Source organism: Anolis sagrei, chromosome X (genome assembly GCF_037176765.1).
Source record: "Anolis sagrei isolate rAnoSag1 chromosome X, rAnoSag1.mat, whole genome shotgun sequence".
NCBI classification, from domain to species: Eukaryota; Metazoa; Chordata; class Lepidosauria; order Squamata; family Dactyloidae; genus Anolis; species Anolis sagrei.
This window is the reverse complement of record NC_090034.1, coordinates 94,988,605-95,132,319: the sequence shown is the minus strand read 5'-3', so window position 1 is coordinate 95,132,319 and position 143,715 is coordinate 94,988,605. Positions and strand designations below refer to the sequence as shown.

General features: G+C 42.4%; 4 protein-coding genes across 8 annotated transcripts in view; 2 read left to right on the top strand and 2 right to left on the bottom strand.

Moving 5' to 3' along the window:
• Positions 1 to 8,097: 8,097 nt before the first annotated feature.
• Positions 8,098 to 18,623, bottom strand: LOC137094897 (zinc finger protein 575-like). Its single transcript, XM_067460840.1, has 3 exons — positions 18,301 to 18,623; positions 13,723 to 13,836; positions 8,098 to 12,293 (listed from the first exon to the last, which is right to left on the bottom strand). Exons 1-3 carry the CDS (start codon positions 18,620 to 18,622, stop codon positions 11,596 to 11,598), a joined length of 1,134 nt encoding a protein of 377 aa, XP_067316941.1. The 5' UTR covers position 18,623; the 3' UTR covers positions 8,098 to 11,595.
• Positions 18,624 to 31,799: 13,176 nt separating this feature from the next.
• LOC132780164 (persulfide dioxygenase ETHE1, mitochondrial) lies at positions 31,800 to 50,236 on the top strand. The gene is made up of 7 exons (XM_060783724.2): positions 31,800 to 32,033; positions 42,864 to 43,008; positions 44,233 to 44,381; positions 44,890 to 45,019; positions 46,847 to 46,936; positions 47,905 to 48,021; positions 49,676 to 50,236. The coding sequence occupies exons 1-7, from the start codon at positions 31,887 to 31,889 to the stop codon at positions 49,726 to 49,728; spliced, it is 831 nt and encodes a 276-aa protein (XP_060639707.2). The 5' UTR covers positions 31,800 to 31,886; the 3' UTR covers positions 49,729 to 50,236.
• Positions 50,237 to 73,619: 23,383 nt separating this feature from the next.
• LOC137094896 (pleckstrin homology-like domain family B member 3) lies at positions 73,620 to 134,282 on the top strand. 4 transcript variants are annotated; one of them, XM_067460836.1, is made up of 16 exons: positions 73,621 to 73,807; positions 94,756 to 95,022; positions 99,436 to 99,576; positions 99,990 to 100,127; positions 102,766 to 102,894; positions 104,743 to 104,898; positions 108,446 to 108,556; positions 112,711 to 112,797; positions 113,417 to 113,515; positions 119,666 to 119,759; positions 119,869 to 120,025; positions 121,434 to 121,521; positions 125,500 to 125,556; positions 128,102 to 128,321; positions 130,140 to 130,225; positions 133,078 to 134,282. In XM_067460836.1, exons 2-16 carry the CDS (start codon positions 94,783 to 94,785, stop codon positions 133,210 to 133,212), a joined length of 1,938 nt encoding a protein of 645 aa, XP_067316937.1. In that variant the 5' UTR covers positions 73,621 to 73,807; positions 94,756 to 94,782; the 3' UTR covers positions 133,213 to 134,282. The 4 variants fall into 4 exon arrangements, with proteins under 4 accessions (XP_067316940.1, XP_067316937.1, XP_067316939.1 ...); XM_067460838.1 differs by lacking the exon at positions 73,621 to 73,807 and adding an exon at positions 73,897 to 73,983; XM_067460837.1 differs by lacking the exon at positions 73,621 to 73,807 and adding an exon at positions 75,425 to 75,589.
• Positions 134,283 to 142,874: 8,592 nt separating this feature from the next.
• LOC137097949 (chemerin-like receptor 1) overlaps positions 142,875 to 143,715 on the bottom strand; it is a 14,344-nt gene continuing 13,503 nt past the window's right edge. For both annotated transcript variants that reach the window (XM_067473423.1, XM_067473424.1), the window contains exon 3: positions 142,875 to 143,715. This exon is cut by the window's right edge and continues 822 nt beyond it. In XM_067473423.1, the coding sequence (XP_067329524.1) occupies positions 143,489 to 143,715 (227 nt within the window). In that variant the 3' untranslated portion in view covers positions 142,875 to 143,488.

The following is a 143,715-nucleotide window of genomic DNA, read 5'->3' as shown; positions in this document are numbered from 1 at the left end:
TATTCTGGGATAGAGGGTTGTGTGGAAGGGATCTCCGTTTGACATGTGTCTCTCTAGACTTCACTGCAGGAAACCAATAAAATACAAATCCCCGTCCCTCCATCCCAGAATATCAAGGCAGAAAATCCCACAATATCTGCTTTGAGCTGGGTTATATGATGGTTGCTTACCTGTAACCATGTTTCTTCGAGTGGTGCTCTGTGAACTTAGCACATGTGATATTTGATGCACCTGTGCAGCAATCATTGGAAACTCTGACAAGCTGAGAAGGCTTGTGGCTGCCTTCCCCGCCCCTCTTCCCCATGAGGCAATATAAGCCAGATGAGGGCTGAAGGTGTAGTTCCCCAACGCCGTGCAGCGGCACGAGGCTGGAGGCATGATCTGCGAGGAGGAAGGGCGGGGATGTGCTAATTTCACAGAGCACCACTCGAAGAAACATGGTTACAGGTAAGCAACCATCATTTCTCCTTCGTGGTGTCTGTTGAAATAAGCACATGTGATAGACTAGCAAGCCACAAACCTTGGATGGTGGGCGTCATGCCACTGCCGAGAAGAGAACCGCTCTGCCAAACGCAGAATGTCTCCTCGATTGGACGTCCATCTTATAATGGGTGGCGAATGTCAATGGAGTGGTCCAGATCGCTGCCCGACAGATGTCGTCCAATGGAACTCCACGAAGATAAGCTGCCGATGTAGCGACTGCTCTTGTGGAGTGGCCCCTCAGATGCAGAGGCGGATCCTTGCCCGCCATCTGATAGGCAAGCCTAATGGTGGAGACCACCCATGTCGAGAAGCGTTGGGGGAAAACAGGCTGACCCTTAGTGTCAGTGCGATATTTTACAAAAAGTCTAGAAGACTGCCGGAAGTCCTTCGTCCTGTGAAGGTAGAAGGAGAGTGCTCTGCGGACATCGAGAAGATGAAGTGACCGCTCAAGCTCTGTTTGTGGAGCTTGAAAAAATGCTGGAAGCACAATGTCCTGAGCCAAATGATACGCCGAAGCGACCTTAGGGAGGAAGGAGATGTCGGTTCTGAGGACCACCTTGTCCTTATGAAACCGGAGATAGGGCTCATCAACACGGAGCGCACACAACTCGCTAGATCTGCGAGCTGAGGTGACTGCCACCAAAAAAGCAACTTTCCATGAAAGGTGACAAAGATCGGCCTTAGCCGGAGGTTCAAAAGGTGGCTTCATCAATGCTGACAACACAAAATCAAGCTGCCAAGAGGGAGGTGGAGGGGGGACTGGTGGTCGGAGATTCCGGAACCCTCTAAGGAAAAGTTGAACAAAAGGGTCCTGAAACCACGAGGAGCCACCGTCCCTGCGGCAATATGCTGAGAGTGCAGCAAGGTAGCACTTGACTGAAGAAAGCACCAGGCCCTCGTCTGCCAACGTCGCAAGGAACTGGAGAAGGAGAGAAGTAGGGGCCTGCAGAGGGTGCACACCATGCTGGCGTGTAAACGCAGCAAAGCGCTTCCACTTCGCTTTATAGGAGCGCTGTGTTGATGGTCGGCGTGCAGCATCAAGGATGGCCGCTACTGGTGGGGGGAATGGTGCGGCTTGACTCGCCATGCCGTCAGACGGAGCAGGGCGAGATCTGGGTGATGGACACAACCGTCCTGGAGCGTAAGCAAGTCCGGCCGACTGCTCAGTGTGAGACGGTCGCCCAGAGCCATGGTCTGGAGAAGGGCGAACCAGGGTTGTCTTGGGCACCATCGTGTAATCAGGATGGCATTGGCTCTGTCCGCATCCAACTTGGCCACCACTCTGCTGAGGAGAGGTAGTAGTGGAAAAACATACAACAGGGGTCTGTGCCAACTGTACAGGAAGGCATCCCCTAGGCATCCCTGCGGAGTGCCTTGTGGCATCCTGGCACAGAATCGTTTGCATTTGGCGTTGCCTGGTGCTGCAAACAGGTCGATGTCCGGCCATCCCCACCGTCGGAAGAGAAGGCAAGTCTCATGAGGGTGCAGTGACCACTCGTGGCTGGTGGGCCCAGCTCTGCTGAGGTGATCCGCAACCGTGTTGTCCTGACCGGGCAGATGTAACGCCACAAGATGGATCCTCCTGGGAATGCACCAGTGCCAGATGTCGAGAGCCAACTGGAGCAGAGAACGGGACCGTGTCCCTCCTTGCTTGTTGAGGTACCAGATGGCTGTCTTGTTGTCCGTGCGAACCTGGACCACACGGCCCCGAAGGGAGTGCTCGAATGCTCAGAGCGCTTTCTGGACAGCAGTGAGCTCCAAGATGTTGATATGGAACTTGGTCTCGGCCAACGTCCACAGACCTTGGATGGAGAGGGTACCGGAGTGCGCTCCCCAGCTTTGAAGAGAGGGGTCGGTGGTGACGACTGCTGAAGGCCCTGGAGGGCGAAATGGCATGCCCACGCAGACATTGTCGCGGAGAGTCCACCAATGGAGGGTGTGTCGGACAGAGTCCGGCGGATGTAACATGCGGTGCTGGCTGTGGCGGAGAGGGTCGAACACTCGAACCATGCTTGCAGTGGTCGAAAGTGCAGGCGGGCAAATGGTGTTACAGCAGTTGTGGAAGCCATATGCCCCAGTGTGGACTGAACATGTTTGGCCTGCACAGAAGACGAGTGACAAATGCGCTGCACAGCTGCTTGGAGGTTGTGAAACCTCTCTTCCGGAAGATACGCCTTGCGCTCGATGGAATTGAGACGTGCACCGATGAACCGGATGTCTTGCGTCGGTTCGAGGTGGGACTTCTGCACATTCACCACGAGGCCGAGACTCTGAAGCAAAGAGAGGGTGAAGTCCAGATGTTGGAGGAGTTGCGAGCGAGAGGCCCCAACGACCAGCCAATTATCAATGTAAGGAAACACCATAACGCCCTTCACCCGTAAGTGAGCCGCCACCGCTGCCATGACCTTGGTGAAGACCCAAGGTGCAGTACAGATTCTGAACGGAAGAACCCGGAAAGAATAAGCCTTGTCGCCTATCTTGAAGGAGAGGCACTTGTGGTGGCGTGGCGCGATGGCCATGTGGAAGTAAGCATCCTTGAGGTCTATCGTGGCGAACCACGCCCCTCGAGGAAGAAGTGGCAAGATGGTTTGGAGAGTCACCATACGATACTTGCGTGGTCGGATGTAGTGGTTAAGACCACGCAGATCCAAAATAGGCTGTTGGCCTCCATCCTTCTTAGGGACTAGGAAATAGGTGGAGAAAAACGCAGAAGGAAACACAATTGCCCCTTTCTGGAGGAGGGTGCGAACCTCATCCAAAAGGACATCCGAAGGCGGCGTAGTTTGAACAAAACCAAGGCGTGGAGTACTCTTGAACTCAATAGAGTATCCGTGGCGAACCACATCCAGCACCCACTTATCGGTGGTGATAGATCTCCATGCCTCGTAAAAGCCGGCCAAACGCGTGCCGAAGTGCACAAGCAGTGGTGATTGAGTAGAAAGTGGAAGTGAAGACACCCTGTGAAGAAGGGAAGATGGAGGAGGAGGGAGAGGGGAGACGTCGCTAAAAACGACGCTTGCCCTTGGGCGGAAACTTCCCCTTACCCTGTTGACGTGTGGAAGACTGCGTCTGTCGTTTCGGGGAGCATGGAGCTCCTGGTGGGTTGGAAGTGCAAGAAGAAGATGGAAAAGACCTTCTGGAATAAGAGGTAGAAGGCTGCTGGCCTCTGGAGCGAGAGCGAGATGAAGGCTGAGTAAAGCCATACTTATTGGCTGCCTGAAGCACTTCCTGAGACTCCTTCAGATTAGTATCAGTCCCAGGGTTGAACAACCCGTCATCATGAGCAGGCATGTCTTCTGCCAATATTCATCCTTCCTCTGACAGGGTGGAGGTACGCAGCCATGCATGTCGTCTGATGGATGTGGCAAGGGAGAACAACTTTCCTGCTGTGTCGGCAGAGTGTTGAGCCATATCCTTATGGGCACGAGTGAGAATCAGGGCCTCATGATGATAAGCCTTAGCCACAGCCTGATGGGAAGGTCGAAGGAGATCTAGAAAAGGCCCAATTTTATTCCACAAAAAAGTATTGTAGGAGGACATATATGCTCCATAATGCGCCATTCGAGCCGTGAGGCTGGCATTGGCGTGGGCCTTCTTCCCCATGTCCTCCAGCTTTCTACCCTCCTTGTCTGGAGGAGTGGGCTGCGTCTTATGGGACTGCTTACATTTTGCTACCTTCACCACCACCGTGTTGGGTTTGGGGGGTCGTGCCACCCAGTCCGCAGATATAAGATCAATGCGGTAGCGTGCGTCCCATGCTCTAGAAACCGCTGGCATCGCTAACGGAGCCTGATCAGGGTTTTTAGTAAGTTGGAGCAAATAGGGAAGGGCTGGCAAAGAGGTAGGCGCCAAAGGCTGTCTAATTTGCTCATCAGGAGGAAACATCGGATCCTCAACTGGCTGCTGCTCCTTTGGAGTCAAATTCAAGGCCTTAGACAGACGTATCATATGGGCCAAGAAAGCAGAAGCATCCTCCGATGGCATAATGGCCACATGGCCCTGGGCTCCGGCCTCGAGAGGCCCAAGAACGCTGACCTGGAGAAGGACTTCTGGAACGCCAGGAGCTGCGGGAGGCCAGCGAAGGAGACCGTTGCGCCCGGCTCGACCTCTGCACCAGCACAGTGGCTGGAAGAGGGAGCGCCCGCTCAGGACTGGGCGAGGGGCTTGAATGGGCAAATGGCCGGTGCCCTGTTGGAGCCTGCAAGCCCACAGAGGGCTGCACATGGCTGCTGGGCTGAGGCGTTAACTCCGGAGGAGGAGGAGAAGCCCCGCCCGCACTTCTGGCTGACACCGGAAGTGCCTCCTGCGCCTGCGCCATGTGGTTCTGCAAGGAAGCCGGAGACGGGCCGGAGGAGGAGGACGCCGGCAAGGCCTGCTCCAGGGAAGGAGCCTGTGGCGCTGCCGAAACAGAGTGCCGGCCAGGCGAAGAAGGGCGCTGGAAGGCAGAGACGCCACGCGTCTTTTGCTTCTTCTTTCCCCCTGCTTTCAGTGGCGAAGAACTCCGTGCAGGCACACTCTTCCTCTTGGAGGTAAGTAGCTGCGGCTGCACAAGGGGGAGTTAAGGAGGCTCCGAAGCCGCTCGCCTTCCATCCGAAGTAGAAGGGAGGAGAGCCTGTTCACATAGCGCAGCCTGAAGCTGCTGCTCTCTGGACTTCCGTGCCTGAGGCATAAAAGCCTTACAGGCAGAGCAGGTCTGCACAGAGTGGGATTCTCCCAAACAAAGCAAACACATAGCATGAGCATCTGTAGCAGGGAGCACTCCCCCACAAGAAACACACTTTTTAAACATAGCCATAATATACAGACCAAGTCAGGGCGCCAGAGAGTAGGAGAATCGAATAGCCAGTCCAAGTCAAGGTTGGAGAGGATAGTCAAGAAACAATCCAAGTCGTAGGTAAAAATCAGTCAGAGAGGTTCCCAAATGCTGCTGCTTAGGCGGCTGGAAAAAAAGGAACTACACCTTCAGCCCCTCATGTGGCTTATATTGCCTCATGGGGAAGAGGGGCGGGGAAGGCAGCCACAAGCCTTCTCAGCTTGTCAGAGTTTCCAATGATTGCTGCACAGGTGCATCAAATATCACATGTGCTTATTTCAACAGACACCACGAACGAGAACTGAGTCCACACTCAGATATTGTGAGATTTTCTGCCTTGATATTCTGGGATAGAGGGCTGTGTGGAAGGGACCTCTGTTTGACATGCGTCTCTCTAGACTTCACTAAAGCAAACCAGTAAAAACTAAATCTCTGTCTCCCTAAAAATACTTGTATAGGTGCTACAGCCTCCTTCCCTGCTTGTCCAAGTTCGTGCTCCTTCTTCCTACCGGCTGCGAACTGGACTGAGGCTTTGAATAATCTACCTCGTTTTTACAGCTTATTCTTGCCCTGGTTGTTGCTCTCAGTATTGGGCATCATGTCCAAAAGTTTTCTCCTGTTTTCATGTACCGAACGCAGTAAAAGAACAGATGATTCAGGGGAGCTTTGCAGTTTTGTAAAGATACTGAAAGTGTATATCACAGCTTTCCTAGGGAGGCGACTCTTGCTCCTAGCAGTAGCATCTATAGCAGGCATGGGCAAACTTTGGTCCTCCAGGTGTTTTGGACTTCAACTCCCACAATTCCTAACAGCCGGTAGGCTGTTAGGAATTGTGGGAGTTGAAGCCCAGAACACCTGGAGGACCAAAGTTTGCCCATGCCTGATCTATAGTGTCGTCTCCATCCCATCCCTTCAGAAGGTTGCTTTAAGGTGCCATATTGCAACTTTGAGATTTCTCTCCCCATCCTTAATGTTGATGGGAGGACTGTCCAGAAATGCTTCCAACCTGTATCCTTCAGGTCTAAAATTGTTGAACAAATCAAACCAGTGAGGGGAAAACTGAAGAATTTTTTTAATTCCTGCTGTTAGCAGTAAGATATAAAGCAGAGGACTCCCAGCTTCAATCAGATGATGGCCTCTTTGGCGTGAAAAATCAAGTTTCTCAAGCATTAGCATTCTTCAACACGGAAATGTTTCACTTCAGGTGCTTTATTGCACCTCCCTCCCTGCCTAGGTGCTACTAATGGAGTATATTCCTACGTGGAAAGTGTCCAACAGGTCAAACTTCTCAACAGGGGAAGTAGTTACCATTTGGAGGGACAGGGAGCCATGGCGCAGCAGTTTAAACCAGGTTTGTATTGCAACTCTTGTGCTCCATGACCCAAGGGCTTTGGTTTTCTACAAGTTATCATTGTTAGCATCCAGCGCTTCAGAAGTGGTGACAAAAATACCTTCGGGGATGTATCCATGTCTCTTCCTTTCCCAAACCCCAGCAATAGGGTTTGTTGTGTTTTTTTTAAATAAATAAATAAATAAAACAAAACACAAGGCTTTGTGTGCTCTTTTGTTTCCTGATCATTGAATATAATGTTTGCAGCAATATCTATTATTTTATTTAGAGGAAATTGGAATGCAGGTTGACTATCCCTTATCCAGTTATCTCTGAAATGGCAGGTATCTGTGCCTTTTGGCGTTTCATAGATCCTCACATCTCTCTCTAGCCTCACATTGTATTAGTTCACTGTTTGGGTTGCATATGAAACACAAGGCAACAAAGAGAGCACCCGCTTCTGCTGCAAAAATGAACAAATAGGGAACTGCAATCTCAAAGTGATAATGACAAAAAGTATTTCGGATAAGGGATATTCAACTTGCATTTGTTTGCTACTGCTCACTGGGCTCAATGTGTAATTATTATTTATTATTTACTATTATTTTTTTATTTATATATGGCATTTATATGCCACCCTTCTCACCCTGAAGGGGACTCAGAGCAGCTTACAAGTCATATGCACATACAACATACTACATTATTAGCATAGTACTGGGACATCATTCATAATATTAGTATTATATAACATTATATTGTTGCTGGGGGAGGGAATCTGATGTCACAGGAGACAAGATGGAATTGTCTTCCCAGCTCCCCTTTAGTCTGGCCCCAGAGCGGCCGTTGGTGCTGGGGGAGGGGCTCTGACTCAAACAATGATGAATCTGGACAAAACTTGGCACAGATTGTCAGTATGTCCAAATGTGAACACTGGTGGAGTTTTGGGAAACTCCACCAGATCTTATCATTTGGGAACTTATCATTTGGGAGTTGTATTTGCTGGGATTTATAGTTCATCTACAATCGGAGAGCACTCTGAACCCAACCCACAATGGATCTGCACCAAATTTGGCACACTACCTTCATGGCCAACATTGAATAATGGTGGGATTGGGGGGGAGGGGCTGTTTTTGAATTCTGGGAGTTGTAGTTCACCAACACCAAAAAGGAAGAGATGGATAGGTGGAGAGATCTTCAGCCTTCTCTGCCAAAGGGATTCTTAAGACTACCAGAAATAGGTGTTTTTGGTGACCCCCCTCTGACATTCCCCTTGTGACCCCCACCCAGGGGTTCCCACACCCAGGTTGAGAAACACTGTATTAGCCATTCTCTCTTGTGTTTTTTGGAGAGTGCCAGCAATTCCCCATTTCTCTCATTAGAAGACTTCCTGTCTTCCAAGAGATACATTGCCTCCCTTACCAACACCATAAAAAAAAGTTTTTTTTTTAAAAAAAAAAAACATGCTCCAATGTCATCTTTAAAATTGCTTTTTTATATTTTATTAACATTCCAAGAAAAATAAAACACAAAAAAAAAATCGAGGCTTACTGTGGAGTCTCACTTTTTTAAAGTCATCAACTACATACCATGGACCAATTCGCTCCTCTTCATTCACAACAACTGCCTGCCCGGATACTTGGAGGGTAAAATCTACAATGGGTTGTAAGGAAGACAGTTTGGCAAGTTTTAGAAGGAACGTGGGAGTTCGTATGTTTATAATTAGTCCAGGAATTATGATGGAAGACTGGACAGAGAATAGAAGACCGGAGAAGGAACAACAGAGGAGGAGAAAAATCCAAAATTTAAACCAAGAGTACGAAGTCCAAAGAGGAGGAGAAACTGGCTGTTAATGTGCTGTGTAACTGCTACACAGCAGGAATAAAAAGGAGCAGGCTATTAAGCTGTATATACCAAATCATGAAAAACAAGATTCAAGTAGAAAGCGAAATCTGACTACTTAAATCAACTTTCCCTGTACAATGTGGATGTATGTGTCCAAGCCATAGTACAATAAAAATAGATGTCATTAGTTTTCACGTCTCTAGTTGGCCAGCAGTTCCGTTTGCGATGCTCATGCCAAGAAAAGGAAATAATTTAGCAGCCTTTGCACCACACGTGAATTTGCAAAAATATCCTAGTAATACTTAACAGGGAAACTCTTTTGGCAGCTTCTAGGCAACGTATGAATTTGTAAAAATATCCTACAATTGCGTAATGGGAAGGAACTACAGCAACACCCAACACAAATATACTCAACTGCCACTTTCTGGTATTCCTCGCCCTGGTGTAACTTGGGATCTCATAACACTAGAGAATGAATCCACTTTAAATGCAGTTTCTGCCTTCTGCAGAATTCTGGGGTTTGTAATTTAGGGAGGAGCCTTTAACAGCCTCACTAAACTACAAACCCCAGAATTCTGCAGGAGGAAGAAATCGGAAGAGATCCATTCTCTAGTGTGGTGAAGTAGCTGGATATCACAAGCACATTTTCAGACATTTGTGCGACATATGTGCTAATAAAAAAGCACCCATGTCCTCAGGAAGGCTGAATGAACTCCATTTGGAAATAGCCAGAATCATATACAACTGACTATGTTGTGGAACTTTATGGGCACCCAGATATGTGCAAAAATGCTAAGAAACCCCTAAATTGCGAAGATGAATAACAGAATACCAGCAAGAGCACCTGATGTGCAACAGAACCGATCTGCAGTGATGGACATTGGCCATTTTGTCGGTAGTGCTACACAGTAATGTAACATCAGATCTTTATGAGAATATGGCCATTACACAACTGTGCAGTTCTAATGCCCACAAACCTATGTTTACATATGAACATGTAACAAAATTCCCACAAAGAGACACAAGATACCAGCTAAATGCAATTGATGTGCAACCCAGTCCGCAAGTTTGTAAATGTGATGTACAAAAGAGACAAAGTCTTATAATGTTAAAAAGAGGTTTATAATATTATTGAGGATTGCCCAATGTATTTTGGTCTAAAATATGACCTTCCTCGGGAACAGTTCAAAGAAAAGACAACAACACACTGGTAACACTAATTGTAATGAGAGACAAGTTGCAGTCAGCAAAATCAATTATATGTCTAACTTATATCGAATTATATGTATAACTTATATACATATATGTGTGTGTGTGTGTGTGTGTGTAACTGGGTTGTAGGTTTTTTCGGGCTATATGGCCATGTTCTAGAGGCATTCTCTCCTGACATTTTGCCTGCATCTATGGCAAACATCCTCTGAGGATGATTGCCATAGATGCAGGCGAAACGTCAAAAGAGAATGCCTCTAGAACATGGCCATATAACCTGAAAAAAACCTACAACAACCCAGTGATTCCGGCCATGAAAGCCTTCGACAATGTGTGTATAACTTTTATCAAATTAAATACAATATTTTGTCAAAGGCTTTCATGGCCGGAATCACTGGGTTGTTGTAAGTTTTCCAGGCTGTATGGTCTTGTTCCAGAAGCATTCTCTCCTGACATTTCGCCCACATATATGGCAGGTACCCTCAGAGGTTGTGAGGTCCACAACCTCTGAGGATGCCTGCCATAGATGCAGGCGAAATGTCAGGAGATAATCTTTCTGGAACATGGCCATACAGCCTGGAAAACTCACAACAACCCAGTAAATACAATATTGTTTATTTAAAAAAAAATTATAGTAAGCAAAATAAACTTTCACAAATACAAAATAATACTTATAGCTTTAAAATCAGCCTGAAGGAATTCTAGACTGTAAGCACTGTTTCCCATATGTACAAATTTATTATCCTTGTTGCCAATGTGTTGTCTCTTTCCCTTGCAACAGCATGACCTTAAGAATATTCCCAGGCTCACATGCACTGGAAAAAATTATTTTTGGGAGTATAGCTCCCAGAATATTCAGATAGCATGTCTAGTGTATTGTTGAAGGCTTTCATGGCAGGAATCACTGGGTTGTTGTAGGTTTTCTGGGCTGTATGGCCATGTTCTAGAAGCATTCTCTCCTGACGTTTCGCCTGCATCTATAGCAGGCATCCTCAGAGGTTGTGAAGTCTCACCTCTGAGGATGCCTGCCATGGATGCAGGTGAAACGTCAGGAGAGAATGCTTCTAGAACATGGCCATACAGCCTGAAAAAACCTACAACAATCCAGCATGTATAGTATCCAAAAAGTATTTTTTTCCCAAAAGCTCTTATCCCAGAATACCGCATCTCTTTTCAACATCCTGAGACTCTTTTCTACATCACATCTATGGGATATTTCCAGTCTTCTCTGCTTTTCTTCCATGTGTTTATGAAACCTTAGATTCTGAGGATGTCGCATTCTACATTCCAACGCAACCATGAGCCAACTGAGCATCAAAAATATACATCATCTGACCAGTGGTGGATATTTTGCCTCTGCTCAAATCAAATACAATGTTTGCTTGCAGTGCTGTGAATAGATTGTGCATATGGCTTCAATTTTTTGCAAATGTGCACAAGTTTCTTTCTGAAAGGTTATTTTTTGGGGGGCAGGGCTTTGTGTATGGGCACAATGTGCGAAGAAATGCGTGCCTCCTTACAAATGTATGCATAACAACCAGACAGCAGACTTGAGGTAAGCACACAGATGTACATGTTTGCATAACTGTCCAGGTTGAAAAATATGCCACTTCTCAGGACATACGTGATGTTCACTTAACATACAGTGTGGTTTGTTTTTCAGCATGGTATACACAGCTTGGCCTTTGGGAACTGGGCAGGGTCTCCAAATTTAAAAGGCAAAGTGAGTTGGAGAAGCAGTGGTAAGACCATAAACAGCATGAACTGGGATGCCAAAGGGCAGTTTTGTATAACCCCCAAATCCCTCCCTTGATATATCCCGCTATTTACAATGATGCCAGCACATTCGCCGTTGTGTCCAAATAATCCATTTTCCTCCTCTTGCCTTTAAGTTGTCCAGGTTCTTGAGAGCTTTGCTCTAAGGCCTCTCACCATTGCTGAGACCCTTGTTTTGGGATAAGTCACCCTCCGTTTCCCCATCCTCATGCACTCGCTGGTGGAGTGTGAGGTTCCGGAGCTGACGGAAACTCTTGCTGCAGCGCATACAGGGGTAAGGCCGCCCCGCCGCAGCTGCTGCATGGATCTGCTGGTGGGCCGCCAGCTTGGAGGGGTAGCAAAAACTCTTCCCGCAGCGGTTGCAAGGGTAGGGTCGCTGGCCCGTGTGCGTGCGGCGGTGGGCCGCCAACTTGGAAGGGTAGCAGAAGCTCTTGGGGCAGTCAGCACATTTGTAGGGTCGCTCGGGCGTATGGATCCACTGGTGGGCGGCCAGCTTGGAGCGGTGTCCGAAGCGCTTGGGGCAGAGAGTGCAGGGGTAGGGGCGCTCACCGGTGTGCGTGCGGCGATGGGCGGCCAACTTGGAGGGGTAGCTGAAGCTCTTGGGGCAGTCGGGGCATTTGTAAGGGCGCTCGGCACAGTGGGTCCATTGGTGCGTTGCCAGCTTGGAGCGGTACACAAAGCGCTTGCCACAGTCCTTGCACTGGTAGGGCCGGTCGGAGGGCAGCACTGCAGGCGGCCGTGGACGGCGGGGACGGGGCGGCTTGGGGGACTCCGTGGTGGGCGGAGATGACAGGGCCGTTGGGGAAGGTGACTTGGCGTTCTCCTTCAGGGTTTGTGCATCTGGAAGAAGAAGAAAAAATCTGACAAATCCACTGTTTGCTTAAAAACCTGCGCCAGCAACTGGGGGAACCATTGTTTTGCCTCTTGGTCCTTGGTCCGCACCTCAACTGTTAATCCTAGGATCCCATAGGATGGACACATGGCAGATAAAGTGCAATCATAGCCCTATAATTCTGTTGTGGACAAAAATTTGCACACAATCTGTATTTTAAAGTTAATTGTATTGTTTTAATCTACTGCTGTAAACCGCTCCAAGCCAAATTGGGAGTAGCGGTATACAAGTCAAATAAATAAATAAATAATATGTAGGTAAAATTTGTATAAAATGCATATATAGGCAAAATTTGCATAAAATTGGCATATATATGGAAATCACCTTGAGTTGCCTTCAGGCTGAGAAAAGCTATATATAAATACGGTAAATAAATAAATAAATTTGCACAGAATGCACTAGTGCGTGGAATCTGCATACGATGCGGATTTGTCTCTATTGGCAAAATTGGCATAACATTTGCATAAAATGCCCAAGTGCGTGGAACTTGCATACATGCGGATTTGCGTATATTGGTTTAAGTTTGCATAAAATCAGCATCTGTGGGCAAAATTGGCATAAAATGTCCCAATGCATGGAATTTGCATACATTTAAAATATGTTGTTTTATTTTTATTCTGCAATTCTGTAGTGCACACAATCTTCATATATGGATGCAATTTGTATAAAATCTGCATATACTGGTAACATTTGTATAAAATGCATACATGGACAAAATTTACATAAATATTGCACACACACACACACACACACACATATATATATGGCAAAATTTGCATTAAATGCCCAAGTTTATAGAAACTGCATACGATGTGGATTTGTCTATCTTGGCAAAATTGGCATAACATTTACATAAAATGCCCAAGTGCATGGCATTTGCATACATTGTGGATTTGCGTATATTGGCTATTTGCATAAAATCGGCATCTGTGAGCAAAACTTAGAATCAACATACATTGGTAAAAATTTGTATAAAATCTGCATATATGGGCAAAATTTGCATAAAATGCCCCAATGCATGGAATTCGCATATGTTGTGGATTTGCGTATGTTGGTGATATTGCCATAAAATCAGCATATGTGGGCAATTTGCATAGAATTGGCATATATTGGTAAAATGTGTATAAAACCTGCATATATAGGCAGATTTAAAGTAATTTTTATTACTTATTACAATTAAACATTGATATGTTTTTAACTATGTGATTTCAAATAATATGTTGTTTTATTTTTATATGTATCAAGGCATCAAAATGTGCCCTTTGTTGTAAGCTGCCCTGAGTCCCCTTCGGGGTAAGAAAAGCAGGATATAAATGAGGTAAATAAACAAATAGTGTGAATGGGCCCTGAGTCAAGAACATCCCAGTCCTTTCTTACCCACAATGCTGCTACTCAGAGGGTGGTTGACCACTCCATTCTTGGTGTTGCTCATGCAGGGCTGTTCCCCTCTTTCCAGCATCAGGACGAGGGTTGGGCGGGTGAGAACGTAACCTGTGCAAAAGTGGAAAAGGAAAGAGATCTGCATCATATGTCAGTTACCCTGATTCCCCAAAAATAAGACAGTGTCTTATATTAATTTTTACTCCCAAAGATGCACTAGGTCTTATTTTCAGGAGATGTAAAACATTTATTATATACTGTATAGTAGTTGTCATTACAAACCAGAAAAGCAGACACCTCCTAAAGAATCAAAGTGACACACTGGTAGCCTGACTCACATACAAGGACACAAAAAATAAGGTCTATATAGTAACTGGCTCCCACACATTGTCTGGAGACTGTAATGATCTCCCACAGCAGTTCCTGGAACACTTGCACAGCAGAGATGGTATTGCAGCTTCCAGCCACCAGGGGGAGCTCAAAAACTTCGCTAGGACTTACTTTCAGGGGAAGCCTTATATTTAGCAACTAGCCGTCCCCTGCGACATGTTGCTGTGGCCCAGTCTGTGTACATGTGTTTTGTGTGTGTATATATGTGTATATGTATGTATGTATGTATGTATGTATATATATATGTATGTATGTATGTGTGTGTGTATCTGTGTGTATCTGTGTGTTTGTTTATATATGTGGTTTTGTGCATGCATTGTAATGTATTTTTTGTTTTTTGGCTTTTTATGTCCCTTCCACTGTGTTTTCCAGTGCTTTTATGAGTGATGCTCAATCATTGGCCTGATAGGTGTGTTGTGTCTAAATTTGGTGTCAATTCGTCCAGTGGTTTTTGAGTTATGTTAATCCCACAAACGAATATTACATATTTATATAGACTAGCTGTCCCCGCCACGTGTTGCTGTGGCTAACCTTCCCTTCCTCTTTCTCTTCTTTCTTTCTCTACTTCCTTCCCTCCCTCTTTCCTTCTTTCTCTCCTTCCTTCCTTCTCTCCTTCTTCCCTTCCATTCCCCTTCACACACAAACCTTTTCTTTCCCTTCCTCTTTCTCTCCTTTCTTCCTTCTCTACCTATTCTTGGACTGCAACTCCCAGCAGTCCTCCTGATCCATCTATCTACCTACCTACCTGCCTATCTCTATCTAATCTATCTGTCTGGAGGATTGCTGGGAGTTGCAGTCCAAGAATAGGAAATTGGAAATATGCAAGGATTAGGATGGTCTCAAGGAAATCCAAGGAGAAGAAAGCTTGCATCTTGGAAGCAGTACATTTGGATCATCCCCCTCTCCTAAAGGGCCTGGTCTAGGGGATGCTGGGAGCTGTAGTCCAGAAGAGAATGAGGATATGCTATTGTGTGTTTTGTTTGCCCAGGGAGTCGTTTTTGCGCATGCGCTGTAACGTCTTTTTGCTTTTTGGGGTTTTTAAGTCCCTTCCACTGTGTTTTTAAGTGTTTTTCTGAGTGATGGGCACTCGTTGGCCTGATAGGTGTATTGTGTCCAAATTTGGTGTCAATTCGTCCAGTGGTTTTGAGTTATGTTAATCCCACAAACAAACATTACATTTCTATTTATATAGATTCAGCAAAACCTCTACTAGGTCTTATTTTCAGGGGATGTCTTATTTTTGGGAAAACAGGGTAAGAAAGACAGGGCCCAGATTTTATGTGAATACTCCACCTGCAAAATCACACTGAGAAAAGCTAATTGTTCTGTAGAGTTGCTAGATTGAAAAAAAGGAGAGGACTCTTGTATCTTTAAGAGTCTTTTAGAAAAGGAAATGCCAACATGTGGGTTTTTTTGTTGTTGTTGTTATGCAATCGTAAAACATATACATAAGAATAATTTCCAGGTTGTTGTGTTTTTTTTTCTAATTTTCACTCAGATTTTTCTAATTTTCACCCCATTTTTTCCTGGGGGCATAAGCAAACTTTATGTAGCTCATTGTATTCCTCTTAAATCATTTTAAAAGTAAAGAGAAGGGGATATGTTTCTGAACTTAGGAATCATGGATAATAGCAAACCCTATTGCAAGTCACTTCTGGTGTGAGAGAATTGGCCATCTGCAGGGACGTTGCCCAAGGGATGCCCGGATGTTTACCATCCTGTGGAAGGCTTCTTTCATGTCCCCGCATGAGAAGCTGAAACTGACAGATGGAAGCTCAACCCACTCCCTGAATTCGAACCACCGACCTTTTTGGTCAGTAGCTGGATAGGGATGCCTTGATTGTGCTTTTCCTGCATAACCCATGTAAAATCATAGAGTTGGAAAAGACCACATAGGCCATCTAGTCCAACCTCCTGCCATTCAGGAAAAACACAATCAATGCAGCCCCAACAGATGGCCATCCTGCCTGTTTTAAAGCTTCCTAGGAAGGAGCTTCCACCACACTCCGAGGCAGGGAGTTCCACTGCTGAACAGCTCATACGGTCAGGAAGTTCTTCCTCATGTTCAAGTGGAATCTCCTTTCCTGTCATTTGAACCCACTGCTCCCAAGCCTAGTCTCCAGGGCAGGAGAAAACATATCAGGTCCCTCTTCCTTATAATATCCTTTCACATCTTTAGACATGTCTCTGCTCAACCTTCCCTTATATAATAATAATAATAATAATAATAATAATAATAATAATAATAATGACATCCTTTCACATCTTTAGACATGTCTCTGCTCAACATTCCCATATAAAATTAATAATAATAATAATAATAATAATACATCACAGTCCTAGACGCTTGGGAAGTGTTCAACTTGTTATTTTGCAATACGAAATCCAGCATAGTGATCTCATTTGCTGTGACATACTGTGTTTTTGTGTCAGTAAAATAATAATAATAATCATAATCATAATAATTTATATTCTGCCCTATCCTCCTAAAGGGACTCAGGACAGATTCCAATCACAAAAAAGGCTGACATTCAATGTCTGAACATAATGACTAATAGACACATAATAACAAAAACTAAACACCACAATATATAAAAACAAATTATAACTTAGCAAATGAGAATAAAATGTAAACAACCTATTATATCAGACATAAAACCAACATAGAACATAAAAACAGAAGTGTCAATTTCCCAGAGTCAACAGAGTTCCTTGGGGGCATTTAAATTTCTCCAGGCTGAACATATCCAGTATCCTCTCTTCCAACTCTATGATGTTTAGTGTTTTGCATATTGGTGTATTTTAAACTGTATGCTAATGCTTTTATGTTAAGCCGCTTTTAGTCCCATTCGGGAGAGAGAAAACTGGGTAACAATAAAAGTAATAGTAATAATAGCAATAATAATAATAATAATAATAATAATAATAACTCTAATAATAAAAAATAAAAATAATAAAAATCCAGACTCTGGCACAAGCCAGTCAAAGTGATCCCAGTGGTGATCGGCACAGTGGGTGCAGTGCATAAAGACCCTGGCCTGCACTTAAACACAACCAGCGCTGACAAAATTACCATCTTCCAGCTGCAAAAGGCCACCTTACTGGGATCTGCACGCATTATTTGCCGATACATCACACAGTCCTAGACACTTGGGAAGTGTCCGACATGTGATCCAATACAATAGCCAGCAGAGTGTCTGCTGTGGACTAATCTTGTTGTATTTCAAATAATAATAATATGATTCTATGGCTGGATCTGTAATTCCTTATATCCCAGGAAATGATCCATATTATCTGCTTATATGAGTCTTCAGGATAACCAGGAATCAGATCCTGGGATGTAGGGATGTTTGGATCCAGCCTAAAATCCAGCTGGATGCATTAAACTGTATTATATGGCAGTGTACCTGGGTCTATACCAGACATGGGGAAACTTGGGCCCTCCAGGTGTTTTGGACTTCAACTCCCACAATTCCTAACAGCCGGTAGGAGTTGTGGGAGTTGAAGTCCAAAACACCTGGAGGGCCCAAGTTTGCCTATGCCTGGTCTATACTGACCATATCATGCAGATCAATCTGGCTACCAGTATTAAAAAAAACCTCTAAAATCATAACAGTAAATAAAGAACACTCAAAAACAGGAGAATTACAGACAAGAACAGCTAATCACCTCTCAACAAAGGATTTCCCCAGGCAGTAAGAAGCCAGACCTTGAAAACTGCTAGGCTGTCAAATGCTAATCAAAGTGGCCAACTGCTACATTCACACCTATCTCCAACAGACATGAGTTCTTTCTCCCATCCTGGACCCTCCACAGATATATTAACCCCATTTTCCTTGTTTCCAACAGACCTCACAACCTCTGAGGATGCCTGCCATAGATGCAGACGAAAAACGTCAGGAGGGAATGCTTCTGGAACGTGGACATAGAGCTCGAAAAACTTGCAAAAACTCAAACTGTATTATTTGGAGATCCAGACAGAGAGGGAAAATGCCTTGCCCCTCCCCTCCTTCCATACAAACCAGGAATCCAAATCATTAACCCCCCAATCCAAACTGCATCTCCCCTCCTTCCCACATTGCATCCCACAATTGCACAGGATTGCAGCATCTGTGCAACCCAGCTGGGCCTTCTGCCCCTTCTTCCATCATCATCCATCCTCGATCTCTCTCTGCAATCACTCACCGGGCCCCTTTCCACCCCTGGCCTCGGGCTGCCTCTGGGGTCTGCCTTTCATGAGCCGATCTCGGCGGGTCATGCTCTCCTCCTCCCCTCGGGGGGCCAAGCCTGGAAGCCTCCCAGCATCCCGGCCCTGGTCGGCCAAGCAGAGGATCCCCCAAGCAGAGGCTGGAAACAGGGAAGGGTCCTTTTCTCCAGGAGGGAGGGGCAGAGGACAGAGAGCAGACCCAATGACGTCACTGTGACGGAGGGAGGGAGGGGAGTGGGGTCTGCCTGCCTCCTTCCAATCTAGGCACATGCACTGATAAAGAGAGAGAGATGCACACATATATCATATATACAAACATACCCACACACTCATATATACAGAAGACTCTCGGTTAACCGACAGGCAGGTTTGGGGATTGGGAGATGCTATAAGACAAAATATGTATAGACAGGGGAAGAGAATTAGGCAATAATAACAACAACAATAATAATAATAAAGATAAAACAAATAGATTGAGCTGCAAAGACTGACACAAGCCAGTAAAGGTAGTCCCGGTGGTGATCGGCACACTGTGTGCAGTGCCTAAAGGCCTTGACCTACACTTAAACACAATCGGCGCTGACAAAATTACTATTTTTCAGCTGCAAAAGGCCACCCTACTTGGATCTGCATGCATTATTTCCCGATACATCACACAGTCCTAGACACTTGGGAAGTGTCCGATGTGTGATCCAATTCAACAGTCAGCAGAGTGTCTGTTGTGGACTCTCTCTTGTTGTCTTTCAAATAATAATAATATAACTATAATTTTACTAATACTCTTTTAATAATACTAATATATAATTACCGGGATCTGCACACATTATTCACCGATACATCACACAGTCTTAGACACTTAGGAAGTGTCCGACGTGTCATCCAATACAACCGCAGCATAGTGATCTTGTTTGCTGTGTACTAATCTTGTTGTGTTTCTAACCACAACAACAACAACAACATGCACTGGCAGATTATGTGAAAGACAGTCAAGAACCAACATTGAGGGAAGTCAATACTAGTAAACTGCTTCAAGTGCAAAAGACAAAGAGTGAATACCCTAAAAACACAATCCAGAGCAAAGAGAAAACTGGCGAAAGAAGGCTCTCCATGGACAGTGCCTGGAAAAAATTGAGAGCCTAATTGACAAAGAAAAAACATGGCTCTGGCTCACAAATGGAACTTTGGAAAAAGAGACGGAGGGCCTGATTCTGGCAGCCCAAGGACAAGCCATTAGAACCAATGCCATCAGAGCCAGAATTGAAAAGTCAGCAACAGATCCCAAATGTAGACTCTGCAAGGAAGCAGATGAAACAATAGATCCCATCCTCAACTGCTGCAAGAAGGTCACGCAGACAGACTACAAGCAGAGGCACAACACTGTTGCTCAGATGATTAATTGGAGCTTGTGCCACAAATACCATCTGCCTGTGACAAAGAATTGGTAGGATCACAAGCCTGAAAATGAACACATCAAACTACTCTGGGACTTCCAAATTCAGACAGACAGAGTTTTGGAGCACAATACTCCTGACCTCACGATCGTGTTGAAAAACAAAGTATGGATCATCGATGTCACAATCCCAGGCAACAGCAGGATTGAAGAAAAACAACTGGAAAAGCAAACACGATATGAGAATTTAAAAATCGAACTGCAAAGACTCTGGCACAAACCAGTAAAGGTGGTCCCAGTGGTGATCGGCACACAGGGTGCAGTGCCTAAAGACCTTGGCCTGCACTTAAACACAATCGGTGCTGACAAAATTACCATCTGCCAGCTGCAGAAGGCCACCTTACTGGGATCTGCATGCATTATTCGCCAATACATCACATAGTCTTTAGACACTTGGGAAGTGTCTGACATGTGATCCAATTCAACAGCCAACAGAGTGTCTGCTGTGGACTCATCTTGTTGTGTTTCAAATAATAATAACATACATACATCACGCAGTCCTAGATGCTTGGGAAGTGTTCACCTTGTGATTTTGTGATACGAAATCCAGCATATAGATCTCGTTTGCTGTGACACACTGTGTTTTTGTGTCAGTAAAATAATAATAATAATAATAATAATAATAATAATAATAATATATTTCTAACCTGCACCTCTCTCCCCGAAGGGACTCAGGGCAGCTCTGTGTGTGAGTGTGTATTCTCTCTCTTTCTGTCTTTCTCTTGCTCTACACAAAATATGTCACTAAATTTCAGAGGAAAGAACTAGAAGAATTACCTTTGAGTACTTCCTAAGAAAACCCTAAGAAATTCATGGGGTTGCACCATGAACACACACACAAATATATCACACACACATAAGTTACATGGAAACACAAACATATACTGCATGTCCTCCAAAATGTATACACCATTAACAGCTTTTTTCCTCCCAAAAAAACCCCTATAAACCAAGGGTCCTCAAACTAAGGCCCCGGGGCCAGATTTGGCCCTCCAAGGTCATTTACCCGGCCCTCGCTCAGGGTCAACTTAAGACAGAAACGACTTGAAAGCACACAACAACGACAACAATCCTATCTTACCAGCCAAAAGCAGGCCCACACTTCCCGTTTAAGTACTAATAAGTTTATATTTGTTAAAATTGTTCTTCATTTTAATTATTGTATTGTTTTTAATTGTATTTGCACTACAAATAAGATATGTGCAGTGTGCATAGGAATTCAAATTATTATTTTTTTCTAATTATAATCCGGCCCTCCAACAGTTTGAGGAACTGTGACCTGGCCCTCTGTTTAAAAAGTTTGAGGACCCCTGCTATAAACTCTTATGAGAGTAAAGATTCCTGTTACAAGAGTTCGGCAACTCTGTGCTTCAACCAATGAGAATTTTAATCTACTTGAGATTAAGAACAGGCAGACTTCATAGAATCATATAGAGTTGGAAGAGACTCCAAGGGCCATCCAGTCAAACCCTTTTCTGCCATGCAGGAAGACACAATCAAAGCACTCCAGACAGATGGCCATCCAGCCTCTCCTTTAAAAACTGCAGATGAGACTCCAATGGATTCCAAGGCTTCATATTTCCCAATTGAACACTACTGTCTATCATAGGACTTGGGGATCCATAGATTTCGGTATCAATTATATGAACCCACACAATCTCTCCGATCATCTGGAGAGGCCCTGCTCACGATCCCACCTGCGTCGCAAATGCGTTGGGGGACGAGTGACAGGGTCTTCTCTGTGGTGGCCCCCCGACTCTGGAACTCTTTCCCCAAGGACATCAGACAAGCCCCAACGTTGGCAGTCTTTAGGAAGAGCTTGAAGACATGGCTGTTCCAGTGTGCCTTCCCAGAATAGGAAACTCTTAGCATCATATCCCAAATGCACTTTACTAGAGATTTAAGATTAAGTTCTTGTGGGTTTTTTCGGGCTATATGGCCATGTTCTAGAGGCATTTCTCCTGACGTTTCTCCTGCATCTATGGCAAGCATCCTCAGAGGTAGTGAGGTCTGTTGGAACTAGGAAAAAGGGTTTATATATCTGTGGAATGACCAGGGTGGGACAAAGGACTTTTGTCAGTTGGGCTAGGTGTGAATATTTCAACTGACCACCTTGATTAGCATACAATGGGCTGACTGTGCCTGGAGCAAACTCTTCTTGAAAGGTAATTAGATATCCCTGCCTGTTTCCTCTCTGCTGTTTTTGCTGTTGCAATTTTAGAACTTTTTAATACTGGTAGCCAGATCTTGTTCATTTTCATGGTTTCCTCCTTTCTGTTGAAAAATTAAGATTAAGATTTAAGATTGTCTGCACACCGTACCTATCTCCAAAAACCTATCCCTTTCACCTGTCATGTCCAGCATTTTTTAAATTTTATTCATTACATTTGGCCCGGCCTCAGTTTTTAAATGCGTCGTGGTGTTACTGTCTAATGCTTATTGTTATTGTTTTAATGTTTATTGCTTTGCTTTATGAGTTTATTTATGGTTGTATTTGTTATGCTGTTGTTTATTTATTTATTTATTTACTTTGCTTATATACCGCTGTTCTCAGCCCGGGGGCGACTCACAGCGGTGTACAACATAGAAAGAACAAGGTTCAAAATTCAAGACACAATCTAAAATAACCAGTCCAGCATTAACCAAAAACATCATGATCAAAAAAACATCATCAATACTACAAAAGCCATTCCACGTCGTCTCATCGTCTAAACCACAATCCAGTATCATTTTCCGTTGTTCCATTCCTGTCGTCATTACCACTTATTGCACTTCTTCTTCAAACGCCTTCTTGAACAGCCAAGTCTTTAGTTTCCTGCGGAATATCATCAGGGAAGGAGCCAGTCTGATGTCCACGGGAAGGATGTTCCACAGATGTGTTGGGCTTTGGCCTCTTGTAAGCCGCACCGAGTCCTTCGGGAGATGTTAAAGGTAAAGGTAGTCCCCTGACATTAAGTCCAGTCATGTCTGACTCTGAGGTGTGGTGCTCATCTCCATTTCTAAGCCAAAGAGCCAGCGTTGTCCGTAGACACCTCCAAGGTCATGTGGCTGGCATGACTGCATGGAGCGCCGTTACCTTCCCGCTGGAGGAGTACCTATTGATCTACTCACATTTGCATGTTTTCGAACTGCTAGGTTGGCAGAAGCTAGGGCTGACAGCGGAAGCTCACGCCGCTCCCCGGAATCGAACCCGCGACCTTTCGATCAACAAGCTCAGCAGCTCAGTGCTTTAACCCACTGTGCCACCGGGGGCTATCTAGTCAAACCCTTTTCCGCCATGCAGGAAGACACAATCAAAGCACTCCAGACAGATGGCCATCCAGCCTCTCCTTTAAAAACTGCAGAGGAGACTCCAATGAATTCCAAGGCTTCATATTTCCCTATTGAACACTACTGTCTATCATAGGACTTGGGGATCCATAGATTTTGGTATCAATTGTAGGTCCTGGAAACAAATCCCAACAGACACCAAGGACCCACTGTAGTTTTAAAAAAAAAGATATAGTGACTATACTAGTATAAACTATCAAAAGCAGGAAAAATAGAAAGTGATCAAGATGGGGAAAGTTCTTAAGGAGGAGGAAGACCCAAGTTAGGAAAAGCTGCAGCAGTTTGCTTTTGCATACAAGTTTTTGGGTTGCTTGGAAGAATTATTATTATTAATAATAATAATAGACATCTGAATTACATATAAGAAGAAGAAAAACAGCACAATCCAGCATAGCAAACGCAATTAAACAGAAGCAGTGTCAACAGTACAACAATATATATATATACAAACCTGCAGCAGAGGCAGCAGAGCAAATCTGCGCCTGGGCGAAACCACTTTCAAGGATGAACTCCCCTCCCCCCTCCCTTCCTTTGTCGAATGGTTTTGCCCAACGAAGGAGGCCGCGGAAGGCTATCCCAACGGTGGCTAGGAAAGGACAAAACTGTACGGTTCGCGTTCGCTTACAAGGCGGCGTGTTCTGTTTGGCATTACCCCCGTTTTTACTAAGACAATAATATTAGAATGGTGTTTCTCCCATTCACTCTCAGGCCCCTTCCACACAACTGAATAAAATCCCACATTATCTGCTCTGAACTGGAATATATAGCAGTGTGGACTCAAATAACCCATTTGTGGATTATATTCTGGGTTATATGACTGTGTGGAAAGGCCCTTAGGCTTCCCTTGCCTTGCAATTAGAGGGTGAATCAATAATAGAATTAATTAGTGTAGTTTGTCACCACTTTAAGTGCCCAGGCTCAGATTCTGGGAGTTGTAGTTTTCCAAGGTCTTTCATCTTCTTTACCAAATAAGTCCTGGTGCCTCACCAAACTATAACTCTCAACAAACTATAACATTAGAAAATGTTGGCCATTTCTGCTACCTTGGCAGCCACCTTTCCACAAAAGTCAACACTGAAACTGAAATATAACACTGCCTGAGCTCTGCGAGTGCAGCTTTTTTCCGAATGAAGCAGAGAGTGTTTGAGAACCGGGACATCCGTAGGGATACCAAGGTGCTTGATTATAAAGCTATTGTCCTCCCAACCCTGCTATATGCCTGCAAGATGTGGACTGTCTACAGACATCACTCCTGGAACAATTCCATCAGCATTGCCTCTGGAAAATCCTGCAAATCTCTTTGGAAGAAAAGCGAACAAATGTCAGCGTGCTGGAAGAAGCAAAGACCACCAGCAATGAAGCGATGGTCCTCCTCCATCAACTCTGCTGGAGTGGCCACGTTGTCTGGATGCCCGACCACCATCTCCCAAAGCAGTTGCTCTACTCCGAATTCAAGAACGGAAAACGGAATGTTGGAGGACAGGAAAAGAGATTTGAAGATGGGCTCAAAGCCAACCTTAAAAAGTCTGGCATAGACACCGAGAACTGGGAAGCCCTGGCCCTTGAGTGCTCCAGCTGGAGATCAGCTGTGATCTGATCACAGCTGATCTCCAATACTGCAGAATTTGAAGAAGCATGAATGGAGGACGACAGATAGAAATGTTCCAAGAGGAAGGCGCGTCAAGCCAACCCCGACGGGGACCGCCTTCCATCTGGAAACCAATACCCTCACTGCGGGAGAACATGCAGGTCAAGAATAGGGCTCCACAGTCACCTACGGACCCACCGCTAGTACACCTTGGGTGACAATCCTACTCGGACTACGAGGGATCGCCTAACAACAACAACAATTAACTATATACTTATACCAATTCATCAGAGTCCATTTTGTTTTATCTTTCCAGGAAAAAGAGATTTAAAGTGGGCTCAAAGCCAACCTTAAAGACACTGAGAACTGGGAGGCCCTGGCCCTTGAGCGCTCCAGCTGGAGGTCAGCTGTGACCAGCAGTGCTGTAGAATTTCACAAAAGCTGGGATGGCAGTTGTTGGAGAGTAAAGGACTATGTTAGTCTTACAGGAGACCTCAGAATGCTGTGAGGTCAGCTGTGACCAGCAGCGCTGTAGAATTTGAAGAGGCACGAATGGAGGACGAAAGAGAGAAACATGCCAAGAGGAAGGCCCGTCAAGCCAACCCCGACTGGGACCGCCTTCCACCTGGAAACCGATGCCCTCACTGTGGGAAAAGATGCAGATCAAGAATAGGGCTCCACAGTCACCTACTGACCCACCACTAGTACACTGACCTTGGAAGACTATCCTACTCGGACAACGAGGGATTGCCTAAGTAAGTAAGTAAGTAAGTAACTCTCAGGGTCCCATGGCATTGAGCCAGGGCAGTTAACATGGTGACAAAGTGCTTTACATCTAGATGTACCTCCAATTATGGTTTTGTAAATCCCTATATTATATTTTACTAAGAGAGAGTGCACTTGGGTGTGACTGCGTGCGATAATACACTCCACACCTTTACCTTGCACACACAAGCCCAGCCTTCCATCTTTGGTCACTGTATCTCTGAAATACATTTCAATTGCAGTAAAACCAACTTAAGTATGCACTTTCAGCCTTGTAAAACAGAAACACCACTTTGCCCTTTGAACAAAGAAGGTGAACAGTGGAATATAATAATTCATCTTCCTATTTTTTTGCCTATATGTTTGTTATAGTCAGCTAATGATACATCTACACTGTGGAATGAATGCAGTTTGACACCACTTTAATTGCCATGGCTCAGGCCACTTCTGCAATGCCATATAAAATCCAGATTATCTGCGTTGAATTGGATTATATGCCAGTGTAGACTCATATAATCAGTTCAAAGCAGACAATGTGGATTATCTGCTTTGATAATCTGGATTTTATGGTGGTGTAGAAGAGGCCTCGGTGCTATGAAATACTAGGACTTGAAGTCTAACTGAGCCTCCTTCTACATTGCCATATAATCCAGAATATCAGGAGTGACTTGAGAAACTGCAAGTCACTTCTGGTGTGAGAGAATTGGCCATCTGCAAGGACGTTTTCCAGGGGACGGCAGGATGTTTTTTACGCGTTACCATTCTTATGGGAGGCTTCTCTCATGTGTCCGCATGGGGAGCCGGAGCTGACAGAGGGAGCTCATCTGCGCTCTTCCCAGATTCAAACCTGCGACCTGTCGGTCTTCAGTTTAACCCACTGTGCCAACCGGGGGCTCCTATATTATCTGTTTTGAACAGGATTATCAGAGGGCCCTTCTACACAGCGCTATATCCCAGAATATCAAGGCAAAAAATCCCATATTATCTGAGTGTGGACTCATATAACCCAGTTCAAAGCAGATATTGTGGAATGCTCTGCCTTGATATTCTGGGATATAGCGCTGTGTGGAAGGGCCCTGAGTCTACGCTGCCATATAATCCAGTTCAAAGCAGATAATATGCATTATATATGGCACTGTAGAGGAGGCTACAATGGGCCTCATATAATCCAGATTAAAGCAGATATTCCGGATTATCCGATTTGATAATCTGGATTATATGGCAGTTTAGATCCAGCCTTATATCATCTTAGTACTTTCTACAGATCCATATAAAATCCAGATTACCTGCTTTGATCTGGATCATATAGCTGTGTAGACTAATATAATCGAGTTCAAAGCAGATAATCTGGATTATATGGCAGTGTATGTGGTCATAGATCATAAATAAATAGCTTTTCTCATCTTGGCCGCACTCTGCTGTTGCTTGGGCACACGAGTTCAAGTTTTCTTTGGGAAAGTATAAAAGAGTTCAGAAGTTAATAAGTCACAAACTGTGTGGTTAACCGCACGTAGTTACTTTTATGAATAAGGAAGGCAAAATGCCACTGCACCCAAAACGGTGTAATGAGGAAGAAATCCCCGAGTAGTAGATTCAAATTGCAGCCAAAATGATTTCTGGGGCATTTTTAATGGCGTTTCAACAAAGTCTGTTGATTAGAATGTTGATGTCTCAAAAAAAGCTAACAGAAAGCAGTAGAAAAACAGCACGAAATACAACTCCATCCTTTGCCGACTGTGGTTGAAAAGCCTTTTTCAGAACCCTGCAGATAGTGTTATGATTCTGTCTTAACTGCCATGGCAACATCCTGTGGAATCTTGAAATGTTTAATTTGAAAGAGCACTAAAGTTTTCAATGCATACACACATGCTTTCTTCTTGTCTCTTGGGAGCCAGTGTGGTTTGATCGTTGGACTGTGACTCTAGAGAGCTGAGCTTGAATCTTTGTTCAGCCATAGAAACCCAGTGCAGATAAACTGCAAATAATGCAGTTTAACTGCACTGAGCTGCATGATATGATCAGTATTGACTCATTTAATGCAGTTCAATGCAGCTAAACTCCATTATGGAATTGTAACTATATGGCAGTGTAGATGGGGCCATAGGCAATTTTTCTATTCTGATGCATTTTGGATTTCTGGATATGGGGTATTTATCTGACCTGTGTTTCCAAACCAAGAAAGTATCTTATTTGTATTTCTGTGTATGTCTATGTGTGTATATACACACAGAGATAGCTAGATGGATGGATGGATGGATGGATAGATAGTTAGCTAGGTAGGTAGATAGATAGATAGATAGATAGATAGATAGATAGATGGATAGATAGCTAGGTAGATAATAGAGGGATGGATGGTTGGATGGAGGGATGGAATTGATAGGTGGATGGAAAGGTAGACAGTTGGATAGATCTAAGGATAGACAGACAGACAGATAGATAAGTAGGTGGATAGGTGGATGGATGGATGGCCAGAAAGGTAGTTAGCTAGGTAGGCAGACAGACAGACAGATGGATAGATGAATGAAAAGGCAGATAGATGGATAGGTGTATGGATTGATGGATGGATGAATAGATAGCCAGAGAGACAGACAGACAGATAGATGGACAGATAAATAGATAGATGGGTGGATGGACACAAGTAGATAGATAAGTAGACAGATGGATGGATAGATAGCTAGATAGAAAGGTGGATGGATGGGTGGATAGATAAGTAGACAGGTAGATGAATGGATGGATGAATAGATAAATGGATTGATGGATAAGCTAGATGGATGGATGGCTAGAGACAGAGACAGACAGATAGATAAATAAGTGGACAGATAAATGATGGATGGATGAACACTGGTAGATAGGTGGATGGATAGGTAGGTAGGTAGATAAGTAGACAGATTAAATGGCCGGGTGGATACATAGATAGACAGATAAGTAGACAGGTAGATGGATGGATGGAGGACTAGATAGATGGATTGATTGATAAGTGAGGCCGGATGGATAGAGACAGAGACAACAGATAGATAGATAGATAGATAGATAGATAAGTGGACAGATAAATGGTGGAAGGGATAGATGGATGGATGTACACAGGCAGATAGGAGGATAGATGGGTAGGTAGATTAGACGGCTGGATGGATGGATGGGTGGGTGGATGGATAGTTAGATAGATAGTTAAGTGGACAGATAAATCTTGTAGGGATAGATGGATGGATGAACACAGGCAGATAGGTGGATAGATGGGTAGGTAGGTAGGAGCTGGCAGCGATGAAGCGAAGGAAGAGGGAACTAGAGAGTGTGTGGCGTTCAGATCCGAGTGAGCCAAATCGAACACGGTTTGTGTCCTTTTTAAAGGCATATGCCGCGGCAATAAAAGCCGCAAAGAAGGCCTTCTTTGCGGCCACTATTGCGTCTGCAAAGAACCGTCCGACTGAGCTGTTCCGAATTGTCAGAGGCCTTTTAAATCCCACCACTCAAGGTGGGAACCCTGACGATTCGACTTCTCGCTGTGAAGCTTTTGCTCAGTTCTTTACAGACAAAGTCGCTTTGATCCGTTCTGGTCTGGATACCATGTTAATGGCAGTCTCTGAGGATGTAACACGAGCACCTGCTTGTCCAGTTTTGATGGATTCATTTCAATTGGTGAAACCCGAGGATGTGGACAAGATACTTGGAGGAATGAGGCCAACCACATGCATCCTGGACCCCTGCCCATCCTGGCTTCTAAAGGAGGCCCGAGGGGGATTGGCTGAGTGGGTTAAGGTGGTGGTTAATGCTTCCCTTCGGGAAGGCAAGATTCCAGCGAGCTTAAAACAAGCTATAATAAAACCGCTGTTGAAGAAACCATCACTGGACCCCACTAAATTCGACAACTATCGGCCAGTTTCCAATCTCCCCTTCTTGGGCAAAGTCTTGGAACGTGTGGTGGCCTCACAACTCCAGGTATTCTTGGTAGACACGGATTATCTAGACCCGGCACAGTCTGGCTTTAGGCCGGGACATGGTACCGAGACAGCCTTGGTCGCCTTAGTGGATGATCTGCGCCGGGAGCTCGACAGGGGGAGTGTGTCCCTGTTGGTGCTGCTTGACCTCTCAGCGGCCTTCGATACCGTCGACCACGGTATCCTTCTGGGACGCCTCGCAGGGATGGGTCTTGGAGGTACTGTTTTGCAGTGGCTCCGGTCATTCCTGGAGGGTCGATCTCAGAAGGTGTTGTTGGGGGACACCTGTTCAACCCCACAACCATTGTCTTGTGGGGTTCCTCAGGGCTCAATATTGTCTCCCATGTTGTTTAACATCTTCATGAAGCCGCTGGGGGAGATCATCTGGAGTTTCGGGGTACGGTGTCATCTGTACGCGGATGATGTCCAACTCTGTCACTCCTTTCCACCTGCTACTAAGGAGGCTGTCCAGGTCCTGAACCGGTGCCTGGCCGCTGTGACGGTCTGGATGAGGGCGAACAAATTGAAATTGAATCCAGACAAGACAGAGGTACTCCTGGTCAGTCGCAAGGCCGAACAGGGCATAGGGTTACAGCCTGTGTTGGATGGGGCCGCACTCCCCCTGAAGATGCAGGTTCGCAGCTTGGGAGTGATCCTGGACTCATCGCTGAGCCTGGAACCCCAGGTTTCGGCGGTGACCAGGGGAGCATTTGCACAGCTAAAGCTTGTGCGCCAGCTGCGCCCATACCTTGGTAAGTCTGACTTGGCCACGGTAGTCCACGCTCTGGTTACATCCCGTTTAGACTACTGCAACGCTCTCTACGTGGGGTTGCCTTTGAAGACAGCTCGGAAGCTCCAACTAGTCCAACGCTCGGCAGCCATGATTTTAACAGGAGCGGAGCGCAGGGAGCATACAACCCCCCTGTTGCGCCAACTCCACTGGCTACCGATCTGCTACCGGGCTGAATTCAAAGTGCTGGCGTTGGCCTTTAAAGCCCTAAGCGGTTCCGGCCCAAGCTACCTATCTGACCGCATCTCTGCCTATGAACCCACCAGGAGTTTGAGATCTTCCGGGGAGACCCTGCTCTCGATCCCGCCTGCTTCTCAAGCTCGGCTGGCGGGGACGAGAGATAGAGCCTTCTCGGTGGTGGCTCCTCGGCTGTGGAACGCCCTTCCTACGGACATTAGACTAGCACCATCTCTAATGGTATTCCGCAAAAAGGTGAAGACCTGGATGTTTGTGCAGGCGTTTGAGTAATTTAGTGCAATCTGGTAATGGAACATAGGAATGGAACAATGGACGACGAACCTGGACTACGCTTGGATGATGAGAAGATTGGGTACGGTTGTTTTTTGTAATAATTGTGCATTGTAATTGCTTATTGGTAATTTATGGGTAATGTGTTAAGTCAATTGTTATATGTTGTATGGAACCACTGCTGTTTCTATTGTTTTTACTGTTTGTGAACCGCCGTGAGTCGCCTTCGGGCTTGAGATACAGCGGTATATAAGCAAAGTAAATAAATAAATAAATAAATAGGTAGATAAGTAGACGGATGGATAGATAAGTGGACAGATAAATCTTGTAGGGAAAGATGGATAGATGAACACAGGCACATAGATGGATAGATGGGTAGGTAGATAAGTAGACAGATGGGTGGGTGGACAGACAGACAGACAGACAGATAAGTGGACAGATAAATGGTGGAGGGATAGATGGAGGGATGTACACGGGCAGATAGGAGGATATATGGGTAGGTAGATAAGTAGATGGATGGGTGGGTGGATGCATGGATGGATGTATAGAGAGAGAGAGAGATAAGTGGACAGATAAATCTTGTAGGGATAGATGGATGGATGAACACAGGCAGATAGGTGGGTAGCTGGGTAGGTAGGTAGGTAGATAAGTAGACAGATGGATGGGTGGGTGGGTGAGTGGTGGAGATAGATAGATAGATAGATAGATAGATAGATAGATAGATAGATAGATAGATAGATAGAAGTGGCTGGATAAGTAGGTAGGTAGATGGGTGGGTGGATGGATGGATAGATAGATAAGTAGACATGGATGGATGCATAAGTAGATAGATGGATGGACAGGTGGATAGATAAGTACATGGATGGATAGAGATATATGGATAGGTAGATATAGATAGATGGATGGAATTGCCATGGCTCAATGCTATGGAATCCTAGGTGTTGTAAGCTTTATGTGTTGACGATCAGGCAAGGGCCAACTTAGGCCCACCGGGTGTTTTGGACTTCAAGTCCCACAATTCCTAACAGCCTACCGGCTGTTAGAAAAGTCCAAAACACCCGGAGGGGGGCCTGAGTTTGCTCTGTGCGCCTGGCCCTTTAAGGAGGCGCGCCCCGCCTGCGCCCCTCCTCCCTCCGCCCCTCCGCGCTCCGCCCTCTCTGCCTAAGCCTCCGAAGTGGAGGAGGGCGTCGCTCTGCTGCTTGTCCTGGGAGCTTGGCCGCCCAGAGAGAGAGAGAGAGAGAATGAATCCCTTCCCGATGTGGCCGCCCAGGAGATGCCCGCCTGGCCTCCTCGCCGCCCTCCGGAGCCCCCCGCCGTGCCTATCCCCGCCCTGCCGGAGGGGACTCGCCGTCCTCGCCGCCCAGCGCAAGGGGCTGCTCTTCCGACAGGTGAGCCGCATCCCAGGACGCGTCTACACCTTAGAACCAACACGGGTTGACCCCACTTGGAACTGCCCTGTCTCGTTGCCATGGAATCAGCCAAGTTGCGCTTTTGCAAGGTCTGTAGCCTTCCTGTGGTGCCTCACCAAAACCCAAATTCCATAGCGTTGAGGCAGAGCACTTAAAGTGGGATCAAACTGTGTTAATTCTACAGTGTAGATGCATTCCGTGCCCTTTCAAAGATGGGGCCTTTGAAAGACTTTGAGGGCTTCTTCTGCACTGCCATAGAATATCCAGATTATCATATTTGATCTGCATTATCTGGCAGTTTAGACTCATAACCAGGTTAAAGTGGATAATCCGGATTATATTATATGGCAGTGTAGATCTAGACTGAGGGCCCTTTCAGACAGGTCCTATATCCCAGGGTGTGATGCCAGATGTTCCCTTTTAAATTGGATTATATGAGTCCACACTACTATATAATCTGGGATAAACAAAGTGGATAATCCAGATTATATTATATGGCAGTGTAGATCTAGACTGAGGGCCCTTCCAGACAGACCCAATATCCCAGGATTTGATCCCAGGTATTCCTCTTTAAATTGGATTATATGACTCCACAGTTCTATATAATCTGGGGTAAACAAAGTGGATAATCTGGATTATATTATATGGCAGTGTAGATCTAGACTGAGGGCCCTTCCAGACAGGCCCAATATTCCAGGATCTGATCCCAGGTATTCTGCTTTAAACTGGATTATATGAGTCCACACTGCTTTATAATCTGGGATAAACAAAGTGGATAATCCAGATTATGTTATATGCTAATGTAGATCTACACTGAGAGCCTTTCCAGACAGGCCCTATATCCCAGGACCTGGTCCCAGGTATTCCTCTTTAAATTGGATTATATGACTCCACAGTTCTATATAATCTGGGGTAAACAAAGTGGATAATCTGGATTATATTATATGGCAGTGTAGATCTAGACTGAGGGCCCTTCCAGACAGGCCCAATATTCCAGGATCTGATCCCAGGTATTCTGCTCTAAACTGGATTATATGAATCCACACTGCTATATAATATGGGAAAACAAAGTGGATAATCCAGATTATATTATATGGTAATGCAGATCTAGACTGAGGGCCCTTCCAGACAGGCCCAATATCCTGGGATCTGATCCCAGGTTTTCTGCTTTAAACTGGATTATATAAATCCACACTGCCATATAATCTGGGAAAAACAAAGTGGATAGTCTGGATTATATTACATTATATGGCAGTGTAGATCCAGATTGAGGGCCCTTCTAGACAGTCCCTATATCCCAGGATTTGATCCCAGGTATTCTGCTTTAAACTGGATTATATGAGTCCACACTGCCAGATAATCTGGGATAAACAGAAAACTTGGAATCAGATCTTGGGATGTAGGGCCTGTCTCGAAGGGCCCTAAGAAGAAAAGTTACTACGGCCTAATCTGCACTGGCAAAGTCCCATCATCTTTACCTTCATATCAGGTTGTATGGCCACTGTAGAATTAATGCAGTTTGACACTAGAGTAACTGCCCTGGTTCAAAGCTATGGCATTCTGGGAGTTATAGTTTCACAAAGTCTTTAGACTTCTGTGCTATTGAGTGGTGGCTGCTTCACCAAGCTGCAGATCCAATGATTCCATAGCACCGAGTCATGGCAGATCAAGTGGTGTCAAACTGTGTTAATTCTACAGTGTGAATCAGTGTTTCTCAACCTTCCTAATGCCATGACTCCTTAAGAGTTCTTCATGTTGTGGTGACCCCCAACCATAATTATTTTCATTGCTACGTCACAATTGTAATTTTGCTAATGTTATGAATCGTAATGTAAATATCTGATATGCAGGATGTATTTTCATTCACTGGACCAAATTTCACACAAATACCCGGTACGCTCAAATTTGAATACTGATGGGGTTGGGGAGGGGATTGATTTTGTCATTTAGGAGTTGTAGTTGTTGGGATTTATAGTTCCCCTACAATCAAAGAGCATTGTGAACTCCACCAATGAAGAAACTGAACCAGACTTGGCACACAGAACTCCCATGACGATCAGAAAATACTGGAAGGGTTTGGTGGGCATTGACCTTGAGTTTTAGAGTTATAGTTCCCCTACATCCAGAGAGCACCGTGGGCTCAAACAATGATGGATCTGGACCAAACTTGGCACGGATAATCAATATGCCCAAATGTGAACACTGGTGGAGTTTGGGGAAAATCGACCTTGACATTTGGGAGTTGTAGTTAGCAGGGATTTATAATTCACCTACAGTCAAAGAGCATCCTGAAACCCACCAATGATAAAATTGGGCCAAACTTCCCACACAGAACACCCATGATCAACAGAAAATACTGTGTTTTCTGATGGTCTTTGGTGACCCCTCTGACACTCCCTCGCGACCCCCCAGGGGTCTCGACCCCCAGACTGAGAAACGCTGGTGTAGATGCACCCTCTCTTGCATCAACCCTAACAACTAAGTTTGGGATTCTTGGAAGTACAGTCCAGCAACATCAGGGGGATTGCACAATTCCTACCTGTATTAAAATGTTAAAGTGGGAAGCATGCAATAAAGCCGTGTATTGCACATAATAATAATAATTATTATTATAATTATAATAATAATAATTATTATTTTGTGATATGAAATCCAGCATATAGATCTCATTTGTTGTGACATACTGTGTTTTTGTGTCAGTAAAATAATAATAATAATAATAAATTATCAATAAATAATTATTAAATAATAATCATATATGTGATATACTGCTTCTCTCAGATATTAAGATTGACAAAGCAGAGCCTCTGTTTAGAAACTGCGAAAGAGGTTTGATCACTACAGAATTGGAGTAGTGCAGGTGTTGTTCAAGTGTTGTAACTTTTGTAATTTCCACCATCTGTTGATTGAGCTGCAAGTGATTAGCACTAATTAAGAAAATAAAATTTGTTGACACTGATGTTTATGAGGAACCCTATGGAGCGGCTAGAAAGGAAACGTTTAGAAAAGAATCAACTGTAGTACATAAGAAGTGTAAACATCATTTATATAGTAAAGATTATTTGATACTAGCGTGGGTACCAGTGTGGCCCAGGTTATTTGGAAAAGTCAGTTTTTAATCATACCAAATGCATAAGGTTGTGGGTGAATTATAACTCACATCATGCCAGGTTAAACCCGAAAAACTCCAACAGTATTTAAAATTCATTATGTTGGGCAAGTTTGCTCTAGATGCATTGTCGGTGGGGTTCAGTGTGCTCTCTGGATGTAGGGTAAACTACAACTCCTACTACGGTGAGTCAGGCTCCTGAAACCCCTCCAGTAGGTTGAGTTATTCATGGCGGTTCTGTGTACCCAATTTGGACCAGGACCATCATCAGTGGAGGTCACAGTTACTCTGATGGTAGGTGAACTACAACTCCCAGAAAAGAAGGTCAGTTCCCCCTAAACCCCTCCAGTAATCAAATTTCGGCATATCAGTTATGTGTGCCAAGTTTGGTCCTGATCCGTCAGTGTTTGGGTTCTCAGTACACTCTGGATGTCGGTGAATTACAACTCCCCCAAATCAAGGTGAATTTTCCCCAAAGACCTCCAGTATTTTTTTGCTGGTCATGGGGGCTCTGTGTGCCAATTCCATAGTATTAAACTCTTATAAGAGGTTGGTTTAACCTCCAGTTTGGTACAAAAACTGAATTACTGTGTTGCAAAAGGATGCATGTCTAAAAAGCGTGTTACCAACATGGAAAGTTTGGAAAGCTCTGGTTTAAGGTCAGGATATGGCAGATTGGTGCAGGGTGGAGCTGGTAATCAGGAGATGGAGATTTTGCTTCACTTCCTAAAACTTGCATCATGTTGCTATGAGTTGTTATTTTAGACGACTTCACCTTCCAGTGACCCTAGAGTTTTCTTGGCAAGGTTTCGTCAAAGGAAGTTTGCCAGTGCATTCCCCTTTTGGGTCTGAGAGAGAGTGACCTGCCCAAGGTTATTCAGTGAGTTTTCATTGAATCCAAACTCCGGACTTGGAAAATCCTAGTTCAACATATAGCTACACTGTTTTGCATGTTCATTGCAGCCCGAGGAGTATATATATGGAGGAGTAGTTGAGGGCTATAGAAGCCAAAAGCATCCCTCAAAATAAGTTCTTTCTAGCGTTGCCAGGAAGAAGACTTTGCAAATCATTCACCCTGAAGCTATTCTAATTGCTCTGTTTGGTAGCATGTCTTGGCTCTTTTCTTTGTAGTCCTCTGCTGCATTTCTAAATGCTGAACTGAAGCTTCAAGGTACTACAGTGTTAAATATTTGGAATTGAAGGGAAATTGAATGAGGACCATAAAATTCTTATAGTAGGGTTGTTGTTGTTCATTCGTTCAGTCGTCTCCGACTCTTCGTGACCTCATGGACCAGCCCACGCCAGAGCTCCCTGTCGGCCGTTACCACCCCCAGCTCCCTCAAGGTCAGTCCAGTCACTTCAAGGATGCCATCCATCCATCTTGCCCTTGGTCGGCCCCTCTTCCTTTTTGCCTTCCACTTTCCCCAGCATAATTGTCTTCTCTAGGCTCTCCTGTCTCCTCATGATGTGGCCAAAGTACTTCAACTTTGTCTCTAGTATCTTTCCCTCCAGTGAGCAGTCGGGCTTTATTTCCTGGAGGATGGACTGGTTGGATCTTCTCGCAGTCCAAGGCACTCTTAGCACTTTCCTCCAACACCACAGCTCAAAAGCATCTATCTTCCTTCGCTCAGCCTTCCCTAAGGTCCAGCTCTCACATCCGTAGGTTACTACAGGGAATACCATGGCTTTGACTAGGCGGATCTTTGTTGCCAGTCTGATGTCTCTACTCTTCACTATTTTATCGAGACTGGACATTGCTCTCCTCCCAAGAAGTAAGCGTCTTCTGATTTCCTGGCTACAGTCTGCATCTGCAGTAATCTTTGCACCTAGAAATACAAAGTCTGTCACGGCCTCCACGGTTTCTCCCTCTATTTTCCAGTTGTCAATCATTCTTGTTGCCATAATCTTGGTTTTTTTGACGTTTAGCTGCAACCCGGCTTTTGCGCTTTCTTCTTTCGCCTTGATTAGAAGGCGATTATAGTAGGGAGTGGCTCTCAATTTGCAACCTCTTTGAAGAATTCCATATACAGGTTGAGTAACCCTTGTCTGAAATGTTTGGAAGCAGAAATATTTGGGATTTCAGATTTTTTTTCTGGAGTTTAGACTATTGGCATATACACTATAAGATAGATGTCTAGAATTGTATACATTATGCTCATGCCTGTTAGAGCAGACCAAAAAAATCAACATCAGATGTCTTGGCTAGTTCAATTGACAAAACACATTAGGAATTGTGGACTTCCGATTCTGTATTCAAATCTCTTAGGGCAGCGTTTGAGGGCCAGGACCCCGGGGGGGGGGGTCACGAGGGGGGTGTAAGAGGGATCGCCAAAACCATCAGAAAACACAATATTTTCTGTTTGTCATGGGGGTTCTGTGGAGGTAGTTTGGCCTAATTCTGTCGTGGGGTTCAGAATTCTCTTTGATTGTAGGTGAACTATAAATCTCAGCAACTACAACTCCCAAATGTCAAGGTCTGTTTTCTCGAAACTCCACCAGTTGTCACATTTCAGCATATTGAGTTTTCGTGCCAAGATTGGTCCAGATTCATCATTGTTTCAGTCCACACAGTGTAGGTGAACTATAACTCCCAAACTCAAGGTCAATGCCCTCCAAACCTTTCCAGTATTTTCTGTTAGTCATGGGAGTTCTGTGTGCCAAGTTTAATTAGATTCCATCGTTGATGGAGTTCAGAATGCTCTTTGATTGTATTTATCTTTTCTGCAAGGAGCAGTGAAATGGCTTCTGGATTTTTCTGCATCATGCAACAAAATCATTTTACTTCCTTAGAGTGCTGTGTCTATTTGCGCTTGTTTTATTTCTAGATTTATAACTGCACTTTCCTCCAGTGCTGGCAAGGTGACACACATCGCTCTTATCTCTTGACTCACATTATTCTCACAACATCCCTGCTTGTCTTATTGGTAGGTCTGCGAGGGATTCGAGATCAGCCTGCGAATTTCATGATTCCAAGGATTCGAACTCAGATCTCCCATGTCCCTGACTAGTCCTGTAAATATTACCTTGTCTTGACTCTGCAGACTTGAATTTGTATATTTGGAGGAGGGTGCTTTTCGATGCATCGGGTAGCAAAATGTCTCATCTTAGCTCTTCCAGTCTTATTACCTTTTTTCCAAGTTCTTACAATAATAATATTTCTCCAATACAATACAATACAGGCAGTCTCTGAGTTACAAACATCTGACTTACAAATGACTCATAATTAAGAGACAACAGAAAGTGAGAAAAATCTATTCATAGGAAGGGAAATTCATTCTTGGAGGAGTTATTATCACAGGGAAAAGGTGTCTCCACTGAAGCATTGCCATCCATCCTGGTTTCTACAACAAGCCATTTTTTTCAAAATCTAGAGGCACAGAGGAGTCTGAAAAGCAAAAGAAACTAGCATAGAATTTGTGTCAAAGTGCTAAGGTCTTTTATTGAGGAAGAGCCCTTGGTTAAGTGTTGAGTAAGACATACAATGCATATAAACATGCAAATTTGAGGCAGGGATGGATATCATGCAGCCCTCTAGATAAGCGTTTCTCAACCTGGAGGTTGGGACCGTTGGGGGGGGGGGGGGGAGTTGTGAGGGAGTGTCTAAGAGATAGCCAGAGACCATCAGAAAACACAGTGTTTTTTGTTGGTCGTGGGGACCTGTGTGGGAAGTTTGGCTCAGTTCTATCGTTGATGGGGTTCAGAATGCTCTTTGTTTGTAGGTGAACTATAAATTCCAGCAACTACAACTCCCAAATGTCAAGCTCTATTTTCCCAAAACTCCACCAGTGTGCACATTTGGTCATATTGAGTATGTGTGCCACAGTTGGTCCAGATCCATAATTGTTTGAGTCCACAGTGCTCTCTGGATGTAGGTGAAGTACAACTCCAAAACTCAAGGTCAATGCCCACCAAACCCTTCCAGTATTTTCTGTTGGTCGTGGGAGTTCTCTGTGCCAAGTTTGGTTCAATTGCATCATTGATGGAGTTCAGAATTCTCTTTGTTTGTAGGTTAACTATAGATCCCAGCAACTACAACTCCCAAATGACAAAATCAATCCCTTCCCCAACTCCACCATTATTCAGATTTGGACGTATTGGGTATTTGTGCCAAATTTTGTCCAGTGAATGAAAATACATCCTGCATATCAGATATTTACATGATAATTCATAACAGTAGCAAAATTACAGTTATGAAGTAGCAACAAAAATAATTTTATGGTTGAGGGTCTCCACAACGTGAGGAACTGTATTAAGGGGCCACGGCATTAGGACGGTTGAGAACCACTTCTCTAGATGTTGCTGGACTGCAATTTCCAGTAGCTTTAGCCAACATCCCAATAATGAGGGATGCTAGGAGGTACAATCCATGCTGCACTCAAGATTACCTGAAAATGTGGATTGTGCAGAGAGGGTTGTAGAGGTGGAATTGCTCAGGTGCCTTGGGCGCCCCAGGGAAGAAAGGGCAGAGGGATCAAGGGGCCTTCTAGGGTAGCAAGGACGATGGAGGAGCAAAGCTCATGAGAGAAGATATGTTAGAGCAAGATAAAGGGTGTAAAGTCAGGCTGTTGAAGGAACAGCTAGATCCAGCAGTTGATATGAGCTTGTAGCAAGGAGAAACTTTATGATCAAAAAGCTCCGTGAGAGTCCAGAATACATCAGGGTTTCCTGATGACAACAAACCAATTTTTCATATTTTTTTTCAAATACAGGCAGTTCCCTGGTTATAAATATATACAAACTACTCATAGTTGAGAATGGGGATGATACAACAGGAAGTGAGAGAAATCTCCCCATCGGAAGGGAAATTCGCTCCTGGAAGAGTTATCATGGGGGAAAGGTGTCTCAACTGAAGACTTATCCCCAATCCTTGTTTCCATAACAAACCAGATCTTTCAAAATCCTGTTAGTACAGGGAGAGAAAGTGCAGCAAATCTTCTGAACAGGGGCAGAGACAGCAAAACAAACACCGAAGGGATATTAACCCTTCCCTATGCTGTCTAAAACTATATGGCTGGAGTAACATTTAAACATATATACATACTAATTCAAGAGGAAGCCTACAGAAGTTATCTTGTTCAAAACTAGGGAATTGCCTACATTTTAAAATCTTTCCACTCATCTCCCAGAAACTTTTTTGAGTTTGCAGTTTCTTAATATTCCTTGACATTGCTGTTGGATTGAAGTGGGATAGGTCTGTTCCTGAAACCCTCCGCGCAGTGCCAAAAGTTCCCCAATCTAAAAGTGAGTCAATTGGAATTCTACCTGTCATTTTGAAATAAGAAATATGTTTTATTCACTCCTCCATCCTCCCCCATCCCCAGAAAAAAGGGTAATTTGGAGATGTTGAGGACTACAAAGATAGCGTTGAGGAGCACCAGATTAATAATAATACACTTTATTTATATTCTGCTCTATCTCCCCAAGGGGACTCAGAGCAGATTGCAACATACACAGATAGGCAAACATTCAATGCCCCTGGTGGCACAGCAGGTTAGACCGCTGAGCTGGTGAACTTGTTGACTGAAAGGTGGGCAGTTCAAATCCGGGGAGCAGGGTGAGCTCCCTCTGTTAGCGCCAGCTTCTGCCAGTCTTGCAATTCGAAAACATACAAATGTGAGTAGATCAATAGTTACTGCTTCTGCAGGAAGGTAATGGCGCTCCATGCAGTCATGCTGGCCGCATCACCTTGGAGGTGTCTATGGACAACTGTTCAGCTTAGACATAGAGATGAGTATCACCCTCAGAGTCAGACACAACTATACTTAATGTCAGGGGAAACCTTTGCCTTTACCTTACGCAAATGTTTTTATAATAGAGCCAATAAGGAAATGACATTTATAACCTGGGAACAAAAATCATGTTGCATAATATTATGCAGCCTCTTAACATTTCAATTATCTGCTCATTTCATGGTGTGATAGAATTTGGGTGATGATTAAGTATATCATCTCAATTCATTTGCCATTCAACTTCAACATATGGGAAATTATGTGTGATAACATTGATATGGATATTTACGAACACTGGAAAATACTGATAGGAGGAGGCTGTAAAATGTCTGAAGATAAAGCTTGAAGCATTAGAAAAGTTCATTGCCAACATCAGAAAACTTGCCACATCAAGAGACTTGCCACATCAAGAGACTTATGTACATATGAAATGAAATAGCTACCGGCAATTACAGATTTAACTAATTGCAATGTCTTTAATTTTTTTATGCAAATTCTGAAAAAAAAAAATTGGTATCAATCCCAGCTTGGTGTAATGCCTGGAGTGTCAAATTATGGGGATCTTGCTTTGTTTCCTCACTCAGCCATGGAAAGATACTTGGTGACCCTGGGCAAGTCACACATTCTCAGCCTCAGAAAAGTCCATGATTGATTCACTTTTAGGTTGCCATAAGTTGGAAATGACTTGAAGGCACACGGCAACAACAAGGAAACCAAACTAAGCATGTCCTTAGATTAAAACCAGTGTGATATCATTGTTCAAGTCTTCAAGTTCAAGTTTCTGAGGTATTTGGGCTTGGCCTCTTGTAAGCCGCACCGAGTCCTGCGGGAGATGATAGCGGGGTATAAATAAACGTTTATTATTATTATTCAATGAGGATATGTTCTGTTTATAAAAAATCAGGATACAAATCCGTCAAATACATATAGAGGATGGAAGTGTATTCTGTTAGAAGAGCCAGCATGGTCTAATGATTTGAGTGTTGGGCTATGGTTCTGAAGACCAGGGTTCGAATCTCACCTTGGGCACAGAAACCCATTAGGTTACCTTGGGCAATAATAATAATCATCATCATCTTTATTTAAACCCCCCCCCCCCCCACCATCTCCCCAATGGGGACTCGGAATGGCTTACATGGGGCCAAGCCCAGACAATATATTACAGCAAAATAAAACTAGAGCATAAACAACAAACAACATCATCAAAATTACATAAATGGAATATATATAGATATATATAAAAACACAGTCATAAAATAACATTCCAATAAGCAAAATCACAATAACAATGGGCCGGGGCACAAGTACAGGATAAAATTATTAAAAGACTCTAATGAGATAAAATAGGAGCAAGTTATTTGCAGGGAACTCGTAAAAACACACAGAGTTGTGAAGCTAAATTTCCCATTTGGAGGGCGTGTATTCCAGTGACAGAAGCGTTGAGGGGTGCAATGGTGTCATATTGTGCACAGAGGAAGAGCCAGGTTTTAAGGTTCTTTTTTAACGTTTCTAGTGAAGGGGCTTTCCTGATCTCTCCAGGTAATGAGTTCCAAAGTCAGGGAGCCATAGAAGAAAAGGCTCTCTCCCTTGTGCCCACAAGACGAGCTTGTGAGATTGTTAGGGGTGAAAGGAGGGCCTCCACAAAGATCTAAGGGCCCGGGTTGGTACGTGGAGAGAGATACAGTTATGAAGGTAGGCGGGTCCGAAGCTCTCAGCCTCTGAGTATGATGGCATCTCTGAACAAATCTTGCCAATGAAAACCTGTGATATGGTTGCCTGAGAATGTCAAGAAGTGTCCTGGAGGCACACAACGACAACAACAAATATTATTTTACACTTTTTCTCATTCAGAACTCTAAATCAAATGTTTCTTCAGGAAGTGAGCAGACATCCATTTTTGTGTGTCACCAGAGCTTCCCATCCGTGTCATCTGTGGGCTAATCCTATATCTTTTTGTCCCATTCCTACAAGCTTTTTGAATCAGCAAGCTTCACCTATACCTACTTGCTGGCAGATGTGACAACCAAGGAGGCAGTTCTGATAGACCCAGTTCTGGAGACGGCCAAGAGAGATTCAACCCTGGTGAAGCAACTAGGGCTTAATTTGATCTATGCAGGTGAGTTTTGTCTCATGTTGAGCCCTACCAAAATCCCACCTTTTTCAGCTGCTTTTAAAATGTGTCTTATGTGTAAATGTGTCCCAATTATTTTATTAGAGAAATGTGTCCCAATTATGTTGTATATTTAAATTTCTCACCTGCTATTTTGAGTTATTTTATAAATATATTCTGATGTTGCCTATTTTTCTGTTTATTATTTGAAGTGCTGCATTATGCTATGTTTCTCAGGCATTGAATGTTTGCCAATCTTTTGTTGTACTTCCCTGATAGGGTGGTATAGAAATGAAGTTGATTTCCTTGTCTTAAATGTCGTGATTTTTATATTGTTGATGTACTATTTATAATGGTTTTGTATTGTATTTTATTCTGTATATTCCATTGCTGTGTTTTGTTGTATATTGATGTATTGCATTGTTGGGCTTGGCCTCATGTAAGCTGCCCCGAGTCCCCTTGGGGAGATGGTGGCAGGGTATAAATTATTATTATTATTATTATTATTATTATTATTATTATTATTATAAACACAACAAGATGAGTCCACAGCAGACAAGATCACTCTGCTGGCTGTTGTATTGGATCACATGTCGGACACTTCCTAAGTGTCTAAGACTGTATTGGCTGTTGAGATGCTGACCTTGCTGACCAAAAGGTCAGTGGCTCAAATCCGGGGAGCAGGGTGAGCTCCTACACTTAGCTCCAGCTTCTTCCGACCTAACAGTTTAAATAGTAATAATAATAAAATAATAATAAAACATGCAAATGTGAGTAGATCAATAGATACCGCTTTGGTGGGAAGGTAATGACGCTCCATGCAGTCATGCAGACCACATGACCTTGGAGGTTTCTGCAGACAATGCAGACTCGGCTTAGACATTGCGATGAGCACCACCCCTAGAGTTGGACACGACTAGACTTAATGTCAAGGGAAAACCTTTACCTTTACTTAGGTGAGAAAATTTGAATGCAGGAACTACCTATTAATCTTGGATTTGTGAGTTGGATGTGACCACTTGAGAAATTCTTTGGGGCCAATTTGGGATTCCAGGGGACCAGATTTTGCCACTGCACTTTTGGGTCCAGCATTGGGTGATTTAAATGAAATATTCCTGCTTCTTGGCAGGGGGTTGGACTGGATGGCCCATGAGGTCTCTTCCAACTCTTTGATTCTATGATTCTGCAATAAAATAAGGTTTCCCTCTTTGTCTTCCTTCTCTTTCCCAGTCAACACCCATTGCCATGCTGATCACATCACAGGCACAGGACTCCTGAAGGATCTGCTGCCAGGCTGCCGAAGTGTCATCGCCAAAGACAGCGGTGCTTCTGCCGATATCCTCATCCAGGAAGGGCATCTCCTGAAGTTTGGGGCATTTGTACGTCACTTATATCTCTAAAACCCAATATGATTGCTGGGGTTCAAAGCAAAGCTTAGAATATTTACTTATTTGGACTACAACTCTTGGGCTGACAGATTATGAGAGTCATAACCTCCTGCTCAACACCACTCACTGCCCTCTTATTTAATAGGATCTACCTCATACTTTTCCATTTTTTGTTTATCCTGTCAGGAGCAAACCAAACAGTTGTGTTGCATTTTTAACAAACAAACAAACAAACAAACAAAAAACACAAAGTTTGCAAGCTTGGTAGTTAAATGTCCTTTGACCAGTAGCTGGCCACTTGGAGTGCCTCTGGTGTTGGCGCAAGAAGGTCCTCCTTTATGTATGTAGCAGGGCTCAGGTTGCATTGCAGCAGGTGGTCTGTAGTTTACTTTTCTCCACACTCGCATGTCGTGGATTCCACTTTGGGCAATGGGATCATCCTAGTGTAGAAACAGCACTTAAGGCTTCAATGTCTTGCTATGCCTTGCGTTTTTTGCAGGCCTTGGAGGCCCGTGCCACCCCTGGGCACACAAATGGCTGCTTGACCTATGTGCTGAATGACAAAGGGATGGCCTTCACTGGGGATGCTTTGCTGATCCGAGGCTGTGGACGGACAGATTTTCAGCAAGGTATGGAGGTCCTACAGTGTTACTGGGTTGCTGTGGAGTTTTCCGGGCTATAAAGCCATGTTCCAGAAGCATTCTCTCCTGACGTTTCTATGGTAGGCATCCTTGGAGGTTGAGGGGTTTGTTGGAAACTAGGCAAGTGGGGTTTATATATCTACTAGCTGTCCCCTGTCATGCGCTGCTGTGGCCAAATCTGCATGTGTGTGCATATGTGTGTATATATATGTGTGCATGTGTTTATATGTGGTTTTGCACATGCATTGTAACGTATTTTTTTATTTTTTGGCTTTTTAAGTCTCTTCTGTGTTTGCCAGTGTTTTTATTAGTGATGCTCATTCCTTGGCCTGATAGGTGTATTGTGTCCAAATTTGGTGTCAATTCATCCAGTGGTTTTTGAGTTATGTTAATCCCACAAACGAACATTACATTTTTATTTATATAGATGGAATGTCCAGGGTGGGAGAAAGAACTCTTGTCTGCTTGAGACAGATATGAATGTTGCAATAAGTTAGCATTTAATGGCTTGCAGCTTCAAAGCCTGGCTGCTTCCTGCCTGGGGGAATCTTTTGTTGAGAGGTGTTAGTTGGCCCTGATTGATTCTTGTCTGGAATTCCCCAGATTTTTGAATGTTGCTCTTTATTTACTGTCCCGATTTTATTTACTGTCCTGAGTTTTGCTCTTTATTTACTGTCCTGACATTCCACAGATATATAAACCTTACTTGCTTAGTTTCCAACAGACCGCACAACCTCTGAGGATGCCTGCCATAGATGTGGGCAAAATGTCAGGAGAGAATGCTTTTGGAACATGGCCATACAGCCTGGAAAACTCACAGCAACCCAGTGATTCCACCCATGAAAGCCTTTGACAACACAATGGCCTTGATCTCTGTTTTTGTGGATCAATTTGTTATTCTCTCTGTGTGTGTTTTCCTCTTTCTTATTCTCCCTTTTTCCTTCCATATGTAGTTTGCCATGACACATTTCTGGCGATCATAGGTGACAGCCCGGAAAACTCACAGCAACCCAGTGATTCTGGCCATGAAAGCCTTCGACAACCTACAGTGTTAGTCGATCACAGAGTTGGAAAAGTCCCCAAGGGCCATTTTTTCAAGCATGCAGCAGTGCACAGTCAAATCACTCCTGGCAGATGGTCACCTGCCCTCCCTCTTCCTGTAATTTGAATCCATCATTCTATGTCTTAGAGCAGCAGAAAACTTGTTCTACCTTCAACATGAATGAACTCTTTCAAATGGCTACCATGTCAGATGTTAACTTTAGGAAGCATGGCCAAATGATGATAGATTCTAACATCTAGATCAGGCATGGGCAAACTTGAGCCCTCCAGGTGTTTTGGACTTCAACTCCCACAATTCCCAACAGCCTACTGGCTGTTAGGAATTGTGGGAGTTGAAGTCCAAAACACCTGGAGGGCCCAAGTATGTCCATGCCTGATCTAGAAGGACAAAGCCCGAGAACCACTGCATTGCTTAGAAGAGTTGAGTGGAGATGTTCCTAGCTAGGTGGGCTTTCTTTGTGGGGCTGGATCTATTGGGAAACTTCCAGAGCCACTGGGATGGACACACTAGTCAAGCAATTCTGACTGTTGTAGCCTCACAGTGGACTTTTCCAAACTCTGATCAGGAGCAAGGCCAGGGACACACAGTCAAGAGCAGGGCCCACTGAACTCATTTGCTCTTTGTTGGAAAGCTCAGGAGAAATGAGTGAAACTTTTTGACCGAGTGGGTGTTCTGTTTTGCCAAAGGAGCAAAGGTTGGAGGAAGAACTCCTTGGAGGCTCTTAACCTAGTTGGTTTCCTTTGTTGCCTCAGGTTGCCCAAATACCCTCTACCGGTCGGTCCATGAGAAAATCTTCACGCTTCCTGGAGACTGCCTGATCTACCCTGCCCATGACTATACAGGTGAGTTTCTGAATCCCGTGCAGGAGCAGGGCTGGGGAACCTATGACTCTCTAGCTGACTCCAATTCCACCTGCCTTAGTAGCCTGATCAGGTCAGAAGCATCATCTGTCTCATTGACATCTGAAGATCTTTAGCTCTGAGACTATGCATCGAATGACCTCTCCTGATCTACTTCTTAAAGGGGAAAGTTACTGTATATACTTAAGTATAAGCCTAGTTTTTCAGACCTTTTTTAAGGCTGAAAAAGTCCCCCTTGGCTTATATTCGTGTCAAGATTATTTATTATTTTACTCTGTTATAAATACATAATAAATGTATTATTATTATTACATTTATTATTTTACTTTATTATTATTATTGCATTTATTATTTTACTCTATTATTATTGTTATTATTACATTTATTATTTTACCCTATTATTGTTGTTATTATTACATTTATTATTTTACTCTATTATTGTTATTATTACATTTATTATTTTACTCTATTTATTATTATTGTTAATATTACATTTCATTTTTTTACTCTATTATTGTTATTACCTTTATTATTTTACTCTATTTATTTTTATTGGAAGAAAATGCCTGCACATTTACATCGAAGAAGGTCAGAATGGTTTAATCAGAGTTGGGCAGTCTTATCTTAAATTACAGGTTTATGTAAATATTCAAAAACATTTAACCTCTTGATGCCTCAATTAAGGTAATTTTATTTGTATCTTATTTGTATTTAATACAAAACATATGCCATCCAGTAGTCGTCATCTGCTCACCTACAGAAAACCATATTTAATAATCTAGAGCTGATGTGGTTTCTAAATAGGCATCCCAAATAACCTCAGAAACAGGCCTAAAAATGAAGACATCAAGAAAAAAATTTTTTGGCTGGTCTGTGTTATTATCTGTGGATTATAGGGGGAAATGTCCTGCTATTTTCTTCATGAATTATAATCCCCTTTCCTCTTGCAGGCCAGACTGTTTCCACGGTGGAAGAAGAGAGAACCCTGAATCCTCGTTTGACCTTGCCGCGGGAAGCTTTTGTGGAATTGATGAACAATCTGAATCTTCCCAAACCCAAACAGATCGGTGAGCTTCAATTCCCCAGTTTAGGGAGAAGAGCCAAGGCCAAAGCCTTCTCTGTCCTCCATACGAAGCACAGCAGATTCCTCACACACAACAGTAGGCATCCATGTGGCAGAAGGCACATTGAGCTTAAGCCACAAGCAGCAGAGTCAGCCTTAAAATTTCAAAAGGTTTATTCAAAACAAAGAACTACATTTTCTAGATAGGAAAGGTGGAGGCTAAACTATCTAACTACGAGGGTTGAATAAAAAGTAATGCCTCCACCTTCGTAATTCCTCAACAGATGGCAGGTACTGACTTGTTCAGTAGACTCCTCTACAGTTCCATTTCTCTTCCCTTGAGACAAGGGGCAAGTGACCAGACTGCGCGTTCCATTGCAGATCTGCCACTCCCAAAGGTACACCATCTTTCTCCTCCCCATGGAGAAGAGTGGTGGGTGGACCAGACTCCTCCAGTCTGCCACACTTATGGAATATTAGAAGGTCTCTTATATAGGAATATTTCTTGCTGATGTTGTTCTACAATTGTAAATGAATGATAGATGTTTATATAGCCTGAAACATTTATTTATTTATTAGTGACATCTATATGCCACCCTTCTCACCCCAAAGGGGACTCAGAGCGGTTTACAAGATATATTTACATACAATATATTATATTATTAGCATAGTACAATATCAGTATTAAATATTACTATATTGCACTATACCATTATATTGTAATATTATTAGTAATATCACATGTAATATAAATATAAATCATATTATTAGTATTATATTGCATTACATTATAATACTATAAATATTATATGTATATACATTATATTATATTATTAGAATAGCACAGGAGACAAGGTGGAACTGTCCCCTGGCCCCCCCTCTCTTTACTCTGGACCAGAGCGGCAGTTGGTGCTAGGGGGAGGCTTCCCCAACTGATGACATATGCATCCTGGCTTCATCTCAGTTCTGGGCAGATATCGACTCTCCTTAATTGGTAATAATAATAATAATAATAATAATAATAATAATAATAATTTATTTATACCCCACCACCATCTCCCCAAGGGGACTCGGGGCAGCTTACATGAGGCCAAGCCCAACAATTACATCAAAGCAAATATACAACATAAAACAATACATCAGTAAAATATAATAAAGATAAAAAAATAAAATAAATAAGCACACAATACAAAATAAAATCACAATAGTCGATCACGATGGGCAGGGCCGGTTGAGTCCCCCTAGGAATGAGAAAAGTGGTATAGAAATACTGTAAATAAATAAATGAATTGTAAAGATTAAAATCTTTAAATCTAAGGAACCTGTTGTTGACTTCCTTCTTAACATAAGGAACCTTGTAAACATTTCCTTAACTTAAAGAGCCATTGTCTTTGATAATGTAAACACGTTGTTTTTCTCCAAACAGTTAATTATTTGTCACTGCTCTCATCAGCAACTTTTAATTACAGTCCATGAATTCGTCACCTCCTTCTTGTAGTTTTCCAGGCCTCATCTTAGGATGGCATCTCTAGACTATAAAGACCCCAACCATACATCTCTCATACAATTCCATTCAAATCATATATCATATATTTTTATGCATCACACTGGTCTTGATCATGTATGATCTCATGCTCGCTCTTTGTCGTCACCTGCAGATTTTGCAGTACCTGCTAACCTCAAGTGTGGAATCCAAGATGTGCCTGCCTAGCCACATGCTTTCTCTTCTGGACCATGTCTCCTTCAGCTTAATTCCAGGGCATCAGAAGGACCTCCCGCCTTGGCAGTGTGATTTATCCATGGGGTACAAACAACCTCAAGACCACTGTATGGTAGATGAAGAAGGAAGATGAAAGGAGAGAGACGAGACGGTCAAATGCAGTCAAATGCACCAGCTGTCGTCCATTCTGGATCTCCACCATCTGTACCTATATGAAGTAAAGCATCATTCTCTAACTTTTGGCTCTAAGCAGCCTTTGGGTCTGCTTTGCAGCAACTGTTTCCATTGGCAGACCTTGCCTTCCCAGCCTTGTGGTCCATTATATTTCTTTCAAGGCTCCTTTGCACTATGGTTTCCCTTTTGACCCTTGAGATTTCAAAACTGAATTAAAAAGCAAATAGTCTTATCTGGTGAATGTCTGGAACTCAGGGTAGCCAGCATTTTGTATGTGAATGTTCTTTTTTTAAAAAAAAAATGAAATAAACATTGTTTCTTGTTATTCAGTTGTTATTTCCTGTTTAATTCTTCGGTACATACTTTGAAAGTAATTATTATATTCCAGAAATTTCTTTTTTGTGACTGAGGGTAGTACTATTATTTTGTTTGCATTGTTGCTTTATTTTTTTTATCGTGTCAGAAGCAAATTGGAGTCTGGTGTGAGAGAATTGACCATCTGCAAGGATGTTGCCCAGGGGACACCCAGATGTGTTACCATCCTGTGGGAGGCTTCTCTCATGTTCCCACATGGGAAGCTGGGGCTGACAGATGGGAGCTCACCTGTCTTGTAGATTCGAACCGCCGACCCTCAGGTCAGCAGTTCAGCTGGCACAAGGGTTTAAACCAGGGGTCCTCAAACTAAGGCCCGAGGGCCAGATATGTCCCTCTAAGGTAATTTACCCGGCCCTCGCTCAGGGTCAACTGAAGTCTGAAATGACTTCAAAGCACACAACAACAACAACAACAGCAATCCTATCTCATCAGCCAAAAGCAGGCCCACACTACCCATTGAAGTAATAATAAGTTTGATGTATTGTTGAAGGCTTTCATGGCCAGAATCACTGGGTTGTTGTAGATTTTTTCAGGTTATATGGCCTTGGTCTAGAGGCATTCTCTCCTGACGTTTCGCCTGCATCTATGGCAAGCATTCTCAGAGGTAGTGAGGTCCAGAAAATAATAAGTTTAAATTTTTGTTAAAATTGTTCTTCATTTTAATTATTGTATTGCTTTAAGTGTTTCTTGCACTACAAATAAGATATGTACAATGTGCATAGGAATTCATTCATGCTTTTTTGCAAATTATAATCTGGCCCTCCAACAGTTTGAGGGACTGTGACCTGGCCCTCTGTTCAAAAAGTTTGAGGACCCCTGGTTTAAACCATTGCACCACTGTGGCTCCTATGTTGCTTGATGAAAATATGCCATTTTAACCTTTCAATGTGCATTTTGGAAAAAACCTTGTTAGAAGTCAATCCTTTGAACAAGTGATGTTCACAAGCATTCATGTAATGGCACACAGGTAACTCGGCTGCTAAACTGATAAACCATGTCTTTGAACTGCCAGGGACAAAGACATGCCACTGCACAAAAATATATTTGTCTAGCAGAGTGTTAAAATGTTTATTTGAAGCTGAAGTTGAAATTACAGTTGCCCCAAACATATACTGTCCCTTGAAATCTCTTAGTTTAAAATATGCACTCAGCGATAAAAAAAGTCTTCTTTGAAAAATAACGTATTTACTCACAAACATTTTGTATTAATTTACCATACAGGCACATTTCTTATTAAACTTCAGTTATAGATAGGGTGTGTTTTCTCTGTGTTGAGAACACAGGGCATCATTCGTAATCAATAGTCCATAGTCCAAAGTCTTTATGTATAGATCTTATGAAAGTCCAAATTGTATACAGTAATTGTACTCACTGCTTCTCAAAGCGAAACTGTTCCTGCATAAGTCCAAATGACATCTGCTTCCATTGAAGTCTAAAAACATACTGATAACATTGAAGTACAAAAACATACTAACAAAATAGAGTCCTGAGTCTGAACATGCTCAGTACAATCATGTCTGTAGCCCCTCCCACGTGAAAGATGTCAGTCAAACTAGCAAATCAACATACACATACAATACATATTAGCAAATATATACATTAACAAATAAATAGTAAAAGCTTGGAAGGTTGCTATTTCCAACAGTGTAGATCGCAACATTTTAGCTGTTTAATAAACCCCTTCCATGTTTTTATGCTAGAACCAATTTGAAAATCACATTTACAACCCAGGAACAAAAATTGTGTTATATAGTGTTATTTTTTCAATTAATTAATATCCTGTTTTTCTCCCAGCAAAGAGAGAAAAACATGTTAAACCCAAGTACCCTAAGAAATAATTCATGTAAACAACAAAGGCAGCAACTATGTTTTTAAAGCACACAATAAAACAGTTTATAAAACATAATAAATACCTAATAAAAAGATACAAACACATCCAATTAAAATGTAAACAAAGACAAGAGGAAGTTTTACTGTTTGAACATGTTTTGAAATAAAGCCTACTTAAGGAATGGAATAAAATGTTGCAGCTGGGAACTGCCAGAAAATAGTCTGGGACAATAGAAAAGTTGTTTGGATACTTTTACAAAAATATCTGCAACTAGACACAAACATCTATACTTTTATTGGTTTACAGTTTTGTGGTGCAGTTTCAGGTTCCAACCACAAGGTGGAGGTATTTCATTATGGAACCATCTGTCAATAAAGTGCAATAATCCATGCAGCAACCTAGAAGTCTACAAAATTTCAACAGAGCAGAAGTGATGCAGACAGAAACTTTCCATCTTTCTCCCTCCTTGGGCTTTATCACACTAATTTCAAATATGTTGTTTGCCCTCATGGGCAAACCATGTTGGGCCCTTCTTCCTAAGTAATATGAAAAAAAGTACGCACCTGTTTTTGGACCCTGGTAACACTCATGGGGACATATTCAGTAGTCTTGCATTTTCACACTATTTATTTGTTTACTTACTTACTTACTTATTTATTTACAGTATTTATATTCCTCCCTTCTCACCCCGAAGGGGAATCGGGATGGGACGGATCACAATACACTTATACACAGCAAACATTCAATGGATAATATGTGCCAACATACATGGAGAGCGTCAACCTCCCTTTTGTTGTCCCCACATTTCTCCAATTACAAGACCAGGAAAGCCATGCAACATGTCAGTAATGTGTCACCTGTGCCATTGAGGGCATTTAGGGGTGTGTGTGTGTGTGTATGTGTGTATAGATATGCAGATGATACCACTTTGATGGCTGAAAGTGAAGAGGTGCTGAGAAGCCTTCTAACCAAGGTGAAAGAAGAAAGTGCAAAGGCTGGGTTTCAGTTAAATATACTTATATAAAAATCCCAAGATTGTGGCAACCAGACTGATTGATAACTAGCAAATACAGAAAGAAAACTTATTTCTAGCTGCAAAGATTACTGCAGATGCAGACTGCAGCCAGGAAATCAGAAGGCGTTTACTTCTTGGGAGGGGAGCAATGACCAATCTTGATAAAATAGTGGAGAGTAGAGACATCACACTGGCAACGAAGATCCACATAGTTAAAGCAATGGTATTCCCTGTAGAAACTTATGGATGCGAGAGCTGGACCATAGGGAAGGCTGAGCGAAGAAAGAGACGTTTTTGAACTGTGGTGTTGGAGGAAAATTCTGAGAGTGCCTTGGACCACGAGAAGATCCAACCAGTCCATACTCCAGGAAATAAAGCCCGACTGCTTACTGGAGGGAAGGATACTAGAGACAAAGATGAAGTACTTTGACCACATCATGAGAAGACAGGAAAGCTTGGAGAAGACAATGATCTGGGGAAAATGGAAGGAAAAAGGAAGGGCAAGATGGATGGTATCCTTGAAGTGACTGGCTTGACCTTGAAGGAGCTGAGGGTGGCCACGGGCAACAGGGAGCTCTGGCGTGGGCTGGTCCAGGAGGTCACAAAGAGTCGGAAGCGACTGAATTAATAAACAACAACAACACATTGAAGGACACTTGGTTTGTTCATATGGTATTCTGAGACTTCTTAGCTTTTGAACACAGAACTGGGGAGCAGAATGGTATGCTGTTTGGTCATTTCCATCAGGCAGCAAAATGTTTTGAGCCAACCTCCTCTTGACTAGATAAACTAATGTGTGCGGTTTTTAAATGTATCCACAGAGAATAATGGAAAGGATCCTCATCCGCCTTCTCACGCCCTCCATTCTTTCCTCCAGTCTTTCTATGAACACAATTCCTCTCCTTTCTCAAATGTTGACTCAAGTCATGGAAGCCAGCCTCTCATGTGTTTCCTGGATCTCCTTCAACCTTGAAATGTTTATGTAAAAGCAAATCCATAGCTGTTGTTGAAGACTTTCATGGCCGGAATAACTGGGTTGCTGTGGGTTTTCCAGACTGCATGGCCTGTCCTGGACATTTCACAAATATATAAACCTCACTTGCCTGGTTTCCAACAAACCCCACAACCTTTGAGAATGCCTGCCATGGATGTGGGTGAAACGTCAGGAGAGAATGCTTCTGGAACATGGCCATACCGCCTGGAAAAATTATAGCAACCCAAATCTATAGCTATACGTGTGGAGACTGCCATTTCTGGTGCTGTCTTTGAAATATTGTTGGGTATAGCTATACCAGAAGAAATGGAAGGTACTAATTCAGAGACAAAACTGTGTAAAATACTCCTGGTATAAGCAACAGATGTATGGCCCAAAGACAGGCTGCACATGCCTCCTATTTTATCTATCAGTTCTCCTTGGGTCAAGACATCAACCTCAAATTAGGCCGATTCTAGGTGTGTTAATAAATGTTTGTTTACTAGGGCTGCCAAGTTAGAACTACCCTGACACTTTGGAGCAAAACCTATGTCTCAAGAATAATTTGGGGGTTTCCATTTCCCCTTTTCTGAGGCTGAGAGAGTATGACCTGTCCAGGCCCACACTGTGAGCATCCATGGTTGAGCAAGGAATGAAACCCCAAACTCCATAGCCAATGCCGAAATTACTAAACCACATTCTCTTTTTGCTCAGACATTACTGTTCAAATAGCAAGAACCAAGGCTGGACCTACACTGCCATATAATCCAGATTATCAAAACAGAGAATCCACATTATCTGCTTTGAAACTGGATTGTATGAGTCTAAAAGTAAAGGTAAAAGTTTACCCTTTTACGACATTGAATCTAGTCGTGTCCAACTTTGGGAGGTAGTCCTCATCTCCATTTCTAAACTGAAGAGCCGGTGTTGTCCATAGACACCTCCTAGGTCATGTGGCCAGCATGGCTGCATGGAGTGTCATTACCTTCCCACAAAAACGGTACCTATTGATCTACTCACATTTTTTCAAACCGCTAGGTTGGCAGAAGCTGGGGCTAACAGCGGGAGCTCACCCCACTCCCTGGATTCAAATAGCTGACCTTTCAATCAGCAAGTTCAGCAGCTCAGCAGTTTAACCTGTTGCACCACCAGGGGTTTCTTCCTTAGAATAGACTCTCCCAATTTGGTATGGTTTTCCTCATCTACAGTGAATGTTTGGGGAAAATTACTTTATTGAAATATAATGCCCAGATTTGAACCACCAACCTACACTACGATACAATCCAGTTCAAACCAGCATCTCCGTCTATGAACCCACGCGCTCCCTTTGTTCCTCCGGGGAGGCCCTGCTCGCAATCCTGCCGGCATCGCAAGCGCGGTTGGTGGGGACGAGGGATAGGGCCTTTGCTGTGGTTGCCCCCCGACTTTGGAACACCCTCCCCAAAGACATCAGATTAGCATCCATGTTGGCAGGCTTTAGGAAGAGCTTGAAGACCTGGCTGTTCCGATGTGCCTTCCCGGAATAGGAAACTTCAGCACTACGTCCCAGAAGCACTTTATTAGAGTTTTAAGATCCTCTGCACATTGCACATGCCCTGAAATCCAATATGCCACCTATCACACCCAGCACTTTTAATCTGTACCCACTACTTGGCCCGGCCTTGGTTTTACTGTGTTTATGATGTAATTTTGTTTATATTGCTTTATGTTTTTGATTTGCTTTGAGTTGTATTGTTTTATGTTGTTGTTATATTGAGGCCTCGGTCTTTGTAAGCCGCATCAAGTCCTTCGGGAGATGCTAGCGGGGTACAAATAAAGTTTAATAATAATTATTATTATATGGTAGTTTTGAAGGGGCCATAGAAGGATTATATGCCCATAAACACTTTTCTAGATGGTGCTCTTACTGATTCATATAAACGTACACTATTCATATAGAGTTACACTATTCCGCCCACTTTTCCTCAGTTTAAGCAACTCTACCAGTGTTTAATCATGATATTTCATACTCCTTCAACTGACCCAGTTTGGCAGGGATGGCCTCAATTAATCCTCCAACCTCCACTTTTTCAGTTGTGTTTAAAATGGTTCTTTTTTGCTTTCCTCCTGTTTTTCCTTTTGGTATTCATATTTAACACACTTTAATTGCTGCAAACGGAGCTCAAGGAGCAAAAGTAATTTGCACTCAGCAGAGGAATCTTTCCCTTCGTATCCTTCCCAGAGGGCTCAAGCATGTCTCTTGTAAATTGTAAATAACCATTGCCATCTTTTCTACACTCTGATGTTGGTTGTCACATATGTCCTGTTAAAAACATTTGAAGATATCAATACCTTAAGTATGAATCATAGTACAAAGTACACCATGCAAATAATAAAAAAATGCAACGACTAGCAAATGAATATATTTATATTAGGCTTGGGTAACCACGGAATAATTTGGTTCTAAACTCGTTTTGTTTTTAGGGGGCCCTTGTGTTTCATTTTTTTTTAATAATTCCGAAATTTTCCTTTTAAAAATTTCGAAATATACGAAATTTCGTATAATTACAAATTGATTCGTTAATGGCGGATGCAATTGCGCAATATGCTAAAAAAAAACCTCCAAATGGGACAGGGGGAACGTCTGAAGATTCCCTCTCCCTCTTTTGTTGACTGTTGGTGTGATAAAACAAACAACAACTATAAAACTTGCACCAGACATGCAAAAATAATTACGAAATAATTACAAAATAATTACGAAATAAATTGAAAAAATTGTTTCGAATCTAATTTACTCCTCACACTATTCCTGCATGGCACAATATTGGTTCGTAAGCTAATTTAAATATGAATTAATAACAAATTACGAAATTAACGAACGAAACCGCCCAAGCCTAATTTATATACCCCTTTCTTCACTCTGAGATTTATCCTCATTGGCCGGAGACCCAAGCAGAGAGGCCAGGCCATGGGATCAAGGAAGCCTAGAACTGAAAAATCCTTTTTGAAAAACCCAAGGTTCCCATAAATCTCACACCAGTCTGGCTATAGAATTCACTCTATTAAGGAACCTATTGGCTAAAAAGGATTTTATTTTCATGTTGGGAGCAACTTCAGAAACTGCAAGTCGCTTCTGGTATGAGAGAATTGGCCATCTGCAAGGACGTTGCCCAGGGGACACCAGGATGTTTTGATGTTTTATCATCCTTGTGGGAGGCTTCTCTCATGTCCCCACATGGGGAGCCGGAGCTGACAGAGGGAGCTCATCCACGCTCACCCCAGATTCAAACCTGCGACCTATCGGTCTTCAGTCCTGCCAGCACAAGGGTTTAACCCACTGCACCACCAGGGATTCCAATGTTGAAATTAATCACTTTGATTAGCATTGCAAAGCCTTGCAGCTTCAAGGGCTGGCTGATTCCTGCTTGGGGGAATCCTTTGTTCAAACTTTGTATGCTAAGAAGTTGAGGTGAATCCTGGACTGTCCTGTATAACCTGATTTGGCTTGCGAAGCTGTAAAGCTGTGTGGTTGGGATTAGATGTTATCACCGTTGTGTGTTCCGCATTTTCAATCGGCTCCCCTCCCATTTGTTTGCCAGGGTGCTCGCTCCATCCCTGTCTTTCACCTCTTATCAGCAGCCGATAATATACAATGACCCTTGATCTTCCAGCTGTATCGAGTGATGTGGCTTCTGTTCAGGACCTTGGCTTAAATCTTTGCTGGCTTTGCTATCTCACTTGCCTTGCCTTTCTTCCGCTCTTCTTTCTAAACAGGGACTGATTCAATATTCTCCACCCCCCAAAACTAGCTAAATGCTACTCAAATGTAAACGACAGAATAGACTCTCCCAGTTTGATATGGTTTTCCTCTTCCACCGTAAACGCTTGGGGAAAATTACTTTATTGGAATATATTGTCCACAATCTTTAAGTGCCAAAGTCATTCTAGGATCACTCATCAAAAGAAGTCAACTTTTCTGCGTTCTGTCCCCCGCCACCACCCCACTGGCTTGGATGACATTCATATTTGAAATGCAAATACAAATTTGCATGTTCTCTCTGAACAAGAATGCCTTCTTAGTAAGAAGATATGTGTGCATGTGTGTTTGTAAATCAACAGCCAGGAGCTGAAAACACATGAGAAGAATGATAGGACCAGGCTGACTCTTTTGCTGCAGGTTTCACATTCTCATCTGTTTTGACATTCCTAGATCGTAAATGTATTTGGAACTCCAAATATATGTGCAATCTAATGATTTCAAGTGATTGATCTAACCTTATTGAGCAGTGTGATCAAACCCGTTCAGTACATGCTCAGAAAGCTGTTCTCGCCATTATATAACATTATTCTGTGCCGAAGTGGGGGAACAGAAATTAGAAACCCAGCCAAACTTCTTGCTTCCCAACAGTTTGACTGGCAACATTCATTTACATTTCTTTTCAATTTACAATTAAAAGTTTGATTTTTTTTTCAGATTCATTTGTAAACTTTTTCATATTGTAGCCCTAATGCAGCGTTTCCCAAACTGGGGGTCAGGACCCCTGAGGAGGTCACCAGAAGGTGTCAAAGGGGTCACCAAAGACCATCAGAAAACACAGTATGGGAAGTTTGGCCCCAATTCTATCATTGGTGGGGTTCAGAATGCTCTTTGATTGTAAGTGAACTATAAATCCCAACAACTGCAACTCCCAAATTTCAAGGTGTATTTTCCCCCAAATCCACCAGTGTTCACATTTGGACATATTGAGTATTTGTGCCAAGTTTGTTTGAGTCCACAATGCTCTCCGGATGTAGGTGAACTACAACTCAAAAACTGAAGGTCAATGGGTTGTTGTAAGTTTTTTGGGCTGTATGGCCATGTTCCAGAAGCATTCTCTCCTGATGTTTCATCTGCATCTATGGCAGGCATCCTTAGAGGTTGCGAGGTCAAGGTCAATGCCCACCAAACCCTTCCAACGTTTTCTGTTGGTAATGGGAGTTCTGTGTGCCAAGTTTGGTTCAATTCTATCATTGGTGGAGTTCTGAATGCTCTGATTGTAGGAGAACTATAAATCCCAGCAACTACAACTCCCAATTGACAAAATCAATCCCCCTCCAACCCCACCAGTATTCAAATTTGGATGTATTTGGATATTTGTGTTAAATTTGGTCCAGTGAATGAAAATCCATCGTGCATATCAGATATTTACATTACGATTCATAACAGTAGCAAAATTACAGTTGTGTAGTAGCAACAAAAATAAGTTTATGGTTGGGGGTCACCACAGCATGAGGAACTGTGTTAAGGGGTTGTGGCATTAGGAAAGTTAAGAACCACTGCTCTAATACCAAGAGCCATCATAATGTAGTGGTTTGAGCATTGGGTTATTACTTTGGAGACTAGGGTTCGAATTCCATTCAGCCATGGAAACTCATTGAGCAAGTTCACACTCTTTCAGCCTCAGAGGAAACCAAAGGGACCCCTTGCTCTGAAGAAATCATGCCAAAAAACCCTGGTGAGAAGCTTGTCTTAAATCAGGAATTGCTTAAAGACACATAAAACAAATCTATTCCGTTGGCAGCATCTATGTTCCACCTTACTTTTTTCCTATTTTACCCTATTCTTAGTTGTTAAGTTTCCAAAAATAACAGACCTCATCAAAGACATCATTCTACTTTGGCTTTAGGGGTGAATTCATCTACAAAATACCATGCTTGTGTGTGGGCAACACCCAGTGCCACCCATCAGGCGAATTGTGCAGCTGGGTCCCATATGGCCATGTCTCTCCATCTCTGATCGCTCAAATGTAGCAGGATACAATCAAAATGTGTTCTGCTACTACTCCTATTTAACAAAAAGTTTTGTAACAACACACCCTTTCGAATTTTGTGAAAACTACATGTGTGTCCAAGAAACATTAGAATATGCTCAGAATGGCTAAAGCCATTTAGGATGAAGAGCACACAAACCAGAAGTCACCTGTTGCACTCTAGCATTGAGATCACTCTTTCCTCCCCAGCACCACACTAGAGTCCGGTAGTATCTAATTACAGCAGTTTATTTAGAAAAGCATGTACAAAAGGGGAAATAGGAAATTCCCCAAAAGCAGTAGAAAAGGTGCTATAAAATAATAGTAGTCCATATATACAAAGTTCAATAGCCCATGAAGGCAAGGTACAAGGAATCCAGGAAATCAAGACCATAGGCATAAATTCATAAGCATTAAAACAGTAGCTTTTCCAATGAAAAACTCTTACAGGAACATAGGAAAACATAGGCGACAAAATTTATGATAATGACAGCTGGTCCAGGAACTTGATTCTATGATAGCGTGGAAACTCCCAAGAAAACATTACAATTTAAGCTCAGGCCCTACCAAGAAGCCAAAAGCCATCTCTTTTACACCTGGAGACTTCTCATGGAGTTTCAAGGGCTTCTCACTAAGTCTTTCTGGCTGTCTAATTAATCTACTCTTCACTCCCTTCGTGAGGAGTCCTAATCTGATATCATGGGAAAACTCTCCAACCAAACTTCTCTGTAACAGCCAACACTTCTCTCTGATCTAAGGCCTGCAATCCAGCCTGTGTTTCAGCCTGATCACACACAGACTCAGTAGGGAAACCATCATCCCCTCATCCTCTGAGGATTCCCTAGCATCCTGCTGCTGAACTCCAACAATACTACAGCAGTTTGCTTTCCTGAGTCGACTGGGAAAAGGGAAGATTCCATTTTCTCCACTCCTCTCGAACCCTTCATTTAACTGCTTCTGCACCAATTTGAAGTGAACTTAGGACAAAGAAGGACAACGGGAAGAGGAGAGAGACACTGGGGCATTTTTAAATCTACTATGTGTAGCTGAGTGACATCAGAGTAAATTCAAGGTGACAACAATTACTGATGTTGAAGAACTCACAAGCAAAGAGAGGCTGCAGCATTTTGCTTTTGCCTAAGCCTACTGGAAATGCAACATTCTGCTTTATCCTGGAATTAATTGAGTGCAGCTTTTTAGGACTTTGAAACCAATTTGTAGGAACTGAAATAAGCCAGGGACAAAGGAGTAAAGTGGGAAAAGGAGATGGAAACGGGGTCATTTAAAAAGTAACCAAAAAAGTGGGATGATGGAGGATTAATTGGGATTGTCCCAACCAAACTGGGACATTTGGAGAGTATGTGACAAGTGATAATTCAGTATCCGAATGCTGCAAAAAGAGAGAATGTTCCCACTCTAGGCTGTGGTGCTCTTTTTCAAAAATGTTTTAGAATTAAGAGGCAGGGATCCTTTTCTTCTCTCCCATCTATACAACTTTCCCAGAGTAGCCTTGATTTCCCAGAGATTTCCCAAGGGAAACCAAAAGGACTATAAACATGAGCAAAACCAGGCAGGATCTGGCATGTTCAGAGCTGTCAGTTTAGCCAGGCATGCTTGAGAGGAACTGGTTTTTCCCACAGGCCCAGGAGCCAAGATTGTGTAATGTTTATGAAAGCGTCCATCTGAGAGTAATTTTTTTCCTCCCCAGAACACGGGTAATATGTCCAACATTTCACAGGTAGATTCAGGAAACGTGAAGCTCAGAAACATCAAGGTGAAAAAAATTATTAAGGGAGAAGAAAACGCAAAATAGAAGAGGCTGTAGCAGTTTGCTTTTGCTCGATCTTACTGGGAACGGCACGGTTCTGTCCTCCCTCCTATCCATTTCCCTGTGCTGAGTTAAATGAGTGCAAACTACTTTTTCACTTTGAACCCAGTTTGCACCTGTGAAGTACTTTGAAGGCAAATGGGGAAAGTCGGAAGAGGAGAGAGAGAAAAACAGAACATTGTATAGGAAGATGAAAAGGATGCAAAACAGGCTTTGGGTGAATCTACACCAGGCATGGGCAAACTTCCGCCCTCCAGGTGTTTTGGACTTCAACCCCCACAATTCCCAACAGCCAGTAGGAACCATTATGGAGCATTCACTAAACTGGCATTGCAGATTGGCTGGACTATAGATCCCAGCTATGAAAAAATTGAACTCTCCTAGTTAAAAAAAACATCCCTATTATGCAGCTTAAAAGTCTTATGTTTAGTATTCCTTTTCTTTAAAGAAGAAGCTTTCAAAGGATTTCCGATAGACCTGTACAGCATCATAAAGAGCGGCTGCTCGTTTTTCCACTGATCCTCCTGGTTTGCCCTTAAGAGAAGCCTAAACCAAAGACTTTTCTTGGCAAGAGACAAAATGTTGGACAAAGTGGCTTTTTAAAAATGTGAGGCTCTTCTTTCAAAATAAATAAGGACAGGAAGCAGGGCAGGAAAAAACTGGCAGCTCTCTGGTTTATCAAAAATGGTGCCTGCATTTGCTTGCTTTCCTTTTTCTTTCCAACCATTTGCCTCTTTCATATCATGCGAAAGATTGTCAACTTTCAAGCAGGGACCTGCTTGTGTATTTTAACCTGAACATTGCTTTCAAAACATAAACCCTTTATAAAGGAATTAGGATGAGGATATTAAGAGGGCAAGTATAAAAGCATTATTCTCTTGCCTCTCCAAACACTAGAATTAGAGGTCATCCAAGAAATTGGTTAGCGTACGTTCCAGACAGACAAAAGGAACTTCTTGGATGAACACACTGAACCACCTTGTTTTGAGTCCGCTTTTGTTACATTAAGCCCATTCTTCCTAAACCAGTTATCTGAGATCTTTTCATAACTGAAGATGTTTTACAGCAGTGGTGCTTAACCTTCCTAATGCCGCGACCCCTTAATACAGTTCCTCATGTTGTGGTGACCCCCAACCATACAAATTATTTTCATTGCTACTTCAAAACTATAATTTTGCTACTGTTATGAATTGTCATGTAAATATCTGCTGTGCAGGATGTATTTTCATTCATTGGACCACAACTGACACAAATACCCAATAAGCCCAAATTTGAGTACTGGAGGGGTGGGGACTCATTTTGTCATTTGGGAGTTGTAGTTGCTGGGATTTATATTTAACCTACAATCAAAGAGCATTCTGAACTCCACCAACGATGCAATTGAACCAAACTTGGCACATAGAATTTCCATGACCAATAGAAAATACTGGAAGGGTTTGGTGGGCATTGACCTTGAGTTTTGGAGTTGTAGTTCACCAACGCTGTGGACTCAAACAATGATGGATCTGGACCAAATACTTGGAACAAATACTCAATATGCTCAAATGTGAACACTGGTGGAGTTTTGAGAAAATAGACCTTGATATTTGGGAGTTATAGTTGATAGGATTTATAGTTCACCTGGAATAAAAAAGCACTCTGAACCCAGCCCACAATGGATCTGCATAAAACATTGAATAGTGGTGCTGTTGGGATGGGGGATGTTTTTGAATTCTGGGAGTTGTAGTTCACCAACACCAGAAAAGAAGAGAAGGACAGGAGGAGACATCTTCAGCGTTCTCTGTCAAAAGGGTTCCTAAGACCATCAGAAATATGTGTTTTCTGATGGTCTTTGGTGACCCCTCTGACACCCCCCTCGTGACCTCCTCAGGGGTCCCAATCCCCAGGTTGAGAAACACTGTTTTACAGTCAAGAATGAAACCATGAGAACTCACAAATGTATCATTAAGCTGCACCCTTTCTTCTTCTTGTAGCAAGGAACTCTAATAATAATAATAAGAAGAAGAAGAAGAAGAAGAAGAAGAAGCAGAAGAAGAAGAAGAAGAAGAGGAAGAAAGTCTGGATTATTGATGTCGCCATACCAGGTGGCAGTCGCATTAGGGAAAAACAACAGGAAAAACTCAGCTGCTATCAAGACCTCAAAATCGAACTGCAACGCCTCTGGCATAAACCAGTACAGGTGGTCCCAGTGGTCATTGGCTCACTGGGTGCCGTGCCAAAAGATCTCAGCCAGCATTTGGAAACAATAAACATTGACAAAATCACGATCTGTCAACTGAAAAAGGCCACCTTACTTGGATCTGCGCGCATCATTCGAAAATACATCACACAGTCCTAGATGCTTGGGAAGTGTTTGACTTGTGATTTTGTGATACGAAATCCAGCATAGAGATCTCGTTTGCTGTGACATACTGTGCTTTTGTGTCAATAATATAGCCAGAATTTTCTATCTTGCAACTTCATGCAACTTAACATATAACTAGCTGCATAACAGAGAGCCAAAGGGCCCTTCCACACAGCCATATAACCCAGAATACCAAGGGAGATAATCCACAATAACTGAACTGGATTATCTGAGTCCACGCTACCACATAATCTGGTTCAATGTGGATTTTATTACAGCTGTGTGGACGGGGCCTAAGAAACCCTGTTAGTGAATTGCAAAGATGCACATTGGTCTATCTCCATGCCCATTGGTGCCCTGATGCACACCAGGATGCGCTCCCACATCTCACAGATGAAAATCAGAACGCATGTGGACAAGCAATGTCAGAGTGTGATCAATATGGCAAAAAATTATTCACATGGAAGAACATAGAAGCCAGAGAAGCTTGAATAGTTTGCTTTTGTCTGAGTCTACTGAGGAAGGAAAGATTTGACTCTCTCCTTCCCCTTCTGCTGAGCTGAATGCAAATGGTTTGCAGCAATTGAGGAAAGCAACGGGCAAAAGTGGGAGAAGAGAGCAATTGGGACATTTTAAAAACAGTTGAAAAGTGGGATGACAGAGGATTAATCTGATCTGTTCCTTTCAAATGGGATAGTTGGAGGGTTTGCTCAATTACACAACTTCCTTGCCAATGTCTGTGTTGTTTGGGAATGGAACCTCCAGCTTCGGTAGCAGGATATCCCTGAATGTCTCATGATGATGACAGATAACAGAAGATGGCTTAGTAGTCAGTTTTATGCCCTTGGTGAACTTCCCTGGCTGAAGATATTTGCGTGCAAGCAAGTATCGAGTGTGGTATTGATAACAGGTTTATCCACCTGCACGAACAGCTCTAGGCTCGACAAGCTTTGGGCCAACCATGTTGCCATAGGCATAAATGGAATGAACCTTGGCATGGTGTTCCTGATTGATGTGTTTTTACTCATTGACCTCAAGGCAGAGACATTGTTTGGAATTTAATGTGGGGCTTATATTTACATAAGTGGACTTAAGTCTGCAGGAAACAGAATTGAGCAGTTTTACAATATCCACATTCAGCAATTGCTGTGACCTGACTATGTTGGGGAGCCCACAGAGTGACTGTTGTGCACTGGGGAACAATGCAACAATGTGCAAATCAATCACAAGTCTGAGGAATGCATGCACATGAAGACATAAACAATTGGATTAAAAGGGTGGAACAATTTTTTTGCTTGGCTTTGGGCAAATGCTGACGACTGACTCTGTTGGGATGGCAGTTTCAAAGTCCTGACAATATTGCAATGAGACAGGAAACGGTGGCATGGAGATAATTTTTAAAAAGCCACTGGCTCTGGCATGGAAATGAGAAGGAAGCCACTTCCTGTATGTATCTGCCAAACGTTCCAGATATCTTATGCTTTGGATATGATATGGCAAAAAGTTAAAAATATAACAGAACACGCATTGGTGCTCAGTGTCATACCAACTATCCTTTTTTTTATTGAAAACAAAATAACATATTTGAACAGATGATAAATGTCTATTGTAAGTTTACATTATGATAACATATTTCTATATTATCCATTCACATTCTTTACAGATTCGTTCATATAACATTTTTCTCTCCCCCCTCCACCCACCACCCTTCCCTACCCCTCCCACCACTTTTCTCTCTATATCTTTATTTTTAACCATGAACACAACCTTTTAAATCTTTGTACAATATCAGTGTTGGCTTCCCCTTCGTCTACCCATTTCATATAAGTTGCCCATTTCTTCTGTTCCTCTTGTGAACCTTCTTGGGTTTGTTGTTCATTCGTTCAGTCGTTTCCGACTCTTTGTGACTTCATGGACCAGCCCACGCCAGAGCTCCCTGTTGGTCATCACCACCCCCAGCTCCTTCAAGGTCAATCCAGTCACTTCAAGGATGTCATCCATCCATCTTGCCCTTGGTCGGCCCCTCTTCCTTTTTCCTTCCATTTTCCCCAGCATAATTGTCTTCTCTAAGCTTTCCTTTCTTCTCATGATGTGGCCAAAGTACTTCAACTTTGTCTCTAGTATCCTTCCCTCCAGTGAGCAGTCGGGCTTTATTTCCTGGAGGATGGACTGGTTGGATCTTCTCGCAGTCCAAGGCACTCTCAGAACTTTCCTCCAACACCACAGTTCAAAAGCATCTCTCTTCCTTTGCTCAGCCTTCCCTAAGGTCCAGCTCTCTCATCCGTAGGTGACTATGGGGAATACCATTGCTTTAACTATGTGGATCTTTGTTGCCAGTGTGATGTCTCTGCTCTTTACTATTTTATTGAGATTGGTCATTGCTCTCCTCCCAAGAAGTAAGCGTTTCCTGATTTCCTGGCTGCAGTCTGCGTCTGCAGTCATCTTTGCACCTAGAAATACAAAGTCTGTCAGTGCCTCCACGTTTTCTCCCTCTATTTCCCAGTTATCAATCATTCTTGTTGCCACAATCTTGGTTTTTTTGATGTTTAACTGCAACCCAGATTTTGTGCTTTCTTCTTTCACCTTGATTAGAAGGCTCCTCAGCTCCTCCTTGCTTTTGGGCCATCAAAGTGGTGTCATCTGCATATCTAAGGTTATTAATGTTTCTTCCAGCAATTTTCACCCCAGCCTTCCATTCCTCAAGCCCCGCACATCGCAAGATGTGTTCTGCATACAAGTTGAATAGGTTGGGGGAGAGTATACAACCCTGCCGTATGCCTTTCCCAATCTTGAACCAGTCTGTTGTTCCGTGGTCAGTTCTTACTGTTGCTACTTGGTCCTTATACAGATTCCTCAGGAGGGAGACAAGGTGATTTGGTTTGCACATACCACCAAGAACTTGCCACAATTTATTCTGATCCACACAGTCAAAGGCTTTAGAATAGTCAATAAAACAGAAGTAGATGTTTTTCTGAAACTCCCTGCCTTTCTCCATTATCCAGCGGATATTGGCAATTTTGTCTCTTGTTTCTCTGCCTTTTCAAATAAATAGTTATTCCAATTTTCCATATTCCATTTTTTTCATCACTTGGGAAGTGTCCGACGTGTGATCCAATACAACGGCCAGCAGAGTGTCGGCTGTGGACTCATCTTGTTGTGTTTCAAATAATAATAATGACAATGATAACTTTATTCTTATAACCCAGAGCCCAGGTGGTGCAATGGGTTAAACCCTTGTGCTGGCAGGATTGAAGACAGACAAGTCGGCGGTTTGAATCCAGGGAGAGTGGTTTGAGCTCCCTTTGTCAGCTCCAGCTCCCCATGCAGGGACATGAGAGAAGCCTCCCACAAGGATGATAAAACATCAAAACATCCGGGCATCCCCTGGGCAATGTCTTTGCAGATGGCCAATTCTCTCACACCAGAAGTGACTTGCAGTATCTCAAGTCGCTCCTGACATGAAAACAGAAAATTCTTATAACCCACCATCATCTTCCTGAAGGGACTTAGGGTGGCCTACATATGAGTCAAAATGGCCACAAGACGTAAGTTCAAGGCAACTGTGACAGTTCCAATCTTCTTGCTTCATGGGTGTGCCACCTGACATTCCACCTGTGTAGCTCACTGGTCTCTGTCTGCAAACTCAGCCAACTTGTTTTGTCAGCAGTGCAATGAGTGTGTTGTGACAGCAGGGAGTGGCTGTTGTTCCGTTGTTGTTTTTGGGGTGGTGGCAGACAAGGCGGGGTGTCCTGTTCTCTTGCTCCCTTCCTTTTGTTACCTCTAACCCACAGAAAACATCTGTCTGCAACATCAGGGCAACACACACCTTCCCGTGTCCAGCTACGCAATAAAAGGAGCAAGAAGGGCCGGGCCTGCTCAGGCTGAACCTCTGGATCTGCTTTCGCTTTTATGATTTCGCTCCCGGCCCTATAGAGAGACGTAAGTTAATTAAACATGAAAGTGCCAGAGATTAACACACTGATCCCAACAAGTTTGCATATATAAGAAGAAGCCTTATCTGAGCCAAACTGTTTATGATGATCTTCCAGCGAACAACTTTCTTGTTGCCTGCTACATGTCCTCAACATTTCACAGATCCTCTTGAGTGGATAAAGAAGGCCAAACTTATTAATGGGGAAACTAGTAAAGGCTGCAGCATTTTGCCTTTGCCAGAGCCTGCTGGGAAGGGCAAGGTCCGTGACAAAATGAAAATCATCAAATCCCAGAATCCTCTCTTGCAGTAGGCTTTATTTAAAAAAAATGTTATGGTTAAAACATAAAATCATTCTAAAAAATCAGTAGATTGGTGAATTGCTTTGAAACTTGGCAGGCCTGCGGTTATAAATTTGAGGGATTTGAGATCGTCGGAGGAGGCCCTGCTCTCGATCCCACCTGCTTCATAAGCACGTCTGGCGGGGATGAGAGACAGGGCCTTCTCTGTGGTGGCCCCTCAGCTGTGGAACTCCCTGCCCAGGGATATCAGATCAGTACCCTCCTTCCTAAGCTTTTGAAAAAAACTGAAAACTTGGCTCTTTGAGCAAGCTTTTGGAGCCTCAGCTTAATCAGATAAACCTGAATTGGAAAACGACCTAGGAACAGCTAAGACGACGGAACACATGAGGACTGAATATGATGACATAGTTTAAAACTTTTTATTGTTCACTGGTTTGATGTTTTTAGATATAGTGTAATGTGATGTTTTTTTTTTATTGATGGCATCGAATTGTGTCGATTGTTCGCCGCCCTGAGTTGCCTTTGGGCTGATATGGGCGGGATAAAAATAATATAAATAAATAAATAGGGTCTACAACTGAGATAGGTTTCATACAGATAGGCCTTAAAATAACTGAGGATTGAGCCTTTAAAGTTTCCCATTGTAGCCAATGGGCCGAATCTCTGCTGAATGAAACGGCATCATCCCCTCCCCTTTCGGATAACTTTCCGGTAAACAAAATTGTGACAAAATGAAAATCACGCAAAGTTCATGTTTGGTCAGCCCACACACTGCCCTGCCAGAGAAAGAAAATATGCCATGCAGATGATCAATAAAGAACAAGTAGTTTACTCTTCGTAATACGGAACAACATATATACAATCATGTAATCAGTTACACCGACTCACATAATGTCCTTTTAGAGAGATTCAAAGAGACACTCGCTGGAACACCTCAGCAAGTGAGAGTCCAAAAGTGGCAGGCACAAACCCAGAACCTCAATCAATGGCTGATACCAAATGAGAGATTCCCCCCTGGGCACACATAAAACTGGGCGACTTGGAAGGCGCTGAACAGACTGCGCTCTGGCACCACGAGATGCAGAGCCAACCTCAAGAAATGGGGCTACAAAGTGGAGTCCACGACATACGAGTGTGGAGAAGAGCAAACTACAGACCACCTGCTGCAATGCAATTTTAGTCCTGCCACATGCACAATGGAGGACCTTCTTGCAGCTACACCAGAGGCACTCCAAGTGGCCAGATACTGGTCAAAGGACATTTAATCAACTACCAAGTTTGCAAACTTTGTGTTTTGTCTGTTTGTTTTGTTAAAAATGTAATACAAATGTCTGGTTGCGCCTGACACAATAAATAAATAAAAAGCAAGTACCTGAAAAATGTGACGGTGTCCAAAAGGCCCAGGCTTAGCTAGCTCCACAGGCATAGCCCAAACAATCAGTTTCATGCATCTTATTTTACAGTTGACACACACACACTGATTTCTTACATGCTCCAGCAGGTTCAACTCCTTTCTTTTTGTCCCTATAGAGTTGAGTTCAAATTACTTCTGTACATTGAACTTCATTTGAAGCAGTTAAAGTCAATAGAGAGCAAAAGGACGAAAATGGAAGGAGAAAACAAAAACTGGGATATCCTAAAAGCAGCTGAAAAAATTTGGAAGCATCTTGGGCAGTGGCAACAGCAGGGGTGTGCAAATTGTACTGGGGCCCCTTCTATGCTGCCATATAATCCAGATTAAGGTAAAGGTAAAGGTTGTCTCCTGACATTAAGTCCAGTCATATCTGACTCTGGGGTGGGGTGCTCATCTCCATTTCTAAGCCGAAGAGCTGGCGTTGCTCATAGACACCTCCAAGGTCATGTGGCCAGCATGACTGCATGGAGCGCCGTTACCTTTCCGACGGAGCGGTACCTATTGATCATTTGCGTGTTTTCGAACTGCTAGGTTGGCAGAAGCTAGTGCTGACAGAGGAAGCTCACGCCGCTCCCCGAAATCGAACCTGCGACTTTTCGGTCAACAAGCTCAGAAACTCAGCAGTTTAACCCACTGCTCCACCAGGGGCACCTCCATAATCCAGATTATCAAAGCAAATAATCTACATTATCTGCTTAGAACTAGATTATATGAATCTACATTGCCATACAATCCAGTTCAAAGCAGAAAATCTGAATTTTATATGGCGGTGTAGAAAGGGCCTGGGTGACACTATCAGTTAGAGAGGATGATACCAAAACAACTATCTATAAAACCATTGTATTTCAGCAGAAATTCATTCCTTTACTTAGCTATACTTACCTATAACCAAAAAAAAAAAAAAAACATTTTTCATTAGCTCTAGCAGTATATCTACAAGAGCATTTCAGTGCTATATCAGCATGCAAGCCTAAAATTACACGCTACTTTACTTTCTGAACTTTCTAATGTGCAGACACACTGATCATTATTATCCAGTTGCAATGACGTTTGGCATCACATGTGTTTGTCTGCACACGCTACAAGCATGAGCTGTTGTGTTTGATGTGGCTGGCTTTTTATAGTCTGATTTTGTTAAATTTTCTAGTACTTTAGCTCCAATAATGTGGTCTGGTCTGGGGAGGAGATCCACGGGGTGACGACATGAGTTAGTGCACTGGGTAGTGCCAACCCAAGTGATGGCATGGAGGCAAACTCTCTCAACTAGAGCTGTGTTGTTGATCTCAATTCTCCCTTTTGTCCTCCTTGCTGCATGCTGATTTGCGTCTCCTTTAAGTTGGAGAGGTCAAGCTGACAGCCTTGCTTCCTGCATTTCTCCCATCCCCAGGCTGTTGTAACCAGTATAACCCATTTCCCACTCCTATAGCTGGCTGGTATAACTCCAGGAATGAAAGTCTTCATCCTCCTTAGATCTCAGCCCACACGTGTCCCTTCCCCAGTGCCAGATCTATGAGGAACAAATATTATTTCATTCTTTTTTGCTCCTGGCAAAAGTGAGTTATATAATGAAAAAGAGGCTGTGTGCATGCATAAAGGAGTGGTAGACATGTATGGCTCTGCGCTTTAATAGATAGGAATCCGACAGATATCAACAACAAAAGGAAAAGGGCCATGTTTCCTGACAGACAGACAATATCAGGATTGTTGAAGGCTTTCATGGCCAGAATGACTGGGTTGCTGTGAGTTTTCCCGGCTGTATGGCTATGTTCCTGAAGCGTTCTCTCCTGATGTTTCGTCCACATCTCTGGCAGGCATCCTCAGAGGTTACGGGGGTTGAATGAAAAGTAATGCCTCCACCTTCGTAACTCCTCAACAGATGGCAGTACTGGTGTACAGCAGGTACTGGCTTGTTCAGTAGAATCTCCTCTACTGTTACGTTTTGGTGGGAAGCCTTAGCATTTAATGGTTGCGTTGTTAAAGTGCAAAGTATGGAACCCTGCGCAGACAATCAGTCAATGTGATTTAAGCAACATATGTGGCAGGTACTGGCTTGTTCAGTAGACTCTCCTCTACAATTCCGTTTTGGTGGGAAGCCTTAGCATTGAACAGTCGTGTTGTTAAAGTGAAAAGTATGGAACCCTGCACAGACGGTCAGTCAATGAGACTTAAGCAATGTGCAGTCATTGAAGGTGTCACCCCAAAGGAGATTTATCAGAGAATGCAAGCTGTTTATGGTGATTGTGTTGATGTGAGTACTGTGCGTCGTTGGGTGAGTAAGTTTAAAGATGTTGAGGTGGGAACATCTGACTTGCGTGACAAACAAAGAGTTGGACATCCTGTGCCAGCAACCACCGAGTTTCACAAGCAAAAGGTTGATACGTTGATTCAGGACAATCGTCGTATCACTCAGAGAGAAATTTCAAGCATAATTGGCATTTCACAAGAACGTGTGGGTCACATTATTGCTCTGCTTGGCTATCAGAAGATCTGTGCACAATGGGTACCCAGGATGAGAGAACTGTGAGACGCTGGTTGCGGAAACAGTGTCGACTTCTTCTGTGATGGCTTCAGAAAGCTTGTTCATTGTTGGCAGAGATGTATCCAATTGTCTGGTGATTATGTGGAAAAGTGAATAGTGGTAGTTAAAGAGCACATTCTAAGGATTATTTATGCGTTTGATTTATTAAAATATTGCCATTCAAACCTAAATAACGAAGGTGGAGGCATTACTTTTCATTCAACCCTCGTATATAGCTGACAATAATGCTTTAATTGTTCTAATCAATGTTTTATCTATTGTTTTGAATTGTTGTTATATTGTTGTATTTGTTTATGTTATTTATTTATTTACCTTACTTATATGCCGCTGTTCTCAGCCCGAAGGCGACTCACAGCGGTTCGCAACAAATACGAACAGCAAAAATTCAGTGCTACAGTATAGAAACAGTTAACAACCTAACACATTACACAATTAATAAACAGTCACTACAATACCCATTCACTGTCGTCTCGTCATCAAAAACATGTTCCAGATTCGTCATCCATTGTTCCATTCCAGTGTTCATTAACCAATCATTGCACTAATTATTCGAACGCCTGCTCAAACAGCCAGGTCTTCACTTTTTTGCGGAATACCATTAGAGATGGTGCTAGTCTAATGTCCGTAGGAAGGGCGTTCCACAGCCAAGGAGCCACCACCGAGAAGGCCCTATCTCTCGTCCCTGCCAGCCAAGCTTGAGAAGCAGGCGGGATCGAGAGCAGGGTCTCCCCGGAAGATCTCAAAGTCCTGGTGGGTTCATAGGCAGAGATGCGGTCGGATAGGTAGTTTGGGCTGGAACCGTTTAGGGCTTTAAAGGCCAATGCCAGCACTTTGAATTCAGCCCGGTAGCAGATCGGTAGCCAGTGGAGTTGGCGCAACAGGGGGGTTGTATGCTCCCAGCGCTCCGCTCCTGTTAAAATCATGGCTGCCGAGCGTTGGACGAGTTGGAGCTTCCGAGCTGTCTTCAAAGGCAACCCCACGTAGAGAGCGTTGCAGTAGTCTAAACGGGATGTAACCAGAGCGTGGACTACCATGGCCAAGTCAGACTTCCCAAGGTATCAAACTGTTGCCAAGACATAAGCCCTTCTGAGTCCTCCTCTGGGGGTTGCTAGAAATAAATAAATAAATAATAAATAAATCAGAGGTTGTGAGGTCTGTTGGAAATTAGTCAAGTGAGGTCTATATATTTGTGGAAGGTCCAAGGCGGGAGAAAATGCCTCTGGAACATGGTCACAGCAACCCAGAAATAGAGAGCTTCCCAGTTTTTTTCCTGCTCCAACGCTAGAAAACTGCAGTGGAGAGATTATAGTCAGGATTCCCATTTGGTTTCACTCTTCCACTCCTTGTTGACTATTGGTGCAGTTAGTTCCTTTGCAGGAGGCTGGCTTGGTTTCACTCTCTCTCTCCCTCCATCCATCCCTTGCTGTTTTTTTCCAAGCTCTGATGTCACAAGTTTTGTTTGGTTTCTTTCTTTTTTTCCCCTTCAAGCAAAGGGTTGTAAAACTTGTTTGAACACCAGGAGGGCAGGAGCGGAACCTTTGGAAGCTGACATTGCAAGCGAAGGCAGCGGGAGAAGGTAGGAACAGGGCAACAACAACAACCCAGTCCAAATGTGTGTCTTTGACTGGTTTTTGGTGGTGGTGGGGGATACTGGTCCCTTCTTACGACCTTCGGGAGGGATATTTCACCATGTGACTGGCAGCTGTCCATCCCAAAAGATCAGACTCCCAAAGTGTTCCTGCCTAAGTTGCTGTGAGTTTTCTAAGCTTTATGTCCATGTTCCGGAAGCATTCTCTCCTGACGTTTCGCCTGCATCTGTGGCAGGCATTCTCAGAGGTTGTGAGCACTGTTGGGTGCTAGGAAAATGGGGTTCATATATCTGTGGGAGAAAGAACTCTTTGTCTGTTTGAGGCAGTTGTGAATGTTGGAGTTGGCCACCTTGATTAGCATTGAATGGTCTTGTAGCTTCAAAGCCTGGCTAGTTGCTGTCTCTTTGTTGAGAGGTGTTAGGGTGTCCAGGGTGGGAGAAAACTCTTGTCTGTTTGAGGCAGTTGTGAATGTTGGAGTTGGCCACCTTCATTAACATTGAATGGTCTTGAAGCTTCAAAGTCTGGCTAGTTGCTGCCTGGGGGAGTCCTTTGTTGAGAGGTGTTAGGGTGTTCAGGGTGGGAGAAAGAACTCTTGCCTGTTGGAGGCAAGTGTGAGTGTTGCAACTGGCCACCCTGATTAGCATTAAATGGCATTGCAGCTTCAAAGCCTGTCTGCTTCCTGCCTCCCAACAAAGCATTTCCCCCCAGGCAGGAATCAGTCAGGCTTTGAAGCTCCAAAGACATTTAATGCTAATTAAAGTGACATTATTAGATATATAAATCCTTAGAGGTAGCGAAAAACTTACAGCAAACCAGTGATTCAGGCCATGAAAGCCTTCGAAGATACATTGTTCCAGGCTAGCTTGAGAAAATGCTCTTTGGGGGGGGGGGGGGGGCTACAGTGCCTATCATCCAGAGATACCCAGGGATTCTGAGAGTCAAAGTCCAGAGGCAGCTTCCAAACCAACCTATTTAATTCAGCAGCATACATTTCAGAGAGAAGTAACTACTTGAGTTTATTTTCCGTGTCAAAATAAGAAACTTCTAAGCCAGGCATGTGCCAATTTGAGCCCTTCAGGTGTCTTGGACTCCAACTCCCACCATTCCTAACAGCCTCAGGCCCCTTGGACTCCAACTCCCACCATTCCTAACAGCCTCGGGCCCTTTGTACTCCAACTCCCACCATTCCTAACAGCCTCAGGCCCTTTCCTTTTCCCGAAAAGGAAAGGGCCTGAGGCTGTTAGGAATGGTGGGAGTTGGAGTCCAAAACACCTGGCAGGCCTAAGTTGGCCCATACCTGCTCTAAGCTCTTCCTCTTCCTCAATTATTGATCATCCCACCTTTTTATTAGAGTCCAGATTTAGAGAAAAGTTTTTGTTTAATTCCAGCAACTTGGGCTGCTTGAGAGAATGTTGGGATTTGCAGTTACCAAAGAAAGACCTTAATGGTTGGGGATTCTGGCAGTTGTAGTCCAAAATAAAAGGAAATTCTGGCTGGGGAGGAAGTGTGGGGGATGATGCAAAAGAGGGAGGGAGGAGAGGAGGAGGGACACCTTGGAAAACCAGGAAGGGCAAGGATAGAAAAACTGGGAAAGGTGTTATTGGCACCATCATCCACCAACTGAGGTCCTAAGGAAGAGGCTGGGAGACAGGAAAGGATTGCGATTCCCGTCTTGGTGTGAAGTCAGGATTGATTGAAGCCTTGGCTTCGGAGACTCACACACGCCCCTTTCTAACCTTATCTAAGGACTAAAGGAATTGTTTCAGAAGGTAAGTGTGTGTCAAAAAAGGATGACCTTGGAAAGATAAGGGGCTCCCAATGAGGATCTGTCTTCCTTAATAGTAAATAATAAGAGTTTGAGTCAGTTTTTTCCAGATTGTCTGTTTTGTTTGCTGGTTTAGAGATTGGGTTAGAAGTCATTGTGATTTTTGGGGAGTGAGGAGATTTTGGGGGATCCACATTGCCCTATATCTCAAGATCTGATCCCAGATTATCTGCTTCGAACTGGATTATATGAGTCTACACTGCCAGATACTACACTGGAATACTGTGTCCAATTCTGGGCATCACAATAGAAGGGAGATGTTGACAAGCTGGAATGTGTCCAGAGGAGGGCGACTAAAAGAATCAAGGGTTTGGAGAACAAGCGCTATGAGGAGCGGCTTAAAGACCTTGGCATGTTTAGCCTGAAGAAGAAAAGGCTGAGAGGAGACATGATGAAAGCCATGTATAAATATGTAAGGGGGAACTCATTAAATGCACTTTCCCCCATCCTAAATTGAAGACCTAACCATATTGTTCGTCTTCTCAAATACAGTTTTTCTACTCCTACCTCATCCAGGGTTTTATCATTTTATTTTGTCCATTTGGCCTGCCCATTGTGTTCGATTTTCTATTATGCTATTTTGCTTTGTTTATTTTATTTTGCCACTGTATGTACGTACTTTATTGTGATGTAATTTTTGTTGTTGTATTTTGCACTTTATTTTGCTGTATTGTATCTTTGGGCTTGGCCTCATGTTAGCAGCCCCGAGTCCCCTTCGGGGAGATAGTGGCGGGGTATAAATAAAGTTTATTATTATATATTGTTGTATATATTGTTCCGGCTTTCATGGCCGGAATCACTGGGTTGTTGTAGGTTTTTTCGGGCTGTATGGCCACATTCTAGAGGCATTCTCTCCTGACGTTTCGCCTGCACCTATGGCAAGCATCCTCAGAGGTAGTGAGGTCTGTTGGAACTAGGAAAAAGGGTTTATATATCTGTGGAATGACCTCCAACAGACAAAGAACTCTTGTCTGTTGGAAGTAGGTGTGAGAGTTTATTTTTATAAACTAGCTGTCCCCTGCCACACGTTGCTGTGGCCCAGTCTGGTGATCTGGAAAATAAAGTAATGGTATCTAATATATGTAATCCCTTTATGCTTGTGGGTAAGCAGTATTCTTTGTTGTTTCTAAGTCAATGTTGATGTGGAGATTGTCTGGTTTGCCTACTCTGGAACATGCGACATATAATTGTCCTTCTTTAGGGGTCCCTTTCAAATCTAGGATACTATATCTCTGTGTGTGAATCATATATATCTATCTATATCTATGGCTGGATGGCTCTTTGTCAGGAAGGCTTTGATTACATTTTCTTGCCCTGGTGAAGGGAGTTGGATTGGATGGCCTTAAGTATTTTTTCTTGGTCATGAGGGTTCTGTGTGGGAAGATTACTCCAATTCTGTCATTCAGAATGCTCCTTGATTTTAGGTGAACTATAAATCCCAGTAACTACAACTCTCAAATGTAAAGGTCTATTTCCACCTAACTCCATCTGTGTGCCTAGTTGGGCGTATTGAATATTCGTGCCAAGTTTGGTACGGATCCATCATTGTTAGAGTCCACAGTGCTCTCTGGATGTAGGTGAACTACAACTCCCAAACTCAAGGTCAATGCCCACCAAATCCTTGTAGTATTTTCTGTTGGTCATGGGAGTTCTGTGTCCCAAGACTGGTTCAATTCCATCATTGGTGGAGTTCATAATGCTCTTTGATTGTAGGTTTACTATAAATCCCAGCAACTACAACTCCCAAATGACAAAATCAATTTTTTGAGTGAAGGACATACATTGGGTTGTTAGGTGTATCGTGTCCAAATTTGGCAGCAATCCGTCCAGTGGTTTTTGAGTTCTGTTAATCCCACAAACGAAGATTACGTTTTTATTTATTTATATAGATTGTCGAAGGCTTTCATAACCGGAATCACTGGGTTGTTGTAGGTTTTTTCGGGCTATATGGCCATGTTCTAGAGGCATTCTCTCCTGATGTTTCGCCTCCATCTATGGCAAGCTTCCTCAGAGGTAGTGAGGTCTGTTGGAACTAGGAAAATTTGGTTTATATATCTGTGGAATGGCCAGGGTGGGACAAAGAGATCTTGTCTGTTGGAGATAGGTGTCCGTGTTTATTATTATAAATAAAGTTTATTATAGGGAAGATGGAGAAAGCTTTTTTTTTTTTTTTTTTTTTTTGCTGCCCTGGACATGTGACAATGGCTTCAAACTACAGGAAAGGAGATTCCACCTGAACATTGGGAAGAACTTCCTAACTGTGAGAGCTGTTCAGCAGTGGAACTCTCTGTCCCTTGAGTGTGTTGGAGGCTCCTTCTTTGGAGGCTTTTAAACAGAGACTGGACAGCCAGTTGTCAGTGGTGCTTTGAATGCAATTTTCCTGCTTCTTGACCAAATGGGGTTGGACTGGATGTCCTATGAAGTCCAACTCTATGATTATATGAAATGATTAAATCAGCAACTTCGGAAAACTTAACACTTTCCAACCACAGTTCTTAGCTGGTTGGGGATTATGAGAACCAAAGTTGGCAAAAATAATTTCCCCCAGCTCTGGGAAAAAAGAAATGATGAACATTTGATTCTCTTCTTAAGAACCTATTTTTCCCCCTGACCAAAAAGAGGAATTAAATGCTAGGTTTCAGATTGCGGTGCGGTCTGGAAAGCCCAGAAAAGAGGGCTGGATTTGTGGTGCTTCAGAAAGTCAGGTCCTGGGAGAATAGAAAGGGGCTGTTTTAAGGAAAGTAAGGTACTTTTTTTTTAATCCTGAGAGTTCCTGGAAATGTTAACTTCTGTCTATATGTGTGTGTGTGTGTGTGTGTAGGGGGAAGGGTAGTTTGCAAAGGTGAAAGAACAAGGAGTGTTGGCTGGTGCAGGGAGAGAAAGAGGTCAATGGTGTTTCACCATAAGGAAGTGAAGCTGGAATGGAGCCAGGCTCAGGTCTTTCCAAGTTGTTTTTGTACCAGGTCACTGCAGCCACACTTTTGTACCTCGCTCTCTCTCTCTTTCTTGTTTGACTGGTTTTGGAAAACAGCCGAGCAAAGTCGTTTCTTCCACTGCAGCTTTGCGGATAAGCCGTAATTATCCAACTTGGACATTACGCATAGCGGCCGAGAAGTATTTCTTTATCTGACAGTTCCTGTCTTTCTCTCGGCAGCAAGGACACGAAGCTACTCATGCTAGGATTCAAAAGAACAACCCAAATTTTTACACACACACACACACACTAGCTGTCCCCTGCCACGCTTTGCTGTGGCCCAGTATGTGTATATGTGTTTTGTGTGTGTATGCATGTGTCTATGTGTATATATGTGGTTTTGTGCATGCGCTGTTATGTAATTTTTATTTTTTTGGCTTTTTAAATCTCTTCCACTGTGTTTTCATGAGTGACGGTCACTCGTTGGCCCGATAGGTGTCTTGTGTCCAAATTTGGTGTCAATTCGTCCAGTGGTTTTTGAGTTATGTTAATCCCACAAACAAACATTACATTTTTATTTATGTAGATACTAGCCGTCCCCTGCCACGCGTTGCTGTGGCCCACATGGGGGTTCTGTGTGGGAGGTTTGGCCCAATTCTATTGTTGGTGGGGTTCAGAATGCTTGTAGGTGAACTGTAAATCCCAGCAACTATAACTCCCAAATGACAAAATCAATTTTTTTGAGTGAAGGACATACATTGGGTTGTTAGGTGTCTTGTGTCCAAATTTGGTGTCAATTTGTCCAGTGGTTTTTGAGTTATGTTAATCCATCAAACACAGCAACAGCAACACGTGGCACAGCAACACGTGGCAGGGGATGGCATGCCATATATATATATATATATATATATATATATATATATATATATATATATATATGCCATCCCCTGCCACGTGTTGCTGTGGCCCAGTCTGGTGATCTGGAAAATAAAGTAAAGAGAACGTGTTGGTTTCTAATATATGTAATTTATTTATGCCTGTAGGTAATCAGTGTTTCTTGTTTCTTTGTCAGTGTTGATGTGGAGATTGTTTGGTTTGCCTACTCTGGAACATGCAACATATAACTGTCCATCTTCAGGGGTCCCTTTCAAATCTATGATACTGTATCTCTCTGTGTGTGAATCATATATATTTATCTATATCTATGGCTGGATGGCTCTTTTCAGAAGGGCTTTGATTACGTTTTCTTACCCTGATGATAGGAGTTGGATTGGATGGCCTTGAGTATTTTCTGTTGGTTGTGGGTGTTCTGTGTGGGAAGTTTGCCCCAATTCCGTTGTTCATGGGTTTCAGAATGCTCTTTGATTGTTGGTGAACTATAAATCCCAGTAACTAAAACTCTCAAATGTCAAGATCTGTTTCCCCCAAACTCCGTCTGTGTTTATATTTGGGCATATGGAATATTCATGCCAAGTTTGGGCCAGATCCATCATTGTTTGAGTCCACAGTGCTCTCTGAATGTAGGTGTACTACAACTCCCAAACTCAAGGTCAATGCCCACCAAACCCTTCTAGTATTTTTTGTTGGTCACGAGGGTCTTGTGTGCCACGTTTGGTTCAATTCCATTGTTGGTGGAGTTCAGAATGCTCTTTGATTGTAGGTGAACTATAAATCCCAACAACTACAACTCCCAAATGACAAAATCATTTTTTAAGTGATGGTCACTCCTTGGGTTAGTTGATATCTTGCGTCCCAATTTGGTGTCAATTCGTCCAGTGGTTTTTGAGTTATGTTAATCCCACAATTGAACATTACATTTTTATTTATATAGATTTGGGCTTAAAATGGTGGGCTTAAAAGCAGTTTGAACAAATCTCATTGAACATTGCTTCGACATCAGTCCGTCAATAAGCTGCATACACACACACCTACATGTACACACAATTAATTTCCAATTCATTTAAAAATATTGTGTACTTTCACGACTTAGATGTAGGTTTTTTTATTTTTGGAAAAACAGTTAATTATATATTCTGATAAAAATAAATAAATAAGATGCACCCCCAGTATCTTGATCCAACACCCAAGCCACTGTATCACACTGGCCCTCCTTACCTTCCATTGTACTGGGCATTATTGTGTGTTCCAATTGAAAGGGTTGTATTCTGTCTTGAGTATGACAACATGTATTTTGCCCAGGAAAGGGCAGCCCAAGCAATCTGCTGGGGCCGGGGACTATATCAATATTCAGGGGGCCACATGCAGCCGCGGAGTAGGATGTGTCCATCCCTAAAGTTTTCATATTTCTTTTTAGCCCATCTTAAAATATCGGAGCCTCCAGTGGCGCAGTGGGTTAAACCACTGAGCTGTTGGACTTGTTAACTGAAAGGTTGCAGGTTCGAATCTGGGGAGCGGAGTGAGCTCCCGCTGTCAGCCCCAGCTTCTGCCAACCTAGCAGTTCGAAAACATGCAAAATGTGAGTAGATCAATAGGTACCGCTCTGGCGGAACGGTAATGGTGCTCCATGCAATCATGCCGGCAACATGACCTTGGAGGTGTCTACGAACAACGCTGGCTCTTTGGCTTAGAAAGGGAGATGCTTCTTGGCAGGGGGTTGGACTGGATGGCCCATGAGGTCTCTTCCAACTCTTTGATTCTATGATTCTATGATTCTATGAGCACCAACCCCCAGAGTCGGACACGACTGGACTTAATGCCAGGGGAAAACCTTAAATACTTGTGTGTTATTGTCTATATGTGAGTTATATTAATTGTATTGTTTATTTTGCTTATTGCTTGTTGTTTTTATTGATGTGTTGTTGGTCTTGGCCTCATGTGAGCCGCTCCGAGTCTCTTGGGGAGATGGTGGCGGGTATAAATAAAGTTTTATTAGTTTTATTATTATTTACCTTTATTTATTTTTTGTTGTTGAATTAAAGCATACTCATAGCACAGTCTCTTGACAGATTCTATGAGGTTAGAGGCAACGGCTTGTAGAAGGATGTCTACTCGGGTGTTTCTGAATATAAGAACTTGAACTTGCATCTCCCTTGGCCAAAATGGAGGAGTTCATCGTTGACCCCATTCTTGATGGGTAGAAACAGTGCCGTACCTTTCTGTTTAGGTGTGCTTAAGAACAGGGCCCTGTTGGCCAGGGGGGCACATCTTCCTGGCAAGAAAATTAAAATTACAACGGATTTTGCTTATGTGGTGCAATTCTAAATTGGAAGGTGATCTGTTTAGAAGTGAATCCAGACATAATGATAGAGTTGATAGCCCATAGGAGTGTGTCACAAAGCAGGTCAACCTTCTTCTGTGCCCAAGGAAGGGACATCACAACTAGCTCAGGGCCTCATTGGTCATAAATCCAGCACTGGGAAGAAAGATGGGATTGCAATACTGAGATGGATAGTCAGTTACATCCAATGCTCTGAAATGCATTCGTGATTTAATTGGGCAGAGCCCAAGCTGTTAATTATCGTTAATATATATGTGACAAGCATTGAGCCACAGTCACTTCCAGGAAAGGCACAGGATTTGAAAGATGGACAAGTTTGGCTGGTCAAATGTGTCCCTTTGAGGTGGTTTTGGATTTATTGTCTCATCAGTGGTCATTGTTGACTCTGTTAACTACGCCTGGTGCAAATGATAGGTCAAAATTATAGGTTGCTTATATTAGGAACAATTTAGATGGAGTTGTAGAGGAGTCATTTTTTTTAGCGTAACACATTGAAGTTGATTTTAAAAGAAAGCGGTCAAGAATGTAATATTGACTGTGTGTGTTAGAATTTTGTCTAATTAGGGCAGTTGTATTAGAATTAGAAAAAGTTAATACCGTATTTATTTGAGTCTATTGTGCAATTGAATCTAATGTTCACCTCCATTTTCAAAAACCTGAAACCCAAAATAAGAAAGGAGATTCCATCTGAACATGAGGAAGAACTTCCTGACTGTGAGAGCCATTCAGCAGTGGAATTCTCTGCCCCAGAGTGTGATGAAGGCTCCTTCTTTGGAAGCCTTTAAACAGAGGCTGGATGGCCATCTGTCAGGGGTGCTTTGAATGCAATATTTCTGCTTCTTGGCAGGGGGTTGGACTGGATGGCCCATGAAGTCTCTTCCAACTCTATGATTCTATGATTCTAAGTATTTACCATATTGCGCAAATCTAATGCACACCCTCATTTCTTTGGTGTGTGTCAGGAGCACCTTGATTTTTAACTCCAGCCTTATTTTCCATTTTGGCTTTCCAATAATTTTTCTTGCAGGTTTCATTTGTTATATCCCAAGTTCTTGTGTTACAATAACTGCTGTGTTGTATGCAAGCTGGTTGGTTTCTTCCATTGTTGTTATCTCATCAGTTGCAAGTACAGCATTCACATCATTCATTAGACTCTGGCACAAACCAGTCAAGGTGGTCTCAGTAGTGATCGGCACACTGGGTGCAGTGCCTAAAGACCTTGGCCTGCACTTAAACACAGGCGGCACTGACAAAATTACCATCTTCCAGCTGCAGAAGCCCACCTTACTGGGATCTGCACGCATTATTCGCTGATACATCGCACAGTCCTAGACACTTGGGAAATGTCCGACGTGTGATCCAATTCAACAGCCAGCAGAGTGTCTCCTGTGGACTCATCTAGTTGTGTTTCAAATAATAATAATAATAATAATAATAATAATAATAATAATAATAACTTTATGTTTATACCCTGCCTCCATCTCCCCAAAGGGACTCAGGGTGCCTTATAAAGGGACATGCCCAACAAAACAGGTTAAAATAAGCATCGAAAAACAAGCAATATCAAACATAAAATCAGACAACATTATAAAACAATTAAAAGCAACATAATGACTAAGCAAATAAAGGGCTGGGTTCGGTTCATAATTGCTAAATGTAATTAATCCTAGTTAGTAATATTGAAGAATATTTTAATATTTTATTGTTGCAGCAAAATTATTATATACTTAGTGTGACAGCTGGTAGTTTTCACTTTTAATTGAGTACGTACCTTTTCAAAATGTTTCTGTCAAACTAATGCTGGGGTGTTGTGTGGTTTCCGGACTGTATGGCTGTGTTCTAGCAGCATTTTCTCCTGATGTTTCTCTTGCATCTGTGGCTGGCATCTTCAGAGGATCCTTGTCAGAATGCTGCTAGAACATGGCCAGATAGCTCAGAAACCACACAATACCCCAGTGATTCCGGCCATGGAAGCCTTCAACTATAAACTGATGTTGTTTTGGTTGTCATAAGCTGCATTGGTGAAACTTTGGAAATGTTACAAAAATAATAATAACTGTGCTATTAGTACATATGAAATACTAATTCAGACACATCACCTCTTTTTATTTCTTTCAACCAAGATGTCTAAGGGCCGGACTTAACACAGCAGGCTAAGCTGCTGTACTGCAGACAAATCCTGCCGATCGGAAGGTTAGCAGTTCGAGGCCAGGCGGGGTGAGCACTCACCGTTAGCCCCAGCTTACTTGTTCACCTAGCAGGTCGAAAGCAGAAATGCAAGTAGATATAATAGGCACTGCTTTTAGCAGGAAGGTACTTACTTACTTACTCACTTACTTAGGTGATCCCTCGTACTCCGAGGATGATGGTCCTCCAAGTGTAGTATCCTGGCGGTGGGTCCGTAGGTGACTGTGGAGCCCAATTCTTGATCTGCATCTTCTCCCACAGTGAGGGCATCGGCTTCTAGGTGGAAGGCAATGCTGGTTGGGGTTGGTTTGACACGTCTTCCTCTTGGCACGTTTCTCTCTTTTGCCCTCCATTCCTGCCTCTTCAAATTCTGCAGCACTGCTGGTCACAGCTGACCTCCAGCTGGAGCGCTCAAGGGCCAAGGCTTCCCAGCTCTCAGTGTCTATGTCAGAGTTTTTAAGGTTGGCTTTGAGCCCATCTTTAAATCTCTTTTCCTGTCCTCCAACATTCCGTTTTCCGTTCTTGAGTTCGGAATAGAGCAACTGCTTTGGAAGACAGTGGTCGGGCATCCAGACAACGTGGCCACTCCAGCAGAGTTGATGGCGGAGGACCATCGCTTCAATGCTGGTGGTCTTTGCTTCTTCCAGCATGCTGACATTTGTCTGCTTGTCTTCCCAAGAGATTTGTAGGATTTTTCAGAGGCAGCGCTGATGGAATCGTTCTAGGAGTTGCATGTGATATCTGTAGATACTCCACGTCTGTAGGCATATAGCAGGGTTGGGAGGACAATAGCTTTATAAACAAGCCCCTTGGTATCCCTACGGATGTCCCGGTCCTCAAACACTCTCTGCTTCATTCGGAAAAATGCTGCACTTGCAGAGCTCAGGCGGTGTTGAATTTCAGTGTCAATGTTGAATGTGGAGAGGTGGCTGCCAAGGGAGCGGAAATGGTCAACATTTTCTAATTTTACACCATTAAGCTTTATTTCTGGCATTGGAGAGGGATTGGCCGGTGACTGCTGGAACAGCACTTTGGTTTTCTCGGTGTTCAATGACAGGCCGAGCTTCTCGTATGCTTCTGCAAAGGTGTTTAGAGTGGCTTGTAGGTCTTCTTCTGAATGCGCACAGATGACGTTGTCATCAGCATATTGGAGTTCTGTAACAGATGTTGTTGTAACCTTGGTTTTGGCTTTCAGTCTGCTGTGGTTAAATAGCTTGCCATCTGTCCGATAGATATTTTCCACTCCGATGAGAAGCTTCCCATCAACAAGATGAAGTATCATAGCAATGAAGATGAAAAATAAGCTTGGGGCAATAACACATCCCTGTTTGACACCTGATTCCACCTTAAATGGGTCACTTTGGGCAACATTGTGTACTTTCAAGCTGCACAGTGGCCATTTTGAGTACATCCCTCCCATATAATCCTGATCAGTCGCTATACACCTGGACCTCTCTCTGCTTTCCAACTTCAGTTTAGGTGCCTGCTACATAATAGAGACAGGGCTGTAGGTTTTTGTTTATAAGAAGAAAGTAGTTCATGATAACTACTTCTGCTTAATGTGTCTAGTTAATTATGATGGCAACCAAAAAAGTTCAGGGAGGGCTCAAGGGAAAAGGGCTGGCTCTTAACAGCCAAGTGTCCTGCACCAAAAAAGACAATCCAGTCCAGTTCAGATTTGGACTTGGACAGCAAAGAGATGCTGAACAGGCCTTCATCTTAGTAACGGGCATCGCAATGCCCAATGCAAGCCCTTAAGGCGCCTTGGCTAGCCCTGGTTTCATTGTGGAGAGCAAGGAGGGGTTGGAGAGGCGTGGGAGTCAGTTATAGAGAAAGACTATTTATTTATTTATTTATTTATTTTTCCTATATTTTTACCCCACCCTTCTCACCCCCGAGGGGGGACTCAGGGTGGCCTAGAATTAGAGTTGTAGTTAGGTGTTGTTGTAGTTGTTATTATTATTGTTATTACTTAGTAGAGAGGAGTTGCTGTTAGTAATTATTTTTATTACATATTATTATTTAGTAGAGAGCAGTTGCAATTAGTAATTATTATTGTTGTTATTACTTAGTAGAGAGGAGTTGCTGTTAGTTATTATTATTGTTACTATTATTATTACTTAGTACAGAGCACTTGCAATTAGTAATTATTATTGTTGTTATTATTACTTAGTAGAGAGGAGTTGCAGTTAGTAATTGTTATTGTTAATACTTAGTAGAGAGGACTTGCTGTTAGTAATTTTTATTGTTGTTATTATTACTTAGTAGAGAGGACTTGATGTTAGTTATTATTATTATATATTATTACTTAGTACAGAGCAGTTGCAATTAGTAATTATTATTGTTGTTATTATTACTTAGTAGAGAGGAGTTGCTGTTAGTTATTATTATTACATATTATTATTACTTAGTACAGAGCACTTGCAATTAGTAATTATTATTTTTGTTGTTATTATTACTTAGTAGAGAGGAGTTGCTGTTAGTTATTATTATTATTACATATTATAATTACTTAGAGAGCAGTTGCAATTAGTAATTATTATTGTTGTTGTTATTATTGCTTAGTAGAGAGGAGTTGCTGTTATTATTATTACATATTATTACTTAGTACAGAGCAGTTGCAATTAGTAATTATTATTATTGTTTTTATTTAGTAGAGAGGAGTTGCTGTTAGTTATTATTATTATTACATATTATAATTACTTAGAGAGCAGTTGCAATTAGTAATTATTATTGTTGTTGTTATTATTGCTTAGTAGAGAGGAGTTGCTGTTATTATTATTACATATTATTACTTAGTACAGAGCAGTTGCAATTAGTAATTATTATTATTGTTTTTATTTAGTAGAGAGGAGTTGCTATTAGTTATTATTATTATTACTTAGAGAGGAGTTGTAGTTAGTTATTGTTGTTGTTGTTTTAATCTTTTTAGGGTTTTAATTTTAAACAGTCCCAAATTTGAATGAATCCATTCAGATTAGTCTCGATATGCCGTGCCCTTCAAGATGTGACCAGTTGTCACAGCGCATTTCAAAGAACTTGAGTCAAGATTATGTTTTCCAGAATAAAGGATTCTGAGTCAGTCGTCTTTGGAAATTCTCATACTATTTCAGGACTACGTTTGCAGGAATGAAAGCTTCAGATGGGTTGAGTACCATTTGGGCTTGAGTGACAGTAAAGGATGAAGCGAAGTTATAAAAATTGTCTAGCATCTTTTGAGTAAACTCTGTGAATGAATTGACCGATGATACAGCGGCACTTGCTACAGGAGTTTGCTGAGCCAACAGTTCCAGCAGCTCCACGGGAATCCCAATCTGGGCTACAGAAGGCATTTGGGGGATGTTCATGGCTCTGAAAGGATGTTGGCTGCCCTTCCCGGTTTTCAGGCTGGAACTTTTGAAGATGGCGCTTGGCTTGTCATTGGTCACAGCTGCCACACCGCCAACCCATTCTCATTGTGGAAGGAGCAAGTGCGGCAAAACCTCAGCCCCCCTCTGACTGAGTTGGGCCCTCTTTAGTTATTTATTTATGTAGTTAGTTATTGTTGTTATTAGTTAAAAGATAAGATTTGGGCTTTGTTGTTATTTTTTCATAGAGAACAGTTGCAGTAAGTTATTATCGTTATTAATTAGAGTAGTAGTTGTAGTTAGTTAGTTATTATTGTTACTAGTTAAAAGATGGAGAGGATGCCTAGCAGCTCTTCCACCTCCACCTGGCTCTTCCCTGAGTCCGAGTGGCTATTCTATTTACTAAGGCCAACTCTCAAAAACTGACGTTTTTAAATATATATATATAAAAACTCCCTCCTGACCTTTTAAAAAAAGTGAAAACCTGGCTTTTTGAGTAAGCGTTTGGAGCCACAGCATGACAACCCCCCCCCCCCAAAAAAAACCCCTCAAATCGGAAAATGAACTAGGAACGGCTAAGATGATGGAACGGTTGAGGATTTGAAGAAGAAGACATATTTTTTTATTTTTTTTATTATCAATTGTTTTATGGTTTTTAAATTGACTGTGATGTTTTTGCTTTTTGCCAATGTATGTATTTTTATATATGGCATCTAATTGTTGCCAACTTGTAAGCCGCCCTGAGTCGCCTTCGGGCTGATATGGATGGGATACAAATGTTGTCAATCAATCAATCAATCAATCAATCAATCAATTTTAGGATATTTTCAATTTAAGCACCTCATTTTTTTTTTCAAAATAAAGCTGATAATTGTTGAATTCATGGATATAGAATCTATGGGTCCAGAGGGTTGAGTATACACCACATTGATTAAAATGAGGATTATTGCTCCTTGGTGGAGAATTGTAGTTTGGTGAAGTTCTTTGAATATTCTGCTGGAACACAGCCATGTCCTCCCCAAAAGTGTGAGACCTCCCTTGTAGAAAATCGATTGGTTTTCTGATTTAGAAGAGTGTTATTCAAAGTAGGAGGGATATTTCAAGAGAACACTAAATAGAGAAATTAAAACCACCAGGCAGAGAGTGTGCTGGCACGGTAGTGCCAGGAGAATTGAATTCCTTTTCTTGCACTGCTAGTTTGCATGAATCTATTTAAGCCATGCATTTTGCAATAAGGTAGCTTCCTTGAGGTTGCAATCATAGGGCCAACAACTTGGCAATCATTGTTAGAATCTTTAGACCTGCCCCTTTTCCCAGGGTTTTGGAAGCAAAGGAGGACCTTTGTTCAGTCTCACTATTTGAAGCCTAACAGCAGGACGTGTGGGATTCTCTTTCCCACCTGCACAAAAGCTTCACTTCTCACAGCTCTGCTGGGGAGAAAAGGAAAGGTTTTACAGGGTTGTTGTAGGTTTTTTCGGGCTATATGGCCATGGCCTAGAGGCATTCTCTCCTGACGTTTCGCCTGCATCTATGGCAAGCATCCTCAGAGGTATTGAGATCTGTTGGAACTAGGAAAAAGGGTTTATATATCTGTGGAATGATAAGGGTGGGACAAAGGACTCTTGTCTGCTGGAGCTAGGGGGTGAATGTTTCAACTGACCACCTTGATTAGCATATAATGGCCTGACCGTGGCTGGAGGTTCCACAGTTTTTGCTGGGGGTTAAAGAAATAGATCCATAGCTCTGCTGGGGAGTAAAGAAATAGTTCCTACAGCCTTCATGGAGAAACTAAAGGACACCTTTCAGCTTGACAGATCTACAGGAACCTTGCCTGGTAAGGGATCACTTGGGCTATCCATAAAGCAGCTTGGAGCTGGGAGTAGGGCCCTCACGTCAGCAAGGTAAAGAGAGATAGCCCAGGGAGGGGTCAAAGGATTTCCCTAAGGAAGAAAGGAACAGTTTGCCACCAGTTACCTGCCCCTTGTTGGCAGATTGAGGAAGCTACCAGTTTTCCAAGGTTATAAAGTGTTTAATTCATTTGTTTGAAGATTTAAGCCCAAATAAAGAACTTTGTTGAACTTATCTTGAGCCTCAATAGAACTTTGTGTTGGGAAATCTAAAGGGCCCTTCAGCTGAGGCACCCCGGCTTCCCGTTGGGCATACAGAGAGCACGTCCTGTAAACAGACATTATTTCAGGCCCAGCGTGCGACAGCACAGAGAGTGTGGGACTTCTAGATTACTTTTTATTGTTCTTTGTGTGGGATGTGTTTAGTAGGGTTGTGCAGGGTGATAGTGGTTAGAATAATTGTTTTAGATTGAGTTTCTTAGTTACTTTAGAGTTGTGTTTATGTATATTAAGAATATTTAAGAAAATTGCAAGTACCAGTCCAAACTACAAATCTTAAGATATTAATTATGCTGTGAAAATCCCCTCATTTCCCTTTTCTGGTTTGCCTTTGATGGCTGCAGATTTCCCAGCTTCAGGCTTGGCCATTTCCCTCTTAGATCTACAAAAAACGTAAACCGCAACACCTCTCCTTGTTTTGTGTATAGTATCCAAAACACATAAGCATGCATATTACTGTCTCAGCAAATCTCCTGGGTTTTTTTTTTCTTCCTCGGTTACTTTGCTGGCATTTTCCCCAGTTCTGTGGAAAACTTCGACCTTGGCGTTATTTTCGTCCGGCGTGAAAGCATCTCAAGTGGAGAGAAAAGGGAGGCATGCAGAGATAAAGAGTCACAACTATGTGGGTTGCCAAAGTGGAGGATTGTCGATCCTTATCAGAGAGTTGAAGGGACTTTGCTGCCATTATTAGGTTAGCAATTGTGTAAGAACCTCGGCATTTCACATCACAAGATTGTCTTAGCTGTTTCATATTCTTTCACACTGCACAGTTATAGCACTATGATTTCACTTTAATTGCTATGATTTTGTCCTGTGGAGGCCTGGAATTTGTAGTTTGGAAGGGCATCCTGGCCAAAAATCCTAAATGTCTCTCCCTTAACTACAAATGTGTGCCAAATGTAAACTTAGATTAGAGAAAGGAGTAAAAAGTGGATGACGGAATATTTACATTTTAAGATACGCACGTGACACTATTCTACTAGGAAGAAATATCAAGGGCTTGGAAGGATTAATGAAGAAAGTATAAAGGTGAGGCTTACATTGTTAAGAAAACAAAAATGACCACAACCAATATATGTAACTTTAAAATAGATGATTAAGACATTGATGTATTTTATTTATTTATTTGCCTTATTTATATCCCATCTTTCTCTGCCCCAAGGGGGACCTAAGGCGAATGTACCCTATATACTCAAGTATATAGACTGAAAAAGCCCACCTTCGCTTATACTCGAGTCATTTATTATTTTACTCTGTTATTATTATTATTTCTATTACATTTATTATTTTACTCTATTTATTATTATTATTACATTTGCATTATTTTTCTCTATTATTATTTTTCTCTATTTATTATTTTTGTTATTATATTTATTATTTTACTCTATTATTATTTTTCTCTATTATTTTTATTATTAAATTTATTATTTTACTTTATTATTGTTATTACTATTTTTCTCTCAATTATTTTATTATTACATTTATTTTCTCTCTATATTATTATTATTAATTTACTCTATATTGTTGTTATTACATTTGTTGTTTTACTCTATTATTATTATTATTATTATTATTATTATTATTATTATTATTATTAGCCGTCCCCTGCCACGCGTTGCTGTGGCCCAGACTGGTGATCTGGAAAATAAAGTAATGTGAAAATGTTGGTTTCTAATATATGTAATTTCTTTAATCTTGTGCGTAAAGAGTATTTCTTGCCCTGTTTTCTTGCCCTGGTAAACGGAGTTGGACTGGATGGCCTTAAGTATTTTCTATTGGTCATAGGGATTCTGTGTGGGAAGTTTGCCCCAATTCTCTCGTTGGTGGGGTTTAGAATGCTCTTTGATTGTAGGTGAACTACAAGTCCCAGTAACTACAACTCCCAAATGTCAAGGTCCATTACCCCCAAGCTCCATCTGTGTTCCTAGTTGGGCATATGGAATATTCGTACCAAGTTTGGTCCAGATCCATCATTGTTTGAGTCCACAGTACTCTCTGGATGTAGGTGTACTACAACTCCCAAACTCAACGTCAATGCCCACCAAACCCTTCCAGTATTTTCTGTGGGTCATGGGAGTCCTGTGTGCCATGTTTGGTTCAATTCCATTGTTAGTGGAGTTCAGAATGCTCTTTGATTGTAGGTGAACTATAAATCCTAGCAACTACAACTCCCAAATGACAAACTCAATTTTTTTTAGTGATGCTCACTCTTTGGGTTAGTAGGTGTCTTGTGGCCAAATTTGGTAGCAGTTTGTCCAGTGGTTTTTGAGTTCTGTTAATCCCACAAACAAACATTACATTTTTATTTATATAGATTACATTTATTATCTTTCTCTAGTATTGTTATTATTACATTTATTATTTTACTCTATTTATTATTGTCATCACTACATTTATTATTTTACTCTCCTTATTATTATTGGAAGGATACGTAAGCTCATTTACATTGAAGAAGGTTAGAATAATGGTTTAATCAGAGTTGGACAGTCTTTATCTTAATTACAGTTTTATGTAAATATTCAAAACATTTAACCTACTGATGCCTCAATTAATGTAATTTTATTGGTATCTATTTTATTTTGAAATGTACAAGTAGCTGCTGCATTTCCCACCCTTGGCTTATACTCGAGTCAATACGTTTTCCCAGTTTTTTTGTGGTAAAATTAGGTGCCTCGGCTTATATTTGGGTTGGCTTATACTTGAGCATATATGGTAGTTAAAGGCTTTCCTTTTCTCATTCATTCATCCATCGGGATGGGGATTGCATCCAAGAAATCAGAAGAAGACTTGGGTTGCATCTATGCTATAGAATTAATGCAGTTTGATACCCTTTTAACTGCTATGCTATGGAATAATTGGAGTTGTAGTTTGGTGGGGCACAAGCATTATTTGGCAAAGAAGCCTAAAAATCTTATAAAAATGAGTTTTCAGACTTAAACTTATCATGAAGTTGGAAAATTCTATCGGCCTTCTGCCCAGCCCCATCTCGGTCTCTAAAGATACAGACAGATTTCTCAAAAACACCTAAGAAATCCTGCTTTTGCAGGCATCTCACCTGATGGGAGAAGTGTATCTGCCAACCCTTGTAGCCTCCAGCTTCAGATCACACCCTACAACTGGGAGGATTTGTTCTCAGTTTAGTAGTGCAATTTGTGTGTCTGGTTCCTGCCCCCCACCCCAAGGTGTTCCCATGTTCAAAGGGTGTTTCCACTCAGGAGGCTCGACTCCAAAGAGTGATGGAACCGGTTCTGGGTCTTAAAGTACACAGAGAACTTGGGGTCCCACATTGTGTGGATCTGTGGCATTCAACACACAAGCGTAGAATGAGGATTCCAGCATAGAAACTATGTGTTGTTGGGCTTGGCCTCTTGTAAGCTGCTCCATGTCCCTTGGGGAGATGGTGGCGGGGTATAAATAAATAAATAAATAAATAAATAAATAATAATAATAATAAGGAATTATTATTATGGAAGGCTAGACCTTTGTTTGATAGTGAGTTGCCATGAATAGGGCTGGTCCCCTAACTAGGTATAATATAAAGTAAATAAAACATCTCTCTTACATACTTTCTATGTACATATATGTCAAAGGATGTATTTATGTTTGTATGGCTGTTGCAAGGTGAAGTGGCTTTCTGAGTCACTACTGGATTGGTTGTTGGTAGGTGAAGTAGCCTTCTGTAATTCCTCTAGGAACAAAAGATGTCATGTATATGAAGGGAAAGGAGAAAGTAGGCAGGCAGCAGTCTCAATGACACCTGAGTAACGCCAGGTGTATACTTACTTATTTACTTACTTACTTAGCTGATCCCTCTAGCTCGAGGATGATGGTCCTCTTGGTGGTGGGTCTGTAGGTGGCTGTGGATCCCTATTCTTGATCCACATGTTCTCCTGCAGTGAGGACATCATTTTCCAAGTGGATGGCGGTCCCAGACAGGGTTGGTTTGATTCACCTTCCTCTTGGCACGTTTCTCCCTTTCCCCCTCCATTCGTGTCTCTTTGAATTCTGCAGCACTGCTAGTCACAGCTGACTTCCAGTTAGAGTGCTCAAGAGCTAGGGCTTCCCAATTCTCTTTGTCTATGCCACAGTTTTTGAGGTTGGCTTTAAGCCCATCTTTAAATCTCTTTTCCTGTCCACCAACATTACGTTTCCCATTCTTGAGTTCGGAGTATAGTATAGTTGCTCTATTCCAAACTCAAGAATGGAAAACGGAATGTTGGTGGGCAGGAAAAGAGATTTAAAGATGGGCTCAAAGCCAACCTTAAAAACTGTGGCATAGACACTGAGAACTGGGAAACCCTGGCCCTTGAGCGCTCCAGCTGGAGGTCAGCTGTGACCAGCAGTGCTGTAGAATTTGAAGAGGCATGAATGTAGGGCGAAAGAGAGAAACATACCAAGAGGAAGGCATGTCAAGCCAACCCCGACTGGGATTGCCTTCCACCTGGAAACCAATGCCCTCACTGCAGGAGAAGATGCAGATCAAGAATAGGGCTCCACAGTCACCTATCTACCCACCACCGGGATACTGACCTTGGAGGAGTATCCTACTCGGACAATGAGGGATTGCCTAAGTAAGTAAGTAATCCATTCTGGATGTAAGTAAGGCGTGTACCCTCGTGACCAAGAACAATACAATATTTCAAATGAGGAAACAGTTTTACCCAACATAAACTTAACAGTATTTCAATGGAAGACTCCATAGGCCATCCAGTCCACCTCCCCCCCCCCCCCCCAATGCAGGAAAAAGACAATCAAAGCATCCCAGAGTAGTGGGATGGAAATTGAGTTTAGGTAGCAAGGAAGGTGAGGAAAAAAGGCTTTTGAGGGCAAGGGAGGGTCAGGAAAGAGGAGGGAAAGCTTAGAGGGAGAGGACGGGAGGGAGAGGAAAGCACAGAGCCCCTCAATATGCTTTGCGGAGCCCCAAGGACTCCACGGAGCACACTTTGAGAACCGCTGCCTTTACATATTCACCCTTTTGTCTTGTCATAATTAAACTGAACTGTATTTTGTTCATAGTTTGCATGACTTTATGATTAGGGTTTAATGAGATGTTTTGGGTCTTGGAGACTGGAAGGTGCCAAAAAGGGTGTCACATGCAAATTGTATGCAGATTGATTTCCTCTTATCTGATGATGGATTTCCTCCTTTTGGCTGTTAAATATCTGGCTTCCCTGCTTCTTAGCATCTTAACAAGCTTGTGAAAAAAAATGGCAGGCCAGCAACTTTTGTGGCGTTGTTTGCAAGGCTGGAGTCAAAAGGACATCACAAGAAAGTAAACTTTTGCATTCACACCCGCAGAACACAGGGACCATGTGCTGCTGAGCAATGGTGCTTCGGAACACAGACACAATGGGAGTCCTGAGCCAGTCAGAGCTGTGCCCTTCGCCAGCCGCCTTGGAAAAGGATCACCTCGAGGAGGCCCAGATCCTAGAAAAGGAGACATCTCCAACCCAGAGCAGTACAGAAGGCGACTCCCTTTCTTCAGAAAATGGATCTAGTCCCAGAGGCAGCTCTGGCAACTGTACAGATGATGAAGCCAGTAGCACTGAGAGTGCCAAGAATGGGGTGAGTGGCCTTTGGGAAATCCCTCTTATTTTATTTCTTACTTTTATTTCTTATTTTATTTCTTCCTTCCTTCCTTCCTTCCTTCCTTCCTTCCTTCCTTCCTTCCTTCCCTCCCTACTTACCTACCTACCTACCTACCTACCTTCCTCTTCCTCCTCCTCCTTCTTCTTAGCACTGCCCGGGTTATTAGAGAAAGGCATTGTGTGGCAAAGGTGTTCTTTATCAGTTATCAGTTAGTGAAGGTACTGCGAATCCCATCGTGCATGGTTCATCCTCCTCCAAACTGCACCAGGATGGAGAGTGGGTCATGGGGGCTCTGTGTGCCAAGTTTGGACTTGATCAGTCATTGGATGAGGGTCACAGTGGTCTCAGAAAGTGAGTTAAGGTACTGCAAGTCCCATCATCCATAGTCTGTTCTCCCCCAAACCTCACCAGAATGTTGAGTTGGCCATGGGGGCTCCCTGTGCCAAGTTTGGTCTTTATTGGTATTTGGATGAGGGTCGCTGTGGTTTCAGGAAGTGAGTGAAGGTACTGCAAGTCCCATCATCCATCGTCCATCCTCCTCCAAACACCACCGGGATGTAGAGTGGCTCATGGGGGCTCTGTGTGCCAAGTTTGATCTTGATTGATCATTAGATGAGGCTTGTAGCAGGCTTGGGAAGTGAATGGAGGTACTTGAAGTCCCATCATCCATGGTCTGTCCTCCTCGAAAGTGCACCAGGATGTAGAGTGGGTCATGGGGGCTCTGTGTGCCAAGTTTGGTCTTGATCAGTCATTGGCGAGGGTCTCAGTGGTCTCAGGAAGCGAGTGAAGTTACTGCAAGTCCCATAATCTCATTTCTTATTGTATGTATTTCTTACATACCTTAGCATCCATACACGATTTCCATCAATCTTCATATCTTATTATTTATTTATTTATTATTTACCATACTTGTATCCTGCCTTTCTCAACCCTGAAGGGTACTCAAGGTGGCCTCACAAAGGCAACAATTCAATGCTGCATGTACACTAATGAATAAACATTAATGAATAAACACAAACATTAAAACCAACCAATTGAAACATAACATTGAAACAGCCACATAATCCAGGTCATATCCAGGTCTTTTATTATTGTTGTTGTTATTGCTATAATGTTGTTATTGCTGTTGTTGTTGTTGTTGTTGTTGTTATTATTATTATTATTATTATTATTATTATTATTATTATTTGAAACACAAAATGTGTTCATAGCAGACACACTGCTGGCTGTTGTATTGGATCACACGTTGGACACTTCCCAAGTGTCTAGGACTGTGTGATGTATCGGCGAATAATGTGTGCAGTTTCCAGTAGGGTGGCTTTTTGCCGCTGGCAGATGGTAATTTTGTCAACGCCGAATGTGTTTAAGTGCAGGCCAAGGTCTTTAGGTACTGCACCCAGTGTGCCGATCACCACCAGGACCATCTTTATTGGTTTGTGCCAGAATCTTTGCAGCTCGATTTTTAAATCCTCATATCGTGCCAGCTGTTTCTCTGCAATCCTGTTGTCACCTGGGATTGCGACATCGACGATCCATACTTTGTTTTTAACACAATTGTGAGGTCAGGAGTATTATGCTCCAAAACTCTGTCTGAATCCAGAAGTCCCAGAAGAGTTTGGCGTGTTCATTCTCAGTAACTTTTTCCGGCTTGTGATCCCACCAGTTAGTTGTCGCAGGCAGGTATTATTATTGTTATTATTATTATTATTATTATTATTATTATTATTATTATTATTTGATAAATAACAAGAGTAGTACACAGCAAACAAGATCACTATGCTGGCTTTTGCATTCGATCACATGTTCGACACTTCCCAAGTGTCTAGGAATTTGTGATGTATCGTCAACTAAGGCGTGCAGATCCGAGTAGGATAGTCTTTTGCAGCTGACAGGTGGTAATTTTGTCAACTCCAATTTTTTTTAAGTGCAGGCCAAGGTCTTTAGGCACTGCACCCAGTGTGCCGATCACCACTGGAACTACCTTTACTGGCTTGTTCTAGAATCTTCCTTCCTTCCTTCCTTCCTTCCTTCCTTCCTTCCTTCCTTCCTTCCTTCCCTACCTATCTACCTTCCTCCTCCTTCTCTTCCTCCTCCTCCTCCTTCTTCTTAGCACTACTACAGTAAATTCTCCTGAAATGAATGAAGTAGAAACATATCATGGAATCACAATGGAAAACTTAGAAAATGCTGAGAGACAACATCTCTCTAGCCTTTCTAGGCATGACTTATAGATCATGCTGGAGGGCCTACAAAATGCCTAGAGATAAGTTTTTTGGGGTGGTACAGATACAGAGGCCATATTGTAATATCATCACCATTCTACCTCTTTCCTGAAGATTGATTCAAGACAGCTTACAAAAGTTGTTAGAAAACCACATCACGCAAAAATTGAAAATGAGATGAAAAGCATGTTCAAACCAATAAACATTGCAACATATTATGAAAAGCCCTTTCTTACCTGAGCAGTCAGTCTTCAGTGGCTTGCTAAAAGCACGAAAGCTTATTCTCTAGGAATCCACAGGTCAGTATCTACCATAAGTTGGACTTCGAATCACACTGGAGGACCTAGTGATTCATCAGGAAAACAGAATAATAATCAAATCCTTGAATAATCAAATCCATCAAAGTTAAACCCACAAATGTGGAGGATTGCCTGTTGTTACTTTTAGTCCTGTCCAGCATCATTTAGGGGTCTGAGTGCTGAACAAAAACCAGGGTTGACATCCCTATTTAAGCAATTGAGGGGGAGTCTCATATGGTATCAGGCATTGATTGAGGTTCTGGGTTTGAGCCTGCTACTTTTGGACTCTCGCTTGCTGGGGTGTTCCAGCGAGTGTCTCTGTAGATCTTAGAAAACTATTTCTTGATTTAAGTTGTTGACGTGCTGGCTGATACCCAAACAAGGGATGAGCTGGAGATGTCACTACCTTGGTCCTTTCACTAATGGCTGCTACTTCCCGGCAGATGTCAGGTGGTGCAATACCAGTTAGACAGTGTAATTTCTCCAGTGGTGTAGACACCCCGTGATAATGCGGCATGTCTCATTAAGAGCCACATCCACTGTTTTAGTGTGGTGAGATGTGTTCCACACTGGGCATGCATACTCAGCAGCAGAGTAGCATAGCGCAAGGGCAGATGTCTTCACTGTTTCTGGTTGTGATCCTCCGGTTGTGCCAGTCAGCTTTCGTATGATATTGTTTCTAAAAAGGTAAAGGTAAAGGTAGTCCCCTGACAATAATAAGTCCAGTCATGTCTGACTCTGGGGTGTGGTGCTCATCTCCATTTCTAAGCCAAAGAGCCAGCGTTGTCCGTAGACACCTCCAAGGTCATGTGGCCGGCATGACTGCATGGAGTGCCGTTACCTTCCCGCCAGAGCGGTACCTATTGATCTACTCATATTTGCATGTTTTCGAACTGCTAGGTTGGCAGAAGCTAGGGCTGACAGCGGAAGCTCACGCCGCTCCCCAGAATCGAACCTGCGACCTTTCGATCAACAAGCTCAGCAGCTCAGTGCTTTAACCCACTGCGCCACTGGGGGCTCCGATATTGTTTCTAGCACCCACTTTTTTCTTGATATTCAGGCAGTGCTTCTTGTAGGTCAGGGCACGGTCCAGAGTGTCTCCCAGGTATTTGGGTGCGCTGCAATGCTCCAGTGGAATTCCTTCCCAGGTAATCCTCAGAGCTCGGGGTGCTTGTCTGTTCTTAAGGTGAAAAGCACATGCCTGTGTTTTAGATGGGTTTTTATTAGATGTGTTTATTTATTAGATGGGTTTTATTTTAGATGTGTTTTATAATAATAATAATAATAATAATAACAGAGTAAAATAATAAATAACCTTGACTCGAGTATAAGCTGAGGGAGACTTTTTCAGCCTAAAAAAAGGGCTGAAAAACTAGGCTTATACTCGAGTATATATAGTAAACATTAAAAACAATATAAAAACCACAACAGAAACAATTAAACCAACATCATTAGCATCTCCTAAAGAACATTGTCCAATTCCATTGTCAAATAATTTTAATTCCTATGTCAGTTACTCTGCATTTGTAAACACTTGCTCTAACAACCATGTCTTAACTTGTCTTCAAAACGTTAAGAGTGAGGGAGCCGATCTAATCTCCTCAGGGAGGGATGACCTTGAAAATAAACACAACTTCAGTAGGGTTTAATTCTGGACTTCAAAGGATCTACCCAAGGTTTTAGACCCTGTTACCCAAAAGAGCTTGAACTTCTTGAAGCAAAATGCAAACCAAGGTTGCTGCCACTGAAGAGTTTGCAACATGATTCTTAAGATGGAATGACCACCAATGGTGGACACCCGATTTCATTTTGAGAATGCACCCCATGTCTAGTTGTAGCTCCTAATCATGCCATCTTTCTCTTCCCAGAATGGGAGTCCATGTGCAGCAAGGAATGGGGGCCACTTGAAAGGGGAAGGTGCAACTGAGCAGCATGGTCAGAACAAGATTGTGGCTCTGGAAAATCGGATCAAGGACCTGCATCACCAGAAGAAGGAGCTCAATATTGAGGTAGATTTTCTTTGTCCTCCTTAGTATCTCTCCTTGAGTCACAGGGAAGAGGCTTTCTGTTGGAGAACAGTCGGCACCTGTCAAACCGGTATTGTGAAAGCACCACTCCCAGGCAGGCAGGGAAGGGTGACATTGAGAAAGAGAGAGAGAGTAGAAACTATTGGTTCCACCAAACAAGGACTACCAGGGTGCTCTCTCCAGCATTGGGGGGGGGGGGGGAGTATTCAGAAATGATCTGATTGGGCAACTCTGGAAGCCACACCAGATTCTTGGGATCTTCTGTTTTCCCCTATTTACTTGTGTTTACCCCTCTGCCCCCTGGTGGTTGATTTGGGAGCTGTCAGTCATCACAACCATGTTCTTCCTGGGATGTTCTGGTTGAGTTCATCTCACATGGCTTTCCTCCATGGTAGATGGACCTGGAAGATGCTTTGGTGGAAGGAGAACTGAACGATGAGAAGCAAGAGCTGAGATGGGAAGAGGAACGGCTACTGGAGTTGCAGAGGCGACTTGCTGAGACTGAACGCAGGTGCCACGCCGAGCGGGAAAAGGTGAGCTGCTCTGCTGCACTGGAAAATATGTATGTATGTATATATGTATGTTAACTTTCCCAGGATATGGTTCATGCTTAGAGTCTATGTCCAGATTTCTTTGGATGCAACTGAAGTTGCAATGCATGCAATGTACCATTGTTTTTATATTGACTTTTCTGAAACACTGCAGGGCACATATATGGAATATGGTAGGACCTTAAGGACTTCCTTCAGATACTATGGATAATAGGGAATCCTCTGTTTTTACATTTCTCTGTCCATTTGTTTTCCCAGCTAGTTTCAGATGCCATGTTTTGCCTTCTCCTGTGCCTCCAAACGCATGTATTTAAGTCTGTTTAGCCAAGCACAACTCTTTTCTCTTTTTCCATACATTGCTGTACTATGTCTGATCCTCTGAGCATGTTTTATATCATTTAGTTAGCATACATTTTTACCAAATGGAGAATTCAAAGAGTGAGGAGAGAGTTAGACCAAAACGTGAGCTCACCAGCAAAAAGAAAAGAAAAGAAAATTTCCTCTTGAATGCTTATAATGCCATTGTATTGTTTAGTCACTAGGTGGAACTAGAGTTCGTTGCATCTAAACAAACTTTCTCTGTGTGAGTTTAAATTACATTTAATATTTATTTATTAAAATATTTTCATCTTGTCTTTCCTTTCTGATATCTCAGGACAGTTAACATAAAATAATGTGAACAATTTCGAGAATTAAAATTAGTAAATAATGTTTAAGTAAACATGACAAAAACATAATTAAATAATTCAAAGAAGTTAAAACAGCTTTAAAAGACTAGAAAAGTATCTATCTATCTATCTATCTATCTATCTATCTATCTATCTATCTACCCATATCCACAGGGGGGATACATTCCCAGCCAGACTGCAATTACCCAAAAATATGGATATGACTGAATGCCATTAGATTATCCAACTTTGTATGGGATTGCTCTGGAGCTGTATTTCTGACCAGGGACCATTTTGACCAGGGACCACTCTCCAACATTAGTACCAAAAGGGTTACAAATAGGTTTTTGGTCAACTTTAGATTTGGTTTAGTTATTTGTGGTGCTGAAAATTGCATTGGATAGACCACATCAGTTCTAGTTTCTGATACAGAACATATGCCATTCAGTAGTCACCATCTTCTCACCCACGGAAAACCATATTTAATAAGCGCTGGAACTATAAGAGGATTTTGTGAGACCAATTGCTCTCGTTGCAACGGTGTAGTAACAGTGAGGCTGCGGACCATATTTTAGTTCTTGCGGACCACTGGTAGTCCACAGACCATAGGTTGGAAACCACTGCTCTGGTTTCCCACTCTAAAGTTATGCTAGATCCTCCACTGTCATTCTATGGTCACCATGGAATTTCCTGGAGGATCTAATACATTCCTAGACCAGGCATCCTCAAACTCAAGTCCTCCAGCTGTTTGGACCTCCAACTTCCAGAATTCCTGACTATGGAACAAGCTAGCCAGGGCTTCTGGGAGTTGGAGACCTGAGCAACTGGAGGGCTGGAGTTTGAGGATCCCTGTTCCAGAGAGACTACTTTCCTCAGTTGTGGATAAATGAAACTGGCTATAGTCTCTGCAGTTACAGGGATCTTAAAGTAAAGGGATGGAGCAGCAGATTAAACTGCTTAGCTGCCTAACTGAAAGGTTGGTGGTTCGAATCTGGATAGCGGGGTGAGCTCTTGCTGTTATGCCCGACTTTTGCCAACCTAGCAGTTTGAAAACATGCAAATGTGAGTTGATCAATAGGTACTGCTCCGGCAGGATGGTAACGGCACTCCAAGCAGTCATGCTGGCCACATGACCTTGGAGATGTTTATGGACAATGCCAGCTTGTCGTCTTAGAAATCGAGCTGAGCACCACACCCCAGAGTTGGACACGACTAGACTTAATGTCAGGGGAAGTAAATTACACCTAGAAGTAAATTAGATCCAGAAGCTTCATTACCAAACTGCACCCTGCGTAGCCTGAATGGTAAATTGTCTCTTCTAGCCCTTGTGTTGGTTTGGACATTTTTTTTAAAGACTACCATGTGAACATCATTGACTTTGTAAAGAAGGATGATCAAGACTTGTAAAGGTTCATCCAGTCCAGTAAATAAGCCACACAACTTACTAGGGTGTAATGTATTTTTATTCACTGAGCTCCCTTTCAGCATGAAAATGCAGACTGCTGGCCTCCTTGTAGGCCAATTAAATCTAATTAAAACCCAACCAACCAGTGGAGGAGAAGGGGGCGTGCGTTCATTCACTTTGCTAACTCACCTGAGTGAATATTCTGGTCATGTGTCACCAGGCTGTAGAAAAAGTTACTTTTTGGGCCACTGCTCTCAGAATGCCCTAGCCAGAATTGGCCAGCGCTGGCTTGGGAGAGTCTGGGAGCTCTTGTCCCCACATTCACGGTCTCACTTCTGCCTAAGGCCGCCAACTAACTTGTTAAATCCAAGGTGGGAATTACCACATTAGTGAAAACTAAACCGCACAGGTTGTGTTATCGCCTGCGCTGATCAAAGGTGTGCCCTTATCCAAGAACTTGGGAGGTGAGGATGGAATGAGTGGTTGGATATATTTATTGCCGATGGGAATGTAGTGACGCTACCCTGCCCTCTTTATTTTTTGCCAGGAGAAGACGCGGCTGCAACAGGAGCGTCGCAAGGTAGAAGAGTTGCAACGGCAACACGCCGAATCGCAGATTCACCTTGACAGCCAACCCGAATCAATGCGGGAGCGGATGCAGAGCCAGCTGCAGGAGGTGAGCGAGGAGCAGGGACTTACGCAAGTTACTCTGGGGGGATCTTGGAGCATCTGGTGAAAAACTTGGAAGAAAATGGTGGACCTCTTGGGAGACTGGAAAATGTGGTAGATCTTGAGAGGAATTGGAGTATTTGGTGAAACATTTAAGAGGTTGGAGCATTTGACAGAATTATTTTGAGATGTGAATATTTTGAGAAACTTGAGAGAATGGAGCATTAGGAGAAATTCTTGATGATTGGAGCATTTGATTTAGGATGTTGGAGTACTTGGGGAAACTCTTGGGAGACTGGAGCATTTGATGAAATGTTTGGGAGATTGGAGCATTTGGGGAAACTCTTTGGAGACAAGAGCATTTTGTGAAGCTATTGGGGATTGGAGCATGTGGTAGAAGTCTTGGGAGATTGGTGCATACGGTTTGATTCATGGGAGCATGGAGAGCATGCTAAAACCTCAAAGGATCCTCCAGTTTTATTTTGCCAGTCTGTGAGAGAATTGTGAAAGCACCACATTATGTGCATCTTTCCTTTTTGGAAAGATGCACATAATGTGGCAGAGTACGTTGAATGTTGGGCTACAATTCAGAGGACCAGGGTTCAAATTTCCACTCTGACATTGGGTGACTCTCATCAGGTTAGCCTCAGAAAACCTGTTAATCAATTTGCCCTAGAGCAGTGGTTCTAAATCTTCCTAATGCCGTGACCCCTTAATATAGTTCCTCATGTTGTGATGACCCCCGACCATAAAATTATTTCCATTGCTACTTCATAACTGTAATTTTGGTACTGTAATGAATCATAATGTAAATATCTGATATGTAGGATGTATTCTAATTCACTGGATCAAATTTGGCACAAATACCAGATATGTCCAAATTTGAATACTGGTGGGGTTGAGGGGGATTTTGTCACCTGGGAGTTGTAGTTGCTGGGATTTATAGTTCACCTACAATCAAAGAGTATTCTGAACTCCACCAACAATGCAATTGAACCAAACATGGCTCACAGAACTCCCATGACCAACAGAAAATACTGGAAGGGTTTGGTAGGCAATTGACCTTGAGTATTGGAGTTGCAGTTCGCCTACATCCAGGTAGTGCACTGTGGACTCTAACAATGATGGATCTGGACTAAACTTGGCACAAATACTTAATATTCCCAAATGTGAACATTTGGGAATATTAAGTATGGATTAAGGTGGATTTTGGGGGAAATAAACCTTGACATTTGGGCGTTGTAGTTGTTGGGATCTGTAGTTCACCTACAATCAAAGAGCTATCTGAACCCTAACAACAATAGAATTGGGCCAAACTTCCCACATGGAACCCCCATGACCAACAGAAAATATTGCGTTTTCTTATGGTCTTTGGAGACCCTTCTGAATCCCCCCCTTGTGACCCCCTCCCCGGGGTCCCAACCCCCAGGTTGAGAAATGCTTCCCTAGAGTTACCATGAGTTAGTAAAATGACTCAAAAGCACTCAATAAGAACAACACATGGAAAGAGATGCATTTGGAGAAGAAAGAGAACCACAGAGAAGGTTTCTAATCCTGCCTGTTTTTCCAAGCCTTAGATTTTTATTATGAGGCTATGTGGTTTTTTTACAGCAGCAATAATAGTGGAAACAAGTTATTTTGTGTCTACCAATACTCTGAAATTGTACTTTCGCAGACCGGTTCTAACCCATAATCGGCTGTACAGAAGGTCTTGCCATCTCTGCAAAGAGCCTTCTACGTTTTTGCAAGTTGTGGAGAAGCAAGCAGAGCTATCTATCCTCCAGATCACTTGGAGTCACAGCCCTAAGTCACAGACTCTAGGAACTCAGTGTTGATATTGATTCTCTCTTCTCAGACATCTGAAATGCTGGAAGGAGCCCTAAGATGCTATGAAGACCTAGAATTCCAGCAGCTCGAGAGAGAGAGCCGGTTGGAAGAGGAGAAGGAGGCCGCCTGCCAGGCACTGGCTGAAGAAATCACTCAGTTACAGAACAGCATCAATAAGAGGAAGGCAAGAGATCCAGTTGTAGTAGATGTTTGGCTTTGTTCTCACTCCAGTGGTTTTCCATTCCTATGCCTTTTTAATCTATGCAGCAGCCTATGCATGTAAAACTTTTTTCTAAAAATAACATTGATGTTGTTTGTGAATACATGTCATGACCTGCTGTGCAAAAAAGCATGAGATACAGGTCTAGTTACTTTTATTTTGAATGCAAACATACATTCGGGGAGATTCACCAACTGAAAGTTTCATTGGCTGGTTGGCAGGGGAGGCAGTTTTAAATTAACTCAGCCAGCTTTTCATAGGTGGGATCAAGCATTAATGTCACGCCAGCTCATTTTGGATGACTTTATACTATTGATTCCTTAGGGTTAGGAGCCAATGAGTTGTAGTGATTTGAGGATTCATTCTACATTGTAGAATTAATTCAGGTTGACACCACTTTAATTGCTATGGCCCAGTGCCATGGAATTCTGGGAGCTATAGTTTTACAAGACCTTTTAACTTTTCTGCCAAAGAGTGTTGGTGCCAAACTACAAATCCCAGGATTCAGTAGCACTGGGCCATGGCAGGTAAAGTGGTATGAATTTGCATTACCGTAAATACTTGAATATCAGCTGAGTTTTTCAACCCTTTTTAAGGCTGAAAAGGCCCCCTTGGCTTATCCTCAAATCAAGGTTTTTTATTGGGTTGTTGTAGGTTTTTTCAGGCTATATGGCCATGTTCTAGAGGCATTCTCTCCTGACGTTTCACCTGCATCTATGGCAAGCATCCTCAGAGGTAGTGAGGATGCATGCCAGAGATGCAGGTGAAACATCAGGAGAGAATGCCTCTAGAACATGGCCATATAGCCTGAAAAAACCTACAACAACCCAGTGATTCTGGCCATGAAAGCCTTCGACAATACAAGGTTTTTTATTATTTTAATCTGTTATTATTATTATTATTATTATTATTATTATTACATTTATTATTTTATGCTATTATTACATGTATTATTTTACTCTATTATTATTGAAAGGATACGTAAGCACATTTACATTGCAGAAGGTTGGAATAATGCTTTAATCAGAGTTGGACTGTCTTATCTTAAATTACAGTTTTATGTAATTATTCAAAAACATTTCACCTACTCATAGAATCATAGAGTTGGAAGAGACCTCATGGGCCATCCAGTCCAACCCCCTGCCAAGAAGCAGGAATATTGCATTCAAAGCACCTCCAGCAGATAGCCATCCAGTCTCTGTTTAAAAGCCTCCAAAGAAGGAGCCTCCACCACACTCCGGGGCAGAGAGTTCCACTGCTAAACGGCTCTCTCAGTCAGGAAGTTCTTCCTAATGTTCAGATGGAATCTCCTTTCTTGTAGTTGATGCCTCAATTAATGTAATTTTACTGGTATCTATTTTTATTTTGAAATTTACAAGTAGCTGCTGCATTTCCCACCCTTGGCTTATACTTGAATCAATACGTTTTCCCAGTTTTTTTGTGGTAAAATTAGGGGCCTTGGCTTATATTTGGGTCAGCTCATACTCGAGTATATAGGGTAATTCTACAGAATCGACTCAGCCTCTGACTCTGGATACTAGAGTCTCTGCTCAATCATAAGACACACTTGGTGATCTTGGGCAAATTGCATTTTCTCAGCCTCTGAGGAAGGCAATGGTAAGCCACTTTTTGAACAAACGCTTCCAGGAAAATTCTGTGGTAGGTTTGCCTTAGGGTTGCCATTGGTCAGAAACAACTTAAAGGTGCACATCAAGTAGAAGTTAAATTTAAATGCTTTTAAATGTGCCCACATCTTTTAGGAAAGGAGTATCGAACTGCAGGTCAATTCCCTTTTGGTTCATCATCTTTTGCTTTTCAAAATTTGCATTTTGCTATATTGCAATATTCACATCTAGAAGTTGAATCTACATAATGGGAGGTGATTCATCAATTAATGATTCTTTAGTTAGTTCCCAAGACTAGGGTTGTTTTTCTCGGTTTGATTTCCAACTGATCTGTGCTGAAACAGTAGCAACCGATGGTTCTCATGCCAGTGGGGTGGTGAATCCAGTCCACATTTTAGTTTTAACTTTTGAAGAACTCTCCAAGGTGTTGAACCCATGCCCGAAATGGATTCAGTACCTTGGAAAGTTCCTATAACTCTGGACGGAAACCTGGAGCAAAGGCACTGCTCCACTGACATGGGAGATACCACCTGCCATGTATATAAGAGGGACAAAATATTTATTTTTCAAAATAATTAATCACTGTTATTTGTAATGATGCTTCCAAATGTAGTTTTTTTGTGCTAATTATTGCATTGCTGGGATAAATAACATTCCCAGTTGCATTGCTTGCCAAGGTGCCCATAGTCTGAGTCGATACTGTAGAATTACCCTGTATACTTGAGTATGAGCCGACCCAAATATAAGCCAAGGCACCTAATTTTACCACAAAAAACTGGGGAAATGTATTGATTCAAGTATAAGCCAAGGGTGGGAAATGCAGCAGCTACTAGTAAATTTCAAAATAAAAATAGATACCAATAAAATTACATTAATTGAGGCATCAAGTACAAGAAAGGAGATTCCATCTGAACGTTAGGAAGAACTTCCTGACTGTGAGAGCCGTTCAGCAGTTACATTTATATAGGAGCCATGGTGGTGCAATGGGTTAAACCCTTGTGCTGCCTGAACTGCTGAGCTGAAGGTCAGCAGTTTGAATTTGCAAGATGAGATGAGCTCCCACCTGTCAGTTCCAGCTTCCCATGTGGGGCATGAGCAAAGCCTCTCACAGGATGGAAACACACCCGGGCCTACCCTGGACAATGTCCTTGTAGTCGGCCAATTTTCTCACACTAGAAGTGACTTGCAGTTTCTCAAGTCGCCTCTGACACGAAATATATACATTTTTTTTAAAAAAAATCAAGATTATTATTCAAAATCCCTTACAAAATAAGTAGAAAAGTTCCTGTTGACAATGCCTCTCACACCAACCTAAAATGTCCTTCATAAGACATTCTAACAACTAACTAGAAATATATAACTCATCCCACCAGTTGAGTAGCTTTGTTCCCATTTGTGATGCTAAGTTTGGAATGCAACTTATTATATTTTTTCTGGCTTCCTTAGTGTGGTATCCTCCCAAAGACAGTTCATTCCAGGTTCCAATCTCAGCTAGTAAAGTCCTTGCAAAGATTCATCTGGTCTTGTAAATGAGCTGCAAACATGATTAGCTTGCAACATGTTTTTATTAGTGGTATGGAGATCTTTCTTTCAGACTGAATATGCAGATGAATGTCCTTTTTGGTAAGCTAATTAAACCTAATTAAAACCAAAGTGGAGGACAGAGTGATCTATCTGGCCTTCACGTTGTTAACTACCCTGAATGCATTACTGATCACAGATGGTCAACATCTGGAAAAGTTACGTTTTTGGACTACAATTCCCAGAGCCAACTTTGGCCAACTGAACCACATTACTTGTGACATATTGTTTGGGAGTGAGAGAACTCTTGTCTTGCTGTGAAATCATTGGGTTCTGACACACCTGCTTTCTCTCCACCCTTCCAGAGAATGGTGCAGAGGCTGGAGGGCCAGGCCCGCTTGACGCAGGAGCAGATGGTGGATGAGTGCCAACGATTTGCACAGGAGACGGGAGAGGCTGTAAGGAATCTCAATGCGGTAAGGAATACTCTTTCTCCTGAAAGTAGCCAGGAAAGTTCCCACAATCCTGACTTTTCTCTCTTTGCATTCCAACCTGATATTTCTCTATAGTAGGGCCAGTTGTAGGCGATTTTCTAGCAATAGCAGTCATACCAGCTTCTAGTCTGTTTCCTGGCTTAAGCCAAGCTTACTGAGGTCTATAAGGCCTTAAGTCAGTGGTTCTCAACCTGTGGGTCCCTAGATGTTTTGGCCTTCAACTCTCAGAAATCCTAACAGCTGGTAAACTGGCTGAGATTTATTGGAGTTGTAGGCCAAAACACCCAGGAACCCAAAGGATGAGAACCACTGCCTTAAGTGGTTGAAGATCAGGTTATCTAAAGGCTAAAGATTTATCATATGAACTTGTCTAAGCATTGAGAGCTTCTAGAGCAGTGAAGGCTGGTGTCTCCAACAGCAGCAGAGCAGTGAATCCACTCTTGGTTTAAGTCTAAAGTTAATGTTGAACCTATCTCAGGAACACACACTTAAAAAAAAATCTTTGTGGGGAGAACCTTATACGAAAGTAATGCCTCCACCTTCGTAACTCCTCAACAGATGGCAGTACTGATATGCAGTAGGTAATGGCTTGTTCAGTAGACTTTCCTCTACAGTTCCATTTTGGCAGGAAGCCTTAGCATTGAATGGTTGTGTTGTTAAAGTGTGAAGTATGGATCCCTGCGCAGACGGTACCGACCGTGACTTAAGCAACGTGCAGTTATTGAATTCTTGACAGCAGAAGGTGTCACCTCAACATCTTTAAACTTACTCGCCCAACGATGCACAGTACTCACATCAACACAATCACCATAAACAGTTTGCATTCTCTGATGAATCTCCTTTGGGGTAATACCTTCTGCTGTCAAGAATTCAATGACTGCATGTTGCTTAAGTCTCATTGACCGACCAATGTGCAGCGTTCCATACTTTGCACTTTAACAACACAACAATTCAATGCTAAGGTTTCCTGCGAAAATGGAACTGTAGAGGAGAGTCTACTGAACAAGCCAGTACCTGCCAGTTATGAAGGTGGAGGTATTACTTTTCATTCAACCCTCGTATAAGTTTTCTGAAGTGAGAACTTAAACTTGGAAGAGATTCATCCCTCCATGGGACCCACCAACTTGCACTGTTTTTATGTGTTCTTCCAATTCATGATGTGCCTTTCATGAAGCCTGAGAAACAGCCTTCTTGGTGTATCTAGCACTGCTTTTCTTCTCTGTTGAAATAAGTTCATCTATTGAGGCAGGAGCCCCCAGTTGTGCAGTGGGTTAAACCCTTGTGTCAGCAGAACTGAAGACCAACAGGTCGGAGGTTTGAATCCAGGGAGAGCGCCAATGAGCTCCCTCTGTCAGCTCCAGCTCCTATTGCGGGGACATGTGAGAAGCCTCCCACAAGGATGGTAATACATCAAAACATCTGGGCATCCCCTGGGCAATGTCCTTGCAGATGGCCAATTCTCTCACACCAGAGACAACTTTCTCAAGTTTCTCAAGTTGCTCCTGACACACAAAGACAAAACTCTTGAGGCTCTGTTGTGTATCATCTACTTTGGTTCTTATTGTAAAAAAAAAAGGTTGGCTTTCTTGGTTATTTTGAATAGACAGAACCATTTACAAATGCTAGTTTTTTAAATTCATAGTGGACAACAACAACAATAATAACACTTTATTTATATTCTGCTCTATCTCCCCGTGAGGACGAAGTGTGGATTACAACATACACAGATAAGCAAACATTTAATGCCTTTAATACAGTGGAATAACAATGACACACAAATACACAGAACAAAGGTAAATGCTTCCCCTTTCATCTCCAGCATCTGGAGGCGGTACTCAACTCTGACCATGGAGAGGTGCTCTTGTTTCATTTCCAAGCCGATGGGCCTGTTGTCCTTAGACACCTCTTGGCACCTTGGCTGCATGGGCACCTTTATTACCTTTCCGCCGAGGTGGTACCTATTGATCTACTCAAATTTGCATGTTTTTGAACTGCTAGATTGGCAGGAGCCAGGGCTAACAGTGGGAGCTTATTCTGACCCATGGCTTCAAACTGTCAACTTTTAGGTCAGCGGATTCAACAGTTCAACAGTTTAACCTATTGTGCCACCGAGAAATTTTCTTTGCTCTATCTGTAAGAACTAGGACTTCATCCCACGGGACAAGTAAAGCATTTTGTCATCGATGTTTTTCCCTTAAGTTTCAGAATGCCCTATTTTGAAATTAAACGGACAATTTAATTTTCCTATTTCCATCACACGGGTTCCCTCTTTCTTTTCTAATTATCCGTTTGCCTTCTCATCACACGGGATACATATTTCTTCTCCCACCATCTCCTCCCCTATTTTCTTTGGATATTATAATTTCTCTTTATAAGTGCAGATAGTTCTCATTTCAAAAGGTAAGTCTATTTTTTGACGTCTAAAAAAAGATATAAATTACCATTCCTTCTTCCTCAGTCCCAAAATGTTCATGGCAGAAGAAAGAAATCAATTCTGCCCATCTCAGCTTCTCCCTTTATGATGACGTCATCATTATGTTTACAAACGGGCAAGAGGGAATTCCCACCATGCGTTAAATTGGGTATTTTTTACGTCTCCATATGGGGAATTGAAAAAGAAGTTGATTGCTAATCGACTTTGGAAGTGTAGGAAAAAACCACACTTTAGAAATGGTGAAATACCTGGAACCCACTGTACAAAATTGCATCATGTGATAAGCTCCGTCGGCAGCCATTTTTTAAGTGTGTAGAATCGCTGATTTTATTGCATGTGATTTTGTTTTCGTGTAAGGATTGACTTGAGAAACTGCAAGTCGCTTCTGGTGTGAAAGAATTGGTTGTCTGCAAGGATGTTGCCCAGGGGACACCCAGATGTTTTACCATCCTGTCTGACGGGAGCTCACCCAACTCCCCAGATTTGAACCGCTGACCTTTCGGTCAGCAGTCATGTCGGCACAAGGGTTTAACCTATTGCGTCACTGTGGGCTCCATTGTGTGTGATGAAGTCCCTAGAATCTATGAAGAATGTCTGCGTGGAAAGTCATATTCTTTGTGTCATGACAGTTTTGTGGATGGATGAAAACAGGCAAAGGGGTCAAACATAGGCAAAATGCTAGACCAGGACTTGCATGAGAAATAGCTGATGGCACTATTGCTATTATCTAGATGGAAACAGTTTTTCCTATAACATAGTAACCGATAATTCTAGTTAGGAATAGTTTGCATGGGTTTTGCTTTGAAAATGTCTTAAATTCGAGTGAATGGTAAAGAACGTTATACTTATTTTGCACAAGTTGCCATTTGCATACAGATTTAGACACTTTTCGTTATTTTTGAATTTATATTTTCTGATTATATATTAGATTGTTTGTGTCAAATCTATGTATATAATAAAAGTTAGTGTTTGTATGCGGCGGGAGGGAGGGCGGTGTATGTGGCAGCTTTCTGATTGGCTGACACTTTCACAAGCCACTGTGACCAGTACGGGTGATGGACCTGGACCAAACTTGGCACACATAACCTCCATGACCCCCTTTATGTCCTGGTAAGGTTTGGGGGAGGACAGACAATGGATGATGGGATTTGTAGTGCTTTCAAAACCTTTGGTTCCCACAAAGACCGATAAAGACCAAACTTGGCACAGAACCCCCATGACCCACTCTACATCCTACTGCTGTTTGGAGGAGGACAGACTATGGATGATGGTACTTGAAGTACCTTCACTCACTTCCTGAGACCGCTGCAACCCTCACCCAATGACTTATCAAGACCAAACTTGGCACACAGAGCCCCCGGGACCCACTCTACACACTCTACATACTGGTGCAGTTTCGAGGAGAATGGGCCACGGATGATGGGATTTGTACTTTCCCATAGACCAATGTGGCCCCCACATTTTGGTGTGGTTTGGAGGATGGACCATGGAGCTATACTTCACCTGTACCCACTGAACCCAGCCAACATTGGATCTTGACTAAACTTGGAGCACACACAAACAATGCGTTTCTGAAATAACCCAGGCAGCACCGGGTCCCCAAGCTAGTAATTAATAAAAATAATTTCAAAAAAACAAAAACAAAAACATAAGAAAGGGTTTGTGTGTCTAGAAAGTTGACTTGTGGTCTATCTGTGTCTAGGAAAAAAATCGCCTAATGAACATGGGGCAAGGGCATTTGAAGGAGCGTGATGAAGACTCCCCAGAAGAGAGGCAGGGTGTTACTCAGGTATGTTCAATGGCTTTCTTCTCCATCTCCCCCACAGACCTATCTGCCAAAATGGTTGGTCCTTTCACATCATACAGTTATAGTACTATGGTCTTACTTGCACTACATTTGCTCATCCTGTGGAATCTTGGGATTTGCAACTTGTTCAGTTGTTCGCTTCTGGTGTGAGAGAATTGGCCGTCTGCAAGGACGTTGCCCAGGGGACGCCCGGATGTTTTACCATCCTGTGGGAGGGTTGTCTCATGTCCCCGCAGGAGAAGCTGGAGTTGACAGATGGGAGCTCAACCCAAGCAGTTTCTCAAGTAGCTCCTGACACAAAAAAAGTTGTTCCTCTTAGACAACACCTCTAGATTGTTGTGAGGATAACATAGTGTATTACTGGAGGAAAGGGAGAGGGAGAGACTTATGTATGTTGTCATCTATATTTTCCCAAATCCACAAGTGCCAAAACCTTCAGTAATTGCTCTTAACCTCATTTCTGTCTTTCCCCTTGATTGATTTCAGTGATTGACACAATGGAGGATGGCTTTAGTGTTTAAGAAATGGAGAAAAAGCCTCTCCTCTGCTTTCATGCTTTCTGCTATGCTCCCATGTTGATGTGCCTGTGTCTCTCCTGCAGCTCACTTTCACCCAAAAGACGGATCGGAAACTCATTGTCTTGGGCTCGGACCAATCTGATTCATCTTCCTGTGTCTTCTCCGTCCACAGTTCTGTCAAGGTCTGTCTTGTCCTGTTGGTCTGTCTTGATTGTCAGTGTCTCTGTCTCTTCCTTGTACATATGTGGATGTTATCCTCCTGCTCTACAGCCGTATTGTTCATCAAGAGGAGACAAATCCGCCAGATGATCTGCTCCTTTTCAAGAAGGCACAGATTGAAGGCCAGTGACAAATCCGGCAATACCGGAGCACCTACCTTGAAGGCGGGGTCCTTCTTATCCCCTAAGGGCCTAATTCACTTCCAGATAATTTTTCAGACCGGATTCCAGTGCTAGGTGGTGCTCCAAGCAACAGGGTGGAACCCAAAACACCAGACACAAGGGAGGCTGGCAAACCAAAAATGTTAAAAGAGGGCCTCCCAAGGTGACAGAACTGCAAAATGTAAAAGAAGATAATCCAAATTGAGCATGTAAAAAATTATGAGAGATTGTATTTATTTATGTATTTATTTATTTACCATATTTATATCCCACCCTTCTTAACCCTGAAGGTAGCTTTACACATAGGCAACGATTTGATGCCTTAAACTAATGTACAACTGAAATAAACATTTTAAGATAGAATTAAAACACATTTAAACATATAAAAACATTACATTCACTCTTAACCACGCTGTCCACAATGGTAATCTGGGCCATTCCAGTGGTCAATGCACATAATTCCATATCCATCTATTTCACTACAATTGTTCTCTAAAGGCTTAATCCCAAAGCCACGTTTTCACTCTCTTTCAGAAGGTCAGGAGAAGGGGGTTGAAATAATATCCCTAGAGAGGGAATTCCACAGCCAAGGGGCCACCAATGAAAGGGCCCTGTTTGTCGTCCCCACCAACAGCACGTGTGAAGGAGGCGAGATCGAGAGCAGGGCCTCCCCATATTATCTTAAATTCCAAGAGAGTTCATAGGGAGATATATATTTAGACAGGTACGCTGGGCCAGAACCATTTGGGCTTTATAGGCTAAAGCCAGCACTTTCAATTGTGCTCAGTAGCAGACTGGCAGCCAGTGGAACTGACATAACAGGGGAGTTGTATGCTCGCTGTACACCGATCCAGTGAGTAATCTGGCTACTGCCCGTTGGACCATTTGAAGCTTCCAAACAGTCTTCAAAGGAAACCTCACATAGAGTGCTTTGCACTAGTCTATTTGGGATGTAACCAGAATGTGGACTACACTGGCCAAGTCTGACTTCCCAAAGTATGGGCACAGCTGGCGGACAAGTTTTAATTGTAGGTGTTGTCATCAAATTACATAGGTACAAACATACAACTCTTAATAACCTAGATCCTACTTTGGGTTTCTGAAGCTGGACACTCTTCATGTTTAGTTTAGTGTCTCGCACAAGCATTTCAAACTCTTGCTGTTTATCGGTGGGGATGGAATGCAGTAAAGGAATTGGAGAGGCAGCTGATCTCAGTCTGGATAAGAAAAGAAGTGAGTGTGTGCTCCATCTCTTTTTCCTTCCTCTCAAAAGCTAGATCAGCTATATCTTTCTTATCTGGGTTGCCTCCCTCTTCCATCCCCTATCCACTGTTAAGCATCAGCAGTGACCCTATCCAGGAGCTTAACAGCTCTTGGGGAATGGAAGGGATTTTGGATAACTCCCTGTATCATATCCCAAATTAAAAAGTACAGAGAAGCAAACTGGATCTTCATTTGGCTACTGTAATATGTGATGATGATGATGATAAATTATTATTATTATTATTATTATTATTATTATTATTGCAAAGACTCTGGCACAAGCCAGTCAAAGTGGTCCCAGTGGTGATCGGCACACTGGGTGCAGTGCCTAAAGACCTTGGCCTGCACTTAAACACAATCAGCACTGACAAAATTACCATCTGCCAGCTCCAGAAGGCCACCTTACTGGGACCTGCACACATTATTCGCCGATATATCACATAGCCCTAGACACTTGGGAAATGTCCGACATGTGATCCACTACAACAGTCAGCAGAGTGTCTGCTGTGGACTCATCTTGTTGTGTTTCAAAGAATAATAATCAAGACCTCAAAATCGAACTGCAAAAGCTCTGGCATAAACCAGTACAGGTGGTCCCAGTGGTACTCGGCACATTGGGTGCCGTGTCAACAGATCTCAGCTGGCATTTGGAAACAATAAACATTGCCAAAATCACAATCTGTCAACTGCAAAAGGCCACCTTACTTGATCTGCACGCATCATTAGAAAATATATCACACAGTCCCAGGGCCGTAGCCAGAAAAAAATTTCGGGAGGGGTTGAAATTTGGGGGGGGGGGGTTGTTGAAAATTTCGGGGGGGGGGGGGGTTAAAACCTGCCTCCTAGCTCACGCTGAAGCCAAGAGCACAGTAGGGCGCAGAGCAGCCTTCAGTAGCCTGCAGCTCTGCCCCTGTCAACCATCTCCACCAAGCCTGGCCTCCTTAATGAGAGCATTCACCCCCCCCCCCACCCCAACTTGGTTTCTTCGCTACATCGGCTATTGCTGCAAGTAATGACAGTGTGAATCAATTGTCAATATTTGCTTGAGATAGTGCTTGCAGTTCTGGAGGGACTCTTAATTTTTTGCATCTCATAGACTTAGCATGAGGATTTGGTTAACCAGTTAAAATTCATGAGTAAACCAGGTTTTTTTAAAAATCTGAAACATTTCAGGGGGGGGGGGTTGAACCCCTAAAACCACCCCCTCGCTACAGGCCTGAACAGTCCCAAACACTTGAGAAGTATTCGACTTGTGATTTGGTGATACGAAATCCAGTATCTATGTCTTGTTTGCTGTATCATACTGTGTTTTTGTGTCAATAATAATGATAATAATAATAATAATAATAATAATAAAACTTTATTTCTAGACAACCGTCTCTCCCCAGAAGGACTCAGAATGGTTTACACATAAAAAGGCAAACATTCAATGCCTCAAAGTAGATACAGAGACATCGAAATAATACAAAATAATGTAGAGTAACAGCAGAAAACTTACAACAAAAGAATTAAGTATCAAAATAAAATAAAAACAAGAACAATCCATTAAGACATAAAAACTAATACATAAATAAACATTACAATGCACACCCTAAAAACAAATTATGAGATAGTATGTTTAAATGGCTGACATGGTTGTTTCATTTATGATGTATCATAACTGTAGATTAGCCAGCAGACCTAATCCTCCTCCTCTCCATATGCTAAAGTGCATAGGAGCATTTTTACCAGTTTCTTAAAGGAGAAGAGGGTGTATTTCTTTAGGGAAGGAGTTCCAGAGACATAGAGCGATCACAGAGAAGGCCCCCACTCTCGTTTCCACCAACTGAGCTTCTGGCATGTGTGGGACTGAGAGGAGGGTCTCCTCTGTAGACCGCAGTGCACCTGATAGTTTATATAGGGAGATGCTATTAGAGAAACAGCCTATAGTCCTTGTTGTTGGGAAAGGAAGAAAAAATCCAAGTGGATCTGACTGTGTCACTAATTGGCACATCACTCACACTGCACTGTTAGTTTACTCATCCACTGTGGTTCTCATACCCAGGAAGGGAGTGAAATGTCCAAGTGGATCCAGGTGTACTACCAACTGGCATGTCATCCAGTTGCCATCACTGGTGGGTGGATCCATTTGGACCTTTTTCTTCCCTTTCCATCTATGATGGTTATTTTGCCAAACAGTTGGAAAGTGTGGTGACACCCATGGAAGTGTTTGGAATTTCTGCTTTTTTTTGGAAAGGGATCTTGTGGAGTCACAGGAACCAGAATCCTTCCTCCTTTCTCTTTCCATCAAATGTTTGACAGTGGTATAACATGGGCACCTTAAGGAAAGTTTCCATAGCAATGGAAGAGTAAGCAGCACCCTTTCCACAGAGATAGAAATGGATGGCTGGCAGCAAAAGTTTCAGGTTTTGGAGGTTTTCAGATTTCTGAGTAAAGGACTCTCAACTTCTACATTTTAAAGCTGTGTTGCTGCCAAATGTAAGTTCCTCACTTCTGAGAATAGTGGTGGAACTGACCATTTATGGATTTCTTTTACTGTTGCTTTTGAGCAACTGGTATTTAGAGGCATGTGTTTTACCTCCCAGTAGAGTCCCCATGAATAATAGACATGAATGGAAATATCCTCAGTGCATTTATTTGAAAGTTTATTACATATCACATACCGGTCAAGCTTGTTGAACAACACAGCTATCCTGCTGACATATTTAGGTAGACAATTAGGAGTTTGCTCCCCATCTAGCTGCAATCTACAATGAGACCATAGTGTTGTACTTCCAAAGGAATGTAGCTTGAGTTCTACATAAGTTGGAAGACTGTGGAAAAGCAGCCATGTTGATTGTGGAGTGATAGTCATAACAAGGATAACATTGATAAGTTCTGAATTAAAGTGTCTAGCAGGAGCTTTTGTTTACCTTGGTTGCTGGATTGGGGAAGGCACAAAATGCTCTCAAAGCATCTGGAGTGTTAGCACCATGCTAGAGAATGATTCTGTAGCATTCTGCCATCACACCAGACATTTTGCAAACCTTTCCATGTCAAAAAAAAAATCAAGTCACTTTGGTGTAATCTGTATTTTGCTGTCAGTTTGGTCAGTGTCATCTAGGATATTCATTATAGCAGCTTCCTCCAGTTTATAATTCGCAGAAAATGTGTTGTTGAAGGCTTTCATGGCCGGAATCTCTGGGTTGCTGTGAGTTTTCCGAGCTGTATGGCCAGATATGGCAATGTTAGGAGAGAATGCTTCAGGAATGGCCATACAGCCCAGAAAACGCACAGCAATCCAATTCACAGAGAGTTTGCATCTATTGTTGGAGGCTGTAGATAAACCTGACATATTATGTGGGCTGAGAAGAAGATGGTCAACTTGATATATTCTGTGACCTGGGATAAAAGACAAAACTATTCCAGCAAGTTGTTGGTGAGGAATAAACAAGAGATGCAGCTCACACAGCACTCTTGTCGTCCATCAGAGGAGTATAGCTTCAGAGCTCATATAGTTGGTGCAATGTCCTTTGTGGTAGGGCTGGGCCTGTTATTATGAAATTCAGTTAAAGAAATGCTGAAATGGAGATGAATTTAGGAGCAGCTGTCCTGTGGAACTAGAAATGAGAATGACGACTCCTTTCAATATTCACTTCTTAAAAGACTGGATACGGTGGGAGGAGATAAACAGAGAGCTGTTATTCAGAAAAGCTTGTCATGTTGTGCCATTCATTTTACTGGGGATGTGTGATAGGTTTCAGAAAGACCTTGAGGTCCTGTAATCACAAGTATGAACCGGTGGCAACCTTATGTAAGATCCTGCAGTACAACACAAGCTGTGTTCTAACTTCACTTGTGATCCTTCATATGCTTGTGGGAAGAACTGGCCATGGTAGTTTGGAGATATGGAGAGCTGTGGTTAAAAAAAAGAACTCTTCCAAAGTCTGGTTAGAGCGAACATTGTAAAGCTAAGTGGGCCGATAATGTAATCTAGAGTAAGGGAAATTGCCTATACACTGAAAACAACATTGTCTATGGAACTCATCCCAGAAGTTTGGGGGGGGGGGGGGAATAATCTTCTGAGGCATTCAGTGGCCTTCCATTTCCAAAGGAAATGAAAAATTCAACAATAGTCCTCATCCCACTTTAAAATCCAACAGTTCCATCCCACCTTAAATAACTATTCAGCCATTTCGATGTGCAGAGAGAACAGTGGAGTTGATTCCTCCCCAGCTTCACAAGTCTCATTTCTATTCACTTGAAAGACAGAATCCATTGGAAGCAGTCTGGTGTCATTTGATGGGCTTCATAGGAAGCCCATCAAATTTAAAGTGAATAGAAATGATAAAGTGTATACAAATGATCAAAAGATGACTCCCATTGCTTGCCTCACCTTGTGGGATGAAGTTGTGAGTCTCTGTACTGTATTTGTATTAGCAATGCTAATTTGTGGCTTCTAAGTCAGTGGGGCAATGGGTCTTCCTTGGATTTTAACTCAAACTTTAAAAGAGATATCTAGGGTTCTGAAACCTATCAGCAAATAAATTCAGCACCTTAGACACCTCTCTTAAAGTTTGAGTGAAAAACCAGAAGAGGCTTCATCAACTGCCACTGTGTATTAGATATAATTTCCTTTAAAGTAGGAATGATCTTTATAAAGGACGAGGTGTGGGTTCTGATCCTCACCCTATTGCTTCCTCTATCCAGGGTTCCTTTGGACTACAGCGAACAGCGAGTCTCCCTCGTAGACGTGGGGATCGCCTCCCACCTAGGAGTGCCCAGCGCCCCCTCTCACTGCATGGTATGGAGTGGTGCCAGATGGCTTGTTACTTGTAGCATTTGCACAGAAGCTGCTGCTGATAATGACCCATCACAATCATCCCCATTCAACATTGTCCCATCTCTTCTAGGTGCTTTGGACCCCAGCATACTTGCAGCACAGCTCTCTGGCAGAAACCTGGGCAGTCCAAACCTACAATTCTCACGCCTCAACAACCCCCTTTATCAGCTGCTTGGTGCCCAAGGGGCTGTAGGACAGCTGGGAGGAACCACCCAAGAAACCTACAGGTGAGCTCATATTGTTTGCTGTCATGCTTTGCCCATTTTCATCTCAACTTTTCCTGCCAAAATGCATTCGTTCAGTGGTTCTCAACCTATGGGCCTCCAGATGTTTTGGCCTTCAACTCCAAGAAATCCTAACAGCTGGTAATCTGGCTGGGATTTCTGGGAGTTGTAGGCCAAAACACCTGGGGACCCACAGGTTGAGAACCACTGCATTAGTTTGTCTTGCCAATTGCTTCTATACTTCTCCTTTTCCAGCCAAGTGACTATGTAATCATTCTCTTGACAAATACCCTAAAGGCATCAGATCCTGTCTGATCTTGGAAACTAAGCAGGACCAGCCCTGGTTGTATTTGGATGGGAAACTGCAAAGGAATGCCCCTGAGTTTTCCTTTTCTAAGAAAGCCCTTTGAAATTCATGGGTTGTGTTAAGGCACATAAACATATATTATCCCCACATATAATAATAATAATAATAATAATAATAATAATAATAAAAATAATAATATATTTATACCCCGCCCCATCTCCCAAAAAGGGATCAGAATGCCGTTCCATGAATGTTTTATAGGTTGTCAAAGGCTTTCATGGCCGGAATCACTGGGTTGTTGTAGGTTTTTCAGGCTGTATGGCCATGTTCTAGAAGCATTCTCTCCTGACGTTTCGCCTGCATCTGTGGAAGCATCCTCAGAAGTTGGTTGCCACAACCTCACAACCTCTGAGGATGCTTGCCATAGATGCAGGTGAGAATGCTTCCAGAACATGGCCATACCGCCCGGAAAACCTACAACAACTCAATGTTTTATAGAGTTGTTGTTATTGTTGTTGTGTTTTCACATCATTTCTGACTTATAGTGACCCTTAGGTGACCCTTGGATTGCATGGCAAAATTGGTTAAGAGAAGGTCTTTCGCTGAAGCTGGGTGTGACTTGTTTCTGTGAGTCCCAGTCCAGCATTCAAACCTCTATACCATGCTGGCTGTGTTTATTAGTAGCTTTGCCTATTATTTTTGAATGTTGCACAGCCTTGAAGCAAAGTGCCCATTCTTGAATTGCCACCAGAACTTCAGAATTAGTCCTGGGAAGGAAATTCTTCATTCTGAAAATTGTTATCTGTGTAGGAACTGTTATTCCCAGTCCCAAACTCCCAGCTTTAAAGGGAATACAATGACAAATCTCATTTGAATAAATCCCACCAAAAAAGCCATTTGAAAAGGGTTGTTGTAATTTGGAGACAACTGAAGGAACACAGCAGCAACAAAAGCAAAGTTTCCTTTTAACCCCCCCCCCCCCCATTGTGGTCTTATGGATAGCAGTTCTCTTACACAGGGGTACTTTCATCTCATGTTGCACCACTGTCTGTCCATATGGCATCTCCATCAGCACTGACACTAACCAGATATGTTTCCTGACAGCCTTGGGACCTGCGTCAGCAAGTTGGCTGAGATGGAGCGAAGGGTGCGGGAAGCCATGGCTGAGAGAGAGCGGCTGCTGCAGGAAAGGGTGAGTAGCTAACACATTGGACTCCTAGACTTGGGCAAAGCTCCCTATCAATCTCCCATAGACCCTGCATTAAAAAAAACAATGCCACTTTCAAACATTTGTGGCCATAAACCATTTAGAACTCCTACTCCTCTAACAGGTGAAACTATGCAAAAGTAATTCAGAATTGCATATTCTCCTTTCTCGTTCAAAACGGGGACTGGAAGTGACACAACCACACTTCTGATCACTATTTTGAGAAGGACTGTAGAAGAAAATGAAGGCTTATTGTATAGATATGTATGGGGAGAGAGCAAAACACAAAGAGTGGTAGGGGGCAATTCTCTGAGCTACACTGTCCATACAGCATCCATTCCAGTTTTGGATGGTAAGATTTTCATTGTTTTCAGAATAATCCAAAGTAAGTTCTGTACTCAGGGCTGGGTATATATGTAGAATCTGTGTTTGCTTTCTAAAGTGTAAAACAACAACAACAACAACAACAACAACCACAACAACTGCACTTAAACACAATCGGCGCTGACAAAATTACCATCTGCCAGCTGCAGAAGGCCACCTTACTGGGATCTGCATGCATTATTCTTGTCTGCTGTGGACTCATCTTGTTGTGTTTCAAATAATAACAATAATAATAATAAGAAGAAGAAGAAGAAGAAGAAGACAGGAAAACTGATGACAATCCACTACTCATTACACCCACGTAGTGATGTCAACAGACTTTACCTGCCCAGAAAATCAGGAGGCAGAGGGCTTCTGCAAGTGAAACAAAACAGTAGAAGAGAAACATGCACTGCAGATTATCTGAAAGGCAATCAAGAACCAACATTGATGGAAGTCAATAGTAGAAAGCTGCTTAAAGTGCAAAACAAAGAGCAAAAGAGAAAACTGGCCAAAGAAGGCTCTCCATAGACAATTCCTGAGAGTAGACAAGGAAAAACATGGATGTGGCTCACAAGTGGAACTTCCAAAAAGGAGATGGGGCGCCTGATTCTTGCAGCCCAAGAACAAGCCATTAGAACAAATGCCATCAAAGCCAGAATTGAAAAGTCGACGAAAGATCCCAAGTGTAGACTCTGCAAGGAAGCAGATGAAATGATGGATCACATACTCAACTGCTGCAAGAAGATCGCGCAGACAGACTACAAGCAGAGCCATAACACCGTTGCTCAGATGATTCATTGTAACTTGTGCCACAAATACCATCTGCCTGCGACAAAGAACTGGTGGGATCACAAGCCTGAAAATGCTATACAAAATGAATCCGTCAAACTACTCTGGGACTTCCGAATCCAGACTGACAGAGTTTTGGAGCACAATACTCCTGACCTCACAATCATGGGGGGAAAAGTATGGATTGTCCATGTTGCAATTCCAGGCGACAGCAGAATTGATGAGAAGCAACTGAAAAAGCTGACACGATACATGGATTTAAAGATTGGACTGCAAAGACTTGGCACAAGCCAGTAAAGCTGGTCTCAGTGGAGACTGGCACACTGGGTGCAATGCCTAAAGACTTTGACCTGCAATTAAAAACAATCAACACTGACAAAATTACCAATTACCAATTACCTACTCGGATCTGCACACATTATTTGCGGATACATCACACAGTCCTAGACACTTGGGAAGTGTCTGACGTGTGATCGAATACAAAAGCCAGCACAGGGATCTTGTTTGCTGTGTACTACTCTAGTTGTGTATCTAATAATAATAATAATAATAATAATAATAATAATAATAATAATAATAATAACAATAATAATAATTTTTATTTATACCCTACCCCATCTCCCCAAAAGGCTTATAACATAAATAAATACAATTAATAATATATGCAAGTAAAAATAAACCAGATGATAACAGATAATAAATAGTTTCCCATTGTCAACTGCACTCCTGAAGTTGCTATTTGCTCTTTGGGTATGGTCTAGTGCTGCAATGAAATTGTGATCAAGCCAAATGTCATATGTTTTAGGCCCAGAAATGAAAACAATGCAAGAGGTCACTCTGCTGTCCTCCCTCACTTCCTGTTGTCCCTTGAAACAATTCTGTATCTGTTAATAGTAAGAAAACCCAGACATCTCTTAGACAGCTTTTTGCATGCAGCCCCACTTCCTCCCCTGAGAGAGAACATTGTGACTTCCTGAACCAATGTGTTTGGTCAGTGAAAAAAGAAGCATATTTGATCAGACCAAATGGCTATCTAGTGAAGCATTATTTTTACATTGTGATCAGACCAAAGGCTGATCAAATCTAGTATTCTTTCCATATAGTGAAAAGAAACCTCTATGTCAACCAGTTGGCTATGGGAAGCACACAAATAGGATGCAAATGAAGTAACACTTTCCCATTTGGGTCAATGAAGTAATACGAGGGTTGAATGAAAAGTAATGCTTCCACCTTCCTAACTCCTCAACAGATGGCAGTACTGGTATGTGGCAGTTACTGGCTCGATCAGTAGACTCTCCTCTACAGTTCCATTTTGGCGGGAAGACTTAGCATTGAATGGTTGTGTTGTTAAAGTGTGATGTATGGAACCCTGCGAAGACGGTTGGTCAATTCAACTTAAGCAATGTGCAGTCATTGAATTTTTAACAGCAGAAGGTGTCACCTCAAAGGAGATTAATCAGAGAACGCAAGCTATTTATGGTGATTGTGCTGATGTGAATATTGTGCATTGCTGGGCGAGAAAGTTCAAAGATGTTGAGGTGGGAACATCTGACTTGCATGACAAACAAAGAGTTGGACGTCCTGTGACAGCAACCACCGAGTTTCATAAGCAAAAGGTTGACAAATTGATTCAGGATGATCGTCGTATCACTCAGAGAGAAATTTCAAGCATAATTGTCATTTCACAAGAACATGTGGGTCACATTATTGCTTTGCTTGGCTACCAGAAGATCTGTGCGCAATGGGTACCCAGGATGAGAGAACTGTGAGAAGCTGGTTGCAGAAACAGAATGTCGACTTATTCCGTAATGACTTCAGAAAACTTGTTCATCATTGGCAGAAATGTATGCAATTGTCTGGTGATTATGTGGAAAAATGAATAGTGGTAGTTAAAGAGCACATTCTAAGGATTATTTCTGCATTTGATTTATTGAAATATTCCCATACAAACTCAAGTAATGAAGGTGGAGGCATTACTTTTCATTCAAGCCTTGTACTTTCCTGCTGGTATTTAGTGACTTATTCCCTGCCTACTGATAGCTTCATGTCAGTAGGGTGGTGAATCTGCTCCATGTTTTAATCTGGAGCTATTCAAAGTCCTGATTCCAAGTTCAGCATCTTGAATAATTCATTCAGAATCTGGGCTAAGATATGGCGTAGACTGCCAGAGAAGGTAGCAAAAGCTCATTATTATTATTTTTTTGTGAGAAACTGCAAGTTGCTTCTGGTGTGAGAGAATTGGCCGTTTGCAAGGACGTTGCTCAGGAGATGCCCGGATGTTTCTGATGTTTTACCATCCTTATGAGAGGCTTCTCTCCTGTCCCCTCATGGGGAGCTGGAGCTGACAGAGGGAGCTCATCCACACTCTTCCCAGATTCGAACCTCCAACCTGTCGATCTTCAATTCTGCCACCAAAAGGGTTTAACCTATTGCGCCACCGGCACTCATGATGCTGCTACTAGTTCTGTGCAAAATACGCATCCATTCTAATTAGCAGCTTTTAATCACTTTACCCCTTGCAAAAAAACCGACTCTCAGCTCTGGGCTGTGCTGTCACCCGGAGTAACCCTCTTTTGCAACCACTTGTCACATGAGTTTCCTTGAACAAGGAAGTTGCTAGTTTCACTTTGTCAGCTGCCTGCATTCATGCAGAATGCATGAAGGAGAGATTTGGAGACATAGGTGGAAGTTGTGAGTCTTGCTTGTGTCTCTCTGTGTGCTCAGGTATGTCTGGGACTGTAGGGAGCTTGCTTTTTTTACATTCCATGCTTTCCAAACCTGATTGCTTTCAAACTCTTTCTTTTGCAGGAGGTTAAGAAAGCAGCCAAGGAGGCAAAACCCATGGAGCGGCCCCCATCAACTAAGGTAAGAGAACTTCCTAAATGTGTCAGCAAACAAAAGTCAGCCCAAGCAACTAGAGGCGAAGGATGAGACAAGGATACGTTTATTAATTTCTAGAGAAACTCAGGTTCCTTAATCCTGATGTGAAGCTTGTTTAGATGATCTTTTCGTTCTTTTCAGCAGCCTTCTAATATTAGGACTGGAATTTGATTGGCTCTCTGTATCCGCAGAGTCTGCATCCATGCAATCAACCATCCAGGGGTTGAAAATTATTTTGGAAATGTCCAAAAAGAAAATCTTTATTTTGTCTGTTAATAGTTTTTGCCCGTTTTTACCAAATTCTGCTTTTGTTTGACCATTTTATTTAAGGGATGCCATTTTACAACACTACGTTTAATGGGGCCTCCGGTGGCGCAGCGGGTTAAACCACTGAGCTGCTGAGCTTGCTGACTGTGAGATCGGCGGTTCAAATCCTGGGAGCGGGGTGAGCTCCCGCTGTTAACCCCAGCTTCTGCCAACCTAATAATAATAATAATAATAATAATAATAATAATAATAATGAGCTGTTGAGCTTGTTGACCGAAAGGTCGCAAGCTCGAAACATGCAAATGTGAGTAGATCAATAGGTACCTCTCCGGCAGGAAGGTAATGGCGGTCCATGCAGTCATGCTGGCCACATGAACTTGGAGGTGTCTCCGGACAACGCCGGCTCTTCGGCTTAGAAATGGAGTATCAACCCCCAGAGTCGGACATGACTGGACTTAATGTCAGGAGAAAACCTTTACCTTTACCTAAAAGCAACATAAAACCAAAAGCATTCAGAAATCCACATTTTGCTTTGAGCAACAAATAGCTTTTTATGTTAAATGGGAGAGAAAGGCTTACTAAACTATTTTACAAGTGAAGTGCTGCTTCTTAAAGTTCCCAGTACAGGAAATTCATCTTTATTTGCAACCAGAAAAGGGTGTGTCTGGGATGCGTTGAAGGTTATTACAAATTCTGCAATTGTAAAACTATCTCTTCAATGCCTCTGTTGGAGGGGAAACTTTCCCCTCCCAAGTGGATCAATTTTGGGATCCCATTGCAGGAAAATCATGTAATCTATATATAAAAAGGTAAAGGTTTTTCCTTGACATTAAGTCTAGTCGTGTCCGACTCTGGGGGGTGGTGCTTATCTCCATTTCTAAGCCAAAGAGCCAGCGTTGTCCATAAACATCCCCAAAGTCATGTGGCCAGCATGGAGCGCCGTTACCTTCCCGTAGAAGCAGTACCTATTGATCTACTCACATTTGCATGTTTTCAAACTGCTAGGTTGGCAGAAGCTGGGCCTAACAGTGGTAGCTCACCCTGCTCCGTGGATTAAACTTCCAACCTTTCAGTCAGCAAGTTCAGCAGCTCAATGGTTTAATCTGCTGTTCCACCAGGGGGCCCTATCTATCTATCCATCCATCCATCCATCTATATATTAGCACAACATTGTTCAAAATCCTGTAAGAAGTATGGTCTATGGCTATATTGGTCAGGAACATTTTGAGAACTTTCACAAAAAAGTAACTTTTTTGGCATCTGGAATAGGACTGTAAGAGTTCATAGACTATGCTTGTCTTCAGATGTCCACACCAACTGTTGCATGATTTCAGCATGCCCAGTGTCTTCTAGTGCCTGGAAATACATACATACATACACACACACACACACACACACACACACACACACATACATATACATACATACATACATATACACATACACATACACACACACTAGCTGTACCCGCCACGCGTTGCTGTGGCCAACCTTCCTTCCCTCTTTCTCTCCTTTCTTTCTTTCTTTCTTTCTCTCCTTCCTTCCTTCCCTCCCCCTTTCCTTCCTTCCCTCTTTTTCTTTCCCTTCTTCTTTCTTCCTTCTCTACCTGTTTCTTTTCTCACTTCCTTTGCTCTTTGGTTCCATTCTTCCTTGTCTCTTTCCTTCCTTCTTCCCCTCCCTCTTTCTCTCTTTCGAGCCTTCTCTCCTTTCTTCCCTCTTTCACTTTCTTATTTCCTTCTCTCCTTCCTTCTCTACCTTTCTTTCTTTCTTTCTTTCTTTCTTTCTTTCTTTCTTTCTCTCCTTCCCTCCTTCTTTTCCTCTTTCTCTCCTTCCTTCCTTCCTTCCTTCCTTCCTTCCTTCCTTCCTTCCTTCCTTCCTTCCTTCTTTCCCCCTTTCTGTGTATGTGTTTTGTGTGTATATATAGATATATGTGTGTATATACTGTATATGTGTTTGTGTGTATATATGTGGTTTTGCGCATGCGTTGTATTTTTTTGGGGTTTTTTGGCTTTTTAAGCCCCTTCTGTTGTGTTTTTCAGTATTTTTATGAGTGATGGTCACTTGTTGGCCTGATAGGTGTTTTGTGTCCAAATTTGGTGTCAATTCGTCCAGTAGTGTTTGAGTTATGTTAATCCTACAAACGAACATTACATTTTTATTTATATAGATAGATTAAAAGTGATAACTCCCAGAACAGCAATTCTTCTCTCTATCCACAAACCAATTTCCAAATTCTGATTTTACCCAATGGCTTCTCTTACAGATTCCCCGTCCAGTGGAGATCCGAGAGCCCAAACAAATTGCATTTGACTTGCGAAAACACCTGGAGGCATCAGGACACAGTGTGGACACCTGCCCGCATGTGCGGGTGACCAGCAAGTCTTGCAAAGGGTATCTGGTCAAGATGGGAGGTAGAATCAAGACCTGGAAAAAACGCTGGTTCACCTTTGATCGCCAGAAACGGGTCTTGGCATACTACGTAGGTAAGGAAAAAGGGAGAAGAAGAAAGAGGAAAACACACACAGAGAGAATAACAAAGAGATACACAAAAAACAGAGATCAAGGCCATTGTATTGTCAAAGGCTTTCATGGCTGGAATCACTAGATTGCTGTGAGTTTTCCAGGCTGTATGGCCATGTTCCAGAAGCATTTCCTCCTGATGTTTTGCCCCCTTCTATGGCAGACATCCTCAGAGGTTGTGAGGTATGTTGGAAACAAGGCAAGTGGAGTTTATACTGTATATCTGTGGAATAATGTCCAGGGTGGGAGAAAGAACTCTTGTCTGCTTGAGGCAAGTGTGAATGCTGCAATTGATCACCTTGATTAACATTGTAGCTTCAAGGCTTGGCTGCTTCCTGCCTGGGGGAATCCTTTCATAGAATCGTAGAATCATAGAGTTGGAAGAGACCTCATGGGCCATCCAGTCCAACCCCCTGCCAAGAAGCAGGGATATTGCATTCAAAGCACCCCTGACAGATGGCCATCCAGCCTCTGCTTAAAAGCTTCCAAGGAAGGAGCCTCCACCAAACTCCGGGGCAGAGAGTTCCACTGCTGAACAGCTCTCACAGATTCCTCATGTTCAGATGGAATCTCCTTTCTTGTAGTTTGAGAGGTGATTAGCTGGCCCTGATTTTTTCTTTTCTGGAAACCATGAAAATGAACCAAATCTGGCTATTAGTATTTTAAAAACTCTAAAATCAGAACAGTAAAGAAAGAACAACACTCAGAAACAGGAGAATCCCAGACAAGAAACCACCAGGGCCAGCTAATCACCTCCCAACAAAAGATTCCCCCAGGCAGGAATCAGCCAAGCGTTGAAGCTGCAAGGCTATTCAATGGTAATCAAGGTAGCCAATTGAAACATTCACACCTACCTCCAACAGACAAGAGTTCTTTCTCCCACCCTGGACATTATTTCACAGATATATAAACCTCACTTGCCCAGTTTCCAACAGTCATCACAACCTCTGAGGAGGCCTGCCATAGATGTGGGCGAAACATCAGGAGAGAGTGCTTCTGGAACATTACTATAGAGCCCAGAAAACTCAGAGCAACCCATCAAGGCCATTTTTTCACAAGTATGCTGTAAGCTTTGCTCTTGTTTTCTGATGCAATGGCCCTCTGAAAATGTCTTGTCAAGTAATCCCAGTGATAAGTTTATCTTAGTGTTGCCATAAATTGAAAAAAAATGACTTGAAGGCACACAAGACCAACACTGCTGCCCTTTGAGTATGTATGTGTATATGTGTTTGTGTTGGATGTGTGCCGGTGTTATAAAAGGATTTCCAAAGAAACATTCCCAAGAAGCTTCTGTTTTAGCTATGAATTTCACAATCACATTTTAGGTTTATAGTGTTTTAACATTTGCTTCACGTATTTAAATATGTGTATGTTTTCATTGTGCTTTTATGGATGTGTTTTAACTCTGCTATGCCCTGCCTCGAGCTGTTAGGAGAGGTGGATAATAAATATATTACTGGTTATTGTAGGTTTTTTCAGGCTATATGACCATGATCTAGAGGCATTCTCTCCTGACGTTTCGCCTGCATCTATGGCAAGCATCCTCAGAGATTGTGAGATCTCTCACAAACGTCAGGAGATAATGCCTCTAGAACATGGTCATATAGCCCGAAAAAACCCTACAACAATCCAGTGATTCCAGCCATGAAAGCCTTCGACAATACATTAAATATATTATTGTTGTCATTGTTATTATTTTTATACATCTATCATTTGTGTATGCCTTTGGGACACTCTTTGCTCCACCTATTCCAAGTTCTTCTCTACCTTTTTCATTTCAGATAAAGAAGAAACCAAGCTTAAGGGCGTGATTTACTTCCAGGCCATTGAAGAGGTTTACTATGACCATCTCCGCAGTGCATTCAAGGTACGCCAAGCCCTTATATCTCTCTTTTCAATTTTTTTCATGTCAGGAGCAGCTTGAGAAACTGCAAGTTGCTTCTGGTGTGAGAGAACTGGTCATCTGCAAGGATATTGCCCAGGAGCTGCCCGGATGTTTCTGATGTTTTACCATCCTTGTGGGAGGCTTCTCTCATGTCCCCACATGGAGAGCTGGAGCTGACAGAGGGAGCTCATCCATGCTTTCCCCAGACATGGTGGTTGTTAAGAGTGGTCCAGCATTTCTGTGTTCTCAAATAATATGCTGTGCTCCTTAAAATTGGTTCACCAAGCGCTCTGCTATTTATTTATTATTTATTTACTATATTTGTATACCGCCCTTCTCAGCGCTTAGGCGACTGAGGGCAGTTTACAATGGCAACGATTCGATGCCCAAAAACACCATAAAACATTTAAAAACATTAACACATAATATAAAACCATAACAAGAATACTAAAATGAAAACACTGTCCCATCTCGTCATCCAGTTGTTCCAATTCCTATGTCTTTTACCTTGCGTTTTCAAAAGCTTGCTCAAACAGCCAAGTCTTGACTCTCTTCCGAAATGTTAAGAGGGAGGGGGACGATCTAATGTCCCCAGAAAGGGTGTTCCATAGCCGAAGGGCCACCACTGAGAAGGCCCTGTCTCTCGTCCCCTCTCGTTTGTGACGCAGGCTTGATCTGGCTACTAGTATTCAAAAACTCTGAAATCAGGACAGTAAATAAAGAGGAACACTCAAAAAACAGGGGAATTCTAGACATGAAACAATCAGGGCCAGCTAACACTTCCCTCCCCAGGCAGCAATCAGCCAGGCCTTGAAGAGGCAAGGCTTTCCAATTATAATCAAGGTAACTTATTGCAACATTTACACTTGCCTCAATAGTCAAGTGTCCTTTCTCTCACCCTGAACATTCCACAGATATATAAACCTCACTTCCCTAGTTTCCAACAGACCTCACGACCTCTGAGGATGCCTGCCATAGATGTGGATGAAACGTCAGGAGAGGATGCTTCTGGAACATGGTCATACAGCTGGGAAAACTCACAGCAACCTATTATTATTATTATTATTATTATTATTATTATTATTATTATCTCCTGTGCTATTCTAATAATATAATATAATATAATATATTGTAGATACATATAATATTTATAATATTATAATGCAATGCAATATACTACTACTACTAATATGATATTATAATTATATATTTATATTACATGTAATATTACTAACAATATTACAATATAATGGTATAGTACAATGTAGTAATATTTAATACTGATATTTTACTATGCGAATAATATAATATATTGTATGTATATATATCTTGTAAGCCGCTCTGAGTCCCCTTCGAGGTGAGAAGGGCAGCATATAAATGTCGTAAAATAAATAAATAAATAAATAAATATATCATTATTATAGGAAGAACATATTTACTTTTTGTCAAAGAAGCAACTTTGTGCCTTCTGAAATTAGACTATGTAACAAAATTTCAATTTTTTTTCTTGTTCCTGGTATGAAAGTGTTATTTCTGTAAAATTGGGTGGTGCTTAACTTTGAAAGTCGTTGTTATACCCCAGAACCGTTGTCTTTGTGGCTGCCACAAACTGTGTTTAATTGGTTGAGACTTCATTGTATAGCAACATGTGCTGCAGGATGTCCTGTAAAAACAAAGTTTTTGCAGTTTAATAACAGAACGTACTTAGTCCTAATCTTTTTTTTTATTCTGGTCTTAAACCACTTCATTGGATGTGTTGTAATAGCAGATTCCCAGATTAGTTTATTTTATTTTTCTGGTTATTTAATATTTATTTTACTTAAGTGATATTTGTCTTTACTGTTCTAATGTAGCACAAAATACTATGTAAAATTATACTATGTATTTTTGACATTAATATTGAAATAATAATAATAATAATAATAATAATAATAATAACACTTTATTTGTACCCCGCTACCATCTCCCCAAGGGACTCGGTGCGGCTTACATGAGGCCGAGCCCAAACACAACAATACAAGCAATAATAACAACAATAAAAGCAATTAAAAACACATAGACAATAAGATAAACAACATTATCAATAAAACAACACATAATTAAAAACAGTGGGAAGGCCAAATGTTAAGTTAAAATTGGAAGTAATGCTGGGACATGAACGAAAGGTGATACTGGTGTTTGTGGAAGGGCAGATGAGCAGACTTAAAGAAATGTAAAGTGCTTTGGAGGACAAGTTCCTCCTGAAGACTGCCAAAGTTGGAGCCTGTCTGATGTCTTTAGGGAGTGAGTTCCAGAGTTGAGGGGTCACCACCGAAAAGGTCCTCTCTCTCGTCCCCACCAATCGCGCCTGTGATGCTGGTGGGATCGAGAGCAGGGCCTCTCCAGATGATTGAAGGGATCGTGTGGGTTCGTATACAGAGATGCGATCACGCAGGTAGGCAGGTCCCAAACTGTTCAGGGCTTTGTAGGAAAGAACCTGCACCTTGAATTGGGTCCGGTAGATGAATGGCAGCCAGTGGAGCTCCTTGAACAGGAGGGATGATCTCTCTCTGTAAGTAGCCCTAGTTAACAACCTGGCTGTCGCCCGTTGGATCATCTGAAATTTCCGGGCCGTTTTCAAGGGCAGCCCCACGTAGAGTGCATTGCAGTAATCCAGTCTAGAGGTGACTAAGGCGTGGAAATCTATACAGAAAGTCTTTAATAAACTGCAAAAGAACCGATTAGGAAATGGCATTTATAACCCAGGATCAAAAGTTGTGTCACATAGTGTTATCAACCAATGTGTTGTTACAGTCTTTCTCCATTCTATTGACTGTTTTGCTCTTCTTTGGCAGAGCCCCAGCCCCAAAATGACCTTCTGCGTCAAGACCTATGACCGCCTCTTCTGTATGGTGGCACCTACCTCGGAGGCGATGCGCATTTGGATGGACGCTATTGTTACAGCAGCAGAAGAGAATGTTCGCTACTGATGAGCATGTCATGCTGTAGACTCTACCATTCATGCTCAACTATGAACCTAGTGCTTCTCCCCATGGAGCATCCATTGCTAAACTATATCTTGGCAGCATGATAGACAACGGGAGAGGCTTGACTATGTTTCTGTTTGGTCAGAATGCTGTTTGGCCCACCAATATTTGCACAGACAGGGTGGGATTCTAAGTAAGAAGTGGGGTCTGTCCATATATAGAATTGTTGGCAGTGGCTGCTCATAACAGTTGCCAAAGTCTTCACATCCGAGAAGACCAACGTGTTGGCAGATGGAACATCGATGGTGTGTTTTCCAGCTACTTTTGTAAAGTATGATTTCAGTTCCAAGGAATCTGAACCAGAAGTTGTGTTTTTTTGGACAGTATCTTTGAGAGCAAGCAATGCATCCTCGGAAAGGGAGAAAGTTCTGTGAATTTTAACTCCTTTAAGTCGTCCAGGGTTTGATTGTTGGATTACGACTCTGAAAGACTGTTGTTTGAACCATAGCCATGGAAACCCACTGGGTGACTTTGGGGAAATAATATTATCTCGGCCTCAAAATAAAGCAATGGCCAACCTGCTTTGCCAATAAATCTTGCTATGAAAACTTTAGGAGAGGATCACCATGAATGGGAGTTGACTTGAAGGCATGGAAGAATAAAGTGGAACTTGACCTAGATAAATGAAGCTTGGTCTTCCTGTCAGGAACCATTGGAAGTCAACACAACGTTGTTTATATTTTTGCCACCACTTGCAACTTTTCCCATCATGTTTTGGCACAGTACTTGTCTGGCCAATGGAAGACTATTGGAAGATGTATTCTTTGTGCTGGTCGTGGACCGTAATAAAGTTTTGTTGTTGTTGTTGGAAGATGTGGGAGAAACTTCCCACTGGGACTCCAACCTTTCACTAAGTACACTGACCAGATAGTGGCCATACTGTGTAGCTCTTCTTGTATTTATTATGTATCTGGGGCTCTCTTTTTTGTGACTACCTGGGAATACTGTTTTAAAATAAGCACTCGGGTATAAAATGGTAGGCTATTTATTGTATAAAGCTCTCTAGGAAAACAGATATGAGTGTCATGCCATTCATTCCTATTTGCAAATTGATGTCTCAGGTCTCTGTCTACACTTATCCTTTATACACATGTTTACGTCCAGAAATTTTAGTTAAAAAATCCACCCAATCTGCATATATTGAAACAGGATATATTCTTAAATCTTTGGGATAGTTCCTCTTGTGTATTTAATTGAACCACGTCTTTCTTTTTTGTCAGCAATTCTCTATATACAGGCCACGTTGTCCATCCCAAAAATCTTCTCTGGCTGGCTTCTAGAGGAAATAGCCATAATGGAGTTTTGGAATAGAAATAAAGAAGATTAAAAAAACTAGGATTTAGTGAGAATGGAGAATTCTGGAACAAACTGATTCAAAAAAGATAGTAACAAAGATTTACAATAAATTATTAAGTTGGGGTACAGAAACAGAGGAGATAAAATTTATATGAAAAAAATGGGCAATAAACATTGGAAGACCAATTAAACTGAAACTGATTGGGAATTGGTTTGGACTAAAAAATTGAAATACACCTATGCGTCAGATCTGAAAGAAAATTGGTTAAAAATGTTACATTGATGGTATATAACCCCCTCAAACTTAGGCGTAATGTACAAAAATTTAGATAATAGATGCTGGAAATGCAAGTCACAAGTAGGATCATACTACCATATGTGGTGGACTTGTGACAAAGTGAATAATTATTGGAAAATGATATACGGTGAATGTTGTAAGATACTGAAGATAGAATACCCAATAAAACCAGAGTTTTGTTTACTAGGAATGATGGATACAGACACAATTGCTGACTTAAATAAAGATAAACTTTTTATATATTTCACAACAGCAGCAAGGATAACTTCCGCAAAGCTTTGGAAAACAAAGGCTTTACCAACAAAGGAGCAATGGCTAGATAAAGTTCTGGAATAAAAGATATAGACAGATTGATTTATTTTTTTTGTTAAAGAAAAATATGGGCAGACCCTTGAAAATGACAGATTGGCCGAGCTTTGAAGAATACATAAAGGTTGAATATAGTAAGAAGTAAAATGGAAGTTACAAGCAAGGGAAAGAGGGATTGGACCAAGACTGACTGAAAAAAGAAACTGAATGAGAGGAAGAAGAATGGAAGTCAACATTTACCCCCACCTTCCCTTTTTGGGTCACATCAAAATCCACAATTTTGGCCCCCAAACCTGCCTTCAACTTGTACATGAGGTCAGCTTATTCAGGGGTGTATATATATGGTAGTACTTCTCAGTCCAAACATGGTGCTCTCTAGCCCATCCCTGTTAATATATTTCCTTCTGACCTCTGGATGACTTTTAATTTCTTATACTGCTCCTCCACCTTCATCTGCTCTTCAAAATCTTTCACTGTGGAATCTTGTTTGTCTGCATCTGTTTGGAATTATGCCAGACACTGGCTGGAGAAATGTGGAGCCCATGAAATTTAATTTCTCGTTGTTCCCATGGCTACACTTCTATCCAGGTCAAAACTCAGAGTCAAGGGACAGTCTCATTAGCAACTTATGGAGCCACAGTGACCAATGACTCATGTCAGGGGAGTAGTAAATATGATGTGGAGCACAGTCTGAAATTTGAAGGACTCCTTCAAGATGCTGATTCTTGATAACCAAAGTAGGCAATTCATAATAAGTTTGAAAACTGAATGCAGGGCTTTGCACCATTTGTCAAATTGAAACCAACCCATGTGGTGTAGTGTTTTGAATGCAAGATCTCAAAGTGACAAGTCCTTGGATCTCTGCTTAACCATGGAAATCCACTGGTGACCTCAGGTTAATTACACTCGGACTAAAAGGAAGGCAATGGCACACCTGGTCTGAAGAGATTTTGATGAGAAAATTCCAGGCTAGGGTCACCAAGGAATCGCTATAATTATGTGATCTCTTGTGGTTGAGTACGATTGTCTTCCAGGGGTAGAATCTTGGTGGTGGGTCCAAAAGTGACTGTAGAGAGCTGGATCTGCGTGGTCTTCCAGAGTGAGGACATACATTTCCATTTGGAAAGGCAGTCCTAACAAGGGTTCTCTTGAAGCACCTTTCTCGTGGCACCTTTCTCCCTTTTGACCTCTATTTGTGCCTTCTCAAACTCCATGGCACAGTTGGTAATAGCTGACCTCCAGTTCTAGTGCCCAAGTGAGAGGGCTTCTCAATTCTTGGTGTTTGTTCCACACAATTATATTTTTTTATGGTTTGCTTTGAGCCCATTTTTAAAACTCTTTTAATTTCCACCGACATTCCATTTTTCATTCTTGAGCTGAGAGTAAAGCAACTGCTTTGGGAGACAGTGTTTGGGCATTCTGACAGCATGGCCAGTCTAGTGAAGTTGGTGGCAGAGAATAATTGCTTCTATACTGATGATCTTTGCTTCTTCCAGAACACCGATGTTTGTCTGCCTGTCTTCTCAAGAGATTTGTAGGATTGTTTTAAAACAATGCTGGTGGGAATCGTTCCAGAAGTCAAGAGTAATGTTTGTAGACTGTCCATTCTTTCCAGGTGTCCAACAGAGTTGGGAGGACAATAGCTTTCTAAACAAACACCATGGTATCCCTACCAATGTCCCGATCCACAAATCCCTACAAATAACCCATATCCTAGAGCAGTGGTTCTCCACCTTCCTAATGCCACAACTCCTTAATACAGTTCCTTATGTTGTGGTGATCCCCAACCATAAATTACTTTTGTTCCCACTTCACAACTGTAATTTTGCTACTGTTATGAATTGTGATGTAAATACCTGATATGTAGGATGTATTTTCATTCACTGTACCAAATTTGGCACAAATATCCGATACACCCAAGTTTGATATACAAAACTGCGTGTAACAGCAAACCTGTTTGAACAAGTGATATCACTTGTAACCACACCATAAAACTGTGCTTGAAGACATAGAAAATATTTAGAGATGATACCTCTCTAGACACGTCTAGGTCCTCCAGCATAACTCTGTGGACAACTTCTGGTGGAAGTCTACCATAGAATTGCCTAGAAGATGTCTAGAGAAGAGACACTTTGTCAAACCAAATCAAACCAAGGATACAAGTGGATACAGGGCTCATACAGTAATGCAGTGGTTCTCAATCTTCCTAATGCCACACAACCCCTTAAGACAGTTCGTCATGTTAATTATTTTCATTGCTACAACTGTAATTTTGTTACTATTATGAATCATAATGTAAATATCTGATATGCAGGATGTATTTTGATTCACTGGACCAAATTTGGCAGAAATACCCAATACTCCCAAATTTGAATACTGCTGGGGTGGGGGGATTGATTTTGTCATTTGGGAGTTGTGGTTTCTGGGATTTATAGTTAGCCTACAATCAAAGAGCATTCTGAACTCCACCTACAATAGAATTGAATCAAACTTGGCACACAGATCTCCCATGACCAACAGAAAATATTGGAAGGATTTGGTGGGCATTGACCTTGAGTTTTGGATATGTAGTTCACCTATATCTAGAGAGCACTGTGGACTCAAACAATGATGGATCTGGACCAAACTTGGCACGAATACCCAATATTCCCAAATGTGAACACTGGTGGAGTTTGGGGAAGATAGATCTTGACATTTGGGAATTGTAGTTGCTGGGTTTTATAGTTCGCCTACAACCAAAGAGCATTCTGAATTCACCAACGATAGAATTGGGCCAAACTTCCCACCCAGAACCCCCATGGACAACAGAAAATACTATGTTTTCTGATGGTCTTTGGTGACCCCTCTGACACGCCTTGGTGACCCCCCAGGGGTCCTGACCCCAGGTTGAGAAACACTGTTGCAAAGTCAGCAATGAATACCAGGTGTTGGAGGCTACATTTATTTATTATTTGTATTTCACCTTTTCTCTCTTAAAGTGACTCAAAATGTCAAAAAGACATTTCAGAGGAAGGAACTGGCAAAGCCATCTCTGAATATGCCTTACCTATAAACATGTTATGAAGTTCATAGGATGGCCATAAATTGACAAGTATCTTGAAGGCACATACATGCACACAGTCATACATCCTCCAACTATTCTGATTTGGCTCCATGATTCAGCACTTTGGATAGCTTTTTTTTAAAAAAGGATCAAACAAAAATCCAGAATTTGAGACTGCAATGACTTGGGAAGCCACAAGCTGTCACTGCAGGGTTAGAATAAGACTGGGACAGGAGATCTGAGTTCAAATTCTGGTCAATCTCTGAAGCTCATTGGGAGACTTTGGGCTTACCACTGCTTCTCAGTGTAACCTACCTCACACGGGGGTGAGGATAAAATGGACACCATGCACATGGAGTATCCTCAGCATTGTTCCTCAACTTAACCTATCACACAAGGTTGTGGGGAGGACAAAATGAACATCATGCACATGATGTGGGACCCATATACTCTGGTTCATAGACAAAGGATATATACATACATACAATGTATCACCATTTTTATTGTTTGCGGAAAAACTCTCTTCCCCTTTTCCTGATATCTGGTGCGAGGACAATGTGCAATTGTCTCAGGCCATGAGCAAGCGCCGCCTACAACAAAACAGCTCGCAAACCGAGCCATTTGGATTTATGACGAAGGGTGTCTGTCTCCTGTTTAGGCTGCAAAGCTGGATGAATAACTTGTTTTCAATTATTGGAAACATTGAGAAAGACCGTGATTTAATCCTCTGCAGAGGTGTGTCCCTTTTGTGTCTCGTTTAACCATCGTGGGATTAGGAGGACTATTTTATGACTGTAATTTAGTTAATGAATTTTATTTTGCAACCACTTTAGAACCATTTTTTGAAAGAAACAATAATTAAAAACCTTCCTTGCAATGGTTATTTACGGCTGCTTTACCATCACAACAGGCAGAACTAGGAGGGAAGTAGCAAGAAGTTGTGAAGCAATCTATGATGTGTCTAAAAAGCTGACATATCAAAGGAGAGTTAAAGGAGAAAAGAGAAGAACTCTTGACAACACCCCAAGTTCAGATCACACCTGGGGCTCTTTCACACTAAACAGATATAGCAATACAATTGCACCTTAATTTCCATGGTTTCATCCCATAGGTAAAGCTAAAGGTTTTCCCTGACATTAAGTCTACTCATGTCCGATTCTGGGTGGTGGTGCTCATCTCCATTTCTAAGCCAAAGAGCCAGCGTTGTTCGTAGACACCTCCAAGGTCATGAGGCCAGCATGGCTGCATGGAGTGCGGTTACCTTCCCACAGTAGTACCTATTGCTCTATTCACTCTTGCATCTTTTCGAACTGCTAGGTTGGCAGAAGCTGGGGCTAACAGCAGGAGCCCACCCTACTTCCCGGATTCGAACCGCCAATCTTTCGGTCAGCAAGTTCAGCAGCTCAGCAGTTTAACCCACTGCACCACTAGGGGACCCTTCATCTCATAGAATCCTGGTATTTAAAGTTTCAGGAGGAATATTGAGAATTTTCAGCCAGAGAAATCTAGTATCTCCCCAAATGACAAAACTCACGATTCCATAGGATTCTGCCATGACCATTAAAATGGAATGATAGCACTATAATTGTGTAATGTGAATGGACTCCCTGGAGCAGCTCCAATACCTATTTGTAGCTTTTTTGAGTTTTATACATAATGTGTTACTGACAATGAAGTAGAATTTATGAGTGATACACAGATACACACATAAATAAAAAAAATACATGTCAATAGGACATACCCAATACTTGACACACCATTTGAGCGAGTGAAGCAATTGCCTCAGTCAACTGATGCTGAGGAAGATAGCTGCAGTATGCCCCCCATCGACTCCCTCTTGAGCTCCCTATGTGTTCTCTCTTGCTAGAAGAAAGGTCTAAAAACCCTCCCTTTGCAAAAAATATGGAATATGGGGTGGAGGTACCCTCCCTCTCTGTATACATGACTCTTTCTCCTTCACTATTGTTTTCAGAGGGCTACATAGTAGACATGAGCCAAAATCACTGAAAATGAAAAGATTTGTAGTTTTTGGAGGGCCGTTTTTGTTTAATTTCCAAAAATAGATAGGGGAATCAAGAGATGAAAAGACCAGTGAAATGGATTCAGAGAACTGAAATTTTTGGAAAAAGTCCACAAAATACCTGAGGCAGGAGGATCTACGGTTTCTTTTCTCTCCTTGGCTGAATAATCCTCCTCCATTTTTTCTTGGAAAGTTATCTCCTTCTCCCGAAAGGGCCCTGGGAACTGCCTTTCTTAGTTGCACTAGCATAGGGTGGCCATTGAAAAGTACCTCTCTGAACACGATGGGAGCTGATGTTTTTCTCCCTCTCTGTGTCTCAGTCAATAAAAAGTCTGGTGGTGTCCATACTCTGATGGGCTGAGAATTGACCCAGTCCGCAGCTACAATTACCAGCATCCTTGTGGTATGTCTTATTTTTTAAAAAAATGTTATGGTTAAAACTTAAAGTACTGCTAAAAAATCAGTAGATTGGTGAATTTTGAAACTTGGCAGATTTGCAGTTGTAAATGGGGTCTACAACTGAGGTAGGTTTCATGCAGATAGGCCTTAAAATGGCTGAGGGTTTAAAGTTTCTCATTGTAGCCAATGGGCTGAATCTCTGCCAAATGAAACAGAAACAATCCTTCCCCTTTTAGGTAACTTTCCAGTAATTTTTTTTTTATCGTGCCAGGAGCGACTTGAGAAACTGCAAGTCACTTTTGGTGTGAGAGAATTGGCCATCGACAAGGATGTTGCCCAGGGGACGCTCAGATGTTTTGATGTTTTCTCATCCTTGTGGGAGGTTTCTCTCATGTCCCCACGTGAGGAGCTGGAGCTGATAGAGGGAGCTCATCTGCACTCTCCCTGGATTTGAACCTGTGACATGCCAGTCTTCAGTCCTGCTGGCACAAGGGTTTAACCCACTGCACCTCCGGGGGCTCCTAGCTTTCCAATAAATGAAATGAGGGGCAGACAAAAACAGACCCAAAAACGGCATGCTTTTTGGTCTGAATGCACATGCCTACTACATAGCACATTATGAATTAGCAAAACAGGGAGTCAGGGTTTGATTCACTGAATAGGAGTAATATTCTGAAGGCAACAGGGCCCATCTGATCCAGAGAGCTAAGCAGGATCAGCCTTGCTTGATACTGAGATGGGAGTGTGGCAAAGAATATCAAATGCTATACGCTATATTTCAGAGCACCTGAGTACCCCTTGTCTGAAAAAAATCATGAAAATCATAGAATTGCCATAAATCAACAGGCAACTTGAAGGCACATAGACATTGCACAGGACTTTGAAACAGAGATAGGAAGAACGCTGACCATCATTTGTCTCCTAGTCAGGAAATGAGTTTCCACACAATCAGAAAACCCAATCAAGAAGAATAATGCAAGACTTTTGCAGAGTGTTCTTCTATTATTCAAACATCTTGAAGTGTCCAGTAGGAGATTCTTTTGCACAGAAGAATGTGTGTGCTTATCTGTGCAAACTGTGTGTGTATGTACACAACATGTTTTAACGCCTGTTTTCTGCATCGAAAAACTCTTTTAAGTGCTCGAAATATTTTATGCAGAAAAAACACACATATTTCTATGGCAAACAATCTCCTTGGAATATTTTGGGATGCGAAAATATTGTGTTACCACCATGAAATAACACATCACCACTTACACCAGTAAATCTGTAAATACTGAACTGGACTACTTTAGGAGATAATTTAAAATAATTTTAAGGAAATGGCCAGTGAAAGCTAGGGAGGGTGACTGGAAGGTATCTGTGTGTTTGTTTCTCTGTGTGAGGGAGGAAGCGAGAATGATGTTTACCTTCCAATTATGTTCTGCCTATATATTTGTAAATTAAGCATATATTACAAAAACACTTTCTGTCACTGGTCCAATTAGCCAAAGGCAACCAAACCCAGATAAATCCCAGTCCTGGAATGTCTCACAGATCAAGGGAACAGGAGAATGGGGCAATCCAAGAACATTCCCATATGGATTTCAACAGTCTTGGCTTTCCAGTTTTGGGAAGATGAACTTGGGAAACTCCTTCCTCTTTGTTCTCAATGCATTCCCCAAGCTGTATTCTATAGTCTTTTCACCTTTTCATTCACTGTTAAGAGCAGGTGACAGGAAGAGGTATATCCTGCCCAACTTTCCTTGTCCCCATCCTAAGTTTACACAATGCAACAAAATTTGGGGAAAAAATTCTGTTTCTTGTTTGAAAGCGTTATTTTCTGTTTAATTGTGCGGTACTTACTTTGAAAGTAGTTGTTATACTTCAGAAACTTTGCCTTTGTGGATGCCACAAACTATGTTGAATTGATTGAGACTCATTGAGATATTAATTGAAAGGTAAAGATAAAGGTTTCCCCTTACATTATGTCTAGTCGTGTCCGACTCTGGGAGTGGTGCTCATTTCTAAGCTGAAGAGCTGGCATTGTCCAGAGACACCTCCAAGGTCATGTGGCTGGCATGTCTGCATGGAGTGCCAGTACCTTCCCGCTGGAGCGGTACCTTTTCATCTACCCACATTTGCATGTTTTTGAACTGTTAGGTTGGCAATAGCTGGGGCTAACAGAAGGAGCTCACCCCAATTCCCAGATTTGAAACAATGACCTTTCAGTCAGCAAGTTCAGCAGATCAGCGGTTTAACCTGCTGCATCACCGGGGGTTCCACATTAATTGAAAACTATAGCGAAATGTGCTGCAGGATGTCCTGCAAAAACAAAGTTTTTGCAATTTAATAAACTTTTTTGATGTTTTATGATAGACCTAATTTAGAATGCAGGAACAAAAATCATGTTGCATACTGTTATTTATATATTTACAACCAGTCATTCAGTTGCCAGGGCAGTTTCTAAATCATTAGTTTGATAGTTCCCTGCCCTCAGACTTGTGAAACAAAAGGAAAGAGGGTGGCATTTTGGAAAGGGATGAAGTCCAGCAAATGTTGGTTGTGTTTTCTCTCTCAAAGGCCAAAACAATGGTAGTTGGGTTAGGAGGGAAAACATCTCACCAGTCATTGGGACCAAAGCATGATAGGACTGCGCCTGGCTGGTACTAGCGTTAGCTTTAACCATTATCCGTGGTTCAAAAATGTCCCCATTGTGGATCAAATGCAATGTCCCTTCAGATTTAGGAATGGGAGAAAAGCACAGCCCAAAATGTCATGGGTCAGGAAAGGATTGTGTTGGTTAAAACACCATTTCAGTCACAATTGCACATGGATCTTATCACCCAAAAGGCCTCTATGACCTTGGGATTCTTCAGACCACATTATGGATCACTGTGGAGTCCTCCAGCTCATCAATAGAAGAAGCACCTTCTTTTGTAAATTTGCTGGGCTTCCTAGTGGAATATGTACTGTCTTCGAGTAAGGCTCTCCTGAAGGCCCCTGGTAGGTTAAAACACTTCCTGTGGAAATCCAGGCCCATGAAGAAATAAAGAATGGGATTAGCACAGCTATTGAGGTAAGCCAGACAAGAAGTGAGAG

What these genes read in the sequence shown, in the direction of transcription:
- LOC137094897 (XM_067460840.1), bottom strand. Translation starts at nt 18,622, where the DNA reads ATGTGTGCATCTCTCTCTCTTTATCAGTGCATGTGCCTAGATTGGAAG. An exon ending in CAGGGGTGGAAAGGGGCCCG is followed by an intron (nt 13,837 to 18,300) that starts GTGAGTGATTGC and finishes ACTTTTGCACAG; the next exon opens with GTTACGTTCTCACCCGCCCA. An exon ending in TCTGAGTAGCAGCATTGTGG is followed by an intron (nt 12,294 to 13,722) that starts GTAAGAAAGGAC and finishes TTCTTCTTCCAG; the next exon opens with ATGCACAAACCCTGAAGGAG.
- LOC132780164 (XM_060783724.2), top strand. Translation starts at nt 31,887, where the DNA reads ATGAATCCCTTCCCGATGTGGCCGCCCAGGAGATGCCCGCCTGGCCTC. An exon ending in AGGGGCTGCTCTTCCGACAG is followed by an intron (nt 32,034 to 42,863) that starts GTGAGCCGCATC and finishes CATTCCTACAAG; the next exon opens with CTTTTTGAATCAGCAAGCTT. An exon ending in TCCTGAAGTTTGGGGCATTT is followed by an intron (nt 44,382 to 44,889) that starts GTACGTCACTTA and finishes CGTTTTTTGCAG; the next exon opens with GCCTTGGAGGCCCGTGCCAC.
- LOC137094896 (XM_067460836.1), top strand. Translation starts at nt 94,783, where the DNA reads ATGGTGCTTCGGAACACAGACACAATGGGAGTCCTGAGCCAGTCAGAG. An exon ending in AGAAGGAGCTCAATATTGAG is followed by an intron (nt 99,577 to 99,989) that starts GTAGATTTTCTT and finishes CCTCCATGGTAG; the next exon opens with ATGGACCTGGAAGATGCTTT. An exon ending in AGAGGCAGGGTGTTACTCAG is followed by an intron (nt 112,798 to 113,416) that starts GTATGTTCAATG and finishes TCTCTCCTGCAG; the next exon opens with CTCACTTTCACCCAAAAGAC.